General features: G+C 39.6%; 1 protein-coding gene and 2 pseudogenes across 4 annotated transcripts; 1 reads left to right on the forward strand and 2 right to left on the reverse strand.

Moving 5' to 3' along the window:
* Nucleotides 1-21,514: 21,514 nt before the first annotated feature.
* LOC101322029 (mitochondrial import receptor subunit TOM6 homolog pseudogene) lies at nt 21,515-22,103 on the forward strand (annotated as a pseudogene).
* A 35,052-nt stretch (nt 22,104-57,155) lies between these two features.
* HMGN3 (high mobility group nucleosomal binding domain 3) lies at nt 57,156-107,454 on the reverse strand. Of its 4 annotated transcripts, XM_073789376.1 has the most exons (8): nt 107,212-107,454; nt 88,790-88,840; nt 82,768-82,797; nt 79,598-79,648; nt 78,191-78,304; nt 75,462-75,652; nt 59,936-59,994; nt 57,156-57,737 (listed from the first exon to the last, which is right to left on the reverse strand). In XM_073789376.1, the coding sequence occupies exons 1-7, from the start codon at nt 107,437-107,439 to the stop codon at nt 59,961-59,963; spliced, it is 699 nt and encodes a 232-aa protein (XP_073645477.1). In that variant the 5' UTR covers nt 107,440-107,454; the 3' UTR covers nt 57,156-57,737; nt 59,936-59,960. The 4 variants fall into 4 exon arrangements, with proteins under 4 accessions (XP_073645477.1, XP_019784889.2, XP_004315695.2 ...); XM_019929330.3 differs by lacking the exons at nt 57,156-57,737; nt 59,936-59,994; nt 75,462-75,652 and adding exons at nt 77,171-77,650; nt 78,028-78,070; XM_004315647.4 differs by lacking the exons at nt 57,156-57,737; nt 59,936-59,994; nt 75,462-75,652 and adding an exon at nt 77,171-77,650.
* Nucleotides 107,455-140,976: 33,522 nt separating this feature from the next.
* LOC101322351 (small ribosomal subunit protein uS13-like) overlaps nt 140,977-144,179 on the reverse strand; it is a 5,650-nt pseudogene continuing 2,447 nt past the window's right edge.

The raw sequence follows: 144,179 nt of genomic DNA on the forward strand, positions 1-144,179 counted from the left end.
ACTTCATGGTGAAAGGCTACATGCTTTTTTCCCATTTGGAAACAAGGCAAGGATATATACTCTTACTACTCCTATTATACATCCATATGAATCAGAAGTTTCACTCCTAGAGATTTACCCAAGAGAAATGAGCACACGTCTTCATAAAGACTTGTATAAGACTGTTTATAGAAGTTTTATTCATAAGAGCCTCAAACTGGAAATAAACACCATCAGCTTGTGAATGAATGAACAGATTGTTATATATCTATATTTTGGATTACTACTCAACAATAAAGAGGCACAGTACTGATATATGCAACAACATCGATGATTCTATAAAGCACTACAGTTAGTGAAAGAAGTCACGCACAAAGAACTACAAACTTTATTATTCTATTGCATGAAATTCTAGAAAAGGCAACACTATAGAGTCAGCAAAGTGATCAATATTTTTCAAGAGGTAGGGGGAAGGAATTAACCACAGAGGGAGCGTGCAATAACTTTTCATGGTGATGGAAAGTTTTATATCATAATTGTCGTTGTGATTACACTACTATATCCAACTGTCCAACCTCACTGAAGTATAGACTTGGTGGACTTTATTTACATAAATTGAACTTCAGTAAAACTAACAAAAATGTTTAACAGGAGAAAAAAAAGAGTGGGGAAAAACAGACATTTTAGTGACCCTACATTATTCACAGTAAAGATTGCTGAGTAAGTCACAGTAGCCATTTGAGTGTGGGTAAGAGAAGTGTTGCCCCATGGCAGAGGGTGTGGAACAGAGTAAATAAAGGGAGTTTCTGAAATGTACATAGAGAAGTGGCAAAAGGAATATAATAGGTTTGGCCATAGAGAAGGGGTGACCAAGGAACTGTTGAGGGAGAGCCATCTCGAACAAAACTCATTTTATTTACATGATCCTTCTTGAGCTGAGCCTTGCCTACCTCTCCACCTAACTCACCTACTCTCTCTCTTACTGTCTGTTTTTACTCTTATGTCTGTTAGCTCTTTCACAAATTCCTTTGTGTGCTTCTCAAAGGAGCATACTAGGCACCATCCTTTATTCACTCTATACCCTTTGTCCCTTCTCGGTGAATCATCCACTTCCATGACTTTAAATTATTATACCATTGATAGCAAAGCCAGGAAAAGCCATGGAGATTATTTCTTTTCTCCATACTGTCAAAATGTTATTCTTAGGCAACAAAACTAGCTACCTTAATTGGATTTGGAGGAAAAGGAGGCATTTATGGAAGGAAGCAAAGATGGGCAAACGTGAGGGAAAGGAACAACATTTGTTGGTATGTCAAGATTATTATCCTTCCAGACTTAGCAGTATTCTATCCTAGCATCCGATACTTACTTCTTCTCTGAAGCACATAACACACTTGAAATCATTTGTTTAATATTGATCTTCCTGGCTAGCCTTTCATCTCTTTGAGGGTCCTTCTCAGTCACTTCTGGAATCCCCCAAATTGAGCAAGGTGCTTGACGTTTAGTAAGCACCCAATAAGTTGCCTAACTAACTATTCTAACGTTTAAACTTGTTGTTTCTTCCAAGCTGAGCTTGTGCGCCACATCATTTCATGCCCCTGCACATTTATTTTAATGTTTCCTCTGCTGGATATGGAATGAATCCTCTTGATTTCTTCCTACCCACTCTCCAACCCTAATCCACCAGGCAGATTCTTACTTTTACTTCCAACTCCAGTTTAAATGTTTCCTCTAGGAAACCTCCCCGACTTCGCTTAAGCAGATCTTTGTGCCACCCTGTACATCCTTCCCTTGTAGTTCGCTCTGTTTTCCCTTCTTGATTCTGATTTCCCTTCCCAGGTTGATTCTCATCCTTCCACATCTGCCATAATAGTTGACGCACAGTAGACTCTTAATACATATTTGTTATGGAATAATTTCTTTTCCCATTAATCATGTGATATATACAGAGAAGCATTATGCCTATATAATTACTAGGTTTGTGAAGCGAATAAGCCCATATTCCTTACATGGAAACGAGTTAAAAAGAGAGTGAATTGGTGGATGCCAAACCTCAGATCCTTGGAGAAAGTTGTTATTGGAACTTCTGACCACTGCTATAATGAGATTTAAATAGTAAAGCAACCCAATTTTTATCAGAAAGTTCTCCAAAGGGAAAAATAATAAATTTATGTCTACAATTCCTTTAAAATTAGAAGTTAGCTACACTAGCTTGGAAATAACTAAATGCAAAGTCCTGAAGAGATTATGCAAAGGAACTTTCCACATGGTCTAATTCAACCTTGTATGAGGCAAATAACTTAGTTAACTCAACTGATTTTTTTTAAGTATTATAACTGTGTTACCTACCTACTTTCAAGATTTAGAATTAAAATTGTCATATATATGTATATATACACACATATATATGAAACACACATAAAAATGTGTAAGTAAGCAATATGATTATAAATTGCAATGAAGGAAACGATAGGGAATAAGAGAAAGCATGAGAAAGTGACTTATTTTACACATGAGTTTCAGGGAGAGTCTCTCCAGGAGGTGATATTTAATTTGAAGTCTGAAAAATGAAAAGGAGATAGTGATGGTGTGTGTGTATGTGTGTGTGTGTGTGGGGGGGGGGGTGGTCTGTGTGAATGCTCCAGATAGAGGAGAGATATGTATAAAGCCCTATGATGGGGAAAAAGCAAGGCAGATAAGTGTGAGAGGCTGAAGGAATGCCAGTAGATGATTAGGACAAGAGCTGACACTGGAGAGGCAGAGGTATGATCGTACAGGACTGTATGAAACAAAGTAATCAGTCTGGATTTTATTCTATTGACAAGGAAGCCATGGAGGGATTTTCAGCAAATAAGTTACATGATCCTATCTATACTGAAAAGAGTTGAGAACATGAGAGTAAAAGGAGCCAGGTTAGGTTGGCCTTCTCCCCTGATCTGGATTGTAAGAGTGACCAGATAATAGGTGCTGCCCCTTAGAGCCCAGCCCTGCGCACAGAGAAGGGATCCATGCACGCTGATTGAATGAATGAATGGAATATTTACATTTTATGATATAGTGTATTCTTCTATTTTAATAACATTTAAAATAGTAACTAAACAAAAGGTGAGTGCATTCAAAGACCTTGCATTATGAGACTTACACTTGTTTTATTTTTACATTCAGAATTGGGTAGAAAATGAAAACCACGTTCAGCCAGGCAAAGAAGACGAAGAGCAGAGAGAAGAGAGATGACAATTTTTTTCCTCTTGCCCACGATCCCATTTCCTACAACTCATCTCTCTGTGAATGTCTTTGGCTAATTTAAGGAACCTATTCTTGACTACAAGAACCATATGTTGTTTCTAAATGTTATGCCCTTAGAAACAGCTTAATTTTTTTTTCAGGTTACTCATACTTGATCTTTATAAAAAGCATCATTATAATAATAAATAATTTGAGTAGGAGTATGATATTTGAATGTTTCGTGGAAGTAGTAAAATATTTCACTTTCGCTTATTCATTAAAGCCATGAAATTCCACTATTAAATGTGGATGTACAATGTGATCTGGACTTTCACTCTGTGATAACGAAGTTCTGAATAATGGATCATTTGATTCAGCAATTATTTGGTTTACCTATGGAGGTTCACAGCCCTGGAAAGATCAGAAATATATTTCAAGCTGTCTTTTACATTTCTACTTTGGGTATGCTCACCTAGTCTAAATTATTAAAAAAAACAATGCCTAAGTTGGGTCTTAATATATTACAATCAAATCATTTGCCCATTATTTCTATTTAACTTGCTTTGACAATTTAAGAAAGTCTTCACTAGGTGAAATTGTTCTGTGGCCAAAATTATGCCCAGGTCAAAGCTGTGGGTTCTCGGGTTCTCTGTGAATATGTTCAGTTTGATAGTGGCTAAGAGTGGGAACGGGAGACAACCACGGCATCCTTGGGTCCCAGACTCAGCTCAGAGATCCCTACTCCTTCAGACAAACATGTGTGGATGCCCCAAAAGCTGGCCAATCATGTTTTCAGAATCAAGCACCTTGAGTACAAGTCAGTGAGAGTCATCACCCATCTGGGGTGGCCTCTACTTAGAAAGGTAGATCCTACAAAGCAAAATTCTCCAGCAAATTAGGGATATGAAAACTGTTGTGTTTGGAGAGTAACTTACAGTTACTTAGGAGTTTTCTAGTTTTGGAATCTGTTAACAGCATTATTGCTTCTGATAATTCTAATCCAAGATTGATACATAGCTTTTTAATAATAATAGTGTTAATAATTTATAATATATTTGACTGATTACTATGTGCAAGCTGTGGGCTGAAAAGTTTTAAAATATCATTTCATTTACCCTATGAGCCAGATATTACCATTCCCACTTTACTGATGAGGAAATGGAAGCTTTGTGCTCTTAACCACTACTTCTTCATGCCTCTTACAGAAGTGCTTCTTTAGGGAGGAAATCAGTTGGAGTATACTGCTCTCCCTACTCTTGGAACAGACAGGCCAGTATCTTTGTCATCCTCACACTCACGTCAAATATCTTACCTCTGGACAACCTGGGATTGTGTGCCAGGATCTGTGTTAAATTAATAATTCCATTTGACATTTGAAGAAACTGAAGCTGAGTAAATGTATACCTTGCCTGAGGTGAGAATCATAATTTTGGAGGCAGAGCTAGGTTTAACTTCTGATTCCACCATTCACTAGCATTGTTACCTTTACTAAACTTTAAAACCTCTCTGAGCCTCTGCTTGCATTTAAATCATGTTGATGGTAATGCCTATTTAATAGGATCCTGTCAGGATCCTACTGTGAAGATTTAAACAAGAGCCCATCAGTGCCTGCTGCAGAGTAGTGCCCAATGAAGGTAGCTATCATGGTGACTTTCATTTGCCAGCCTCACACAAGAGAAGAGTGGATGCCCACTTCTCTCCAGGCATTCACAGACACCATCTGGGCTGTGTTTTCCTTGTTATCTAAGGAGGGATGATTTCATGAAGGCTCCACCATGCAAGAATTCTTGGCCCAAGTTTTCTCCTGGAAATGAATCTGAAACTTCATTTTGCCAGGGGAATAGTAACGGCAAGAGATGACCATTAGTTGTGTAGATTTATGTGTTCTTTTCTTAACGGACCATCATCTTTTATAAGATAAACAAAATGGCAAAGAGTTGACTTGAATACTTTCCATTCATTCTTACTTAGTAGAGGATGAATGAATAAGTGAAATGGAATAGAGCATACAGAATGATTGACAAGTATTTGGTTACTGCCCTCCGGGGAGGGAAAGTATGTATGTGTATATGTATGTATGTATGTATGTATGTATGTACATATATATATATATATATATATATATACGAACACATATATATTCCTCTTGTATATATAGATATATTCCTCTTGTAGGATGGAATGTGAAACAATATATAGGGGGTAAAAGGCATCTATGAATTTTTAAACAATTCCTCAGTGTTAAAAAGAATTCTCAGTTGCATGCTTTTACCTTTGGAGTTTGAAATGTTAAGACCTTTGCACTTTTTCTTGGAGAGAAAGAAAATGTTTGTAAAAGTTGAAATGTCATAAGCCATTCTTCATGCCTTCAAGGACTGGGATCAAAACCCCAGGATGGGGGGATTAGGAATAAACAAAAGTAGAAGCAGAATGAGATGTCCAGAAGAATTCTAAACAAGCACTCTTGCTCTTTGAACTATCCTTCTGGTACTAATTCATTCCCAGCTAACTACTCTGCCCCCTCCTTGATTCTCTCTCTTACAGTGTTTTTTTTTTTTTTTGCGGTACGCAGGCCTCTCACTGTTGTGGCCTCTCCCGTTGCGGAGCACAGGCTTCAGAAGCGCAGGCTCAGCGGCCATGGCTCACGGGCCCAGCCGCTCCGCGGCACTTCCCGGACCGGGGCACGAACCCGTGTTCCCCGCATCGGCAGGCGGACTCCCAACCAGTGCGCCACCAGGGAAGCCCTTACTGTGTTTTTCGCTCACCACCTTGGTTACCTAGACTCCTCTTGCTTGGTCTTTTTTTTTCTTTTCTTTTCAATGTCTCTGTCTGCTAAGGCTCAGCTTGACTTTGATCCTTGGTTTCAGCTTCTCACTTTGAATCCTTTTGGTTTCTGACACCCATTTCAGGGCAAACCCTTGATAAATATTTGCATGCTTAGCCACCTGTCCTGACTGTTTCCTGGCTCTTCCCCAACTACCTCCAACCAGTTCCAGAGTCTGGACCAGGATGTGTTAACAAAAAAGGGGTGGCAGCGAGGGAAGCTTAATAATCAATAGTCTCCATTTTGGGGGACTGTGATGAACTTAATCCACGAAAGAAACTTAGTTTTAAAAAGTATTTTCTAAGAAAAGCAAGGGCCACATTGGCTAAATTCTATATGGCATGACTTATGATAAGTGAATGAATAAAATGGTGTTTTAGGGCTTCCCTGGTGGCGTAGTCGTTAGGAATCCGCCTGCCAATGCAGGGGACACAGGTTCAAGCCCTGGTCCGGGAAGATCCCACATGCCACGGAGCAACTAAGCCTGTGCGCCACAACTACTGAGCCTGTGCTCTAGAGCCCGCGAGCCACACACACCCAAAAAAAGAAAAACAAACAAACAAAACACACAAAAAAAAACCCCAGTGTTTTATTTGGCCAGGATCCCCTTGTCTATTTGCTTATAATTTAGGACAAAAGAAAGGGTCAGAAGATAATAATTTTTGTCCTGCAATTCAAACAAAGTGGTAGGATGTGATAATCAAGTGAATAAGCATTACAGAAATAATCAAAATTAATGGTTGAAATAATGTTCTAATATTTTAGCTTTATTCATAACCCAAGCCTTATCATCTATTTCAAATTTAAATTATAAGAACTGACTAATAATTATAATTGTCCTCAGAATATTTAAAAAGACCTTTCCTTAAACATTTGGTTAGCTTTATTATTATTATTAATTAATTAATCAACTCTTTTCCAATATTAATATCCTATCTTAGAGGGGACATGTTCATTTATAACATCTATACTTCACACAGGAGTAAAATTCACTTCTATATCACTCATGTTGTAAACATAATCACCAATTATGGGAGACATGCCAGAGCACCTCAGCCTTTATTGCAAGGCATTTTATCATAAATATCAAGACGTACTTTAACTCCTTGAAATGGATACTTTGTCTAGTCTGTAGTTTGTGTCATGCTATGTTTATTTAATGTTGCATAAATAATACATTATAATACTATTAGTAATTCTTTGCCTCATTCTACTTCTGCTATCAACTAATTTTTTAAAATAAATAATTATTATGTTGTCTGAAAAAATAAAACAATTCTAACATAAATAATACCTCAAAAATTGCAACATACACCCTCACGATCAGTTTTCAGAAATTTTACTATTCACTGATTTACTCAGCCATTTAAACATTTACTGAAAGCCTTCTATATGCCAGGTACCACTATGCAAGGTGCTGAGTATATGGGTAAATAAAATATGATTATTCTCACTATGATCTCATAGTTACAATGGAAGTTCAAGAAATCATGCAAATAACTAAAATACACAATGATATAGATTAAAATAGAATTATTCATAAATTGCAGATATGAGGGCCTTCTGTCTACAGGACTTAGGGAAAGCTACAGAAAGATGATACAATTCAGGGTGGCTTTGAAGAATTAGCAGGGGTGCTGAAGAGGCAAGGGATGTAGAAAACTCATTCCAGGAAGGAGCATCTATATTCATGGAAGCTGGAATCACACAGGAGAGACAAGGAGGCACGTGAATGCAGGGGGCATATGGGTAACATCAGGCAGTGCAGTGTGGCTGAAATGTGGGGAATACATCGGAGAAGGTATGCAGATGAAATGGTGGGTGGCCACTTCTCAAGGTGGTTTAGACTTGGTATTACTTGGGATAGAGGCAAAAGACTCAGCAAAATGAGAGAGAGAGATGAAGACAAAAGGTAAAAGAAACAATTCTACGTGGCCTTCAAATCTGTTTCATATTTTTCCTTCCTGTGCACAAACTCCATTTCCAGCTCCCCTGCTGTTAGGCAAAGTCATATGAATAGTTCAGGCCAAAACACTGTAAACAAAATTTTTATGTTACTTCTGGGCTGAGATAGTGAAAAGCCCCTGTGTTATTTTCCAGTGTCTCTTCCTCTGTCATGGAAACCAAGGGGGGCCTTATGTTGATGTGAGGAACCACAAGATCATAACTGCCTGAATTCATGAGTCACCACATCAAAGACAATTGCCCTGGAGGGTTGCGTAGATCCACAGTAGATCTGGTGGAAGGAATACATTAAAAAAATTTTTTTATTAAGTCATTGAACTTAGGGGTTTTTGTTACTGCAGCATAGCATAGCTGATCCTGACCAAAACACAAATTTAAAAGTTAGTACTTAATGAGCATACAATTCAAAGGAGGCAGAGGATGGATTCAAGGTTATAAGAGGTCAGAGAGAAATGGGGCTACTTCTTCCTCTAAAACATGTAGGAAAGTTTAGGGAGGGATAAAATATAGAACAATTTGGAGATAGAAAAGAGGAAGTTAAAGAAGTTTATTCATGATGGCTACTACATTCCTCTGATATTGGAAATTAAGTCTTCTGCTGAGAAGGTGACTTGCAAGATTGAGGGAAATAAAATGATTGAGCAGTTGCTGAGGGGAAAATTACTATACAGAATGGGAAAGAGAATGGGGTAGATAGGAAAGAAATGCAGAGCAGAGGTAAATGCTCAGCTGGGTCTGTAGCTCATGAATTTATACTGGAGTCAGCTAACATGAGTTTGTCATTTTCTACAGCAATGATTGCCAGCCTGAGAGTAAAAGCAAATAATTATGCTCATATGAGGGCTTGGAAAATAAGTCATGGTATGAAGAGGAGATCTCTAAAAAAATTAGGGAGGCTTGGGAAGGTAGAGTTGAAGTGACTGACAATAGCATTTGATGCAAACAGGAAGAAAGTGAAGCCAGAAGGAAGCTGGTAGAGGAAAAGACTACAAAAAGCTGTATGTTTTAGTGGGTTGAAGGGAAAGTTTATCAGGGTTATTGGTGTAGAAGCGGTTAAAAGACATGGAGTTATGCTTATCAAGATGGTAGTATAATGTGATTGTTAAGAGCAGGTTGTCTGGGTTTCAATAGCTGCTCTACCCCTCACTAGTGATATATGCTATTAGCCAAGTTAGTCATGTTTTTTTTCTGTGCCTCAGTCTCCTCATAGGATATACTAAGCTCCATTGAAGGATTTTTGTGTTGACTGAATGAGTCAATATATATAAAGCTCTTAGAATGGTGCTTGGCATAAAGTGCTCTATAAAGATAAATTGTTATAATGGTAGAGATTATACAGCCATGGAGATGGGTGCTGAGGTGTAAGGAGATGAGCATTGCTGATGGAAAGGGGTTAAGAAACTTAAGATGAGAGATTTGGTGAATCATAAATGTGGGCACTGCGTAGTCTCAAGATGCTGAGGACAAACAGAGGAAAGAAAATCATGAGCTAGTATGATGTCTTCAGTTGATGCCATGACATAATAAGATAATGACAATGAGGAGAGGAGAATGGCATAACTGTGGCGTGACCTTCAAGACTGGTAACTTAGTAGTCTAGGAAGGTTGTCTACCCCTACAACTTGTTGCTGAGACGGAGAGTATGAGAAAATGACAGCCTCTCCTTTCAAGAGTTTTCAGGAACTTTTGCTGGAGAGGGTGTGGAGAAAAATGAACCCTCCTACACTGTTGATGGGAGTGTAAACTGGTGCAACCACTGTGGAGAACTGTATGGAGATGCCTTAAAAAACTAAAATAGAGTTACCATATGATCTAGCAATCCCACTCCTGGGCATATATCTAAGGAAAACTCTAAGTCAAAAAGACACATGCACCCCAATGTTCATTGCAGCACTATTTACAATAGCCATGGAAGCAACCTAAATGTCTATCAACAGACAAATGGATAAAGAAGATGTGGTACATATATACACTGGAATATTACTCAGCCATAAAAAAGAATGAAATAATGCCATTTACAGCAACATGGATGGACCTAGAGATTAACATATGAAGTGAAGTAAGTCAGACAGAGAAAGACAAATATCATATGATATTGCTTACATGTGGAATCTAAAAAAATGATATAAATGAACTTATTTACAAAACAGAAATAGACTCACAGACATAGAAAAGAAATTTATGATTACCAAAGGGGAAAGGGATAAATTAGGAGTTTGGGATTAAAATATATACACTACTATATATAAAATACGTAACCAACAAGGACCTACTGTACAGCACAGGGAACTATATTCAATATCTTGTAATAACCTATAATGGAAAAGAATCTGAAAATGAATAAATATATATATATATAATGTATGCATATGAAAATAAGAGTTTTCAGGAACTTTTATCAAGAAAAAGCCACATTTGAGACTTCCCTGGTGGTCCAGTGGTTAAGACTCCACAGTTCCACTACCGGGGGCACGGGTTCAATCCCTGGTCAGGAAACCAAGATCCCACATGCCATGTGGCACAGCCAAAGAAAAGAAAAGAAAAAGCCACATTTTAGTCGATGCAGTGAGGAGGAGAAGAAAAGGAGGTGCAATTAAGCAAAACCTGTGGATATTTATGAATCAAGAGTCCCAAAGTCACTTTGGAAAAGATATTTTTCTAAGCAAAATCAGTAAGAGTAGAATTGGAGAGAGAAAAGGTAAGAAGTTTTCAAGGGGAGTGAAAGTCTACACACCTTGAGCCATTATCATGGGGTAAGAGATGGGGAGTTAAGTTGCTTTTTTTTTCTCTCTCACTCTTGTGGCCTCTCCCATTGCGGAGCACAGGCTCCGGACGCGCAGGCTCAGCGGCCATGGCTCACGGGCCCAGCCGCTCCGTGGCATGTGGGATGTTCCCGGACCGCGGCATGAACCCGTGTCGCCTGCATCGGCAGGCGGACTCTCAACCACTGCGCCACCAGGGAAGCCCAAGTTACTTTTCTGATGTTCATATAACTTAATTTAACATATCCATTTACTTTTCTACATCAACCATTTGTAATATTTTTAGAGTGTATTATTCTCAGGTGCAACCAAGAGCTGACTGTGGGGCTCTTTTATTATGTAAACAAAAGATAAGTACATTTATTACGTTTAAAATTATTGAAGAATAAATAATTCCAATGTTATTTAAACCATTCCAAATCATAGAAAATGATATCAAGCTTGTTAATATATTTTCTGAAGCTGGCATAATGTTAACAATAAAGATAAATAATAATAAGAGAAAAAAATAATAGTCCAATTATTCACTTAAGAATACAGATGTAAAATTATTAATAAAAAACAAGCAAATAAAGTCCAGTAGTGTGTCAGTGGTGAACTAGTATAGTTTATTGCCAAGATGCAAAGATAGTTTCATGTCAGGAACTCTTTCAATATGAGAGTTCTTTTAATAGCATAACTTATTACAACAGTATATTAATGGATTAAAATGTTCCTAATAGATGCTGAAAAGGCATTTGATTAAATTCAGCAGCCGTTTCTACTGAAACTCCAATCAAAATAAGAATAAAAGGAAACAATCTAAATATGATAAATACTACTTATGTAAAACCAAGAGCAAACATCATTCTAGATATTAACCCAAGAGACTATCTTAAAGCTGTTATAAGGGAATTTAGTAACAAGCCTGTAGAAACAATATCTATTTCAAAAGCAATAGTGGTTCTTTACTAGAAATAATCAGATAGAATTAGACATGGAAAAAATAAGCCTCATATAATAATATAAAAAATTCAAAATATTTTGAAATAAATTTAACAAGAAAGGTACAAAGCCTATAAAAAAGAACTATAAAATCTTATTAAAGGGCTACATCAAGAGCTGAACAAATGGAAAAACATATCTGGTTCTTGCAAGGGAAGACTTAATTTTACAAATATGTTAGTTCTGCCCATATTGTGACACACTTAATGAATTTTCAGTTAAAATCACTGTGGTCTTAGAAAATTGAATTATCTTACATTTTATATGGAAGAATAAATGTCCATGAGAAGCTAAGAAATGTACAAACATGAAAAATCATGATGAGATTCCTTGCCAGATATCAAAATGTTATAAAGTCAGCATAATCAAAAGGGCTATTATTAGCATAGGGATAGACCAATTGATTAGCAGAACAAAACAAAAATTGCAGAATACATGGGAGTACCATATAGGATAAGTGTGCTATTTCACTTCAAAAGGGAGAGAATGGTTTAGTAAATGAGTACATTTTATTTTTATATTAGTAAGTAGCATAATTAGCTATTCATTTGAAAAAAATTAAACCACTACCTCCTATGATATATAAAAACATTGCATTAGCTTTTTTTGCATCAAAGATTTATTTACTCTTTTATATGTCAATAGTTCTCTTTTATATGTCAAATGTTATACCCACTTCTCACCTGAGCTCCAGACATATGTATTCAATTGCCCATTTTGCATTTTCACTAGGATATCAACTCCATGTGTCCAAAAACATAATTATGCTATCCATCAGCCACTTCCAAAACAGTCATGCTCCAATGATAAGTGGGTGCTACCATCCATATTGTTACATTAAAAATATCCTCGGGCTTCCCTGGTGGCTCAGTGGTTGAGAAGCTGCCTGCTAATGCAGGGGACATGGGTTCAAGCCCTGGTCCGGGAAGATCCCACACACCGCGGAGCGGCTGGGCCCATGAGCCACAACTACTGAGCCTGTGCATCTGGAACCTGTGCTCCGCAACGGGAGAGGCCACAACAGTGAGAGGCCCGCGCACCACGATGAAGAGTGGCCCCCACTTGCCACAACTAGAGAAAGCCCTCGCACAGAAACAAAGACCCAACACAGCAAAAATAAATTAATTAATAAACTCCTACCCCCAACATCTTCTTAAAAAAAAAAAAACCTCAACAATTACTTCTCTCCTTTGACCACATTCCCAATCACTAAATCCTACTGATTTTACCTATTAGTAACCTTCAAACCAATTCATGTCTCATCTCCTTAACCATTTTCTTAGACAAACACAAGATATTTTACCTTGACCACTGCATTTACCTTTTAAGTATTATTTGTTTCCAGTTGTGTACTCTCCAACTCATTTGCAAAAAAAAAAAAAAAAAAAAGAAAAGAAAAGAAAGAAAGAAAAATGCATCCTGGATAAAGAACCTGTATGCAGAATATATAAAGAAATTTCAAAACTCAGTAATAAGAAAATGAACAACCTAATCTAAAAAGAGCAAACAATTTGAATACTTCATAATATAAGATATAAGCCTGGCAAATAAACACATGAAATGATGGTCGATATAACAATTCATCAGAAAAAATCAAAAATCAAAATCACATATCACAACATACCCACCAGAATAAAGATAAAATATCTGATACATCTAGTGTTTACAAGAATGGGAAGCAATAGTAATTCTTATGTCTTGCTGTGGGAATGCAAAATGATACAGATACCAACTTCTGAAAACAGATTGGCAGTATTTCAGAAGATTAATAGTATATTTATCATAGAATCTAGCAATCCCACTTCTAGGTATTTTTCGAAGTGAAATATGCGCACACAGGAACATACATCAGTGTTCACAGGGGCGTTATTTCATAATGGCCACATCTACTGGAAGATGAATAAAGACATTGTGATATATTCATACTATGGAAAACTCTTCATCATTAAAAAGGAATGGGGCTTCCCTGGTGGCGCAGTGGTTGAGAGCCCGCCTGCCGATGCAGGGGACACGGGTTCGTGCCCTGGTCTGGGAAGATCCCACATGCCGCGGAGCGGCTGGGCCCGTGAGCCATGGCCGCTGAGCCTGCGCGTCCGGAGCCTGTGCTCTGCAACGGGAGAGGCCAGAACAGCGAGAGGCCCGCGTACCGCAAAAAAAAAAAAGGAATAAAATATGAATACAGCAACAACATGGATGAATCTCAAAAACATTATAAGTAAAAAGAGTCAAATGGTACATACTGTGTGGTTGTCTTTATATAAAATTCAAGAAAGATCAAAGTTATAATGATACCATATGGATCATTGATTGCTTGGGCTTGAGGGTGAGAGTGGATATATTATTGATAGTTTGCTAGGGCTGCCATAACAAAGTACCACGGACTGGGAGGCTTAAACAAAAGAATTATTTTCTCACAGTTCTGGAGGCTAAAAGTCTGAGATCAAGACATCTTTGGCAGAGCCGATGTTATATAATATCTAAAGACGTTGCATTAGTCATAAAGGTTAAAAAATAAAAAATACATAAAATTTTAAAAAGATAAAATTTAGACTGTATAGATATATAACCTGTATGTTGAGGATACTTTTTAAAGCAAGTTAGTAACCCAGAAATTATTCAGAAAATACATGATTGACCTTATATAAATAAACTTTTTCTTAGGGCAAAATATACCTGTCTCAGTTAGGATGCATTCAGCTTCAAGTACCAAGAAATCAAACTCATACAAACAATAAGGGAATTTATAGGCTCGCATGCCGGGAAGTCCAGAGGTAGGGTGGCTCGACCCAGTGTCTTTATCAGAACCATGCTCTGTGATTCTCCCATCTTTACCCACTTTTTTGAATTGGCCTTCCCAAGGCTGGTATCAAGATGGCTACAGCAGTTTCTCTGGAAGCAGCATCTATACTTGACAATGGCCAGGAGAAAAAGAGCCAATTTCTTCCAATGGTCCATTCTTAGAGTGAGGATAAAACCTTTCAGCAAGTTTCTTCTCACACCTCATTGGCCCCAACTGGCCACATTTCTGAATCCCCAGTGGGGAGGGATACGAATTGAAGGGCTTTGACCTAGGTGTGTATGCATACACATACAACCTGGTTTTCTCAGTGTGGGCGATTTTGTGTAATTTTTACTTTCTTCTTCAATATCAGATTGAATTTTTAGAAGTAAACATGTATTATTACTATAATCAGAAAAAATGATATAGCTTTTTTTTGGTAGAAAAAGTGTATTTCATAATAACAGAGAGCTGGGGAGTGTATGGACTTACATATATTTTCTTTTTGTCATTTCATTTCCATCTCTGTCCTGTCATGAAGTCTTTTTTTTTTTTAATGAAATCTTCCTTTTAAAATGGCCCCTAAAACATTATGTAGGCATGAGAAAAAATTTGCAGTGAATTTAATTATGTTTTTAAACGTTAGCGGTTCAATGAACACTTACTTCTCCTCAAACTTCTCCACTTAGTTGGAACAACGGTATGGTGGACAGACAGGCCCGAATTACATTTCTGCGATTACACTTGTTTTATGCCCTTGAAACAATGATAAGTTACGCCCCTCTCATCTGAGAAGAAGAAACACGCTAGTTCCTTTTGATCTGATCCGTCCCAGAGCGACCATGAACCAATTCCTACGGAAGTCTCAGCATCCCAGCAGTGGGTGCGGGGAGAGGTATAGGGTGTCCCCAGACTCGCTTCAGAATTTGATCATCTCATCTCACCAGTTGTTCTTACTCGGACTCTCCTACCCCAGGAAATGCCACCAGCGACATCACGCAGAGTGCGCTATTTTTAGCACTGGGCCTGCCTGGGGAAACTGGAGAACTTGAACACTCCCGGACGAGGAAATGGAAGAGAGCAAAGGCTTAAAGAGAGAAAGATGAGATGCTTTATCTTTTCCTCCTGTGATTTTATTTGGCAGCCAGTCATCCAGTTTGCAAGGTCTAGGAGATAACAGAGATAAAGTGCTGAGTGGCGAGAGAAGGCTGGGGAAGGGAAGACAGCGCCCTGTGGGAAGGAGTGCGGAGCATTTTTATGTGGAAAGAAGGAAAAGCTATGGAATTGAGTTACTTAAACACAGAGGGAAAGTTAAGGGCACAGAGGCTGTTTTGGGAGAAGTCAGTCAAGACCTGAAGTGAAAAGCTTTCAAAGTTAGGAAGGAGTGGGTAATAAAATCAGATACGACTTAGGATAACTCTCCAGCCATGTGAATTTAGGCAAATTACTTATTAAATTTTGCCATCCGTAATGAGGCAATGCTCAAGATGGTTGTTATACTACATTACTTGGACACTGTCCACCTCTGTTTTGTAGTTTTTCAGCAAAGAGGGAAAACCTGAACTATCATGAACATGGATGGGTTAAGCGTGAGGGCAAACCAAAGTAAATCAATGTTATCTCCTTTAGACACTCTGTGCTAACTAAATGTAATAGATCCCAGGGGCAAGATTAAATAGAAGATAGGTAAAAGCATCAATATGAATGCAATTGAGGAATAAGAAAAAGCAATGTAGTGCATATAGCCTCAAGTTAATATTTAGCAAAGATTATTAAACTTCAAAACAAGAAAATATAAAATTAATATTATATTTGTGTATCCTAAGCAAAAGTTAAATAGCTCCCCGAAGATATACCCTCACCGGCCAGAACTTTACGGACTATGACTTCTAAGATCCTTCCAACTCTCAGGAAAAAAATAACATTATTATTCCTTTGCACCTAAAAACACAATGAATGTTGTCTCTTTTAGTCATACCTTTTCTTCAACTTGATTTTCTTCAGTTTTCCAGTGAAAAGCAGTTGACACTAAAAGTCCTGGCATATGGTATTTCCCAATCTGCATATATACATCAGCTCTACTCTTCAAGATGACTTAAGTTATTTTGGTTTTTAGAGAACTTGATAAGATTTTATAATTTGTACTTAAAAATTGTCAGCAACTTTCATTTACACTTCTTTCTTATTTTTAATTCTACAGGTTCTCCCAATATAGCTACATAAAATCCTCCTCAATGCAATCTAGGAAGAAGTAAATATGCAAAATTTTTTCTCCCTTACCTTTTCCCTCCCCTTGCAATAGTATCCCATTGACTGTATCCAAAACCTAAAATGAACAGAAATAAACTATAATTCTTTTCCCACGTGACTTGTTTGAGAGAAGATTCCAAACAACCTAAACTTCCCCCACCACTTTTAGGTGTTTGGAACTGAGAGATAGATGGATGAAAAAATATATATATATGATGACAGATAGAAGGAGTCTAAAGGTGTCTGTTGCAGGATAAGTCCCCCAGGAAGTAGATTCTGAGATAGAGATTTGCGTGCAGAAAATTTATGGGAACTGGTCTTGGGATTGACACCAATGGGGGAAGGGAAGGAGGCCAGATGGCGCGAAGAAGATGGGCTGTAATGCAGTCACAAGACTTCAGCCAACTCCTGGGATTAGGTTAGCAGAAGGGGCCCTTCTTTATACTGGATATGAGATATCGAAGGGAAGAGGTTTGAACCTAGGCAAGGAAGCTCTCTACAGCTGAGGGCAATTCCCAGAGAAAGCTGCAAGCTGATAGCTGTCAGCAGGCAAAATTCCTGTCTCCCCAGTGAATAAGACCTTTAGTCATGGAGTGGGAATCTAGGCAGTGCAGCACAGGATCCAGAAATCATGGAGAACAGGTGTCATCTTTGGGGCAGGTGCTCGCTATGAATGTGAGGTGGACTGACAGTTGAGATAACATTTGATTGGTCCCCTCCCGCACATACACATTTCTATACCCCATACTTTTCTGCCATTGTCTCAGCAGAAGGATGAAACAGCAGAATGCAGAGAACAGAGGGATCAATTCTTTGCTTTTGAGTTTCAAAAACTTTGGCCTTGGCAAAGACAAAATATTTGGAAGAAGGTAGGAAGTGTAAGAAGAGAAGTTTTCTCGACCCCTCCCAGACTAGATAAAGATTCCCTGGGCTTTGGTAGGGAAAGTATAGAGACTTAGAAGCCTGTAGATTCCTGGGGTACAACTTGGGGAGCTGAGAGCACAGGAGTGAAGAAGATAAGACCTCTGTATCTCAAAGAATTTACAGGGAAGATGCATTCAACAAATAAATGCGATAAAGTGAATTGATTATTATGATAGAACATACAGGAAGGGGACCTAGCCTGTCTTATGAATCTGGAAACAACTCACTAAAACAGGATATTAACTGGAAACCTGCAGCATAAGCAGATATTGTCGAGATGGAGAGAAAAAATTGTTTCAGGGAAAAGGATGATCTGTGGAAAAACGTGGAGGAAGAGAATGTGCCCTGTTTTAGAAGTCGAGAGAAGACGAGATGATTACTGGAATGCAGAAGAAGAAGAATGGTAGGAAAGGTAGGCAAGCCTGTTAGGAATTTAGTGCTGTAATCAAGAAGGGAAGAGATGGTGGTCCATCTCTGTAGCATTCAGAGCTAGGCAGGAGTTGAGTTCTCTCTCCAACTCTCCATTGGAAATACTTTAGGTCAAAAATTGCTGAGATATGGATAATCCTATTAGAATAATAAAATACTGCAATTAGCTTGCTCAGCCATTTGCTAGGTGTATGACTTTAGGTAAGTCATTTTTCTAGGCCTCAGTTTATTGCACATATAATGAAGCTAATTCATGAATGATAAGTAGAGGTGGATTTCTTAGGAAGCCTATGAAGCTTGGCTTCAAGGCCTCTTATTTGCTCAGATTCCTTTCCAAGGCCCTGTGAAGGGCCCTGGTAATTTTTCATTATTTTCCTCCCCCAATCATATAAATTTCAAACCCCACCATACCTAGCTCTGCCTCTACTGATAGGATTTTATGAGAATGAAATAAATAATAAATGTAAAGTACTTAACCCAAGCCCTGGCAGCTACTGCTATCACCATTATTGTTAATAATAGTACTAATCATTTTTATAGAAATGACTGTAAAGACCTTAATCAAAATTTAAAAATCGAACTTCAAAAGCAATAAGAATGAATGAAAAATATACATTTTTCTGGTTTTTATAGGGTTTTGTTTTACAATATTAATAAAATTTTAAACACTTTCATATTTATTTTTTAATTATAAAGGTAGTGTACGCTTGTTATAAAAATCCAAACAATATAGTTAAAAATAGAAATCTTGAGTTAGAAGAGGGAGCAAGATGATGGAGTAGGAATATCCCGAGCTTACCTCTTCCAGCAGAGCAACTATCTCTGAGAACAACCTGAAATCTAGCAGAAAAGATTTCCCACAACAAAAGATATAAAGAAGGAACCACAATGAAATGAGTAGGAGCAGTGGAGATGTAATCTAGTCAGGACCCACCCTCCTGGTGTGGCGACCCATAAGCCGGAAGGCTATCTCGACCACGGAGGTCCTTCCCAAGGAGGGAGGGGTCTGAGCCCCACATCAGGCTCACCAGCCCAGGAGTCCTGAACTGGGAAGTTGAGTACCCAAATGTCTGACTTTGAGAACCAATGGAGCTTACATTCAGGAGAGCTGGAAGGCTGTAAGAAACTGAGATTCTGCTCTTAAAGGGCATACATAAAAACATTCGCTCCAAGTCCCAGCACAGAGGCACCAGTCTGAATGGCACCTGGGTCGGACCTACTTGCTGATCTTGGAGAGCCTCCCAGACAAGCAGGAGGCAGCTGGGAAACCTCCTGGGGACTGAGATGCTAGTGGCAACCATTTGGGGGGAATTTCATTCTACCACATTGATACCAGCGCTGGTGGGAGACATTTTGAAATCCTCCCTCTAGCCTATTAGTGCCAGGGGCCTGCCTCACCCACCAGTGTACCCATAGCAGTCAGATGTCATCGGGCCTTGCAGCTAGCTGGGCAGGGACCAGCCCCACCTATCAGCACACCTAGAGCATTCAGCCTCATTACAATAGAAGGGTGCACACAGTCAACATAGGAGACACCCCTGGAGCATGTGGCTATGGTGGCTAGAGGGTACCATGCTGCTGGACTCCATAGGACATCTCCTACGTAAGGCTACTTCTCTGAGATCAGGAGGCATAAAAGACCTACTTAGTACATAGAAATAAACACAGAGAATTAGGCAAAATGAGGACAGAGGAATACATTTCAAATGAACAAAAATGGCCAAAAACCTCAAAAAGAGCTAAACAAAATGGAGATAAGCAATCTCCCCAATGCAGAGTTCAAAGTAATGATTATAATGGTATTCACCAACCTTGGGAGAAGAATAGATGAATACAGTAAGAACTTCAACAAAGAATTAGAAAAAATTTATATATATAGCCAATCAGGGCTAAAGGATGCAATAACTGAAATGAAATATACACTAGAGAGAATCAGTGGTAGATTAGATGACAGAAAAGAGCAGATCAGTGATCTGGAAGACAGAGTAGTCAAAATTACACAAGCTGAAGAGAAAAAAAAAGACAAAGGATTTTTTAAAAATGAGGATAGTTTAAGGAACATCAGAGACAACATAAAACATACTAACATTCACATTATGGGGGTCCCAGAAGAGAAAAGAGAGAAAGGGTAGAACATTTATTTTAAAAATCATGGTTGAAAACTTCCCTAATGTAGGGGAGCAAAGAGATATCCAGCTCCAGGAAACACAGAGAGTCCCAAACATGATGAACACAAGACACATCATAATTAAAACAGCACAAGGTAAAGATAAAAAGAAAATTTTAAAGGCAGCAAGAGAAAAACAACTAGCACATACAAGGGAACCTCCATAAGTACATCAGCTGAATTTTTAGCAGAAACTTCACAGGCCAGAAGGGAGTGGCATGACATATTTAAAGTGCTAAAAGGAAAAAACCTACAACCAAAAATACTTTACCTGGCAAGGTTATCATTCAGAATTGAAGGAGAGATAAAATGTTTTACAGACAAGTAAAACCAAAAGAGTTTATTACCACTATTCTGGCCCTACAAGAAAACGTTAAACGTTTTCTTTAAGTGGAAAAGAAAAGATCATAACTAGAAATACAAAAATATGCAAAAGAAATACTCTCACTGGTAAAGGCAAATATAAAGTAAAGGCAATAGATCAGCCACTTAAAAAACTATGATGAAGGTTAAAAGACAAACGTCGTGAAATCAACTACAACTACACTAAACAGTTAAGGGACACACAAAGTAAAAAGATGTAATATATGATGTCAAAAACATAAAAGGTGGAGGAGAAGTAAAAATTTACTACTTTTGGAATGCATTCAAACTGAAGCAACTATCAGCTTAAAACTATCTAGTATATATAGGTCAATATACATAAACCTCATGGTAACCACAAACAAAAAACCTACAATAGATACACAAAAAATAAAAAGAAACCCAAACTCAACACTAAAGAAAATCATCAAATCACAAGGGAAGAGACTAAAAGAAGAAGAAAGGAACAGAGAAGAACTACAAAAACAACTAGAAAACAGTTAACAAAATGGTAATAAGTACATACCTATCAATAATCACTTTAAATGGAAAAGGACTAAATGCTCCAATCAAAAGACAGGGTGGATAAAAAGATTTAAAAAAAAAACAAAAAACAAGACCCAGAACATTATGCTGACTACAAGAGATATGCTGACTACAAGAGACTCACTTCAGATCTAAAGATATACACAGACTGAAAGTGAAAGGATGGAAAAATATAGTCCATGTAAATAGAACAGAAAGAAAGCTGGAGTAGCTGTACTTACATCAGACAAAATAGACTTTAAAACAAAGACTGTAGCAAAAGACAAAGAGGGCATTACATAATGATAAAGGGGTCAATCCAAGAAGAGATATAACATTAATAAATATTGGCATTGGGGTGCTGCTATGGCTTCCAGTGGGGCCGGCGTGATCGCTGCGGGCTCGGTAAATGAAGCTCCCGAAATCCCAGACAATGTGGGAGACTGGCTTCGGGGCGTCTACTGCTTCGCCACCAATAGGAATGACTTCCGCAGGAACTTGATCCTCAATTTGGGACTCTTTGCTGCCGGAGTTTGGCTGGCCAGGAATTTGAGTGACATTGACCTAATGGCACCTCAGCCTGGGGTGTAGCCGTAAAGACACATGGAACCCCTGTGCTGTACTCGAACCTTCCAAAAACAGAGTCTCCGATCTGTGACCGTCACAAGACTTGCCCTGATGGCAGCTGAAGTTTGATTCAGATGGGCACCTTTCCTTCCCTGCTTGATTTCCTTTTCTTTGCTGAGTCCACTCAGAACACCCTTCTCTGGTCAGCAGGTAGGATTCAGCTAAAGTGTTGTCCTGTGTTCTGTAAAGTTCTGTATATAGTTCCAAAGTTTCTGCAGGGGATGATCTTTGCTCTTGTCCTGAGGAATATTCTAATGGTATTTTAACAAATAAAGACTGTACACAAAATAAATAAATAAATATTTATGCACCTAAGATAGGATCACCTAATATATAAAGCAAATACTAACAGACATAAAGGGAGAAATTGACAGTAATACAATAATAGTAGATAGATCATGGATAAATGGATAGATCAACCAGATAGAAAATCACTAAGGAAACATAGGCCTTAAACAACACATTAGATCAGAAGAACATAATAAATTTATACAGAACATTCCATCCAAAACGTAGAATACACATTCTTTTCAAATGCACATGGAACATTCTCCAAGATAGATCACATGCTAGGCCACAAAACAAGTCTCAATAAATTTTAAAAGACTGAATTCTTACCAAGCATCCTTTCCAACCACAACAATTTGAAACCAGAAATCAATTACAAGAAGAAAAATGGAAAAAACACAAACACTTGGAGGCTAAAAAAAAACCAACATGCTACTAAACAACCAATTCGTCAACAAAAAAACCAAAGAGGAAATCAAAAAATACCTTGAGAAAAATGAAATTGAAATATAATGTACAAAAATCTAAAGGACACAGCAAAAGAAATTCTAAGAGGGAAGTCTACAGCAACAGAGGCTTACCTCAAAAAATAAGAAAAATCTCAAATAAACAATCTAACATTACACCTAAAGGAACTAGGAAAAGAAAAAACAAAGTTAGTAGAAGGAAGGAAATACTAAAGATCAGAGCAGGAAGAAATGAAAAGGAGACTAAAAAAATTGAAAAGATCAGTGAAACTAGGAGCTTGTTCTTTGAAAAGATACACAGAATTGATAAATCTCTAGCCAGACTCATCAAGAAAAAAAAGTCCCAAATAAACAAAATCAGAAATGAAAGAGAAATTACTAATGATACTGCAGAATACAAATGATCATAAAAATTACTATGAACAATTATATGCCAACAAATTGCACAACCTAAAAGAAATGAGTAAGTTCCTAGAGATACATAATCTCTTAAGACTGAATCTGGAAGAATTAGAAAACCTGAACAGACCAATTATCAACAGTGAAACTGAATCAGTAATCAAAAGATTCCCAACAAAAAAAAAGGCCAGAACCAAACAGCTTCACAGGTGAAGTCTACCAAACATTTAAAGAAGAGTTAATACTATTCCCCCTCAATTTCAAAAAAAAATTGAAAGGAAGGAACACTCCTAAATTCTTCCTATAAGTGCAGCATTACCCTGTTACCAAAACCAGACAAAGACACTACAAAAAAATTATAGGCCTATATCACTAATGAACATAGATGCAAAGATCTTCAGCAACATACTAGCAAACTGAATACAACAATACATTAAAAGGATCATAAACCATGACCAAGTGGGATTTATCCCAGGGATCTAAGGATGGTTCAATATCCTCATATCAATCAGTGTGATACACCATACTAATAAGATGAAAGATAAAAATCATGTGATCATCTCAATAGATGCAGAAAAAACATGTGACAAAATACTATACTTCAATTTAAAAAAAGAAATGCAAAATGAAAAAGAAATTACTGAAAAACCAAAAAAAGGAAAAAATCTTGAGTTAAAAATAAAAATCTCCTTTCTTTTTCTCCCCTTCCTGACCATTGCTCTTTCCTTCCCTAAAACATTCTTCCACCAGTGTAACCATGAATTAATAGTTGGGTGGATATATTTTTCCCAAATCTTAAAATATAGTTTACAGGGGCTTCCCTGGTGATGCGGTGGTTAAGAATCCACCTGCCAACACAGGGGACACGGGTTTGAGCCCTGGTCCAGGAAGATCCCACATGCCACGAAGCAACTAAGCCCATTTGCCACAACTACTGAGCCTGTGCTCTAGAGCTTGTGAGCCACAGCTATTGAGCCCACATGCCACAACTCCTGAAGTCTGTGCTCCACAACAAGAGAAGCCACTGCAATGAGAAGCCCGCACACTGTAGCGAAGAGTAGCCCCTGCTTGCCACAACTAGAGAAAGCCTGTGCACAGCAACAAAGACCCAATGCAGCCAAAAATAAATAAATAAAAACAATTAAAATATATATATATATATATGTAGTTTACATTTAAAAGTAAAGATTTCTATCTCACAAACAATAGAAAATCTTTTGTTTTTTAAAGTTCCCTCTCAGTTGAAAACTGGCACAAAAGAGCAACACCAAACAGATAACTAAATGGGCGCACACACACACACACACACACACGTTTCTAGTAGTTTCCACAAATCACAAAGCACAGAATTTAAGGAAACCAGGACTGTCTTCTTAAAGATTTTGCCACCTCACCAAACCATTTTACTAAGTGTTATCAGAGAACGTTTGCTAAACAACATTGCACGCATCACATCAAAGTCAACCCTTGCTGAAGACCAGTGTTTCAGCCTGTTCTACAGGTCAGGGTGTGAAAGGCAATGGAAAGCAACCTTAAATAAGGGAAGGGAGATTGTATCAGCCTCATGTCTTTTTAATTTTTCTGCTTAGTTGTAAATATTATGTATGTGGTTCCTGTATTGAGGAAGAAATAAAAACTAGTGTTGCCTTGTATGCATTTTTAAAAATTCAGGAGTATGCCAAAAGAGGCTGATATATTAACTATTAGAAGAAGTTTTAGAATATGCGTACATGTATTATACAAAATGTGTATTACAGGCATTGTAAAGACTTTTTGGCAAATTTGTAGGTAATTTTTTGCTACCATTATAAATACTGCCCCAGAATTATTTCCAGTGCTTGATGTAAAATTCTGCCTGCAAAAAATACAGTCACCCAAGAGTTAAATAGATGACACCTCTTAAAACTTCGCAACCAAAAGGAGAGATGGTAAAAATTTCTGAATGTTATTTACTGAAGACCTTTGTGACACATTATTCCAAAAAAAATCATTTTTCAGAGAGAACATAGATGATTAATCTTGTAGGTTAATTCTTAGAAACTTTTCATAAATGCTTTTCTACATGAACACATTTTATGAACTTTCTAATTTAATTTATTAAGTCGAATTAAAAATTAAAGAACAGGGGACTTCCCTGGCAGTCCAGTGGTTAAGACTCCATGCTTCCAATGCAGCAGGCGCAGGTTTGATCCCTGGCCGGGGAACTAACATCCCACATGCCTCATGGTGTGGCAAAAAAAAAAAAAAAAAATTAAAGAACAGCTACAGTTCATAGGATTTACACAGAATTTTGCATATATCTATGTATTCATAAAGGGCAATGGATTTGTAGCTTAATGTAATAAATGTGAATAAATTAAGCTACAATTACATATTATTTTCTCTAATTTATGAATTTGATGTCTTACTGTTTTACGATTATGTATATAAATAAAGCAGTTTATTTAAAATATTAACTTGTAAGGGAAATATATCAGTTTACAAAGAACCTAAATTTAAAATGTATACTGTAGAGAGAAACCTGTAATATTGCATAATATGTTTTTATAAAAGAGTATGACTTCAGAAAATTGAAATCATCTCAAGTATCTTTTCCGACTGCAACACTATGAGACTAGATATCAATTACAGGAAAAAATCTGTAAAAGATACAAACACATGGAGGCTAAACAATATACTACTTAATAACCAAGAGATCACTGAAGAAATCAAACAGGAAATCAAAAAATACCTAGAAACAAATGACAATGAAAACACGACGACTCAAAACCTATGGGATGTGGCAAAAGCAGTTCTAAGAGGGAAGTTTATAGCAATACAATCCTACCTTAAGAAACAAGAAACATCTCAAATGAACAACCTAACCTTACACCTAAAGCAATTAGAGAAAGAAGAACAAAAAACCCCAAAGTTAGCAGAAGGAAAGAAATCATAAACATCAGATCAGAAATAAATGAAAAAGAAATGAAGGAAACAATAGCAAAGATCAATAAAACTAAAAGCTGGTTCTTTGACAAGATAAACAAAATTGCTAAACCATTAGCCAGACTCATCAAGAAAAAAAGGGAGAAGACTCAGATCAATAGAATTAGAAATGAAAAAGAAGTAACAACTGACACTGCAGAAATACAAAGGATCATGAGAGATAACTACAAGCAACTATATGTCAATAAAATGGACAACCTGGAAGAAATGGACACATTCTTAGAAATGCACAACCTTCTGAGACTGAACCAGGAAGAAATAGAAAATATGAACAGACCAATCACAAGCACTAAAATTGAAACTGTGATTTAAAATCTTCCAACAAACAATAGCCTAGGACCAGATGGCTTCACGGGCGAATTCTATCAAACATTTAGAGAAGAGCTAACACCTATCCTTCTCAAACTCTTCCAAACTATAGCAGAGGGAGGAACACTCCCAAACTCATTCTATGAGGCCACCATCACCCTGATACCAAAACCAGACAAAGATGTCACAAAGAAAGAAAACTACAGGCCAATATCACTGATGAACATAGACGCAAAAATCCCCCCAAAAATACTAGCAAACAGAATCCAACAGCACATTAAAAGAATCATACACCACGATCAAGTGGGGTTTATCCCAGGAATGCAAGGATTCTTTAATATACGCAAATCAATCAATGTGATACACCATATTAACAAATTGAAGGAAAAAAACCATATGATCATCTCAATAGATGCACAGAAAGCTTTCAACAAAATTCAACATCGATTTATTATAAAAACCCTTCAGAAAGTAGGCAGAGAGGGAAATTTCCTCAACATAATAAAGGCCACATATGACAAACGCACAGCCAACACCGTTCTCAATGGTGAAAAACTGAAACCATTTCCACTAAGATCAGGAACAAGATAAGGTTGTCCACTCTCACCACTATTATTCAACATATTTTTGGAAGTTTCAGCCACAGCAATCAGAGAAGAAAAAGAAAATAAAAGGAATCCAATTGGAAAAGAAGAAGTAAAGTTGTCACTGTTTGCAGATGACATGATACTATACATAGAGAATCCTAAAGAGGCTACCAGTAAAGTACTAGAGCTAATCAATGAATTTAGTCAAGTAGCAGGATACAAAATTAATGCACAGAAATCTCTTGCATTCCTATACACTAATGATGAAAAATCTGAAAGTGAAATTAAGAAAACACTACCATTTACCATTGCAACAAAAAGAATAAAATATCTAGGAATAAACCTACCTAAGGAGACAAAAGACCTGTATGCAGAAAATTATAAGACACTGATGAAAGAAATTAAAGATGATACAAATAGATGGAGAGATATACCATGTTCTTGGATGGGATGAATCAATGCTGTGAAAATGACTCTTCCAAAGCAGTCTACAGATTCAATGCAATCCCTATCAAACTACCAATGGCATTTTTCACAGAACTAGAACAAAAAATTGCACAATTTGTATGGAAACAAAAAAGACCCCGAATAGCCAAAGCGATCTTGAGAACGAAAAACGGAGCTGGAGGCATCAGGCTCCCTGACTTCAGACTCGACAAAGCTACAGTAATCAAGACAGTATGGTACTAGCACAAAAACAGAAATATAGATCAATGGAACAGGATAGAAAGCCCAGACATAAAACCACACACATATGGTCACCTTATCTTTGATAAAGGAGGCAAGAATATACAGTGGAGAAAAGACAGCCTCTTTGATAAGTGGTGCTGGGAAAACTGGACAGCTACATGTAAAAGTATGAAATTAGAACACTCCCTAACACCATACACAAAAATCAACTCAAAATGGATTAAAGACCTAAATGTAAGGCCATACACTACCAAACTCTTAGAGGAAAACATAGGCAGAACACTCTATGACATAAATCTCAGAAAGATCCTTTTTGACCCACCTCCTAGAGAAATGGAAATAAAAACAAAAATAAACAAATGGGACCTAATGAAACTTAAAAGCTTTTGCACAGCAAAGGAAACCATAAACAAGACCAAAAGACAACCCTCAGAATGGGAGAAAGTATTTGCAAATGAAGCAACTGACAAAGGATTAATCTCCAAAATTTACAAGCAGCTCATGCAGCTCAATATCAAAAAAACAAACAACCCAATCCAAAAATGGGCAGAAGACATAAATACACATTTCTTCAAAGAAGATATACAGGTTGCCAACAAACACATGAAAGAATGCTCAACATCATTAGAGAAATGCAAATCAAAACTACAATGAGATATCATCTCACACCGGTCAGAATGGCCATCATCAAAAAATCTACAAACAATAAATGCTGGAGAGGGTGTGGAGAAAAGGAAACCTTCTTGCACTGTTGGTGGGAATGTAAACTGATACAGCCACTATGGAGAACAGTATGGAGGTTCCTTAAAAAACTACAAATAGAACTACCATATGACCCAGCAATCCCACTACTGGGCATATACCCTGAGAAAACCATAATTCAAAAAGAGTCATGTACCAAAATGTTCATTGCAGCTCTATTTACAATAGCCAGGACATGGAAGCAACCTAAGTGTCCATCAACAGATGAATGGATAAAGAAGATGTGGCACATATATACAATGGAATATTACTCAGCCATAAAAAGAAATGAAATGGAGTTATTTGTAGTGAGGTGGATAGACCTAGAGTCTGTCATACAGAGTGAAGTAAGTCAGAAAGAGAGAAACAAATACTGTATGCTAACACATATATATGGAATCTAAGAAAAGACAAAAGGTCATGAAGAATCTAGGGGCAAGACAGGAATAAAGACACAGACCTACTAGAGAATCGACTTGAAGATATGGGGAGGGGGAAGGGTAAGCTGTGACAAAGTGGGAGAGTGGCATGGACATATATACAGTACCAAACGTAAAATAGATAGCTAGCGGGAAGCAGCCGCATAGCACAGGGAGATCAGCTTGGTGCTCTGTGACCACCTACAGGGGTGGAATACGGAGGGTGGGAGGGAGGGAGACGCAAGAGGGAAGAGATATGGGAACATATGTACATGTATAACTGATTCATTTTGTTATAAAGCAGAAACTAACACACCATTGTAAAGCAATTATACTCCAATAAAGATGTTTAAAAAAAAAAAGAGTATGACAACTTTAAACATGCAAGGAAAGTTTTCATTTGAGTAATTAAAATTCAAGGTCATCTTAAGACAGATTTCCATGGTAAAATCATAGTTGACCTGTTTTCACTTTGTATATATAGTAGCACAAAGTCTGTTTTCTCTTGTGCAGTTATATACTTAGCAGAGAACACACACACACACACATTTTCCACATTTATTTCTTTTTCTGCTAGTTTGGTTTGTACACAAACCAACTTGCAGTCCAACCACTAGTAGAGTTTTGTTGTAAGCAATGAAAAAAAACTCTACCACTTCAACAGTAAAGAAATTTGTTGGAAGGATATCGGTTAGCTTCCAAAATCAAAGATAGAGCTGATGAGCCATCCTGGTAAGGACAGATCCTAGAACAGTTCCAGGAATCTAGGTAGGAGGAATCCATGGACATCATCGTTAGAAAGCTTATTGGAATGAATCTGTGCTCGCCATTTTCTGTCTCAGAGCCACTCTGCTCAGGAACCAGTTCACAGGGAGAGAGTCTGATCTGCCTAACCAAGTTCACAAGGCCACACCTTGACTGGGGGGATCTGGATGTCTTCCCTGAAATTACCACAAAGAAGGCTGGCAGTTGGGAAGACATAGACCTCCAAAGGGAAATCGAGGTGTGGTTACCGGAAAGGGGACAAGATTCTGGGCAGGCAAAAGCAGTGCATGTTTTTAGATTCTAAAATGTAGGATACCATGACATTTATTTGTAATTGCTATATATGGCTTTGATCATTTGTAGTTAAAACATTCATGCGGGAGGATATTTTAACCAGCAAGGCTTTTTATTAAGAGTAATGAGTACGAGGGGCCTCCCTGGTGGCGCAGTGGTTAAGAATCCACCTGCCAGTGCAGGGAATATGGGTTCGAGCCCTGGTCTGGGAAGATCCCACATGCCGGGGAGCAACTAAGCCTGTGCCCCACAGCTACTGAGCCTGCACTCTGGAGCCCACGAGCCACAGCTACTGAGCCCAAGTGCCACAACTACTGAAGCCCGCATGCCTACAGCCCGTGCTTTGCAACGAGAGAAGCCACCGCAATGAGTAGCCCGCGCACCGCAACGAAGAGTAGCCCCTGCTCGCCACAACTAGAGAAAAGCCTGCGTGCAGCAACAAAGACACAGGGTAGCCAAAAATAAAATAAATAAAATAAATTTATATTAAAAAAAAAGAATAATGAATAATAAAAACAAGGACATTTCTTACTTATCCTATTTCCCTCCTCCATTCACTTGTTACTCCTCCGCTTTCAATGGAACATGCAAGCCTTATATGGAAAATCTCTTTGTGTGAATATGTATAGAGTACAAGCCAGGAGACCTAGACTGTATTTCCAGTTGTTTCTCTAATACACTAGGAGATCTTGGCTAGTTAAAACTTTTTTAGGTTTAATTTCTTCATTTGTAAAACAAAGGTATTAAGGTATAAGAAGTTCCAGAGACCATATTCATTCTGTGGTCAGACAGTGGCAGGCAGAGCTCTGTGCTACTGGTTCCTGCCACCCTTTCCCAGGGTCAGGCCACGCTACAGAGGAACCACGGCCCTGTGCTTACAATTCCTGGAGGTTGACAAGTGGTGGGAGACTCTCCAGCCTCTGCTGAGCAGTTGGGATGAGTCCACTCACTCATTCGTACCATCATTCAATCAATCAATCATTTGCCAAGCATCAGGCGATGCAGGTGAGAGCCACTGCTCTCAGGAAGCTCACAGATTCTGGTTCAAAGAATTCCTAAGGAAGAAACAAGATCTTGTGAATCTGAAGAAACCTACAGGAAAAAGAGAAAGAGTCATGTACAGACCAACCAAGCCTAATTATGCTAATTGTAGTAGTTGGGCACACGTAAGGGCTTATGGGAGCAAGGAGGGCTCCCTCTCCACTACAGGAGAGGGTTAGGGGCCAGGGATTATTCTGAGGGGACTGAAAAAAGAACTAGGAGTTTGGTTCATTCATTTATTCATTCATTCATTCAATCTTTAGGAGCACCTTTGTGAAGTCACTGTGTTAGGCAATGAAAATGGCCATGAGAATGAAAGACAAACAGTCTAGGAGATGGGAATGAGGGTGCCGGGAGGAGAGGAAAGAAAAGGGGTTTTAGACAGAAAAGTCAAAAAACGGTATACCTGCAGCTGTCACTATATAAAAGCAAAACAATACGAAATGGCTGACACTTAGTGATTGCGCTTTGCTAGGTACAATTTTAATTGCTTGCTGTGTATCAATTTATCTTTTAAACAGGCATTGTTATTATTCCTGTTTTACAGTTGAGAAAACGATAGAGCTGAAGCAATCTGCCCAGGGTAATGTTCTAAAAATGCAGCAGGTTTGGGATTTGAAGCCAGACAAGTTGGATTCTAGGGTCTGGGGTCTGGGCATTTAACCCCCTATGCTATACCACCTCTCTGCACATATGTAATAGCTGAGCAATCATCCAATACAAATGTAGTAGGGTTTGTCTGTTTTAGACCAATTCTTAATACTGAGGCAGTTTAGAAGAATAAATTAGTACCCATAGCTATAATATTCTTCTAAAAATTACACTATCATTTCCTTTATATTGCTTCTTTTTTTTTTTTACCCTAGGGCTAAATCTCCCCCAAATTCAGCCTTTATGACAGAATCTTTGGCCAGAAATGAACACTTGGCTAGAACTGAGAAAAATCTGATCTATTTGGATTTTCTTGGGTTAGCAAAAGGAAACTTCTTTTGAAAATTGAAAAGTGTGGTTATTTTGTTTGTATGAAAAATAGTGACTCTGGGTCATATGAATTCCTAAGTGAGAAACAAGATCTTGTGAATTTGAAGAAAACCTGAAGGAAAATACATCAATGTACAATTGTAGAACAACTGGTCACCTTTCCCCACTCAGATTTAAGCTGTACCATTATCATTAAGAGTTATATAATTTCGTATTCATTACAGGGTCTTTTGTTAGTACCACTTGTTTTTATAACAACTATGAATTTATATAAGTACGTTATCTGGAGATACATAGTCATGTGACTAATTTTGTTTTGGGTTTTGTTGGTTTTTAATTGGTAACAAAGAATTTAAGGACTAAAATCATCAAAAATTAAACAGCATGGCATGCACAATACCACATTAGTCATACAACACAAACAAGTTTGAGGGCTCGTGTAGGAGATAACTCTTTGGTCACAATAGAATAATGTTCTATTAAATAATGAAAATCTTCACTCTAAAGCCTAAACTTTTTCTCTCAGAATTCTTTCTAGACCCTCACAATCTGTAGATCTCTTTTCTTCCTCTGAACTTCAAAGATATTCACTCTCTCTTCAACCTATTTGGCCCTCATCGCACCCTGCCTGAATGGTAAATGACTGTTGTTTACGTATACATTGTTATTATCTTGCTGGAGTATAAAGTCTCCCAAGACAGGGACAGTGGTTCACATTTCTCTGCATCCTCTAGAACAATTGAGCACGTAGTAGGCGCTCAGTAAGTATGTATTAATAAGATATCTGATTAACTAGAATGTTACACTGGATAATTCAGGCTAAAAAATTTCATTCAAGAACACTATTTAAACGGCCTGGCGGTCTACATTAAATCAAATGGGTGACTTCAAAATTCCATTTCACATTATACACACATATCTGAATAAATGCATCAGGAAAGTCAGATTTAAATCAAACAATTGTCTTAGCTGTAAAAACAATGTTGACATATGAGCCTTATCTTCTATTTCCCTCATTTATTTTTTCTCAGCATTAATTCTACTCCCAGGAAAAGCCCAATGAGTGCTGTGTGATTTTTGAATGCACTCCTACATGACTACAGCTTTGCAAATGTTCTGTTTTATCATTACTTCCAAAAATGTAGTCTGATAGATTTCTACATCTCTTTTTCATACTCTATTTTTAAATAAATAATTTGAAACCAGAAAAAAAAATCAATTGTCCCCAGATAATGTAAGAAAGTAAAAACAAAGTATCTTTCCTGGTAAGTAAGCCACATTTTCTATATGTCACTAAACCCCACCCCTTCTCTTTCTTTTGGGACTTTATCCTGGTTTCTAGAGTTGTATGAATACAGCTGGTGGATCTAGAAGATTAAGTTTTGCCAATGGTACAAAGTTGAACAATTTCAAAGTTTCTCTGACATTTGGATGAAACTCCAAATGGTATTTTCATGTCATGCTCATAATAGTAGTTGCCCACACTCACCTTTTCACAAGTGACAAACACACTGGCTTTGATACAGAGTTTTCACCCTCCGGCTCTTTGCCAAGCTATGCATATGTATGGCAGACAGGAACTCTGGATGCTTTAGATCTGGTAAACAGATTTCAAATGCTTAGTTTATGTCACAATCCCCTTGGAAGTTTTGTAACGTTATGATAAAACAGAAACTCATACATGGCAAGACAATTGTCTTCTCAGGCATTTACATAAGGCAGCTCTCTGTCTAGCCCAACTATTCCACTTGCATCAAGTAAAAAACCCACAGTGAACACAGAGCTTGTTGTGCAGGGTTTTAGTAAGGGCCTGACCTTGTAGACACTGGGCTCACAGTCAAGCAGCGTCAGCCTTGGGCAAAGGCAGTGATCGTGCCAGGCCTTGTTGTCAGGCAGAGCTCAAGGCTTGGAACCTGATCTTCAACCCACCTGGTTCTGTGAAAAGAAGAACAATGATTAGCATTTTAAAATCAAAAATACTTCCAGTGTATGTCAGCTTGCTGGGCTTAAGTCACAAGTTACTACACAGCTATAAATAAGGCCCCAGTCACACCGATCAAGGTTGTTCCATGCTAGCAATTTCCCAATTTATTGACAATGAAAGACTCAAAATTTTGGTGCTCATGTATGCTTGGATGAAGGTACTCACTAAAGAAATAACCTCACATACATCTTAAACTTGCACAATGTTATATGCCAATTATATCTCAATACAAACATAAAAAAGAAACATTAAAAAATGAAATGACCTCACAAATTAATTGAATTCTGTAAGAAATGATTAAAATTTGATTTGTGGCTTGAAAAAAACTATACCCAGGCTCCAATAACACTAATAAGAAATTAGAGAAATTAAAGCATTTTAATTGTAAGATTATAAAGAACAATATATAATTTAAAGTAAACATGCATTTTATAATTGTGTTAGAAAACATGTCATAGCAAAAGACCCCAACATTTTAAATCAGTAAACTGATTTCTTTTTTAATTACTAAGTACCTATTTAATATTACAGCTGATATTCCTAATTCCTACTTCAAATACACTCTGAAACTTTGTTTTTAAGATATACAATTTGAAAAATAAAGACCATTTTATTTTTTTGTTTTGGCGGTACGCGGGCCTCTCACTGTTGTGGCCTCTCCCGTTGCGGAGCACAGGCTCCGGACGCGCAGGCCCAGCGGCCATGGCTCACGGGCCCAGCCGCTCCGCGGCATGTGGTATCTTCCCGGACCGGGGCACGAACCCGCATCCCCTGCATCGGCAGGCGGACTCTCAACCACTGCGCCACCAGGGAAGCCCTAAAGACCATTTTAGACAGCTCTATCGAGGCAAAGAAAAGAATACGGCCAGTGTTTTTCAATAGTCAGGCATCTTAAATTCTGGGGACCACTTTCAAATTTGCATCTCCATCTCATTTTAGAACCCCAGCCCCAAAGAGCCAACTGCTTCTCCAGGGTTCCACGTGGACTTCTCATGGGAATTTCAAACTCAGCAAGTCCCAGGTGAACTCCGTGTGCCTTCGCCCTACGCACCTGCTCGCAGTGTCTCAGGCGTAGCTTCTTCAGGTAAAAGGCACCACCAGCTGCTTAAGCCAGAAAACTGGACTGGTTCTGAGCTCCTCTTCATCTGTCTCGATGTCCACTCAGTCCCCAAAATCTGTCACCTGCACTCGCCAAATAGATCTTGCATCCATCCTCTTCCCCCGGCTCCCTTGGACTCCATCACCATCACCTTAGGGGCTCCGCTCACCTCTCCTGCCTCATCCCCCGCCGCTCCTTTGCGCGCCTTCTCAGGTGCAGCGCAAGCATGCGCAGAGCGTGCAGCGCAAGCATGCGCAGATCCCGCAGCGCGCAATCCTCTTCCCTTCCAGGCCTTAGCCCCGTGCTGTCCGCTTGTCCGGGAGCATCTTCACCCAGCCGCTGCTTACTCCTTCGGGTGTCAACTTAGATGTTACCATGAAGCCCCTCTGGCACCCCCCCCCCATTCACTTCTGTGTTCTCCAGGACAACCTCCCACATTGCAGATCCTCCGTGAATATGTATTAAGGAGATGTTTGATCAACTAGACACACACTGGCAGGTTCAGGATAAAAACTACCATTCCCCTCCCCCCCGCCCCGCCCCGCCCCGCCCTTCCTCTGCATTCCCATACCGCCCCCATTATGGTGCGTTTGTTTTAAAGGTCCATTGAGTTGTCTGTGTTCCTACGGATGGTTAGCAAGGGCCCCTTTATTACCTGACAAAGAACCTGGCACCTACCAGGTGCCGTAAATATGAACGAATTAACCCATTTATATTTATGGCACCTGGTCCTTCAGAATTCCTGAAGCAACTTTTTTTTTTTTTTTTTTTTGGCCAGGTTCTAGCAAAGGCTCTCTTTCCTCAATTTAAACTTTGAGAAAAATTTCTCACGAATGAATAATCCTGATCCCACTTAAATTTATGATTTATCCTTTTTGTATTTCTCTACCCTGGCAAGATGATTCTTTTTTTTTCTTCACGGAAAGGCATTTTCTTTTATTTAAAAAATATATATACTTTTTTTTTTTTTTTTCCGGTACGCGGGCCTCTCACTGCTGTGGCCTCTCCTGTTGCGGAGCACAGGCTCCGGATGCGGAGGCTCAGAGGCCATGGCTCACGGGCCCAGCCGCTCTGCGGCATGTGGGATCTTCCCGGACCGGGGCACGAACCCGCATCCCCTACATCGGCAGGCGGACTCTCAACCACTGCGCCACCAGGGAAGCCCAGATGATTCTTAATTTTAATTCAAGGCTCTCCAGGCCACTAATAGTCACACCATGATTCTTAACTTTAATTCAAGGCTCTCCAGGCCACTAATAGTCACACTCAGGGCATACTTTCAGTGAAACTGCTTTTCAGCATCATACATGTAACTAAGGAAAACATCAGGTAGCCCTAGGCCAGTTGTCATTCCTGGAGACTGTACCTCCGAGTCCCCTCAGTAGGGAGGTCGTGCTCAGACCTGGTCCTCTGCTGCCACTTGGCTTCCCTTCAACAGCTTCTCAGCTGAATCTGCCACTCTCGACTCCTGCTTTCTTCTACCTGATTCCTTGTAATTGGCCTGAACTTGACTTCTTGTCTGCGCTTGGCCTCCTGGCCCAGGGCTAAGTTGTGCCCGCTGCTTGTCTGGTCCTACCGGCGTGGCAGGGTCCACAGCTGCCTCCTCACCACCCGCAGTGCGCACCCTCACTTTCCAAAGTCCTTCCTGACCACCGTCCCGCTTCATCCTCATAGCAGCCAGGGAAGGGTCGGCATTCAAATCCGTTTCTGTTTGCAGTGGAGTTGCAAATCCAATAACTTTCCCTGCCACCCCATCTCACCTACTGGATAGTATGTTTTATATTTACAGATTCACTGTAACTGAGTTTTGGGTGGCTTACTCAGTCTCTTTTGGGAAGATGCTAATTATTTAAGATTTTTCTTTTCCCCTTCCTCAGCTCCAAGACACAGTCATGATGTCATGTAAGGGGTGTGTGGGTGTGTGGTGAGAAGGGGCTTTGGATTCAGACGATGACCTCCGTGGACCCTCCCTGGTCCCTGCAGTTCAGTGTCTGGTCTGGTCCCTGGACTTGTGACTGCAGGGTGCTGATGGTCCCATTTGCCCTGTAAGCCACCGTGTGGACACACACCAGTGGACCATCTGCCTCTTTGCCTCACCTCTGGATCTTGTCGGTCCACTGGGCCTTTTTGGATCTTTGCTTTCCCCACTAGGACACACAATTACTTCTGGACCCTCTGCTCACCACACATAGGCCAGGGGAGCCAGGAGACCAGACGCTTTGGTCTAGATAACTTCTCTCCACCAAGTGCCATTGCAGGGCCACTCACCCCATGTCTCCACTCTGTGTCCCACAGAAGGAGTAAAGCAAAGGCCCTCTGCCTTCAGGGTTCTCCAACGTTTTTAAGGCACCACCCCTTCCGGCGCGGCTCCTGCCTGCAAAGTGGTGGTCAGGAATGAGTCTTCCTTCCTGTCTCTGTCTCTCTCCTCTTGCTGCAGATCTTCCCTAGGACAAAAGAGATAGCTCGACTTCTCCTTTCCCTTCTCTGTGAGCTTGCCAAGCTACAAGGTCTTCCCTCAGGTCTTATCCTGAAGCCCGTCTATCCCTGGCACTTGATAATTTCCGTGGACAAAGTCAACATGGGGCTAAAACAATTTGCAAAATTGCGGAGTCTTTTGACAAAGCCTGGATTTTAGGAATATTTTCTTATTGCAAATTCAAAACCCCTGCTTTGGATATGAAAAGCTGAATATTGAAACCCTCTTTATTTTTGCATTCCAGCTATAACATAACCCTAATGCCTTGGACAGAATGAGCAAAGGTCACACACTAAGAAATGCAAAAGAGAAAAACTCATTAATATATATTATATAAAAACATTTCCAGGCTTTCCTGGTGGCTCAGTGGTTGAGAGTCCGCCTGCCGATGCAGGGGACACGGGTTCGTGCCCCGGTCCGGGAAGATCCCACATGCCGCAGAGCGGCTGGGCCCGTGAGCCATGGCCGCTGAGCCTCCGCATCCGGAGCCTGTGCTCCGCAACGGGAGAGGCCACAGCAGTGAGAGGCCGGTGTAACGCAAAAAAAAAAAAAAAAAAAAAATTTCCATTACAGTATTGATTTGGAGAAAGCATATTAATTAACTATGGCAAAATTCCACTAACTTGGACTGAATGGTAAAGTCAGTCTGAATTAGCAAAATGTCTAAGTTATTGACTATTCCTAAAGAAAAGTAACCTTAAAGTATGTAGATAGAAAAGAAAAAACTATTAAAGATAAGAAAGGGACAACTGTTATTGAACATTTGGATGGGCTGGGATTTACATTTTATGTGTATATACATGTAAATATATATAACATATATATGCTTATATATGTAGATATACGTGTATGTCACACATACATGTAGATATATATGTTAAGTACTTTACATATGTGAACCAATTTATCTTTACAACCAATTTTACAGAGGAGGAAACAACACAGAAAGATTGACTTGCCCACTGTAGAATAGTTAGTAAGTTGTTTTGCTAGTGTAGCCTGGCTTTGGGACTCCTGATAACTTTTATAAACCTATCTTTAAAAAATAAATTATAGGGGCTTCCGTGGTGGCGCAGTGGTTGAGAGTCCGCCTGCCGATGCAGGGGATGCGGGTTCGTGCCCTGGTCCGGGAAGATCCCACGTGCCGCGGAGCGGCTGGGCCCGTGAGCCATGGCCGCTGAGCCTGCGCGTCCGGAGCCTGTGCTCCGCAACGGGAGAGGCCGCAGCAGTGAGAGGCCCGCGTACCGCAAAAAAAAAAAAAAAAAAAAAAAAAAAAAATTATATGAAGAGACCTCTAACCAATAAATGGAAAAAATGTAATTAGTGTATTTTGTATAGAAATGATGCTCCTTGAAAATGTTTTCTTTTATTCTTCTAGTACTGGATACAAAAATTTCCATTGTTTATTTTCTTAAGAAACATTTCATAAATTTTACAGTGAAAATTTTAGCTACTGGTTTACCTAGCTATGCAGAAAAGTCCACCTTAGAAGGATCTGCCTACATGAATTTTTACTGGATGATTTTCACAGAACTAAACATATTCATTCCTTATGATATTTGCCTTTTTATCTACTTTCTCTAGGTACTTTGTAATTATAAGATGTCAAAATATTTAGTCAATTCACTAAAAATATTTTAAAAACAGTCAAAGGTCCTAGATACTTAGCTTCACTTAACCAAATAGCCACTTGAACTGATTGAATGGGCATAATGTAGAAAAACTCAAGTTTTCAGACTCTGAGTTTAATAGTAAGATATATAGAAACAAAATTGTGCAAATTTCTTGCTGAAAATAAAAGGCTTAATATTCAATATAGGCAGAAATGTTAGATTAAAAGTGAATTTTGCAAACTGGAACTATAAAACATCAAACTTTTATAATAATAAATTATAACAAAAATAATTCAAAGTTTCCAAAACAGACAAAATGACAGCAAAAGAATGCTTTAAAAATATTTTATTAAATTTGGTGCCCAGATCTTTTATTCTCCAATAAAAGAAACCAGTGCTCCTTGGAGAAAAAGGGGACAGGGAATATACACAATGAGCCTGGGGTATCTTGTGTGCCAGAAAGTAAGGGAGGGCTTAAAATATACACCCACTTCTACACACACAATGTAGGGGTCTCTGATAAAGAGACATAGGAGTCAACTGAAAGAGCTCCCAAACACCAAAGCTGGAACATTTTGAGCAACAAAATAAATAACGTAGTTTTGGATTATAACCCAAAGTGTAAAATAAATAACCAGAAGTCCATACTGATATATACATGATTAAATAAATAGAAACATACACACACAGAAAAAAATATAGAAGAATTTTCCATAATGTATGTAGTTATTCCACCTAAAGGAGATGGAGAATAATTCTCTGCTCTGTGAATAGGGGCTTCGCATAGAGCCTTCCTTCCAAATGGTACTATAGGGAAAGAGGAAAATAAAGAGTAGGTTTATAATGGAGAAGACTAACAAACACGACCTCAGCCGGGTAACCAAGGTGAGAAGTCATGTGTAGAGGATGTATCTTTGATGAAAATGGCATTTTGCTTCTGTGGTCTTCCTCCCCAAAGCCCTCAGACCCCAGTTGAATCATGAGAAAGACATCAGACAAATCCCAATTGGGGGACATTCTACAGAACACCTCACCGGTTGGCCTCAACACTGTAAAGGTCATCAAAAACAAGGAAAGTCTGATAAAATGTCACAGCTAAAAGGAGGCTAATGGGATATGACAACTAAATGGGATCCTGGAACAGAGAAAGACATTAGGCAAGAACTAAGGGCATCTGAATAAAGTATGGATATTAGGTAATCACAGTGTATCAATATTTATTAATCATAACAAGTATACCATACTAATTTCAGATGTTAATAACAGGGGAGACTGGGTGTACTGTCTGTGTTGTCTTCACATTTTTCTGTATATCAAACTATTTTAAAATAAAAAGTTTATTTTAAAATAAAAAGTTTATTTTAAAATAAAATAAAAAGTTTATTTTAAAATAAAATAAAAAGTTTATTTTAAAATAAAATAAAAAGTTTATTTTAAAATAAAATAAAAAGTTTATTTTAAAATAAAATAAAAAGTTTATTTTAAAATAAAATAAAAAGTTTATTTTAAAATAAAAAGTTTATTTTAAAGTAAAAAGTTTATTTTAAAATAAAAGATGTTACATGTGGATATCATATTTTCAACTACTAATATTCAGGAAACACATAGGACTGAAGAACATATTAAACTATACCACAGGATACACTCGGTGAAATCTAGGCTGTAGAAAAGGTCAGGACAAATGACCCAGTTTCTTCAGCAAATAAATTGCAAGGGGGAGAAAAAAGAGAGAGTTGAAGATTAAAATAGAGTTAAGGGCTTCCCTGGTGGTGCAGTGGTTGAGAGTCCGCCTGCCAATGCAGAGGACACGGGTTCGTGCCCCGGTCCGGGAAGATCCGACATGCCGCGGAGCGGCTGGGCCCGTGAGCCATGGCCGCTGAGCCCGCGCGTCCGGAGCCTGTGCTCTGCCACGGGAGAGGCCACAACGGTGAGAGGCCCGCGTACCGCAAAAAAAAAAAAAAAAAAAAAAAGAGTTAAGAGGCATTTGGACAAATCGCAATGTGTGGCCCTTATTTGAAATACTAAATGAAACAAACTGCAAAAATTATAATATTATAAAATAGTTGGAAATTTGAACATACACTGAATATTTGATGATATTAAGGAGTTGCTGTTAATTTTATTTTGGGTGTGATAATGCTATAGTGGTTATTTTTTTTCAAAATCCTTATCTTTTAGAGGTACATACTGGAAAATTTAAGGATTAAATTATATGATTTCTTGAGGCTTGCTCCAAAATGATACGGGGTAGGTGAGGGTTTGTTGGGGGTAGAGGCGAAGCATGATTGACCATGAGTTGTTAATTGTTGAAGCGGGGTTAAGTGTATGGGGATTCTTACACCATATGCTTATGCACATGTTTAAAATTTTCCATAATAAAAAGTTAAATGAAATAAAACCTACAAAGTGAAAACAACTGTCTAATAAGCCTTACTGTATAGTACTCTATTTCTAAATAGTAAAGTGTTTGCCACCTACACATCACCAATTCTCAAAATAGCAGCTTGAAGATAGAGAGTGACATTTAAGCTGTGTCTACAGGAAGCCAAAAACCTACTGGTTGATTTGATTAATTCAGACAAAGAGCTAGTCAATTTATATAGAAGAGGAAAAAAATCAAACCGCTCATTTTGCTGAGTTTACTGAATAGTACCTTGTATAGAGCTACGCACATAATATGTGATTAATATTTGCTGGTCAGTAGGTCAGTGAATTTAGCATGTTCTGGCACCTTTATGGACACACGATTTGGCTGTCAACAACCAATATAAGAGAACTCAGAAACTAAGGGAAAAGGCTAGCTCTAGGCAAAACTATGGAGAAGACAATGTTTATTTTCCAAATATTCATGTGTAATGAACATCACTGTAAATGTACACAGCCTAAGTTGATGACAAGACGCAGATCATGAAACTACCATTAGATTAAATTTTTGTAAAAGTCTGCCAATTGTTATGACAATATATATTTATGCTGAATTGGTATTTCACTGATTTATCTACTATTTAATATATTTTAAGCCTAATGTAAGGACCCTAATGTATAGGACCCTTTAAAATGTACAAAGCACTTTCATATTGAGGTGTATCATGTTACCTCATTTTGTGAATCAGACAAAAACAGGTAACATTATCTCTGTTTTTCAGGCCTAGGAAGCCTCCAAGCATTGTCAATGCCAGAACCAGAGGAATGGGGACTAGAACCCAGGTGTTCTGGCACCAGGTCCAGTGTTCTGTGTTACACTTAGCTCTTTCCCAAGGGGAAATACACAGTACATTCTTGTTGCTTCCACTTCCATTACAGTGGAAAGAAAGTTGGCGTGAATAAATATCTCTAATTTAGGAACACAAATAACGTTCTCTTTTTTCCAACCTCTAGTATTTAAATTGTATCAGTAAACTGGTGCTTCTTTTTAATGACTGTAATATTATAAATAGTCAATATTCTGGGCAAAGCAATGCTCCATTAATATTACATTCTGTTTGTTCAGCGATGCACAGCTGAAATCCAGAAATTAAGCTCTGTGAGGATGCTAAACACTCTTCTCAGCACTATTAGATCCTTTGATGTCGAAAAAGAATATGTATTAAGGTATATTAAAATATTATATAATAACTTTATAATGCCAATTGAATACAAAGCTCATCATTCTGGTCCATTAATTGGCAAATGGATTTATTCTTTCACAGTGTCTTTCTCCAGGGGGATTTCAGTTCCTCCTCAATAGTTAGCCCATTTATTTAACACACGCTCACTGCTGCTTGAATCCTTTTTCCAGCCTATTTTATATGCAAAGAAAACCATTCATAATAGCTTATGTGTGACTGTTTCTTACCTCCAGTCCATGACCATTTTCATTCAAACTATTTTAAACCGTGTTTTAGAATCAGCCCATTCCTTGCCTTTGCATATATTCTATATATTTTTTTAACTCTCCCAAATGGCTCACTTTTGTCTTTGTTTTTAATTAAAGTTTCCTCTATGGTTTCTTCCTGTGTATCCCCTTTGGAGCTAGACAGATAACTTGTTTTGCACAGCAGTTTGTCCAGCACAAAACAAAAATACAGAAATGCGTTGCCACAAGGTTTAAGTGGATTTAATCAGAATGCAGTTTAACAGTTCAAATATTTCAAGGACCACAAAAGAACTTAACATTCTCTGCTCTCTGTCTCAGCAATATGAACAAAACAAATTGTCAAACACTGTACCAGTAGAAAATGAACGTACTTCCAAAATCACTTCCCTGATCCACTACAAACAGCTTGATCACACAGAAGAATGTGACCCACGGGGTTGCCAAAGTGTATTTTCCCACTTTATCTCATGCAGAATAATCAAACTAAGAGGATCTGAAACGTCACTTCACAGACACAAACTGAGGAAACTGGAAGAGATAAACTAGATGAGATTTCTGAGTTGGAAAAAATGCCTGGTGGTCCATGGCAGAGTGTCAGTGTATGTACCTGGGAGATCCCAGAAATGTGGGTGCTGAGGTTTGGGGGTGAGGTTTGAGCTTCCTGGAGCAGTCACACCAGGTAATGAAGGGCAGCATCTGTATGAGTCACTTCCCTGCTTCACCAAATGTATTCCTTTTTTATTCCTACAGTAACAACTTGCCACAAATTTCATGGCTTAAAGCAACACAAATGTATTATCTTACAGTTCTGTAGGTCAAAAGTGCAGTAAGAATCTCACTGGACTAAAATCACTGTGTCCGCAGGGCTGTGTTTGCTTTTAGAGGTCAGCACGGCAGGTCGAGTCTGACTCACAAGTCTCACTGACCCTTTGGTCATCACATCACTTTTCTCTGACCACAGATGGAAAAGGGTTTCTGCTTGGAAGGATTCATGTCATTAGATGGGGCCCATCTGGATATTCCGGAAAATTTCTTCCTTTCCAAGTCTATAACCTTAACCATATTTGCAAAGTACCTTACATATTCACAGGTTCTAGAGATTTGAACACGGATTTTGGGGGGGATGCTATCTTGCCTACCGTACCAAGTGAAGAGTAGAATGTTAAAGACTTGGGGTGCAGTCTTTCTGGCTTTCATCTTTCACCTTACCCTTAGGTCTTAATGTACTGATGGATCTGGGACTACCACTATACACTCCAATATATTCCAGCCTTATTCTCTTCTTATTGTTTAGTTTTAACTCACCTGGCTTGAAAAACCATACCATTCTTTCATTATTCTCAACAATATCGGGGAGTGCAGAAAATTTATAAGAAATAAATTACTTTTTGTGTTGACTGAAAAAATACATCAATTAATTCTTAGTGAAAATCTTCCATCTCCACATCAGCTATCTTCAGCGGTCATCATAGGTCATAATATATTTAACAATGGCAGCCAATTTGGATTCTTTGAATAAATAAAAATGGGTTTCTTCAGACAAAGACCTCCAGGGAATTCCCACCTCCCTTTAAGTCTGTGACCTATGTGACCTCAGGAAGACAGAGATTATTTTATTGTGTTCTTAAGTCCAAATTAATAAATGACCATTTGCCTATTAAAAATTACAGTATTTTATTTTTAAAGAACTGTGTCAGTACAAGTTTTGAAGTGGAGGATATATATATTTTGCTACATTTTATTGATGAATGGAATTAGGGTTTTTACAATATATAAACTGAAAGCAAAATCGAATTTACCTTGAAGATAATTAAACTTAAGCTTCAGGGGCTCTAATTATGAAATAGGAGTATTTGATCACATTTTCCTAAAGAGAATCACAAAAATTGCATATGTTTAAGCCCCATAAAACTTGAATCCACCACTGACTGGAGGAGTTTTCTGTTGGAACTGCATAAGTGTTTAATAATCATAGTGTTTTCTTTAATATATATATATTTGGTCATATTATTTTGCTGTTTTCTACATTTTAGGTGTGATAGACTATTTGCTCACAATTTTTCATTCCTCTCCACTTTTGCCATGTTTCCTTGTAATGCAACCTACTTTCTTGCCCTGCTGACTTTGTACTTGCTTTGGCCAATAGGAGGTGAGCAGACGGGAAATATGCTATGTCCCAGCAGAAAATTATGATGCCCTAGTGTGGTTTGGTTTGCCTCTATCTCTCAACTATGAGTATTGCGTGCTCCAAACAGTGACTGCTGCTTCTACCTGGGTCCGAGAATGAGAAGGCATATAGAGCACAGCCAAGTTCAGCACAAGTCCAGTTGACCTACAGCTCTCATGATATGTGAGCAAGATATAAATGTTTGTAGTTGCACTGAGATGTGGCCATTATTTGTTATTGTAGCAAAAGCCAGAGTGATGGTCATTCTGCCTATTTTTTCATTTCACCATGTTTATCTATCTATCTACCTACCTAGCCAGCCAGCCACAGTAGTATCTTCCTGGATTTGCAACATGTATACTATACTCCTTAGTTGCCTTTCACTAGCATACTTATTGATGATTGCCAAGGACTGAATCATTAAACGCATACCTTCTCTTCCTTGGAGACCGCCTTTGTAAATGTTTTCTTCTTATCTTTCTTAAAAAGTGTATTGGCAGGTTTGCACAAGGAAGGAAGCTCTCATCACTGGGGACTTCAGATCTCAAGCCTGTGCTACATGCTCACTGCTTTCTGAAAGTGCAAAATCCATCTCTGTCTGTTTTCTTGAAGTTATTTTATAAAATATGTGAGGTTTGTTTTCTAATTATTTTTAATTATGCCCCTATAGAATTAGTGCAAATTTCTCCCACTCATTTATCTGAAAACCCCTTATGTGAAGTGAAGCTATGTCCCCTGATGGGCACTATTTACATTTTAAAGCATCTAAACACAAATCTCTTCTGAAGATCCTCCCCAATGTGGCCAAATTAATGTCATTTCAATTTTTGCATTTCCACTAAATTTCCCTAATCAGTGATAACAGATGTTATTTGTGTGTGTGAGTTCATTAAACGTGTTATTTCCTTAAACACACAAGCTTATCAAGAAATCCATCCCTTCCCTAAAAGATGCTATGATTCTAAACTACGAACTTTTTGAATACATGAGATGTTTCACTCCTGAGGCATTGTAATATATATCTGTTGAAAAACCCATCCTTGATAGAAGGACAAGGTATCTTTGAAAACACCATGATATTCTCTTTATTTCGCAATTGCTTCGATGGACCTGATTGAATGTGCACCCCAGACCTGTTTCAAACCACTCCTAAATCTAAATTGTAAAAAAAAAAGCTTTATTTAAAGAAAAAAAATTTTTAGAAGTAACCAGTTGCAGTTATGTAAAATCTTAACGCTATTTAAAACATCCCAAATTTAAGTAAAGTAAAAGAGTAAAAAAAAGTTAATACTCCATAAAGTAGATTAAAAAATAATCCAGGATATAGAAACTGCCAGAATATCTTTATGCCTTTTATTTCAAGGGAGGTTGGACCATACATTGTAGTAGGTACTCAACAAATGTTGAAAGAATAAATCAGACTGAGCTGAAGAAATGTGTCTTTTTTCAGGGGATAAGAAAATGGAAAAAGGCACTTTGGGAACGTTGCATGAATATGTAAATTTAGGTTAGTTTGATACCTATTTGGAATTGTGATAGAATACATTTAATTTGTTGCCTCTATTTTTTCTTATTTTAAGTGGAATGCTCTTTTAGCAAAGAGAACTTTTACTTCTTTTAGGCCAAGATCAGTGGCATGTACAAGGTCACCTGTGAACACTGCTGTCTGAGGTTACTTTTTTTTTTTTAAATATTTATTTATTTGGCTGTGTCGGGTCTTAGTTGCAGCATGCGGGCTTCTCTCTAGTTGTGGAGTGCAGGCTCAGTAGTTGTGGAACACAGGCTCTCTAGTTGTGGCACGTGGGCTCTAGAGCATGCCAGCTTAGTTCCCCAATCAGGGATCGAACCCGTGTCACCTGCATTGGAAGGCAGATTCTCAACCACTGGACCACCAGGGAAGTCCCTGTCTGAGGCTACTTTTGCATTAGTGAGGACAGTGCTCTGTAACTGACCAGGCACAGGGCACAGCTGATCAACACTGCATCTAGGCGGCAGGAGCTTCAGGGTGAATCTTAGCTCTGGAAGGCGCCAGAACACTTTGGCCAAGTACTTATTCTTTCTAAATTTCAATTTATTCACGTATAAACAAGGGATAATGATGTCCCCATCACAAGATTGCTGGAAAATTAACACAATTCTGGAATAAAGTATAGTGGGCTGAATGGTGACTCTCCACCCCCCAAAGGGATCCATGTTCTAATCCCCAGAATCTGTAAATGTTACCTTATTTGGAAAAAGGGTCTTTGATATTTAGTTAAGGACTTTGAGACAAGGAGATCATGCTGGTTTGGCCAAGTGGGCCCTAAATCCAATGACAGGTGTCCTTATAAAAGAGTGAGATGACAGAAGAGGAGAAGGCCATTGGAGGCAGAGATTGGAGGAAAGCAGCCCAAATCAAGGAAGGCTGAGAGCTACCAGCAGCTGAAGGAGGCAGGGGATGCATCCTCCCCTAGAGCTTGTGGCGAGAACGCAGGTCCTCCAAAAGTTGGCACCTTAATTTCAGACGTCTGGCCTCCAGAACTGTGAGAGGATACATTTCGGTTGTTCTAAGCCACCCAGTTTGTGGTAATTTGTTACAGCAACCATAGGAAACTAATACATAAAGTTTGTGGTACCTAATATGTTTTTAATAAATATAAATTTTCTCCTTTTATTCTCAACCCATCATCACTGAAATGTACATTTTCCAAAAAATTTTTATTGGAGTACAGTTGATTTACAATGTTGTGTTAGTTTCTGCTGTACAGCAAAGAGCTACCATATGATCCAGCAATCCCACTCCTGGGCATATATCTGGAGAAAACCATAATTTGAAAAGAAACATGCACCCTTATGTTCATTGCAGCGCTATTTACAATAGCCAGGGCATGGAAGCAACCTAAATGTCCAGCAAGAGAGGAATGGATAAAGAAGATGTGGTACATATATACAGTGGAATATTACCGGCCATAAAAAAGAATGAAATGTACATTTTAAAAACGTATACAACATTCAGTAGTCTATATTTAGGGATGCTGAAGTTATCACTTATTGAATGTTCACAATTCTATGGTCCTTAATGGTTAAAGGAAGAGAATACAGGGTGGCCCTTGGAGTCTAGATATGTCAACACAAAACTAGCCCAGTATGTGGCAGTGGGAGAGATACTGACATTAGGAGCTGAAAAAATTATTTTAAGAGAATAGTCTCAAGCCATGTGATGCCTCTAGTCTTTCTTGCCCCTGCCCACTAAATGCCAGCAGTACCCTCCCAATCATTGTGACAACTCCAAATATCCCCCCCTTTCCAACTGCCCCCCAGCTGCTACACGAGCCTTACTGAGGCCATAGCTCTACACTTGAAGTCCAGTCAGGCCCTTCAGACTCGCTCTACATCTCCTCAGAAAAATCACTCACAGCCTTGCCCCCAAGACCTTTGTCTAAAACCCCCTACTTGGTACAAGTAGAGGAAGCTACTCCACCCCAACCTGGCCCCCGGAACCCAGCCTTTAGTATTGGCTGTCTGGCACCCCAACAAGGAGGAGCAGGATTGGAAAGGAATGTAAGAGTCAACAAAAGAGCTCAACTTGGGCTTCCCTGGTGGCGCAGTGGTTGAGAGTCCGCCTGCTGATACAGGGGACGCGGGTTCGTGCCCCGGTCCGGGAAGATCCCACATGCCACGGAGCGGCTGGGTCTGAGCGTCCGGAGCCTGTGCTCCGCAACGGGAGAGGCCACAACAGTGAGAGGCCCGTGTACCGCAAAAAAAAAAAAAAAAAGAGCTCAACTTTATAAAAAAATATAATTCATATACTTGTGTATTTAAAGCTACGTATATGGTATATTTCATGCCATCTAAAAATGTGATATGTAATGTAAATTCTCAAAAGATAGATACAATGTATCCCAAATGTTACACGTTCAATTAATATTTTTTAAGTTATACTTTTACAAATTAGTATTACAAAAAGTCTTACTATTCATAATCTTTAACTCAGTGGTGCCACTTCTAGGAATCTATCATAAGTAAAAAAAATGTTAAATATGGCCAAAGAACTATACACAGAAATATACATTGGAATATTGTTCTTCATAATACAAATTTAAAACAATCTAAACGTCCAACAACAGAGGAATGAAGAATATTCATGTCAATTATGGTAGATCTAGATGACGGACTCATGTGTAGCAATTAAAAATAATGTTTATAAAATAGTTTTAATATTTGCTAGGCAGAGGAACTGAATAGACATTTTTTTCCAAAGTAGACATACAGGGCTTCCCTGGTGGCGCAGTGGTTGAGAGTCCGCCTGACGATGCAGGGGACATGGGTTCGTGCCCTGGTCCGGAGGATCCCACATGCAGCGGAGCGGCTGGGCCCGTAAGCCATGGCCGCTGAGCCTGCGCGTCCGGAGCCTGTGCTCCGCAACGGGAGAGGCCACAGCAGTGAGAGGCCCGCGTACCGCCAAAAAAAAAAAAAAAGAAGACATACAAATGACAAACAGATACATGAAAGGGAAAAGCACTAATCATCAGGGAAGTGCAAATCAAAATCACAGTGAGATTTCACATCACACCTGTTGGAATGGCTATTATAAAAAAGTTAAGAGATAACAAATGCTGGTGAGGATGTGGAGAAAAGGGAACACTGCATTGTCAGTGGGAATGCAAATTGGGGCAACTACTATGGAAAACAGTATGAACATTTCCCCAAAATTAAAAAAAAGAACTACCATGTGATCTAGCAATTCTACTTCTAGGTATATATCTGAATGAAATGAAATCACTATTTTGAAAAGATATCTGTACCTACATGTTCTTTGAAGCATTATTTACAATAGCTACAACATGGAAAAAAATATGTGTCCATCAATGGATGAATGAATAAAGAAAATGTGGTATAGATAAACAATGGAATATTATGCAGCCATAAAAAGGAAACCCTGCCAACTGTGACAACATGGATTAACCTAGACAGTACTATGCTAAGTGAAATAAGCTACACAGACAAAGATTAATACTGTATGATCTCACTTATAAGTGAAGCCTAAAAGAAAAAAAACCTCATAGATACAGAGAATAGATTGGTGGTTGCCAGAGGCATGGGGTGGGGGGTGGGATAGATGGGTGAAGGTGGTCAAAGGTACAAACTTCCAGTTATAACGTAAATAACTTCTAGGGATGTATTGTACACCATGGTGACTATAGTTAACAATACGGTATTGTATGTTTTAAGGTTGCTAAGACAGTTGATCTTTGAAGTTCTCATTACAAGAAAACAATTTGTAACTATGAGAGGGGATGGATGTTAACTGAACTTGTTGTGGCAATTATTTCACAATATATACATGTTTTAAATCATTAGATTGTACACCTAAAACAAATACAATTTTGTAAGTCAATTATATCTCAAACAGGAAAACTTATTCTATTTAAAAAATTGTTTATTGCCTCCAAATCAGAAAAGAAGAAATAGAATTATCTCTGTTTGCAAATGACATGATCTTATATGTAGAAAAACCTAAAGAGTTCACCAAAAAAAAAAAAAAAGTTAGAATAGTGAACAAATTCAGCAAAGTTTCCAGATACAAAAATCAACACACAAAAAATCAGTTGTATTTCTATACACAAGCAATGAACAATCTGAAAAGGAATTAAGAAAGCAATTCCATTTACAATAGAATCAAAAAGAATATAATATTTAGGAATAGACCTAACCAAGGAGTTGAAGGACTTGTACAATGAAAACAATAAAGCATGGCTGAAAGAAATGAAAGAAGACATAAATAATTGAAAAGACATCCTGTAATCATGGATTGGAAGACTTAACATTGTTAAGATGTCAATACCACCCAAAGCAATCTACAGATTCAATGTAATCCCTATCAAAATCCCAATGACATTTTTTTGCAGAAATAAAAAAAAAATCCATCCTAAAATTTATATGGAATCTCAAATCATTTCAAATGGCTAAAACAATCTTGAAAAAGAAAAACAAAGTTGGAAGTCTCAAATTTCTTGATTCCAAAACATATTACAAAGCTACAGTAATCAAAAGAGTGTGGTAGTGGCCTAAAGACAAACATATAAACCAGAGGAATAGAATAGAGAGCCCAGAAATAAACCCTCATGTACATGGTCAAATAAATAATCTCTGACAAGGATGCCCAGACCATTCAATGGGACAGAAAACCTTCTCTTCAACAAATAGTGCTGGGAAAACTGGATATCCACATGCAAATAATAAAGTTAAACCCGTATCTTACACCATATATGAAAATTAACTCAAAATGGATTAAAGACCTAAACATAAGATCCCAAACTGTAAAACTCCTAGAAGAAAATGTAGGGGAAAAGCTTCACAACGTTGGATTTGGCAGTGATTTCTTGGATATGACACCAAAACCACAGGCAACAAAAGCAAAAATAGACAAGTGGGACTGCACCAAACGTTAAAATTTCTGTGCATCAGAGGACACATGAACAGAGTGAAAAGGCAACTTATGAAATGACAGAAATTATTTGCAAGTCAAATATCTGATAAGGGGTTAATATCCAGAATGTATACAGAACTCCTATAGCTCAACAACAACACAAAAACAAATAACTCTCCCCAGAAATGGACAAAGGGCTGGAATAGTCATTTTTCTAAAAAGGGTATACAAATGGCCAACAAGGATATGAAAAAGTGCTCAATGTCACTAATCACTAGAGAAATGCAAATCAAAACCACAATGAGATATCACCTCATACCCATTAGGATGGTTATTACCCAAAAAATCTGAAAATACTTGGTTCCTGACCACTGAAATAAATCCATTATTGCAAAATATATCAGAAAATAGTGTGTGTTGGTGAGAATGTGGAGAAATCAGAACCCTTGTACACTGCTAATGTGATTGTAAAATGGTGCAATCACGAGGGAAAACAGTATGGTGGTTCTTCAAAAATTAAAAATAGAACTACCATATGATCCAACAATCCCAATTCGGGCTACACATCCAAAAGAATTGAAAGCAGAGTCTCAGAGATATTTGCACATCCATGTTCAGAGCATCTTTATTCACAATAGCCAAGAAGTGGAAGCAACCCAATGTCCATCAACAGTGAATGGACAGGGACTTCCCTGAGGTCCAGTGGTTAAGACTCCATGCTTCCACTGCAGGGGGGAAGGGTTTGATCCCTGGTTGGGGAACTAAGATACTGCATGCCATGATGCATGGCCCCCAAAAAAAAAAGAAAAAAAAGAATGGACAAACAAAATGTGACATATGCATGTAATGAACACTATTCAGCTTTAAAAAGGAAGTAAACTCTGCAATGTGCTACAACATGGATGAACTTTGAGGACATTATGCTAAACAGAATAAGACAGTCACAAAAAGACAAATATTGTATCACTCTACTTACACGAGGCATCTAGAGTAGTCAAATTCATAGAAACAAAGTAGAATGGTGATTACCAGGGGGTAGAGGAAGGGGGGAATGGGTGTTGTTATTCAATGGGTCTAGAATTTCAGTTTTGCAAGATTACAATGTGAATATATTTAATACTAGTGAACTGTATCCTTGAAATGGTTATGTTGGAAAAACTATTTATTTTGGAAAGCCTTTAGAGTGTTTCATAGAAATGCATATAATAAAACAAGATTAAATATAGAAATAAGAGAACATGGAAAGTAGGACAGAAGAAATCTGAATAGAAAAGCATAAAATTAATCTAGAAGCGAGTTTTGTCTACAACATGAATGTTGTAAGATGTTTGATGCTAGGCTTTTTAGCAGTTACTGCCTACAAGGTGGCTAGTTATAAGATTTCTATAATCTACAAAAATGAATTTACAGTGTCCTCTCAACTGGGTAAAAAAATTTTTATATAGATATATATATAGATATGTATACATATCTATATATATAAAAGTTATATATGTATAACTTCAGAGAGAAACATGCCGAAATGTTATAAAAGTTTAGTACTAGGTAATGGTTGTATTTTCTTTATGCTTTTATATATTTTCTGAAATTTTCACAATTGACTGATGACATAATTAGGAGAATGCAGTTGTGTATCTTGATGACTTTGGTAGAAATTTGTTAAATGCCTCAAAGGGGGAAAATGAAAAAGGGTCACATTTGCAGATCTAGTGCCAGGTAAAACTGGCTGCAGAGAGAAAAGGGAAAATTGTCAAGGAGGAGGATTTGCTTCAGTGTGGTTGAAGGCCACAGGCCTTATTCTCTGTATGGAAGGGATGTATGAAGCCCTGGGTCCTTTATGGGGACGGAGCATTAGGAGAAACAGCTTCTCCTGGACCACACTCTTGTCTCATACCCTCCTGCCATGAGTAAGGAACAGGGTGCAAGAGAAGACCTAATGCAAGTGGGGAGACAGGGCTGAGGTTCTAGCATTTTCTCCCAAGGCAAGACACACAGTTATTGTTTGCTTTTGTTTTTCTTTCTCCAGAACCCAACTTTACTCTCAGGCTGTAAGGGTCCATTAATTCAGACAAATGTGGGGTAAAGTCAAATGGAAAATTATGAAGTTCAATTTGTGATTCTGAAAAATGTTAACAGCTTTCGAGAGATACAACTTATATACCATAAAATTCACCCATTTAAGTGTACACTTAAGTGCTTTTAATGTATACTATACAAAGTTGTGCAACAATCACCGTAATCTTTCATCACTCCAAAAAGAAGTCTTGTATCTGTTAACAGACACTCCCCATTCTCCTCCATCCCAGCCCCTGGTAACCACGAATATACTTTCTGTCTTGAAAGATTTGTACCTGATGCGCATTTCAGATAAACTGAATCATATACTATATGGTCTTTTGTGACTGGCTTCTTTCACTAAGCATAATGTTTGTTTGACGTTCATTCATGTTGTAGTATATATCAGTATTTCATTCCTTTTATGGCTGAATAATATTCCATTGTATATCTATACCGTATTTTATATATTATTCATGGACATTTGGATTATAGCCCTTTTGGGGCTAGATTCTTAAACTGATAATAATTCTTCCTACATGGAACTTCTTTCTTTTTTTTTTTGGAACTTATTTCTTAAAAGTTGTTCCTTATGAAAGTTTTATTGGGTGATTAACCCATTTATATTAATCAAAGACATTAAATGACTGTTATTCAGAGTTTCTAAATAGCATGAGATAATTATTAATCATCCTCTGAGATAATCAATTATTGAACTAAGCTGATGTAGTCTCAGTCAAGAGACTGAAACTTGACAATTCAGACAGCTCATACAGCTTAAAGTTAAATTTCCCATTTCTGTAAGGTCTTTGAATATAATGAAAATAATGCACAGATTCCCATCATTATCTCTGAGGCCATCAAGGGGCCTGGAGACAGGACATGAGGTTGGGAGTCCCTGTTTCAAATTACAGAAGAGTATAACAGGCACTTAGCTTTATTGTTTTCAATTACATAAAGTAACAAGGTCTAATTTCCAAAGCATTGGCATAAAATGTCCCCGGGGATTTGGTTTAATGAACAGCTAAAAGTGATCTACAATAAACATATTTGCAATTGTATATAAATGGTGCTTTAAATGGCTTTAGAGTTTTCTTCTTAGGGAGGTGAAATCTGGTTCAGCCTATTCATATTTTTTCGTGCACAGAAGAGAATCCTCACCAGTGCAGTCTGTCCCAGTGATGGTCAGTGGTCCCCAGAACAGTGAACATGAGTCCTCTCTTTCCCTGCTGCCCTTCCACACTGCTTGCTTCCACCCCAGGCAGTCGGAGGAGGGCTGATTCCAGTGATCCGATTTCAGCACATGGAAGGGGCTACTTTTCCAGGGATGGAACTATCAAAGGAGTTTAAAGGTCCAGCAATTTCAGGTAGAGTCCCTTTTCTCTGACTCCTTTTTAGCTCCTTTTTTCCCCTTCTCCAGTACTGTGTCCAGCTTCACTGCCCTGGCCTGAGAAGCAGAAGAAAGCAAAAGGAACGGCAACTCTTGAATGAATTTTTGAAAAGAAGAGTGTGATGTTGATGAGTAGAAGGAAGGTAAAATGTCATGAAACTTAGCTATTCGAAGAGTAATGCCCTTTTTCATACTCCCCTACAAATCCAATTTGGCCTGCTTCTGTCCACAGGCTAGGTGTCCTTGATCTGGCTTTGCCTTTGTTAAGAAGATCTTTAGCAGGTTTCAGCTTGCTGTATTAGTCAGCCTAACTGCTCTAACAAATAGTACCATGCCTCAGTGGTTTAATCTGACACAAATGTATTGCTTGCTCCCATCACCCAGTCTAACGAGGTTGGTAATTATTCAGGAGGAGCTCAGGCTCCTTCTATCTTGTGACACCACCATTGTCCACACATATCCTGGTCATTGCAGAAGGTGTGGCCAGGCCTATACATTACTACCTCTTAATTTCCACTGGCCAGATCTTGCATGGCCCCAGCCTAACTGTAAAGGGGCCCAAGAGGGAAGAAAGGAAGAAAGAAAGAGGGAAGAAAGTAAAATGGGCTTGGTAAAGACTTTGGCAACGTCTCTGCCACACCAGCTCTTGGCTAAGTGGATGAAAGTTATTTTCTATTGCTCTCTGGAGGTCTGATTGATTGCCTCTGGAAGAGGTTCCTTATCACCTTTTAGTAGTAAATTCTGAGATTTGGATTTAGTCATTGATGGGGCTTCATCTGAGGTTGGATCCCTAGATATTCCTTGTTCTGCAGGCTGAAACATCATCTCAATAACATCTAGCAGTACCCAAATCAATAGAGATTCTGAATAAGTAAAATTCAAGAGCTTTTCTGGATATACATGTTTAAGTGGATTTTATTTCATATTGTAAAGGTGGAAAGAATCCACTACTTTACTAGGGGACTCGCTCTTCCCTGATTTACCTTGTTGAAAATTTTTAATCCTTTTTTAAAATTGAAATATAGTTGACCTACAATATTATGTTAGCTTAAAGTGTACAATATAGTGATTCAACATTTAAATATATTACAAAATGATCACCATAAGTCTAGTAACCATGTGTTCCCATACAAACTTACTACAGTACCACTGATGATATTTCTTATGATGTATAATATCCCATAACATATATTTTCTAACTGGAAGTTTGTACCTCTTAATTCACTTCACCTCTTTTGCCCAGCCCCTCACCCTCTAGCAACCACTAGTTTGTTCTCTATATCTATGAGCTTGTTTTCATTTTCTTTAGCTTGTTTGTTTATGTTATTTTTAGATTCGACATGTAAGTCATGTCATATGGTGTTTGTCTTTCTCTGTCTGACTTATTTCACCTAGCATAATACCATATATATCCATCCATGTTGTTGCAAATGGAAAGATTTCATTCTTTTTATGGCTGAGTAATATTCTGGGGTGTGTGTGTGTGTGTGTGTGTGTGTGTGTGTGTGTGTGTGTATCACATCTTCTTTATCCATTCACCTATTGATGGACACTTAGGTTGCTTCAATAGCTTGGTCATTGTAAATAATACTGCAATGAACATAGGGGTGCATGTATCTTCTCAAATTAGTGGTTTTGTTTTCTTTGGGTAAATACCAAGAAGTGAAATTGCTGGATTGTATGGTAGTTTTATTTTTAATTTTTGAGGAACCTCTATATGTGGAAATACTCTATATTTCCACAGTGGCTGTACCAACTTACATTCCCACCAACAATGCAAAAGGGTTCCCTTTTCTCCACAGCCACTCCAACACTTGTTATTTCTCGTCTTTTTGATAATAGCCATTCTGACAGGTGTGAGGTGATATCTCACTGTGGTTTTGATTTGCATTTCCCAGATGATTAATGATGTTGAGCACCTTTTCCTGTGCCGGTTGGCCGTCTGTGTCTTCCTTGGAAAAATGTCTCTTCAGGCCCTCTGCCTGCTCTAGCAATATGTCACCCAGCAGCAAATACAGTGGAACTTAGTTATACACAGTTAATTTCCCACATTCCCTTTTACACACTAATTCAGGAAAAGCTATTCGGCCCAGTACTTACCCCATTACATTGATAATTGCTGTTTCACCTGGTTCTAAAAGGGCACACTCCCAAATTACTCTTTAGCTCTTGGACTCTGTAAGGACATGGTTGATGGAGATACAAATGCATCAGGAACAGAGGGAATTTATTAAAACTCTCTCTTTTAAAATCAATTTATTTTATTTTGGTTGCCCGCTAAAGATGAATTACTGACTATTCTAAAACTAATGCTAATATAAAAGAAGAAAATTTGAAATAAAACAGTATGGTATGTCGTTTTATTACTCTGCGACTTCCTCTGAGATTTAAAAAGCCTAATTTAACATTCATTATTTCATCCTGAAGTTCATTCAGTAGCCCCCTCTTTTTTAAAATAAATTACTTTTTAATGTATGCTTTGCATCAAAGCTACAAGAGTTGTTTCCTTTTGCTGTTCTTCTTATTAAGCCCATATTTTGAATCCAAAGTGGTCATTGACTTGCCATGTTTGAGGAATTTTCACAACTCAATGTCATTAATAAAAGTTGGGTGGCTTTTCGGGGGAATGGCTAATGTTTGTTATCAATGATGATAATAACGAGGATGATGCTTTTCTCATAGAGTGTATTCAGCTAGCTTTTTCTGGACATTATCATCATTCATTTTCACATTGACGTCCTTGCTGAATTTGACATGTTGACAACCTTGCATCCTTTCTCATCAAAGAAGAATTGCAGGATGCCACACAGAAGAGAGGAAGGATATATTTTAGAACCAGGTAGACTCTGATGAGATTCTTTCCACCAATTTTATGAACAACTTTGGGCAAGAATTATTCCTAAATTCCTTTTTCTTTACCTGTAAAACAAGAGCAAGCTTCTCCTTAGATTCATTATGAAGATTAAAGGTCAGAATGTATACAAAATGCTTAGCACAGTGGCTGGCACTGCAAATCTATAAGCTGCTCTGTGTGACCACAGACAAGGTGTGTTAGTTTCCTCACTAAAACTTCTTTCCACAATATTAGGACAAGGTGTAGAACGTGTATATAGCTATTATTCTTTGCAAATAGTCAACTTTCCTTGAACCAGAGTATTCGGCTAACATAGTACTTCTAAAATATGACAAATAACAAAGGATTACTGTATTTTTCATAAGTCTCTCAATTACAAAAGATTAAAAGGGAACAAAACAAAGCTTAAATAAAAATGGCTATAGGCCTAAATGCCATAGAATCAGTTCATGAATTGCATTGTTGCATTGAAAAAAAAGAGAATTTTTTGTTGAGCACCTGTCTATTTTAATCACCAAAACATGGGAGATTAAATCTGTATACTTTGCTTCTGAGCCCAGAATCTAAATTTACTCCACTGATGGTTTTCATGATGTTTCTAGACAGGAAATACAAATTCTTCATAAAAGTATTAAATATTCTTACAGTTTTTCCTGGAATGTTTTATGTTTACAAATGTGATTTGAATTATAAGTGTCTAGGGCTTTGCAAAGCCGAAGGCAGAGGGCCATTGGTGGGAATTGTGCCATTGACATTTTGTGCAACAATCATTTGTAGATGCTCAGGTACTGTGTTTTCTTCTTGGTCTGCAAAGACGTTGGGAGCTGTGAGGAGTCAAGTGTTGAGAGCTGTGAGTGTACTAGTCACTTTGGTTATCAAAGCCAAGACCCCTGTTCTGGTCCAAACAGCTGACTGTGTCTTGGAAGTCAAGGAGATAGTTTTCTTTCAAACAACCAGGGCCTCTTGTCCTGTTAGGATGCGACCCACCCAACCTCAGGGAATACGGATCCTAACCCCTCAGAACTGTCCTTGGTCTGTTTTTATTGTGACCAGGCTCATCAATGCTCTGCCAAATAAACAAGTCCTGCCCTCTTCTGACAGTGCTGAGGTTTATGACGCTGGCATCTCTCAACTTCAACTTCGGGTATGACCTAGAAATATCCCAGCCCAGGCTCTACCCCTCAAGGCTAGAGTATCTGACACAAAAGATTACACCATAGAAATTAAGAGTAGATGATGAGTAAAATCCTCTTTTTATGGAAAAAAATGATCTTTTATTGCTCTTTTGACATCCCCCAATTTTTAAAAAACTATTGAGATGTAATCTACATACCATAAAATATACTCATTTTAAGTGTACAATGATTTTGGGGGGCTGATTTACCAAGTTTTGTAACCATTGCTAAAATCCAGTTTTAGAACATTTTGGATTGTTCGTTGTTAGTATATAGAACTACAATTGATTTTTATATATTGATCTTGCATCCTAAGAGCTTATTGAGTTTATTTTTTCTCCTTAGTTCTAACAGTTTTGTGTGTGTGTTTGTTTGTTTCCCTTAGGATTTTCTACATAGAGGATCCTGTTGCCTGTGACTAAAGACAGTTTTATTTCTCCCTCAATTTTTAATCCAACCATAGATATCAAATCTGGTCTCTTCATGGGAAGGGGATGCTGGGACCGGTCTTGGCCCATACAAGGGTGTGTGGCAAGTGATAAAAACCAAGAACCTAGGGCTTCCCTCATGGCGCAGTGGTTGAGAGTCTGCCCCGTGCCCCGGTCCGGGAAGATCCCAGCGGAGCAGCTGGGCCCGTGAGCCATGGCCGCTGAGCCTGTGGGCCTGCGTACCAAAAAAAAAAAAACAAACCAAGAACCTATTCTTTGGTTTCAGGAATAGGCTACCTCTTCACAGTTATTTATTGATAGCTGTGGTTATTTATCAAAGTTAATGAGGATGTTTTCCTCCTTAGGTTGAAAAAGAAAGGAAATGCAAGACTGGCAATTCAGATACCTTTCAGTGGCATTTATGGATATAACCTGTCTGGTATGGATATAACCTGTATGTTATGTAGCAGAATTTCTGCTGGGTGTTCATCACCATTACTTCTTACCCAACTGGATAGTGAAAGGATCACTCACCCCCCACAAAACCGTCTCCTTTCTTTTCCTTCATAATTTCTCAATAGCACTTGAAAACTTCATCAACTCCCTTTAATTTCATGTCCATTACTAATTTATTGCTAAATCTCACTCCTTCTTTCTTACCATATTGCCACTAAGCTTATCACGTTCAGTTGTTCCTCTCCGTCTTTCTCCTTGACCACCTAGAAAGCCAACGATATTTTCTCCATTATTAAAGCTACTCAATATTCTTCCAGATAAAATAACCATCCATACATTTAACATTTCCCACCTCGATTAATGTAAACTTCTCCAGTTGGCCTTACTTATAAATCACTCCCATTCACCAAAAATTATTTTCCGTCTTTGTTCTTGTAAGAACATACCTTTACCGGCCCCCTTTTTTGTTAATTCCACTCCCATGATCTTCATTATCTTGTGAATCTAGTTTGTCTGGCACGTGTGTCTCTTGCAATCTGACTTGGCTAATGTTTTAAGTTTTCAGGTGCCAAGGAGCCAAACCTGAGAGGACGTTGCTCTCTGTGTAGCTATCCTCCTGAAATCGTTGCTCCTCTGTCCATTTCAGAGAGTAGCATCACATATTCACGAATTTACCAAACCCGAGGCTTGGAAGCCAGGGGATGTGTTCTGTCCTGGTCGTCTGTGTACCCGGGCGCTTAGCACAGGTGCCGGTACAGAGATGCCACACCTTCCACCTGATGACCTGCTGGGGTCTGGGGACAGAAAGAGGAGGGAGAAGCTGCCTAGGGCAGTGTGAAAAGGACAACTAATGGGTCACTGTGTTGAGTGCCAAGATGGAAGCACCAACAAACTCCCGGGGAAGCTCAGAGAAAAGACCTGCCTGGGAGGGTTAGCAAAGGTTTCAGGAAGAACGCGCCGTGGGAATGGGGCCTTAAAGGAGTTTTTGCCAGAAGGGGATCTAAGCAGAATAGTCCCCTCAGCTCTCGAAGCAAATTTAAAAACAGCAGCCTAATAAGAGCGAACATTCTGGGGTCTAGGCCTGTCTCTGGTATTTTACAGTCATGTGATCTTGGGCATGTCACTTACCTGTGTTCCAATTTCCTATCTTTTAAATGAGAATGACCCTAATGACATCCCTCTCAAAACTTCTGCAAGCATCATATGAACCCATGCCTGTGCAAACTCACCTGTAAATTCTAAAACACTATATGGAAATTGCTTAAGTGTGATTTTTGGCTGCACCAAAAATCACATATGGGACCCTAGTTCCCCGACCAGGGATTGAACCCAGACCCCCTGCATTTGAAGCACAGCGTCTTAACCACTGGACCACTAGGGAATTCCCCTGCTGTACATATGGTGTGAAAGCTTCTTTTCCCTGTTTGAAAGCCAACAGATAATAGTTACGGTTACAAATGATTTTAATAATTTACAATGTATATTATTATATACCATATGTAATTAAGATGATCATGATTTAAAAAATCAAACTGCAGGGGGAGAAAAGCACATTATTTAGAATTATGGAAGCAAATATGAGAGGAAATACCTGAGACTATATGCCTTTGGGGAGAGGGCTTTGGGTAATGTGTAGCAGGGAACTGTTAAGACTACTCGTCTTTTCAGACAGAGAAAGACAAATATATGATATCACTTTTATATGGAATCTAAAAAAATGATACAAACGGACTTATTTACAAAACAGAAATAGACTCATAGATGTAGAAAACAAACTTGTGTTTACCAAAGGGGACATCGGTGTTAGGGGGTTGGGAGGATGGGGAGGGATAAATTAGGAGTTTGGACTTAACATACACACTACTGTATATAAAATAGATAAACAACAAGGACCTGCTGTAGAGCACAGGGAACTCTACTCACTATCTTGTAATAACTTATAACGGAAAAGAATCTGAAAAAGAATATGTATATGTTTATATATATATAAATATATACATATATATGTAGAGCTGAATCACTCCGCTGTACACCTGAAACTAACACAACATTGTAAATTATACTTCAATAAAAAAATCTATTATTTTAAAAAAAGCGACTGTTTGACTTTTTTAAAAACAATAAAGTAAATTAAAATTTAAAAGTTAGAGTGGAGAAACATAGAGAAGGAAGTTTATCTGTGATCTCAAGCCTGCCATTCCATCCTAACCCCAAAGAAGAACACAGACTCCACCCCTTGGGGCCTGACCTCAGACCCAGACTCCCACCCTGACTTCACAGGGGCAGTGACCGAGGCCCTAGCGTGGTATTTCTCAGTGTTGGCTGTACTCTGCTCTCAGAGGGTATGGAGTCATTATTAGTTGTCACAATGACCAGAGTGGGGGTGGGGGGAGGGGGGGCGGTCCAGAGGGATGACTGGCATTTCCTGGGCAGGAACCAGGGATGACAGACATCCTGCAATGTGTGACAGTCCCGCACAACATAGCATCGTCCCGCATCTCTCACGATGTGCACATGTCTGCCTGGACATTCATGTAGATTAAAAAAAAAAAATCCTGTTTATAAGTTCTAAGCCTAGAACCTAACTGTTTTAACATATGCACAATGAGTATTCTGAATACTTTTTGCACGATTTTAAACACTGTCCTTAGCTTGAAACTTTAACAAGCATTGTGCGCCATTTCAGGAAATCACATGGCCAACAGCAACGCCATTTATAGTGTCTGAGTCTCCAATGCAAATGCAGCTGTTGCCTCACTGTGGTTCCATGCTCCCATTTAAACATATTTATCTCCCATTTTAAAGTCTCAAATGTAAAGGAAATATGTTAACTCACTGAATATGTCTTACGTTTCTTAGACCTGAACTTATTTTACGCATCTACCTGTCTTCTTGTGAAGTCACTCCCAAACATTTACATACTGAAATACATAGTTTATTATAAATTGCTTTGATTTAAATTCTTTATTTTATGGTTAGAGCAGTCTATTGAGGTTTTTTAAAACTGAGGTATAACTGACATACAGTATTAGTTTCAGGTGCACAACATAACAATTCTATGTTTGTATTCACTGCGACATGGTCACCACAATAAGTCTAGTTAATGTCCTTCACCATATACACAGTCACGGACATGTTTTTTTTTTTTTTCTTGTGATGAGGACTTTTAAGATCTACCCTCTTAGAAACTTTCAAATATGCAATATACTATAATTAACTATAGTCACAATACTGTACACAATATTCCCATGATTTACTTTTTAATAGCTGGCTGGAAGACTGTACATTTTGACCCCTTGGCCCATACACACACACACACACACACACACACACACACACACACACACACTGCAACCACCAATCTGTTCTGTTCTCTGTATCTATGACCTTGGTTTTTCTTCTTGTTGTTGCTTGTTTTTTAGATTCCACATATAAGTGAGAACATACGGTATCTGTCTTTCTCCGTCTGACTTATTTCACTTAGCATAATACCCTCCAAGTCCATCCACGCTGTCACAAATGGCAAGATTTCATTCTTTTTATGGCTGACTAGTATTCCATTCCAATATACCACATCTTCTTTATCCATTCATCCATCAATGGACACTTATCTTAGCTATTGTAAATAGATGCTGCAATGAACATGATAATGACGCATGTATCTTTTCAAGATATTGTTTTTGTTTCCTTCAGATAAGTACCTAGAAGTAGAAATGCGGGAACACACGGTTGTTCAATTTTTAATTTTTTTTTTTTTTTTTGCGGTACGCGGGCCTCTCACTGTTGTGGCCTCTCCCGTCGCGCAGCACAGGCTCCGGACGCGCAGTCCCAGCGGCCATGGGCCACGGGTCCAGCCGCTCCGCGGCACGCGGGATCCTCCCGGACCGGGGCACGAACCCGCGTCCCCTGCATCGGCAGGCGGACTCCCAACCACTGCGTCACCAGGGAAGCCCTCAATTTTTAATTTTTTGAGGAACCTCCATACTGTTCTCCATAGTGGCTGCACCAATTTACATTCCCAACGATGTTAAGCTTTGAATGCCTGTAGGCATGTTATATTGTCTAGGAGCTTTAGTTTGGTAAAAGGAATGTTAAAAAATATTTGTTATACAAAGTGGGTGGGTCTGATAGGGTTGAATACAACTATTCAACTGAAGGCCTGAAAGTTCTTTGTGTTAGACCTGGGTCCCTCCTGCCACGGCTTAATGCCATTTTCCATTTTCAGTCTTCTTTCCTCTCCCTTTGGAGCTGGAAAAGAACTCCTGAAAACGACCTTAAAATTTTCTTTCTTTTTTTATGTCCCAAAGTGTAAATGATGTAATATCTTATGCTCCCTAGGTTCGGCATTACAAAGCCTTTTTGGGTATAAATATAATTTCACATGGCTCAAAGTTCAAAATCCACATTCCTGTGGAATCAGCCAAAAGATGGCAGCAGTTTTTCTTCGGTCTTTTCACTGCAGCCTGTCTTGAGTGTCCCTGACCAGCTGCGGGAGGGTTCCTGCTTCGTGATCTGGGGGGCCTCCTGAGTCTCCATCCCCAGAGCTGGGCCGGCTGCACTGTGCATTCTGCCCTTCGCACTGCTAATTCACCAAGCTAATTAGGCTAGTTAAGGGTCCATAAAGGCAGAAATCTGGTGGAGTTTAGTCTCATTCATTTCTTTCAGAAAAATTTGCAAGGAAGCTCCTGTCAGCTTTTGGAACGGGAACAGAATCTCACAGGCTTGGCATGAGAAACAGTTGAAGGCGCCAACCTTCCAGGCCAAAGATTCTAGTCACAAAGAGTCCCAATTCAACTTTTTCCCTTGAGGCGAACTTCAAAGTATGCAGGAATCAAAAACTCATATAATGAAAATAAACCCAGGGATAACACACTTAGCTAAGACTTGCTGGAAACACATTTCTCTCACTGTACCTCAATTCTCTCTGCCTACAGAACTGCCTCATGGCACCTAATTACTTATAAGAAAGACAAAGGCAGCTTTTCTGATGGTCACTCTCTTTATTCCACTTGCGCCTGCAAAGTTTCTTGTGTTTAAAATTTTTTATTAAATGACGTTATATAGCTTACTACGTGCCTGGCACTGTTCTGAGCACTTGAAAGATATTAATTAATTTAATCCTCATAACAGCCCAATGAGATTGACACTTTTATTATTCTTATTATATAGATGAGGAAACCTGTATACACCATTTCCTATTTTCCTTTGGTGGTTGTGTTTTCTTTCTTTCTTTCTTTTTGTGGTGGTCGGGGGGTGGTTTCTTCTTTATCCTGCATAAGGTTTTAGGACTATGCCTAATTATGTTCTGGAACGAATTTTTTTTAATCATTGAAAAAAATTGGAAAATGAGGATAGTACAGATCAGAGCAAAGCATTATCTCAAAACACAATGTTTGAAGTTGTGGGGGTGTTTTTTTTTGTTTTTTTTTCTGTTTTTTTAGGTGAAATATAAGCCACGTAAGGAATTCCACAGAAGAGCCCAAACTAAAACGTCTTAGAGATTCTTTTGGCCACTAGGCTCACGTTAGCAGAATAAAGCAGCACCAGAGGTTTAATCTCTTGGATTTCTCTTGTTTTTATGTGCTCTTGGCATTGCCCAATTTTCCTCCCGCTAGTGAATCACTTACCTCCAGGCTTTTTGGGGGGATGGCCAGGGAAGAATAGCACCGTCACAACCTGTGTCAGGGCATTGCTCACACATCAACGCACATATTCAAAGAGCAAATGCCCAACTTCATGACTACTGCAGAGGGTCCTTCACACTTTTTGCTTGCATCTATATAGTACCATCTATCTGGAAGCTTTTGTGATGATTTGATTAAAATGAATGCACGTTCAGCTAGTTGGTTTACAAGATTACCAACATGCTTGCTAAGTCTTGACATTTGTGGCCTGTTAAAATTAAACCTTTCCTATTGAAGTGTTTTGAATTCTGCAAAAGAAGAGTATTCAGAGCTTGTTGGATAGATCTTCTTCCCTCACATAATTTCTTTAGGTTATTGAAATTTTTACCATCCTGATTTTTGAATTCTGAAGCACATGCCATTTTGATTTGGATTATTGTCAACCAGCAATTAGTAGAGGGAGGTGCGGGACTGCTCTCCCTTTTAAAGCATTTTTTCCATGCCACTGACATTTTATAGCAAGCCTCCTATTAACTGGAATGGTTAGAGAATGTGGAGGTCTTGTTACTTGGACAACGGAAAAGTTTATGAGAAAGCCCACTCTGTTAGAACTCTTTACAAAATTAATTAGTCCACTTAATGACCTTAGAAAACAAAGTGTGTAGTATCAAACACCACTGAATCTTTCTTTCAGGGGTTGGTGTCTTGTTTTGCCTCAGGGTCTTCATTCTGAAGGTCCATTATTATTGTACAGAACTGCAGTTAGAGAATGGAGGAGACAGGACCCAACTTGGACCTACCGACTTGGGAATCCTTTTCAGAATTCTGGAATTATATCCCTGAGATAATAAGCTTGTTTCCTTATCAGCAAGATGCACAAACTCTGGTGCAGCCTGGCAAGGATTAAATGCTTAGTTTCACCATTTACTCACTGTGTAACCTTGGGCAAGAGAGTTATCTGTTCCTAAGTTTTTCTAATCTATAAAATAGGCAAATGGTTGTGCCTATCACAACTCATTAATGCTCATGTTAGGAGTAATAAATATTCACACAAAAATACAAAGGAAGATGCCTGTGCCCTAGGCAGCCAAACGGCAAGGTCTAAGGGCACGGTCCCCAGGACTATCTTCACTTCTGACACCAACCTCACCTCCGAACAACTGCGGGTTCAGGGGGTTCTCAAAGCCAACCCCAGGTTTGGTAATGGGACAGACTTCACTTAAGTCAATTATACTCATGGTTACAGTTTATGACAGGAAAGGGTTACAAATCAGAACCTGCTAAAGGAAGAGCCACCTATGGAAGAGTCTAGGAGGGTTCCAAAGGCAAAGCTTTCATTGTTCTCAGGAAGCACTGAAGTCCCGGTACTGATGTCTGACAATACACAGGGAGTATTACTAGCTTGAGGTGTTCACCAGGGCTTTGGTGTACAGAGTTCTTATTGGGGCTTCATTATATAGGCATGTTTGATGGATTGACTGCCCATGTGCTGGGACTTGGTCTCCAGTCTCCCCACCCCCAGTTTGGACTGAAACCACGTGGCCCAGGGGCCCACCCTGAATAACAAAGATACTCCTACCACTTGGGAAATTTCAAGGGTTTAAAGGTTCCCCCTCAGGAGCTGGAGACAAAGGCCAAATTCTTTACTGCACAGTCTGGCAGAGAGTAAGTACTCTCTGAATATGTATGATTACTATTACAATATAAGGAACACCTGTATTCCCACCACTAGATCCAATAATTAACATTTTGCCATATTTGTAGTATCTGTGTAGGTAAATATATGTGTACAAATGGATGTATATACATGTATTATATATACATTATATACGTTAAATATACATTATTATGTATACATATACATTATATGTATAATAGATACACTATATATGATACTTATTTTTAAACAATTCAGATCTAGATCTAGATATATTTCTAGATCTGAATTGTTTGAAAATAAGTTGTAGCTCTTACAAACCTTTATCCCTAAAGAAAAACTTTAGTACACATTTTCTAAGAGTAACTGCAATACCATATTTCACCTTAGAAAACTAACTACAGTTCCCTCTGCAACATCCAGCCTACATTCTACTTAAAGGGAAAATATGAGTGAGGTGAGGAATCCAGTTAGTCGTCAGGCGCTTCTTCCCTGAACTGCACTCTCATTCTGTCTTGCCCCTGTGGAAGACTCTCTGGTGGCTCTATGTTTCAAGGCTAAGCACTGGTGACCACCATGCAAGGCCTCTCTGACGGTGTGGACGTCACATTCCCAGCCTACAATAGCACGTTCCCACAAACACTGACATAACGTTTCCCGAGTGCCTACTGTGTACCAGGCCCCGCCCAGTTCCCGCTGCTTCCCACCAGCAACCCTCCTCTCCAGTCATGGTGTCTTCCCATCTTCCCACACATACTGCGCACATTGATAGCTGAGAGGAGCCAACCTCTCACCGAGGCCTTGAGAAGTCCCTTGGTGCACTAGTCTTCAAATTGTGTCCCATGGGTTCAGCCAACGAGCCTTAGGAGCTGCCCAAAGAGGCGAGGTGATGGCCACGAGGGTGGGTCATACCTCTCTTGCAGTTGCCTCCACCACCATCAAAAAAGAATTATTGGTATCCTATTGCTTTGAAAAATGGTTTAAAAAGCCATTAATCAAATCTGACCTATCATTTTACAGAAGAAATGGAAGCAGGAGACAGTGAATCTATTTGCTCAGGTATCCAAAACATGGTTTTGGGAGATGAATCTACTCCAGGTATATCTGACCACGCATACTTCCCTCTAGCCTTTAAAAAGGTTGTTCCCTGTCTGACAAGTCCTCTTGCTACTCTTGGACTCATCCAGACCTCCTTCAAAGATTGGGAGCATATGTGCTTTCTCCACTATAATCCTTCCACAGATGCTCAAAATGGTTCCCTGCTCTGGTCTCCTAGAGCCTTTTTAGACTGAACTGCACACGTTTAATACTTGATTTTTTACTCTGGAGTCTTTTCTTTTATGCATTTTAGTTTTGCTTCCCTTCAAAGTCAGTAGTACTTTCACAGAGTTGGCTAAACAACTTGGACTTTTCATTTAGTTCACCTAAACATGTAATAAACATTCATCGAGTAACTCCTATGCACCAGGCACAAGAATATAAGAATACTTTGGAGAATAGATGAAGGACTTGCCTCTAGAGGCTCAAATTCTACTTGAAGAAACAGACAAGGGAACATGATATTACAGTACCAGACAGAATGGAATCAGTATAAAATACAGGTCAGGAAGGTGCTCTAAGAATGCAAGAGGCAAAGCAACTCATTGTGACAGAAAAGATCAGTCAAATGTCCATTTGTTTCTCTCCATCATGGGTACAGTATAGCCACTCACTAGCTATGGATTAACTGAGGATTTTATACAATTTGATGAATCAGTATTCAATTCACTGTAAAAAAAAAACAAAACCAAAAACCAAAAAAACAACCTAGAAGTTCATATGGCCAAAGGCCTGTCTGGAACCATAAGAATGAAGGCCCAAATTACATCTCTTCTTGGGATTGTTATCAATTCTTTAGCAAAGTACTAGAACACAGTAGCTGCTCAACAGTCACTGGTTAAATGCAGTTCATGGGGGCTTTGTATGTGCTAAGTAAACCAGTTTTTAAGAGTATCGTTCATTATCAATTACTCAAGTTGAGTTCCACCAGAAAGAATGAATGCAGGGACTTCCTTGGTGATGCAGTGGTTAAGAATCTGCCTTCCAATGCAGGGGACATGGGTTCGATCCCTGGTCCGGGAAGATCCCACATGCCGCGGAGCAACTAAGCCTGTGTGCCACAACTACTGAGCCTGCACTCTAGAGCCCACGAGCCACAACTACTAAGCCCGAGTGCCACAACTACTGAAGCCCGTGTGCCTAGAGCCCATGCTCTGCAACAAGAGAAGCCACCACAATGAGAAGCCCGCACACCACAACGAAGAATAGCCCCTGCTCACTGCAACTAGAGAAAGCCCATATGAGCAACGAAGACCCAATGCAGCCAAAATTTAAAAAAAAAAAAAAATTAAATTAAAAAAATCAATGTACTTAATAGCAGCAACAAAGAAAAAATTTAAAAAACAAACAAAACAAAACAAAAAGAATGAATGCACATTGTAAAATTTTATCTTATCCTGATTTAGATCCTACTATGAGAAGACCTTAAAAATTTCACAGGAAAAAAAAAGCAATTCTTCTGGAATTCAAAGGAGACTTGGCTCTAAGAACAAAACTACATAAGATACCTATAAAGGTCAGTCCCGTCTCTGAGGCTTCCTTCCTCCCATCCTCCACTCTCCCCAAATTCTGTTTTACCTTTCAAGTCACTCCAATTCCACAGGTCATTTGTGTGACAGACTGGAGTCTTCTAGTCCTAAAAGACATCAGTGGAAGAGCCACAGGAAGGACTCAAGACCAATTATTTCCTGGAAGTACAACTAAACATTTATGCCAAGTCCAAAGAGTCACTTTTCACAGGCACTCTATAGCAACCAGGTAAATAATATTTAAAAAATGCTATTCAATAAGTTAACTTACTTAGTTTTATGTGTTTGTGGCTAAAATCTGTTCTCAACATGAAATCCATTAGAGTAATTATATGCAGGTTTTACTGTGGAAAATGTTAGGGTTTGGTAATGGCTCTTATAAATACACATTTATTTGTGTTACTAAGTAACTAATAATGTTGGCTTCCCCGCTAGACTCTAAGCTCCGTAAGAGCAGGACACTGACCTTCTCACCACTGCATCCCCAATGCCTTGCAAAATGCCCAGCATTTAGATGTTCAGGGTATTTTTGATGAATACATGAATGTGGAAGACAGACTTCGGTGCAATCCTGAAGTGTTCTTTGCCCTGCAAACATAGTTATTACGGGTCAGGATGAACACACAGAAGATACACTAATCAAATTTTCACAAGGGGGAAAAACTAAGGATAAGGATTGGTTGAACCATGTGAAACTGCTGTTTTTGAAGGTCCAAAGAGAAAATAAGATAGGCATTTCACATAGTTCAGCGTAATGTGATTGTTTTGAAACTCTTCTCTCATTTCTCAACAGTCTGAATTTATGAGACTAATTTAAATACATTACATTTTTAAAAGAGATCTATGTCTTATCTTTATAGATGAGTTTGAGAAACCAAGGTGTTTCCAAGGGGATGTGACAGATGTCTTCAAACGTTTGAAGGATCACTAGATGAAGAATCACTTCTATATGTGCCCGATCCCAGGAGACCTGGCGTCAACAGTTGGCAGCTACAAGGATACAGTTCTCAGCTCAAAAATAAGAAAGTACTTTGTAACTCTCAGGGCTGTTTGGGTGATAACTTCATGACTGGAGGAATTCAATAAGTCTGAGAAACTGTTTGTGCTGTTGTAAAGGGGAATCTAAACTCCCTCTGAGGGCAACAAGATGACCTCAGGGGTTCTTCCATCTTCAGAGTTGATGACTTGGCTTCAGGGAACTCAGTGAGACCCGTCAACCTAGGTCCAGGTGTATTTATCTCTAAATGAATATTCCCTGTTCAATTATTAAGTAATTTGTGATCTAGAAAGAAAGGTATTATAGAACAAGGTGTAATTTTTCTAGAAAAGTGAAGTTGGGTCTAAATTAAAAGTAAATACTTGCGTACACAGGTCGAACTAGTATTGTCCTAAGAATAGTACCACAACCAACAGAAAGATGTTCTTAAAATTATGGTATTGGTGTTTTAAAAGGCTTTAGCTTTAAATACAAACTAAACGAAATAAAGATGGTTTAATTTTTGCATTAATTCCAAGGAATACGAGCATGAATTGCGATTTGTTTGGGTTACACTGTCCAATTAGCTTAATGTGGAGACAAATAGAGCAATGGTATAGCCCTGAGCTTGGTTCTTCCCTGTTTATTGAAGACCATACTCAGTTCAACAAATATTTATTGTGTCTCTACTATGTATCACAGAGGTGAATGCGACAATGCTCACTGCCCTCTAGGGGCTAACATCTCACCTGCTCCATGGTTTGACTCAATACTTCCTGAACACTCATTTTGCACCGTTTAACACCTCATAAAGTAAGTACTGCTTTTATTCTCATTTATAGATGGGAACTCTAAGATATGCAGAGTATAGGCTAAGTAATCTGTCCATGGTCATATAGCCAGTAAGAAACAAAGAAAGGATTTGAACCTAGGCAGCATGGTTTCAGTTTACAAGCTTAACCATTATATTATATTGCCTTTGACATGAAGCACAATCTTTCTTTTGCACAAAGGAGACTCAGTGACCCAAGACTGACTGCCTATGACAGACATATGTGATCTATACGCAAGGCCTACAAGGCCTGTTTGTATTCATCCAATTTCAATTCACCTGGCATTTATGGAAAACCTACTGCACTTGAGGCACGACACTACGTGATCCCACAGTGACTATCTCATTCAACCCTAACAGCTTTGTCAAACAGATATTATCTCTATTTTAATGATGAGAAACAGAGGCAGAAGTTAAATGACCTTACTGGGTTCACACAGTTAGTGACAAATGGGGCTGAGATGTAAACCCAGGCCTCCTGATTCTAAGTCCTGTGCTTTCAGTAGCTTTGTAAATGTCATTTTTAAAAGTGTACAAGTCAGTGGTTTTTAGTATACTTACAAGGATGTACAACCAACACCAATAATTCCAGAACCTTTTCATTATCCCCCCAGAAGAAACTCAGTTCCCAGTAACAGTCACTTCCCACTCTCCCCTCCCCCTACCTACTGGCCACCATGAATCTACTTTCTGCCATGATGAATCTGCCAATTTTGGACATTATCTATGCATGTAATCATATAATAAGTGGTTTTTGTGACTGTCTTCTTTTACTTAGCATGTTCTCAAGGTTCATCCTTGTGGTATGAATATACATAGGCATGTTCATTCTATGTGTCAGTACTTCATTCTTTTCTATGTCTGAATAGTATTCCACTGTGATGTACTACATTTTGTTTATCCATTCATCAGTGAATGGACATCTGGACTGTTTCCACTTTTGGGAAAATAAAAAATACTGCTGTAAACATTCACGCACAAGTTTTTGAGTGAATACGTTTTCAATTCTCTTGGGTATATACCTAGGAGTAGAATTGCTGGTTCATTTGGTAACTCTGTTTAACTTTTTGAGGAGTTTCCAAACTGTTCTCCAAAGATGCTGCACCATTTTCTCACCAGCAATAAGTGAAGGCTTCCATTTCTCCATGTCCTCTCCAACACTTATTTTCCATTTTTTTAAAATAGTCATCGTAATGAGTGTAAAGTGTTGTCTCTTTATGGGTTGGATTTGCATTTCCCTAATGACTAATAATTTTCAGCATCCTTTCATTTGTATGTTGACTATTGCTATATGTTTCTGGAGAAAAGTCTATTCAAATCTTTTGCCCATTTAAAATTTTTAATTGTTTATTGTCGGATTGTAAGAGTTCCTTATATGTTCTAGATAGTAGGACCTTATCAGATTTTGCAAGTATTTTCCCCCATTCTGCGGACTGTCCCTTTACTTTCTTGAAGTTTGTAATCTGATGTCCAATTTATCTATTTTTTATTCGGTTGCTTGCATTTTTGGTGTCACACCTAAGAAACCACTGCCTAATTCAAGGTCATGAAGTTCTAAAACTGGGCTCTCACTTTCTTCTCACAAGGGAGAGATATATAATCACAAGTTCCCTCTGCAGTTTTAAAAGAGCCTGACCCTCTATGTGGCATTGGAAAAACAGGCTTATTTTTACCGAGGCATAGGAACATTAGATTAAAATAATTACAGAATTCACAAATTTTCTCCCAAATTAATTTATGAAAAGTGACATTAAATAAATTGTGCCTATTTATTATTATCTTAATCATTATAATTATTGCAAGGTATTTATATCAATGTTCTGAAAAAAACAATAGAAAATAATAATGGAAGTTTAGAACTCACGATTAAGAGAGAAGCGTTCAAAGAAGAGAGACGTTAGCATAGGTGACAGCTAAATGTTGAGATGGCCTCCCTGTGACTGCTGGGATTGGCAACCTGAGGGACAATACTTGTACCTCTAGCTAAGAGTAACGTCTCCTAAAATTTGGGGACAGGGAAAAAAATGGTTTCATAACCTTGTTTCAAACTCCTTAATTATGTAAATGTACATTCAAGACTTTATGAAACAGTTCACCTACCGTTGGGCCAATGTATCTTGACTTTATTTCACGGTATCTTTTCACAGAACGTAAAAGTGAGAATTTCAGAATCACTTACTTCTCAAAGCCCACTCTTTTCTTTTTTTTAATCTTTATTTTATATTGGAGTAGAGTTGATTAACAATGATGTGTTAGTTACAGGTATACAGCAAAGTGATTCAGTATTGGATACCATACAAGTATCCATTCTTTTGCCAATTCTTTTCCCATTTAGGTTATTACAGAATATTGAGCCAAGCTCCCTGTGTTATACAGTAGGTCCTTGTTGGTCATCATTTTTTTTTTTTTTATTATCTATTTTTTTGTTGAGATTTTTTTTTTTTAATTTATTTACTTTATATTTGGCTGCATTGGGTCTTCGTTGCTGCGTGCAGGCTTTCTTTACTTGTGGCGAGCGGGGGCTAACTCTTTGTTGAGGTGCGTGGGCTTCTCATTGCGGTGGCTTCTCTTATTGAGGAGCACAGGCTCTAGGCGTGTGGGCCTCAGTAGTTGTGGCATGTGGGCTCAGAAGTTGTGGCTCGCGGGCTCTAGAGCGCAGGCTCAGTAGTTGTAGCGCACGGGCTTAGTTGCTCCGCGGCATGTGGGATCTTCCTGGACTCGGGCTCGAACCCGTGTCCCCTGCATTGGCAGGTGGATTCTTAACCATTGCACCACCAGGGAGCCCTGGTTATCTATTTTAAATAGTGTGTACATGTCAATCCCAAACTCCCAATCTATCCGTCCCCCACTCACCCCTTTCCCCCTGGTAACCCTAAGGTCGTCAAAGCCCACTCTTCTTCCACCACGATCCATGGGCCAGCCTCAGGGAGAATTTTAGGACTACCACTTATGACTGGACAAGCAGTGCATTGCTCAGCTACCGGGCATTTGACTCAGTCACTGTAGATTCATAGCAGGTTAGCAGACAGGTATTTTGGAGAACACATATTTTTCTAACTTGAATACATCCACCAAAGGGGTAGGCAGTGTGGCAGTGGATGGGATTCCCAAACCTTCTACGTATTTGCAGGCAGTGTATCTATACCCTTGGCAGTGTACCCTTCAGGTCTTCAAGTTCTCGGGAACCAATGTGAGCCTTCTGGCTATTTTGGTAGCTGTCTGCTCTATAGTATTCCCTTGCTTTGTCAATGTGGCAGTGATAATACCCATGAGCTTTAAGAGACATATACCAATGGCCTACTGATCTTTGTGTGTCTGAATTAAAAGTAATGGCATCAGTGGTCACTGTAAATAATAATGATTTAAAACACACTGATTCCCCAATAGAAAAATAGAAAAATATCACAATTTACAGACGAAATTCAAATGACATTAAACTATGAAAAGCTCAATTTTACTAGTAATAAAATAAATTGAAAATTAAAACAGTAAGGCATTATTTTTCATTTATGAGACTGACCAAAATAAGGGTGCTGACAAAGGCAGGAAGAGTTGGCATCCATATGCTGTTGATGGAAGTGGAGGGGCATCACTTTTTTGGGCAATACTTAAAACATCAAATGTACGTTCCCTTTGATTCAGACATACCACTTTTAGGAAATTATTTAATTGAGTAGAAAGATGTAAGTAGACAAAGCTTTATGTATAAGAATGTTTACTGCAGTACCGTTGGCAGCATTGCAATATTAGAGATAATCTTTATTATCTCCAAATACAATTTATTGGTTGAATTAAATTCAAAATTGAATGTATAGTATTTAAAAATGATACGCGCATATATACACGTGTGCATACAAGTGCATGTGTATGCACATATACACGCATATATACATAGTAAAATAGAGAAAATGGTGGGCAGTGATTACTTCTGGGAGATAGGAATGGGGGAAAGAAGGATTCTGACTTTCACTTTATATACCATTGTAATGTCTGATGTTTTAAAAAAAAAATCACCTCGGGCTTCCCTGGTGGCGCAGTGGTTGAGAGTCCGCCTGCCGATGCTGGGGACGCGGGTTCGTGCCCCGGTCCGGGAGGATCCCACATGCCGCGGAGCGGCTGGGCCCGTAAGCCATGGCCGCTGAGCCTGCGCGTCCGGAGCCTGTGCTCCGCAACGGGGGAGGCCACAGCAGTGAGAGGTCTGCGTACTGCAAAAAAAAAAACAAACAAAAAAAAACCAAGAATCACCTGTAGCACTTTTGTAACTTTTTAAAAAGTAAACCTATTAAGTTTATATTCCACTTCTGAACTGGAAGCTAGCCAGCAATGTACTTCAACTGTGTACTTACTGCACATTGAAAATATTTTTGTAAAGTGTTCACAGGATACCAGCTATTTTTCTTTGGGGCAAAAGTGGTTTTTGGCATATCTAACACCCGTGAGTTAAGGTACATTTCATAATCAGAAGCCAAAGAAACTATAAACGAGATTATTCTGTATATAACATGGTTGATATCTGCAGTAGATTAACGACAAACTTGGGACACTGACACAGGTTTAAGTTCTGAGCCCCAAAATATACACTGGAGGAGGGAACTTGTTTTTGTTGATAACAAGAGAAATGCATGGAAGCCCCGAGAAACAACAGCCTTTTTGCAAGAGTCCCTGAGCAGCACAGGCAGTTACTAGTCTCCATTTTAAAGGATTCAAATCTTCATCTAAGAGGAATCTGCAGATTTCAGCTTTTCTGGGGTGTTCATGCAGTTACCCAACTTCTTCAGGAATGCAAACAGACAAACAAAATTACATTTAAAAAACAGCTCCTATGCTCCACTGTCCTTCCAGAAACAGAAGGACACTGTGATGATGGTAGTAGGAGGTGAGGCCTCTGGGAAGAGCTTAAGTCATGAGGCTGGAACCTCATGAATGGCATTAGTGCTCTTATAAAAGACAGAGATCCCCAGCCCCTTCCCCGATATGAGGACACAGGGAGAAGTCTGAGACCTGAAGAGGGTCCTCACCTGACTATGTTGATGCCTGATCTCAAGACTCCCAGCCTCCAGAACCGTGAGCAAGAAATTTCTGCTGTTTATAAGATGCCCAGCCTGGTGTTATAGCAGCCCAAACAGACTTAAGGAACACTATTCACGAGACCAGGTTCAAGTCCCCATTTTTCTCTTTCCTGTGGGCCTGAAGTAAGTCACATACTCTCCTATTTCTTTCTGACAATACCTAGGCCAAGTCCTTTCCTATGTTGACACAAGGCTGAAATGTGGTCACATGGGTATAAAGTGCTTTCAAAACTGTGAAGTCCTCAACCAATGGGAAAATATTTTAATACGAATGTGTAACTTCGTATTATTTTGAAGGTGGGAACATCTTCAAGGATGAGTCCAAGTTTATGGTTTTTCACTGTTCCGGTTTAGCAGAATGCTATCCTATTGATAAGGACTTCAATAAAATAGTGTTGTATTAAGTTTTATTATATGGTGACCACTGCAGGTCCCTTCTGGTATAAAGGATATTAGACGTAATTCTTCTACGCTGGCACTCATAGATGATTTTATTAAAATAACATTTTTAAAGGGCAGAAAATTAAGAAACAGTCCTATTTGACTTATTCGAGAGACCATCACAGAACAGACTGTAGAAATTCTTTACATCTTCTGCAACAAAAAAATGAAACACTGCCTAAATTTAGCAAAGACACTACTAAGAGGCAGGTATTTTGCAGGCAGGAAAACCTTTTATTTTAAACCACAAATAGTCAGCAGGTGGCCACAACTATCCACGTTTCATTAAAATCACATAAAACCTAGGTACAAAAGCACCACTGATTATTGCTCTAGAAAAACTGCATGAAAAAATTCAAATACACACAGTAAAAACACCACAGTATGCACAGGACTAAATTTTTAAAGCAAGTGCATGGAATGCTGAATCAATTTTACAGACAGCTTCCAATATTAAACTGGTATTTATTTTACTCAAGGATGATGGAAATTTCCAAAAAGCATGACTACAAGAAGGTAAAATGTCCATCCTTATATATTTTTGTATGCCAACTAGTAGAGTCCTAAAAAATTAGCATTTACAAAATACTCGGTAAAAATAGCTTTTAAAAGTTGTCCCAAGAGGTACATAAAATCAACCCCAATTTTCATGACAATTCATTCTCCCTCGTTTACAGATTCAGTTTTCTGTGCCTGTGGAGAAAGAACGGAAGACAAAAAAGATAGAGTTACTATTAAAACAACTATAAGCCAAAGAAGATTCTACCCCACCGACACACACACTTCGGAACATCTGTTTTTTAGCAGCTCTACTGCAAAACCGACTTCAACTCTGGGTGTAATACAGACAAGGCAGGAAAATAGGACACAAACGCTTGGCTGCCTTTATTGCTTTCTGCTTTGCAAACGACCACGGAAGCTTTACCTGTGAGCTCCCTCGGTTCACGATAAAAAGAACACCACACTACTATCTGATGCTAGTCACTGCAAACGTGCGGAATTTTCTACTGTACCCTTAACTCTCACTGTTTCAATCTGCCCCTTTACTGACAGTGTGCTGGGTGGGGTACCTCTGGAGGCTGAGACATTAACAGTTGAGCGAGAGATGTGGATCTGCAATAACATTACAGGCAATAAAGAGAGACGTTATGAACATGCGGTCGCCGGCTGAAGGATCGAGCAATTGCTTTCAAGACACTGATTCAATCAGCGGGAGGTATTTCGGGAAAGTACCTCTTCTGCTTTAGTGTCACCGTTTTCAGATGGTGCAGTACCTTCCTTTCCAGCTTCTTGCTTTTCCTCCTTCTCCCCTTTCGCACCTTTGTTAACCTTTGTTGCCAGTTCTTTCTAACAGGGGATCAAAGCACAGGGAAACAGAGTGTGTTAGACACGGTGTGATGTTGTGCAAACTCAGCCAGCCTCCGTCCAAGCACAGGGGGAAACACGAGCAAGGCCAATGTGGCGGCTTTCAGGGGAAAATGGAAACCCGGTTCCCCTGAGCTTTGAGTGAGTTCCACTGAGGCTCCATGAACATGTAACAGGCAGCTTAGAAAATCCACTGGACTTTGATTTCCCCTCGTGTGTGTCTTTGGAGAGCACCGTCTCTTGCTAAAGTGAGAAGTGGCTCTGCCATGGGGAAGTAGCAGCAGGGGGACGTGGTGAAGCCGGGGCAGACCCAGCAAGAGGAACACTGCGCGTGGGGACCTGGGGCTTAAGTGACAAGAAAGCTGAGAAAGCGCTTAAAAGGAAGGCCCAGAGGAAGAAAAATTCCTGATTTTAAGACCAGGCTGGGACTTCCCTGGCGGTCCAGTGGTTAAGACTCTGTGCTTCCACTGCAGGGGGCACGGGTTCGATCCCTGGTCGGGGAACTAAGATCCCACAAGCTGTGCGGCGCGGCCAAAAAGTAAAAAAAATAAAAACAACCAAGCCACAGAAATGAGTTCCGCTTCCGAACTGCCTACTCATACCATGATACATACACATCGTTTCAAAAAATTCACAGCAAGGGACGACGCTCTGGAGGGCAGGGTACAGAAAAGCCATTTGGGGGTAAATTTCTTAACAGTCCTGTGCCGCAGTTTCCTCATCTGCCAAACGGGATACGTGTATCTACCTCAGTGGGGCTGATGGGAGGATCTATGCATAGGATAAGCACCACGTAACTGTTTGCCGGTATTAATTATCTGCTGGTATTGACTATTATAGGAATTATTATCAGTCCTCAGACTGACCTCCTCAGATCAGTTACGTGAAGTCAGAAGCCCCTCCCCACGCCTCCAGCTGTTGGCAGCAGTGTCGCCCGGGCCCGGGCTCACCCCTTCTGAGCCCCATCTGAACGGCGTGTTCTCGAGGCAGCTACCAAACCCCGCCTTGGACAACAACACGCTCTGACCTCCTTCACGCCAACACGCTCTGACCTCCTTCGCTTTACGGACCAAACGGAAAACACACTCCCAGTGAAACATAAAGTTGTGCTCTCTGCCTTCGGAGAAAGCCTGTCTGTAGCTGGCGGAAGTTTTCCAGTCTGTACGTTGAGCCTGGATCATAAAATGTCCTCGTGCCTCGGATGACTCTGGGATATGGGATTATAATTTATTCACTGCTGAAAAAGCCAAAGTGGGGCGGGGGACCACCTCTTACCTTAGCAGATGTTTTTCTTGGTTTAGGTTCAGGTTTTGGTGGAGCTGGTTTCTGCAAAGACAAATTAAGTTATACAAATACTGAAAAAAGACCACCCTCGGCACCAAAAGGAACAGCGACAAGACTGCTAAAGACAGTCCATCTTGACTATGATGTTCATTTCAAAAAAATATGTCGTCCTATTTTCAGCATCAGGTAGCAGCAAAAAGACCTCCGCATTTCATAACTATTTTCATCCTGGGTTCTCAAGTGAATGGCAGGTGAGATCTGAAAGCCAACTCACTATTCCCCGGGCCAGAACAGCTCTCTGGGAACAGATTTAAGCTTCTGTGTCCCATGTCTCTGTACTTCCTTTTATCACAACACAGCAGCAAGAGGAACGACTCAGGCCCTTGGCCAAATGACTCGGTGAATTCAGGGACACCGGCCTCCCGAACAGTCTAGAAATCCTAGCACCATCACAGGCAAAAGCCCATTGGGAATAAGAGAGCTGCCCGTGAAGTGTTCCAAAGCCAGTTCCAAATCCTCCCACCTCCGATGCAGGTTTCAAGCGCTTGTTGAAGGTTGAGCTTCTTCCTACTTTCCTCTTCCAAGGCCAGCTCAAGGTGAGGAGCCTCTCCTGCCCATCCAGACCCTGGGCTCATTTGTCCCTAGAGCTTGTTATTAAGAACACAATTATAACGATACAATGTCCACTGTTAGCTCCCGAAGTTCAAGATCTTTCACAGACCCTATTAGCCAAAGAGCCCAGCGGGCAACTCTTTTTCTCTTGCCTCGTGTGGCTCTCCCCACTCCTGGGAGCAGTGCCCACCTGTCCCGTGGCCCCAGGCCCCTTCACGCAGGGCTTCAGCCCGGCTGCTTCCTAGGGGTCTGAGATGGGCACATGGGGATACCACGGAAGTGTAAACCTCTGGTTTTCTATAGCTACCTTAGGGCAAATATTTCTCTCGTTGAGTTAGGAAAAAATTACACTTCTTTCCTGGCACCAGGGAGAATGGTTTTTAAATAGAGAACACTGCCCAGAGTCCCTCTCTGCCCCCACGTGGAGAAAAAACACATGTTCCTCCCCAATACCTCCAGATGTTCAGGATCATACAGAACCTGGCCCTTTCCATCAAGGGCATAAACTGAAATTGTAGTCAGTTCAGTTCTGGAAGATTGACCATTGGACACGACCTCTCAAATAAAAAAAGAAAGTGGAGGGCTCCCCTGGTGGCGCAGTGGTTGAGAGTCCGCCTGCCGATGCAGAGGACACGGGTTCGTGTCCCGGTCTGGGAAGATCCCACATGCTGCAGAGCGGCTGGGCCCGTGAGCCATGGCCGCTGAGCCTGCGCATCTGCTCCGCAACGGGAGAGGCCACAACAGTGAGAGGCCCGCGTACCGCAAAAAAAAAAAAAAAGAAAGTGGAGCTTGAAAAGTAGGGACTATTTTCCTTAACATTCTGACCACTGTATATTTGTACCTTGCTCCCCACATCCATCAGCTTGCATGGCTCCTAAATTTTCAGGATTAAAAAAATTTTATTTTGGGCTTTGATATAGTGTATTAACATGCCCTTGTTTTCTCAATTTACAGCAAATGATGTCCTTTCGTATTATTTTCTGTTAAGACAGACCTTTCCCCCAAACTCAGCATTCGTGTTTTGATGGGACAGGAAATGATGAGGTTTTGTACTCTGTAATCCCACTGGCTTCCAAGGAGGCTCTGCGTCAGCACCATGGGCAACGATGTCAGTGGAAGGTATTATATTGCTGGTCCCTGGTGTTCAGGAAACGCCTTATTTTAAAATTTGGCTTTTGACTTCCATGATCTACCCCCTTGAAAGGCTAGATATCCATGGAATACAATGGCTTTCAGTATAATCTACAGTGAAATCTACGAAAGAGTTAAAACTTAACTTCTCAACCACAGTGAAAATTATACCACTGGACAAGCACACCACCTTTGAGGGGTTCTGGCAGAATCTGGATTAACTGGGTATACACACGACCACACCTCCCAGGTCTTAACCTTCCCGGTAACTCTGACATTGCTTCCTACGTTGGGACTCATGTGAAACACTGGCTCAGCCAACCCAAACCTGGCTATACTTCTGAACTTGTGAATGGTCCCAGTACCTGCTTCTTTTTTTTTTTTTTATTTCAATGTGTGAAACAAGTTTAGCAAAAATATATTGAGAAGAAAAGCCAGTAACTGCTATATATACTTTTTAATTTGTGAAACAAGTTTAGCAAAAATATATTGAGAAGAAAAGCCAGAAACTAGTATTTTTTTTTAAATTCAGAAACAAGTTTCCAATATCCATTTCAGCTTGGATTCCCTACACTGTGCCAGGCACAGGTGTGGGCTGAGGAGGGAATCCATGCTTCCCGGAAGGTCACAGTAGCTTGCAGCTCCCGGGCTATCTAGTATCGGGATACGTGCCGTCAGCCAAGAGGTCAATGCCTTTCCCTCTGCGTGTCAGTGGGCAGTGCACATAAAGTAACCCAAGTCCTCCACCAGAGAGGCAGGCTGCCCTGTCTTGGCAGAAGGAGTACTGGTGCATGAGCAGGGCGGCAGGGATGAGTACTGGAGCCAGCCGGGAGCACAGCGTGGTGACAAGGGCTGAGGCACACTCCTGGCCAAGGCTCGCTCACACCAGCCGGTCCCAGCTTTAACGATCTTAACCCTTGTCCTTTCCCTGGGCCTGGCCCACAGAGGGAGACCCCAGGTGGCAGAGTGGAAATCGTTACTGTTTCAGATTCTCTAGTTCTGAAGTGAGGCTAGAGCCTATGGATTCAGACAACCTTCAGAACGTCCTGACTAAGGTATGAGTCACGGAGGGAGAACTGGAATTCTTGACTCCTTTAGCAGATCAGGTGTAGAATGGGAGGCTAGGACTTTGCTAACCTAATTCTCCATCTCAGGGATCCAGTGATATCAAACAGCTTCCTGGGCTTTGAACGCTTGCTAAACGGGCTGGCCACTGTTTTTCACCAACGTGTCTGATCAAGTGAGCTGCTGGCAACACCGGTCAAAGTTGCTAGAAATTCTGACCCAGGTTATTTCTAAAAAGGAAATAAAAAAAGCTCAAGGGAAACACCACCTTCATCTTCCTTTTGCTGCTTTGCTCTGGACCGAGGGAACGTGTATTCATAAGAGCTAACAACAACGGGGTCCAAAGTACTCACCGCTGACAACCTGGCAGACCGTCTGGTGGGCTACAAAGGAAATGGAAACAAAAAGAAACATATGTTTTGGTGATTATACACAACCAAGTTGAGTTTTAAAAATTCATTCTTACTGTCTTACTTTGTTGAAAGAATAGAATGCAGGAGTCCCATTACCCTCCCCAGGTAAGCACAGTGAAACATACCCCCAAGTGCCCTGGGCACTGGAATATTCCAGAGGACGTGTTCCTAAAGAGGTGTAGGCTCACGGTTCAAAGAAATGGCCTTTTGCAGTAGAGGGTGGGGTGGACAAGGAAAAGGCAAAGAAGACACATTTAGGCTCCGACCCAAACTTTTGTGATAAAACTGGCAACAGGAGCACGGAGGTGCTATTTAAGAACCAGTCCAGTCTGACTCTTGCTCCTTACAAATGGAACTAAAGCTTATAAATTAATACTAAACGAGACTTATATAATTGTGCAGAAACCGAAATAGCAGGAGTCCCCTCCCTGGTTACTACATTAGAAAAGAGAATGACTCCAAATCTTAGGCAGTTAACAAGCAAGACTTCCTTTTACCTGTAACAAAATAAACACATTTATTTATCTACGAAACGCACACGTTGAAAGATGTAAATAATCATTTTAATAATCTCATCTTTTCATTTAGAAGTTTACAAATTTAGAGAAACTGGGTTGAGGTTGGTATTTTTCAAGGAAATCTTTTCTTCAAGGATGGTGCAAGTTAACAGCAAACGACATGGCAAAGAAAATTTCTAAGAGCAGAACCGTTCTAGGCATTTCAGAAACACGCGTATAGAATTGATATTCTACTTCCCACCAGCAAAAGATGGCTCCCCGAGGGATTTCACTTTCTAAAAGTACAACTGCCTTTCTTTAAAAGTGTTCCGGAAGCAAATACTCCACACTTTCTGCCTGTTTTGTTCACTGCTCTATCTCCAGTAGAATAGTGTACCACCTAACATACAGTGGATATGCAAGAATACTGGCTGAAAAAAATAAACTCAAGCTTTTCCCTAATTTGCTGCCTTAGGCAGACTTCGCCTCATTACAAGAGCTGAAATGTCTCAAATAATCTTTTAAGGGGGTCAGCAGGAGCCTGGCTCAGGATTGCAAGGAATCATGGAATTCTCTTGTCAGTCTAGGTCAGCTGGTCAAGGCCAAAGTCAAAGAAATGTTTCTTGCCATCTCCACATCGAAGACCTTTCTCGCTGAAAATAGCTAGAGGAAGCTAAAGTCATCTTTCTTTAAACTACAGAAGGAAATGAAGGGCCAGAGCCTTCTGGAATAATTTTAACCTTGGGGTCGTGTGCAAAGCTGAGCTGGACTTCAGGCTGGTAGGCAGAACGTGCCGACTCGGGGAGACTGTGCAGGCTACGTGTCGGCTGTGACGCGTCACTGCAGGGGTAAGGGGTGCACAGTATGGGAGGCGGGGCCTGGACCAGATGCTCCATGGGAATCACCACGGCGTCTACTGGAATATCATGGGATAATTGGAAGCAATAACCATGCTGGGAACCAGAACCCGAATCCTGTAGTGCCTTTCCCAGGCTGGTTCACTGCAGGTGCTGGGCATCCCCGAAGAAGAGGCAGCATTATCACTTAAACCGGGCAGCAAGTGGGTAACCTGTGCTTCTTCAGTATGCTTTCTGGGCATGCTGGAGAGCATCCTCCGATTACCAACCAGAGCTCAGCTTAACGCTTCTGTGTGGCTTCAAGAACCGCCCACACCGCCTCAAGAGGAAAGTGTAGCCGGCAGAGGAGTGCTCAGAAAGACGCCCTCTGAGAGGAAAATCGGCGGCATCTCTGCTAAAGGGGGTTGAACAGGTCTTGTCTGAATCCCCCCGCCCCCACTTGGTGTCGCCCTGCGTGTGCCCGGTTGGCCTTCCCTCCCCTGTCTCCTATCCGTACCCCATCTGCACAGGACCCCCTTCTCTTGCACTTCTGTAGCGGGAGCCCTCAGTAAAACGTGGAGGTGAATGGAGTGGTCAGACACGCCAGACATGCAAGTGTGAGCCTGCAGGGTGCAATGCCAAGGCCACTCCTCACTAACCATCCAGTTTGGAGCCTGAAAAGCGGCCAACAGGTTAACCGTTACTTACAAGGGCTTCCCTGTCCACCAACGAGCTGTCCTGAATAAGATCTCATTGAAGCGAAGCCAAATCCTCTGAAAAATCCCCCGTCCCCAACCCCGGTCCCCATTCCCCATCCGCCCCCCTCCCCCCCACATCCGCGGGATTTCCAGAGAGACTTCCAACCAAGCCCCGCTCTGCAGGGCCTGCAAGCTGTTCCGATCCAAAAGACTCGCTACCTTTTCATAATTCAGGTCGAGTACAAGAGTTCCAAAATAAAAAGCCTAGGAAATTAATGCAGAAACAGAGTTTGCCTTTCTAGGCTGTCTAAACCAAGCCGTCTCTAAAAACCACGTTTTACTGTAAAATGATTTTATGACTTCCTGCTAATATTTACCAGCTCTTCTTTCTATGCTAAAAAAAAAGAGACTTCTCTTAAACGTTCCTTTTCGGTAACCATCCTAAGAGATTTTCTTTTTCACTGCAGACACAGGAGGCTGAAACGATCCTCCACTCACAGTCAGCAGTACTGATTATGCACCCAGTGTATACACCTTCCTGGAACGTTTCATCAGCTTTCACAAGCCTTCCAATCTATAAATGATTGGACCATATATGCCAGATATAAAATAGACCAGACTGCTCTCTTTCCCTCTTTCAAACACTAGAATTCAAAGTATTCATTTAAGACTCAGGCTGTGGGGCAGAACTACTATGAAAAAAAAGATAAGAATTTCTCCTGAGAAACAACAAGGATTTACTGTAGCGCACAGGGAACTATATTCAATATCCTGTAATAAACTACAATGGAAATGAATTTAAAGAAAAGAATACAGATATATACATATATGTGTATAACCGAATCACTTTGTATGCACCTGAAACTAACACAATACTGTAAATCAACTATACTTCAATTTAAAAAAAAAAAGAGAGAATTTCTCTCCATCTGTTGACTGTGAGTCCTCAGGAAAAGTGGCCAAAAGAGCAGTTCTAAGGGAAAAGAGGAAGGTTTTTAGAATGACAGATCGCTAAAAGTTACAGAAACAATGTGAGGGTTTGTCACTGTGGTACACAGGTGCTGGGCACTATGGTATTATTCAGTAAGCATTTATTGATTACCTGGTAATTCCCCGGGCTGGAGAAAATTACAGTGAAGGCTACTATGAAAGACGTGAAGTCTTTCACTTTAATGTCCTGGTTGCAAAAGCAACATAGAAGTCTAATCTCAATATGACAAAATTCCCTGGGGGGGCTAGATGCAAGTAGAATCACTGGACTTTGCTGAATACTGCTTGAAACATATGGGCCATTCCATTGGAATTCAGAAGCATATTTATTTTTATGAGATTTCTTAATGCTTCTGATCTGCACCATGTACCAAGCAAAGCCCACAAGTCAAGTTGCTTTTAACTTTCAAAACCAAATGAAGAGCTAATTAGAATTTCCCTTCTTTGCAAAACTGGGAAGTGGGGCAAGATGTGTATCAGGGCTTTGGCTGGAGAATGAAGACAGAGAAAAGGCACTGGGTGATCAGATTTTTTTTTTTTTTTTTTGGCTGTGTCCTGCGGCACGCGGGATCTTACTTCCCTGACCAGGCATCGAACCCATGCCCCCTGCATCGGGAGTGCGGAGTCTTAACTACTGGAACGCCAGGGAAGTCCCATGACCAGATTTTTATGATGACCCCCAAAAGGCTTGAGGATAGGGGATTTTGAGTCAGAAGACGCAGACGTCTTTCCTGATTCTGCAATTTAGAAGTTGTGACACCTGGGGAAAATCACGTATTTCTCTGCGTACCTTGTTTGCTCTCTTCAGATGGGGATAATAACTCCCACGTGTTGACCAAAACAGCGCTTCTCTGACATAAATTACTCTCTCTCATTGCTTTCTTTTTCTTCATAGCAAATTTTCAGTCACTTTTTATTTACTGTCTCTTTCCCCCTACTACAATGGAAGCTCCATGAAGGCAGAGACTTTTGCTCCTTTTGCTCACTGTGGAATCTGTGCAGCCAGGTGCGTTCAAGCGCTCCCTACATTTTTTGTTTGCTTTGGTTGGAACGTCTCTCTGAAAATGCTGAAAGGCTCTCTGCCCTCATTCCAGGGTGATTTTAAGGATCAGATCAAACAATGGAGGTGAAAGGGCTTTGAAAGCTGCCCAGTGTAATGACTGTAGCATATTGTTTTGGTCATTTATCGTCCGGATACTATACTCTGCACTATGCCCTTCAAATATCATGGCGTGGAAGATGATTTTCAAAAGGGGATCCCCCTTTGTAACTGATATCTATTGGCTGTAGCCTAGGCTGTGCACACTCATGACTAGAAAATTCAGTCAATTCACTGGGGGAAAAAAAATCAATCAATATACGGTCAGACAGTTCTTACCCCAAAGCACCACCAACTAACTGACCTTGTCCCTTTTCAAACAACTATGTTGGTGTCCTGAAGGCAAATCACAAGTTTTAATCTGGTGTTGGCTTAACGGACAGGAAAAGAGTCTTTTCTAGGAATGACTTTTGTTAGCAATAAGGTAATACATGTAATCAGATAACATATTAGAAGTAATAATGTAAAAATATAAGTAATAAAAATTCTGGGGTATAAAAGAATATGCATAAGACAGGTGTGTAAGCAAAAATCTTTTACATATATTCCAGCCAGCTTGATGGTTTTCAGTGTGGAAGGGAGGGAAAGGCTGTTTTCACTACCCAAGACCTGCTGTGTGTAATGGTTTCTAGGTTTTCTGACTGTCAAATCAACTTAAATAGCAGTCCCTGAGGAGAAACCCAAAGGCATTTTGTGCCCAAATCTAAAAACATTAAGGGGGTATTACATTTAGCCAACTGTCCTACAAATTGTATTTTGCCATTTTCAAGAAAATTCAAGCACTTGAACTTTGGTATGATAACATTTTTCGGTTGGTTCTAAGCATTTGTTTAGTGACCTGACTCTGGATCACCAACTTCACCTCCCAAACTCTATGTTAGACACTGAATACTGGGTAAATGGATGGTGGGGACTTGGCTATCGGCAGTTCTGTTTGTTTTGCTTTTAAATGATTTCTTTACAGATTCCGTTAAAGATTTTCCATTCAGCAGAACGAACTTCCTTGTACAAATCGTGTGTAGGGGTTTTGCTATCATGACAACCTCTGAATTATTAACACAGTATGAGTCACCCAATCAAAGAATCCGTAACTAGATATTGTTTTTGTCTCTCCCATGACCCCTTTTAGGTTGTAAGTTCAAGGATTCCACACACTGTAAAGCTCTGTGCACAAGGGAATGGCTGTCATCACAATTACCATCTCACTGGCTGCTTTTTTAGCTCATCTCCTTTTAGAAGTTCATGATAGGACCACGGAAGGTCAAATGCAAGCATCTCTTCCTAGCTTTCTGGAGATTTCTGTATTTTATAGAGAGCTTCTTTGACTTATTGTCTAACTATCCCAAACCCTAAGAATTTTCCTGATTAAAAAAAAACTTTAATATTTTGACATTTTATGTATCCTTCATAGTTTTTGACTTTAGAGATGACTCCTTTTAGGCAAATATTCGGAACCCAAAAAGTAATCTATAGTTCACTCACCGGAGCAGAGAATTTATTAAATCAAGTCTTTCATTTCCTTGCTGTGAAAGGCCGACTTTGTTCTCCTTGATGAATTTACCTATTATCTCGCTCCTTGCCCAGAAGGAATTCTCAGTATCCCTTTTAACAGACAGCAGCACCAACAGGTAGAAACATAAACAACATAGCAAGTGGAAAATGCCTCATGAGTGACCCTAACTGAAATCTATCCAGGCTAAGGGAGGCTACGCAGCCACACTTTTATCTCTGGTTTATGTCGTCTCAACAATCTGGTTTCGAAGAGTATTCATTCAGATGTAGACCATCATAATGATATTAAAAATTCCAGTTAATAATACAGGATTTCAAAGGTACACTTACCTCCTGTTTAGTTACTTTGGAGCCATCCTTGCCCTCTGGGTTTTCTGGAGACTAGAAAGAAAGAATTTCGGTGAATTGTATTTAAATTGGAAAATGCATATTAAAACACCACATAAGCCAATGATATTCTGCAGGGAAAAGTAAGTTTGTAAGAGGATATGTTTCACACACACACACACACACACACACACACACACACACACACACACACACTGCATTTATCTGCATAACTGCTCTAAGATTATACCAGGAAGTACTGCAAGAACTGATCTGAGCCCCTGTTCCCAATGCACATTCACTCAAGGAATTTTCATTGACCTCTTGCTGCCGGGTAAAGAACAGCGACCCAGCAGTCAGCAGCAGGGGTGCCTGGGACCCAACACACGTTCCAGTCACTTTGTTTCCCTAAGGTGAGAGCAGGGAAAACCTAAGCCCAGCGCAAAAGCGTACTTTCACCCCATACTCGCCTAGCTTTGATTTCTAGCCCATTTCTTGATACGACTTGATACATTTATCGGGAGTTCCTATTTTTCCATCGTCAGCTCCAGGCTCTCTCCCACACTCCCAGCCTCGGTAGGATGGCCCAGCGCCCGGCCACGCCAGCCGATTTCTTTCCTGATTTTGATCCATCCCCCGCCCCCCGGGGGGGAGGCACCCTCCCACTCTCACGACAGCTCAAACCTGACTCCCAACGGGGGAAATACACTTACATTTATGAGACACATCAATTATCCCCATATGTTTTTATTGGCTAAAGACAATAAATAAGATAAAAACTATTCAACTAATTAGAAAATTAAAACTATTTAACACAAGATAGGAACGGAGTTCCCAGGGTGAAAACATACAAAGAGCAAATGACATTTGGCACAAATGTTTGGCTTGGGAAAATAAAGCAGCTATGCGGTAACACCTCATCTGATAAAATGAGAAAAACATTCAAACCCCACTGTTTGCTGGGGTTGGTGACACTGTAAATTAATATAATATTTTCAGAGAACATCCTGGCAATATGAAAAAGACACTTAGGACAAATCATATAATGACCCAGTAATTCCAATTTTGGCACGAACACTCAAAGAAAGAGACTTTGTAAAAATACGTTTTGTTTGTACTGTTTCTAATATGAAATAACTAGAAACAACTCACATGATCAGTAAATAACAGAGAAATAGTTAAATAAACGATATAATTACTAACGCAATGCGATTAAAAATAGTTAGGCTATGTGAATACATGGAAAGTCCACATGAAGTTAAGGCTAAATTTAAACACTTAGATTATAGGGAAATCCCTGGTGGTCCAGTGGTTAGGACTCTGTGCTTTCACTGCCAAGGGCCCGGGTTCGATCCCCGGTCAGGGAACTAAGATCCCACAAGTCGCACAGCACAGCCAAAGAAAATAAACACTTAGATTATAAAGTAATATGTAAAACATAGGTCAGAAGTAGATAAAGACTTTGAGAAAGACAAAAGCTTTTCTTCAAGACACAGTAAACCTTCTCTTCTTCCCTGGGGCTGCCTGTTACCCACTGTTACCCACCGTCTACCGATTCACCTCTCTTCAGAACCTCCCAGATCCATGGAGCTCTCTCCTGTTTCCCAAATCAACCAATTATTTTTCCCTCATCCATGGAATCTTCTCTATCATCAAGGAAAACAAAGCTTCTCTTTTCTTTCTTTTTTTTTTTTTAAATTGTGTTAATTTCTTGGTGCAAATTTCTATTTATTTATTTATTATTTTTTGGCCATGCTGCATGGCATGCAGGATCCTAGTTCCCTAACCAGGGATCAAACCCGTGCCCCCTGCAGTGGAAGCTCAGAGTCTTAACCACTGGACTGGTGGCGGGGGACGGGGTGGAGTCCCAGAACTTCTCTTTTCTGTCCCCACTCTCTTGCAAAGAATGTCTGGCTCACAGATCTCATGCTATATCAGCCAGCTGAGTTAGAGACAGAAAAATCTTAGAAAATTGAATCCCTAGGTGAGCCATTTGGCTTTGCTCATTTCCACGGTTACAAACTTGACCCTTCTGGCCACAAACCAGATTCTCTGTTGTCTAAAGTGCTGGGCTCTCATTCTCACTTATCAGGCCACTCAGTAGATCCAATCTGGGGTACCCTCCAGCTGTAACTGATAGGCTTTGAAAGAAGCACCACACAGCTACTACTGATGTTACCTGACATTAAAAGATTTGCTTAAACTGATGCTAGTGACATTACGTTCAATATTCTTCTAGGCAGTGGATTTGTGACAGCAATATGACGGAAAGATCACTCTCTAAACACTGACCTAACAATGTTTGTATTGGATGCAAATTATTGAAAAAGAGAAACTTGGAAAGACCCCACCAAAAAAGCAGGTGTAACTGAAAATGTTAATACTTTCAGATGCATGAACGAATGAACCTAAGACTGGAGAGGGGAAGAGATACAACTCCAGCAAAGCTCAACCTCTCCATAAGAGCATTCTATGAACAAGCACATAGAAAACTGCAAGTCAGGAACGACCCAAGTGACCTTCACCCTGGGATCAGTGGGGTACGGTGGCACACATGCAGGTCAAGACACTGGCTTCAGTCGTGGCTCTCTACCTAGGAGACGTGTGATCTGGGGCAGTGAGTTCATCACTGTGGTCAGTCTCTTCATCTGATAGATGATAATGACATCTAACTCAGAGGGTCATGTTTGTGTTCAAGCCAGATGTTGGGGAGGGTATTTCAGACTGAATCGCTATACAGATGTTGTACAACAAAATATATAAGTCTCCTGAATTATCAAATATGATATATCATATTGAACAGGGCCTTGAGGTTGAGCACATTTCCTTATAACCAGAGTCCCTGCAACCTTGTCGTCTGTTTTTGTTACACAGAGTAACAGGTACACGATTTCGGAAAGACCTACCGTTTCCGGCTGTCTTATCACACACTCTGTCCACCGTTAACACTTAGCCATGAGGCTGGAGAGAGCAGGAGATCATGGTATGAAGGGATTAAAAGAGAAGCCCGAAGATTTTGTCCCCAGGGATCTTGAGGAATAAAAACAAAGAAAAGGGAGAAATGAGGCTTGGGGGTGTACATAGATGATCTCAGATGTACTTCAACCACCTTGTGGGCTGACGGGAAGGTAAGTGAGTTAGACGGGATGTGGGGAATTCCAAGGCAGAGGGGTCTTGCCCCACTCCCCCAGACAGGGCAGGCTTATGCTAATCCAGTTGGAACCCACAATGGTCAAAAGGGCAGAGAACCATGGTCTAACCAAAAGATCTCATTCACATATCTGAGGCTCCTTCAGCACCCAAGTAGATGGGGACCGAGCTGAGAGCCAGCAAGGGGTGGGGGACACACGTGGTGGCCTGATGGAAGGCAGAGCAGGGATTCTGGGGGAGTCAGAAGCACCACTGAGAGATGATCTGAGGGCAAGTTGGCAGGCAGATGGATCACTGAACACCTGGTGACCCAATGGAGACCCAAAGTCAGCCAAGAGCATGAAATTTGGCAAAAATCAACAGGTAGTTGACCTTTTTGAAATTACAAGTTCTGAAAATTAAAGTAGGCTCATTGAAATAAAAAACCTCAAAACATAAACTCTAGACCAGGGACAGTAGAAGAAATAATGAATTGTCACGGACTGCTGAGGAATTAGCCCAGAATGTAGGAAAGAGCAATAAAGAGATAATATGAAAGAGAGGTTAGGAGACATGGTGGCTAACTGCGAGGTTCCACCTGTATCTCATAGACATTCAGAAGCAGAGAACAGAGATACTAACAAAGGCATAATGGGTGAGAACTTTCCTAAACTGAAGTCATGAATCTCCAGATGGAAAACTCACACCAAGGAACAAACTGGAAACAAAACAAAGCAAACAAATACAATGAGACATAATAAAACTCCAGAAGGTCAAGGAAAATGAGAAAAATCTTTAAAAGTTATGAGAATTAAAAGATGAATAATTTTCAAAGAATTACTTCTCAAGCATCTATAAATTATAAGAAACTACAAAGCAATGTTCAAGGAGTTGAGGAAAACTGTCAGCCTAGAATCCTGTACCCAGCTATCATTCTAGAGTGAAGGCAAAATCAAGACATGTCAGAATACAAATACTAAGAGAGTTTACTACCAACACAGCCTTTCTTTCAACAAGGATCCAGTACTAAATAATCAAATTCAGCGATAAGAAAAGTGAATTAAGATGGAAGGAAAATATGTAAGAAAAAATGTATAAACTATATTGGCAAATCTAATTATTACCTGTAGATACTAGTATGTATTTTTTGTGTGTTTAAAAATATTTCAGTAGAAATCCTAGATTAGTGCTGCCCTATAGAATTATAACACGTAATTTTAGATTTTCTAACAGCCACATGAAGAAAGTGAAATTAATTGTAATAACAGATTTTATTTAACTGAACATATCTAAAGTTTTATCATTTCAACATGTTATCAATATCCAAATTATTAATGAGATATTTCACAAATTTTCTTGGTACTAAATCTTCAAAACCTGGCATGTATTTTACACTTACAGCACACCTCCATTCAAATGTTAAGTTTTCACCAGGAGTACCTGACCCTCTAAATATGTTAGAGATCATAAAGTTTATAGTAGTTTCACATATCCAGGTTGTTGCAAACATATTTAAAATTTTCCATAATGGAATCTAATGCCAGTTCTTAAATTGATTAAAACTAAAATTTTAAAAATTCAGCTCATTCTTTCTCATTGGCTAATAGACTCATGCAGTTAATGGCTGCCATATTGGATGGCACAATTCTAGACAATAACAACCGCAAAAGATGAGAGGAGGGGGAACAGATCATCCTCACCCCCAGCATGGGAGGGTCCTGGTTTTGTTCTGGAGAATGATACTGACACAGAGTCATTTTAGACTCTGTTAAAACAAAATTTAAAGACAGGCATTAAAAATTTTAAGAAAATAAGTAAGATCTATAAACTTAAAAATCAGGAGAAATGGAATAAGGCAAATTTTACAATCAAAGGCAGGGGAGAAAAAAGCAAACCAAAGGGAAACACATAATAAATAGAAACCACAAAATAAGTCATTAAAAAAGTCCAAATATATTAGTTATCATAATATACCTAAAGAAATTATATTAATTCATTATAATGTCAAGTAACAGAAGACATAGAACAATACAGGTATATGATTCCACTTTAACGAATTTTAAAACAAATCAATATTATGGATTTATATGTGACATATACATCATAAACATATAAAATCACGGACTGGAAGGATACACACCAAATTCATGATCATGCTTCTCTCCAGGGAGGCTGACAAGGGAAGGGAACCAAGGGGGTGTTCCGAAGTTGAACTTTATCTGTAACATTTTATTTTTAGAAAGATCTGAAGCAAATAGGATAAAAAAAAGTTCAAATGTGTGAATTCTGAGTGATGGGTGAATAGGTATGTTATATTATTTCCTGAATTTTTCTGTACTTGAAACCCCCTAAAAAGATTACCAATATTAAGGGGGTAGGGGAGTGGAAGCAAAGCCCATTTGGCAGTGCCACATCTACTCCCAACACAAATTCCATGACTATTAGTGCTTTCTGTACTCCTTTTTTTAAAAGAGTTATTTTCTTTATTTATTTTTATTTTTATTATTTTTTTTGGCTAAGCCATGCGGCGTGCAGGATCTTAGTTCCCCAACCAGGGATCAAATCCATGCCCTCTGCAATGGAAGTGTGGAGTCTTAACCACTGGACCGCCAGGGAAGTCCCAGTGTTTTCTGTATTTCTTAAATGGCTTATAAGTCTGGCCCACACACTGCCTCTTCCTTTTCTGTTCAAGACATACAATTCATAGTCATTTCATTGTGCTGATATGAAGGAATCTGGAGCTGGGTAAAACAGGAAGCCAAGAGCATTACAAACGTGAATTCAGAACTGTCCCTCTTGGGTGAGTGTAGGATGAGAGACGGGCAGAGGGAGCCCGGCTTCCTTCAGCAGCCGACCAACTGCACTGTCTCCATTCTCCCATCTCACAAAGATGCCTGGGTCCTGCATCTGAAGACACGGAAATGCACTGAAGGGGACACAACAGTGTTTCCTTAAGATAACTGTAGCAGCAGCCCTTCTCAGGGAACCAAGAAAAGAAAATTGGAATTTTCATTCTGTAGACCATCCACAGGAATCAACAGGACAAATTACCAACTGTTGAGCTTCTCCTGCTTCTCCTTCCCCTGGTAACAGTGGTTACCACCTTACACAGGGGCTCTTGTGGGGGTCGTGAACCCAGTTTTCTCGCTCCAAACTCAGGAAGGTATCAGAGAAGATGAGAAAATCCTTATAGCCTTCAACAGTTGCTTGGGAACAGCAAGCACTACATGGCCTTAGCCTCCAAGTTTGTCACTACAGAGAAAAACATTGAGGGTGTGGCAGGAAGCTAGGAACAAAAGGCTAGTACCTCCTGGTGCCATATTTCTCAGCCACAGGAGAAAGAGCAGGGCTCAGGGTTCTCAGCAAAGAGTTCTGGACCTTGTATTAAAGTTCCAAATAGTCTTTACTGAAGTGTAGGCTCTCAGAGTTTTCCTTCTAAGATTTTAAGTGACAAGGGCTACTGCTTATAACTTAAGTGAATTTGTTGAGAGCCTAGAGTACCTATGAAATTCAAGTAACCATCTACCAGCAGCTATAGAACAAATCCAGTCTCAGCTCCTGGGTTATCCGTGCTGATGCACGAAAGCTGGGAGCAGACGTAACCCTGCAAACAAACCAACAACCACTTCTTTTCACCTGGGGAATGTATTACTTTGAGGGGACTTTTCTCTAACTTGCTGGTCAATATGTTTAAATTATGATTATTTTTCTTTACATTTTCTTTTAAAATCAATTTACATTTTCTGTTATAAACCTAAGGCTGGAGAAAAGAAGACAGTCCACTAGTAAGCTGGTTAGAGGAGGAGAAACCATTCTAGGACAAAAATCCAAACAACCTACCCCGAGAAAGACTGAAATGTGTCCATAACTAACTCTTTACTTTTCTGCTAAAGTTAACACATAAACACAACTACTTGATTAATTCCCCTCCACAAATGGAGGCACTGTCCAGGAAATTCTTATGAAGTTTTCCAAATACCAGGTACTTCCCTTAAACTCAAATATTCACATATTTGAATTTGACATATGAAACAGACACTGAAAATTTTATTCAAAGCCACAAGGACCATTGTTTAACATCAGCATGGCTGCTTTTCATTCGTGCTGTAAGTATATGTTTGGGATCCTCCAATACTGCCTTGCTTTCTTTAAAATAACCCTTAAAAATCCAGCATTTAGGATTGAGAGATCACATGCAAAGGATTAATAATCAAACTGATATCAAATTTCATTCTTACCTCCTTCCTTGCTTGTGCCTATTAATTTCATCAACTTCTATAAACCCAAAGAGCTTATTAAGGCCATGAGGCTAGTATGTCTTCCCCACATAAAATTCTGTTGTTCAAGATAAAAGTAATTGAGTAAGAACTCTGCTTTAGAAGGCTTTGGCTGAAACGATGTAAACAGCAACTCTTCTTTTCTGAGAGATACTTTTAGGGAAACTATCTCACACTGTACTCCATTACAAAAGATAACTGGAGGCAAAGAAAAAGCCCTCTTCAAGTATGTTCAGTGAACTTTTCTTATATAAATAGACATAATTTAATACACATAAATACACATAATTTAATACACATAATTTAATAATGGAAGTATATCATTAATAGGAAATAATTTAAAATATTTCACACATCTCTTTGGTCTGAGCTGCCTCTTTCATGACAGCTATCTCTTCCTCCCTGTTGTGTGAATGGGATCGTGGGCGAAGGTCCCAGCTGAGGTCCGAAGCCTGACCCCAGTCTGGCTTGTATCTTATGTCCCTGGGCCTGAGTTTCTTCATGAGGAAAACGAAGAGGATGGACCCGAAGCTCTCACTTGCCTGACTTTGTGAGATGCTCGTGTACATACTAATCACATTATGTAAGTGTCTAGGACAGAGATGCCAGGTATGGGAGTCTCAGAAAAGGACACGAGAACAGACCCAAAGGAACGACCATAATCTCAGTAAACATGGATTCTGTACTGCATTCATGTGCAAGACAATGATCTGAATGAGTTCATCTCCTCATTACAATCCTGTGAGGTTGGTAAACAGTATCATGTCTATTGTCTAAATGCGGAATTGAAGCCAGAGAGGTTAGGTAATCTTGCATCTTGCAAGATAACCTAGCATCTTGCCCAAGATGACCCAGCTGGTAATCTTGCTGGTCAGTGGAAGAGCTGTGATTCAGAGCCAGGGAGGCTGGCTCAGGTTCACGACTCATCCACTACACCACTCTAAGTCGTTTCTGCTGGCTTTCCCAATTTCAAAACTGTGTGCAGATCTGGGATGCTAGGAGAGCAAAGCGCTTCCAGGGTGGGAAATATCTTCACCTGTAGACCCAGCCAAGCAACACATAATATGTAATGGAGTGTTTCCTACTCCCCCTCATTTGTGAGCCTCTTGGAATAGCAAGACACAATTTCCCATTAAAAATATTACATGTTGATTGCTTCCATGTCCTGGCTATTGTAAATAGCGCTGCAATGAACAGTGGGGTGCATGTATCTTTTCGAATTATGATTTTCTCTGGGTATATGCCCAGGAGTGGGATTGCTGGATCATATGGTAGGTCTACTTTTAGTTTTTTAAGGAACTAAATGTCCATCGACAGATGAATGGATAAAGAAGATGTGGTACATATGTACAATGGAATATTACTCAGCTATAAAAAAGAATGAAATAATGCTACTTGCAGCAACATGGATGGACCTAGAGATTATCATACTAAGTGAAGTAAGTCAGAGAAAGACAAATATCATGTGATATCACTTATAATGCGGAATCTAAAAAAATGATACAAATGAACTTATTTACAAAACAGAAACAGACTCATAAACTTAGAAAACAAACTTACGGTTACCAAAGGGGGAAGGTGAGGGGGTAGATAAATTAGGAGCTTGGGATTACCATACACACATTACTATGTATAAAATATATAATCCACAAGGACCTACTGTACAGCATAGGGAACTCTACTCAATATTCTGTAATAACCTATATGGGAAAAGAATCTGAAACAGAACAGATATATGTATAACTGAATCACCTTGCTGTACACACCTGAAACTAACACACATTGTAAATCAGCTATACTCCAATATAAAATAAAAATAAAAAAAGATTAAACTTACAAAAATAAATAAATTTTTGTCAGATAATTCTAAAAAAAGTTAAAAAATTAAAATAAATAATATTGCATGTTGACAAAAAAGGAAAAAAATTACATGTTGAGATGCACATAAATGTACTATTCTGGGTTTTTAAATGGTCACAGACACAAGTATTTTTATCTCACTATTAAAAGTAAAGGCAGGGGCTTCCCTGGTGGCGCAGTGGTGGAGAGTCCACCTGCCGATGCGGGGGACACGGGTTCGTGCCCCGGTCCGGGAAGATCCCACATGCCGCAGAGCGGCACAACGGGAGAGGCCGCAACAGTGAGAGGCCCACGTACCACAGAAAAAAAAAAAAGTAAAGGCAACACACCAAATCAGTTCTATCATTTTTAACAGTACTTTACATTTCTCTGTATACTTTCACCTTGTTGCTGTATTTGATCCTCTCAGTAGCACTGAGATACACAGGGACTGTCTTAATATTCCCATTTTACAGATGAATAGAGACTCGAAGAGGTCAAGTGACTTTCCCCCAATAAAGAGTTGTGGAGACCACACTAGACCCCAGTCTTCCAAGTTTTACACCAGGGATTTTAAAGGGACGTTATCAGATAGTGACTTTATTTTCCTATTTGCTCAGACATGAGTTTATTTCTACTAAATGATAAACACAGTTATGATGTTTCTTATATTTTTGCAAAATGATTCAGCTAGCTCTGATGTGATGGACATGTGACCACTCAAAGGGGGAACAGTAAAATTAAAAATTTTAATTAAGAGAAGCGATAAAGGAAAGCAATGAGAAGTGGATAGAAAAGATACAGTTAAAAACTGTATTATGTGGCATATACATGAAACTTCAGAAGAAGTCTTCAAAGCTTCACACGTTGATCACCTCAAGCCTTTGGTATGTTTACCTCCTACATACACCAGGCCCAAGACTCACAACTTCCTGCGAAGTAGGATTTAACAAATTCTGTCCAGTACTGTACTGTAAAAAGCCACAGCTTGTACCCAATAAAGAAAAAACAAAGAGAGAGAAAGAAAGAAAAAAAAAAATCTCTTGGGGTAAACTTTGTATTTACCTTTGTATGGGGTCAGAATAATAAAGATATAATTTTAAAATAATATCCCTTTACATCTTTTAAAAATAACTTTTGTAATTAAACATGAATCATTTGGTAATCCAGGACTGTGAAATGAAACTCCATCCAGTTCTAGGTCCAACAGCTTTGCTAAACTATGAGGTTTTTAGCACCTGCTAAAACAAAACACCTGCTCATTTTTAAAATCCAATGTGTAAGCAATGGTGGCTTAACATTTACATTATAACCTCTCAATATATTGTATAATATGCAAGTGTGTTTACATGTTTCTGGTCACAGGGGAATATCCCTATTATTTGAAATATAACAAATTAACGAAGACAATACACCTTAGAAATAGTAAATCCAGCAGTTTCATGGTGGAATTTGAGAAAATATGAAGTTTTAGACCCTCAATACTCAGATACCAAGGCTTGGATGAGGAAACGTCATATATATACCTTGTATATGACCCTACAGTCCATTAGATCCTGAAACACCCAGAAGGCTTCATGAGAACGTACATCTTTCAGAAGCCAGAGGCCTGGACCCTGAGGGCAGCCTTAGGGCATGATCACAGATAATAATGACTTGTGGGGTACCTTCCTATGACTGGTACCTAGAAACAACGGCATCAGCCTATATCTTAATAAAGACAACATTTTAAACAGATGGACACTCACACATTTACATAACTCCTGAATCTTCCCTGTTTCATTTGTTGGGCACCTTGATTTAAATAAAAATACACGAGGCCAATAGAAATAAATATTTACGGGAAGTACTGTGGTGTCATGGTTAGGAGAAAAAGCTTGAGTAAAAGAGGGCTGGGGTAGAATTCCTGGCTCTGTCCCTTCCCAGCTGTGTGACCCAGGGGAAATGCCTTCATTGCACTAAATCCCAGTCTTCTCACTGTGGATGTGGATGGGACCGGCCGCAGGGCTCGGTGGTTCAGAGCACAGGCTCTGAAGCCAGACAGCCAGGACTGCACTCCTGGCTCGGCCACCCGCTACCTCTGAAGATGTCAGTGTGGAGAGCACACACCTGACCGGGTGGTTGGACGATTCAGCTCATTAACGCAAAGTGCTGGGAACAGTGACTGAGTCACAGAAAGCCACCTACATGTTATTTACTGTGAGATGAGGACAGCCTCGCAGGACGGCGGGGAGAATAAAATGAAATAATATGAAATTGCACCGTAATACTTGCCACACAGGTTTATTTCTAACAACTTCACATATTTTTATTTAATTTTTATTTTATTCTAACGACTATAAAGCACAAAGCTCAGGTCCGGTACAGCCAGGTATTCAATAAGTGGTAGCTATTTAAATTTTAATGGGAATAAATATGTGTATATATTGTTACAGATATAAGTTCTTCTTAAAATATTAAATTTTGGAACCAATTTTGAGATTTAAAACCTTTTTCTGTATCTCCCTACTTCTGATTATGCATATCATTTACTTTCTGGGACTGAACATGCATTTGCCTTGGGCGTATATAAATGGCCCTGTTTCTGGACATGCTCACAAGATGTAAAAAGACTGGACTCAATAAATACCTTGACCAGGAACCCACACATGATTCCGCTGAACTCTTCCAAGAACGCAGTTAAATGTACAATAAATAAGCAGCCAGTGGGAGAAAATATTCAACATTTTGATTCGGTTCGTTATCTTCAACACTGATTTTTAAATTACTCAGGAGACTAACATCGTATTTCAACATACCAGGTACTGTGAAAGCAGACAGATTAAACGGTGTTTACTTCAGTCGCCATTTCCAAATTGTACCCCGCAGGAAAGTGGAATCTATTTAACTTTGGTGTAAACAAAGGCAGTGCTTTAGGGGAAAAAATATAGGAAAAGAGGATCACTTGGTAACTGATTTGCCAAGGCAATTCTAATGTTATGTGGCAATATTTTTAAGCATAATTTTTTCTCTGAGAAAAATCAACCATGTAAAAATGCACCAGATGAAAGCTTATGTTCTTTCAAAAACACTACCTACTCCTATAACTGCAGTTAACTGGCCGTACAGGGTGAGATCTGTGCACCATTGGTCCTACAAAATGGAAGCTTGGCTTATCAGAAGCCTGTTATTTCACTGTAGTTCTCTTAATAATTAAAAATATCAGCACTACAATAATGAGTATCCATTGACCGTCTCACACACGCCAGGCCCTGTGCTAAGAACTGTGCGTTCACCATCTCATTTAATGCCTCCAACGACCCAACGAGGTAGAACATATTTTCAGCCCAGTTTTGCAGATGAGGAAACCGAGTCTCAGAGAATTAGGAACTCAGAAGCTTAGGGAGGAGTTAAGTAACCTGCCCTAAATTACACAGCTAGTAAACAGTAAAGCCAGGCTATATTGGACTATCTCCCCAACAAGGATATGAAATAATTAAAGTTACTACCTTCTTCCCTTGAAAACAATTCATTCATGCACTCGTTCAGCAAACAGTTACAGTACCTGTGCGAGGAGAGGTAGGGGGATTAAAAAAAGACCAGAGCCACCCAAGACTTCATGGTCAAGTGGAATTAGAAGGATTACAAAGTTAATTCAAAATTAGGTAATCAATCAAATAACATGTGTCAACTTAGAAACATGGTCCCAGACAACCACCTTTTAAACACAAGAGGGTGGTTACAGAAAAGCATAGGGGCCAAGAAATCACTGAATTATAAAACTTCTAGAAGTAAATATCTGTGGCCTTAGATTAGGCAAAGATGTATTAGACAGGACACCAAATGGATTCCATCAAAATTAAAAGGCTTCTGTTCTTTGCAAGACATCAAGACAAAATTTCTTTAAAAGCCATAGACTGAAGGAAAAGATCTATAAATCATATATCTGATAAAGGACTTGTGTCCAGAATATATAAAGAACACTTACAACTCAATAATAAGATGAACAATCCAATTTCAAAATGGGCAAAATATTTGAATAGATGTTTCACCTAGGATATCCATTATGCTAGTAAACACATGAAAAGGTGCTCATCATCATTAATTATTATGGTAAATTAGACTAATTAGAAGGCTATAAGCAAAAAACCCTGACAATACCAGCTATGAGCACAGATGTGGAAAAACTGGAACCCTCATTCACTGATGATACAATTACTTTGGAAAACAGTTTGGAAGTTTCTTAAAGATAGACTTTCATACCACCCACCAGTTCCACCCTTAGGAAACTTCCCAAGAGGAATGAAAATATGTCCGTGCAAAGACTTACATACAAATATTCACAACAGCGTTATTTATAATAACCCCAAATTGAAACAATCCAAATGTCCACCAACTTGTGAAAGGATAAACAAAAAGTCGAATACCCACACAGTAGACTATTATTGGGCACTAAAAAGGAATGAGGTTACAGATACATGCTAACCCATGGGTGGACCTCAAAAACACTACGCTGAGTGAAAGAAACCAGACGTAACGGACTACATACTGTGTGATTCCTTTTATATAAAATTTCCAGAAAAAGCAAATCTATGGAGACAGTAGGTTAGTGGTTGTCTAGGACTGGGGTGGGAGTAGGGACTGTCTGCCAACAATGGGAGAGACCTTTCTGGAGTGATAGAAGTAGTTTAAAACTGGATTATAGTAATGATACACAACTCTATAAATTTATTAAAAATCACTGATTTGTATACTTTGAATAGATGAACAGATTTTATGGTAAGTACATCATACCTCAATAAAGCTTTTTTTTTTTTTAAACGAAATTATACCCCCGTCCACATTGCTTGAGAGTTGCTGAAGTGTCAGTGTCACTAAGCACTGGGCAGTAACACTTCCAATCTTTTCTTTAAACCAGACGGGTTTTAAAAACTCACATCTCATTATTCTTAATAATATACTATTCTCTGACTTTTAGTAAAACTAAACATTTTCATCTATTGAGTCTGTTATTTTCTTACAAGGATGTACATCTTTTCCATAAGGACATGTGAGCCTCCTTATCTTTCTAAAATAGCACACTATTTTCAGTGATACGTGGTACAAATTACTTTTTCCCCAGTTGTTCATAAATTTTAAAATTTTGTTAACAGAGTTTTCTTTTCTTTGCCATACTGACATATTCATTTTTATGTAGTCAAAGTTATCTCTATTTTCATTTACAGAATCTGTCTCTGGTGTTATAATATGTGATACTCCTTTGAAAGATTGATCAGAAACCTTGAGTATTGTTAGTTAAGCATCCCACGTGCCAAGCCCAGGGCCTTTCTACTTTATGAAAAGAGATAAAACGTAATTTCAAATCTCAAAGCTAGAGGCAGACAGACTTTTCTTCCTTAAACCTTTAACTGTAAAAAGAGACTAGGGTTTACATCGCAAATTCCTGGAAAACTGCCTCATTAGAGAAAATTTCTGATGTGATCCACTAGACATTTCCAATAGTTCCAGTGATGAAGAACTGGAAAAATAAAAAGAAGGATGTGAAAATGTGTTTGCTACTCATGCCAGGACCATGGCTCTAGGACTTGCTGGCTGAGGTCTCTGTGTAGACCATCAGGTCATCACATAACAGCGTGATCTCTGTAAGCATTCGTGGATGTCTGACCAAAACAGTCTAGAACTCAGTCATTCACTGTCCCACCACCACCTGAGTCTAGGAATTAGTGGGTGGTGACCCACCACCCATTAGGTAATGAATAGAGGAAACTCAACTTTATTTAAATCTCACCAACTTGGGAAGGGATGGAACGCTAACTGAAGAACTCGTCACCACTGAGGGTTATACTGCTTCAAAAAATACTCCCGCAGTTATAAAAACCATTTGGTTTCGTGTAGTTATGACTATCACACACGAAGATATAGATAAAACTCACAAAGGTAAGACAGACTCAAGGATGTATTGTACAACACGGAGAATATAGCCAATTTTTTTGGTAATAACTGTAAACGGAAAGTAACCTTTAAAAATTGTATAGGGCTTCCCTGGTGGCGCAGCGGTTGAGAGTCTGCCTGCCTATGCAAGGGACACGGGTTCGTGCCCTGGTCCGGGAAGATTCCACGTGCCACGGAGCGGCTGGGTCCGTGAGCCATGGCCACTGAGACTGCGTGTCTGGAGCCTGTGCTCCGCAACGGGGGAGGCCACAACAGTGAGAGGTCTGCGTACCGCAAAAATAAATAAATAAATAAATATATTTAAAGAAAAGAAATGTCATAAGACTGTTTTCTATTAATGTGGATACTGTGGCCTTCGAGGTACAGTATATACCTGAGGCCTAGTCATGTTGAGATAAAATCAGAAGAGGCAGCCAAATGCCTGAAAACAGAAAATGCCTGCTTTTCTCTTTGTATATTTGAAACCACCCCCCGCCAACACACACTTTCAAGACTGGCCCCAGTTCAACCTTCTTTCTTTATCTATCCTACAGCTTTTAGAATCTATACTATGTATTCTGGGACATATATACAGGCTTAATATCATTCAATTGTTTTGCGGCCACTACCCTTACCACCTCATTGAATTAAACAGAAGCTCCATGAGGGTAAACTTCATATCCCTATGGCATGCAAGCAGTGCTAGGATTCCAGATGTTTCTACTGACTTTATTAGTGCTGTTTCTTACTCTGCAGCCTCAACAGTGCTCATTAAATAACCTTTCTTGATTTCTGGGAGAAGTTGAAAAAAAAGGGGCCAAGATGGTTAAAAAAAGAAAAAAACATTGTGGGGACACTTTCGAAACTTATAATGTACAACAGGCAGTGCTACAGCCAAGAAAAAGATCGTGGAGCAATATGTACATGATACCCCAGCTTCACAGATCCTGCAGAGCAACAAACAGACTGGCTCCAGTTCTCTTCTTTGCGTCTAGGCAGCCTTTACCTAATGACTATTGGTTCCTATGTAAGTTTCCGTGACCTCCAGGGTTCCATGAGGCAGCTCCACGGTTTGCCTTGTACATGGGATGGCCATGGAAGCCATGTTTAATTTGTGGCTGCTCCTGGCCAGGTACCCGTCCAGGTCTTTTGGCCATGGGTATAAATGAAGAGCATTTCTATTCATCAAGGAGAGCTTTCCCACCTCTGAAAACACTCTGATGTCCCTAGGATGCCACACAGGTGCCTGCATACAGGTCTTCCCCTAGTCCCAGGATGCCTGGCTAGCTTCTTTATGGCTAGCTTCTTCCCTGCCTTCTAGGGAAATAAAACAATAGTTAAACGCCAGTTCCTCTACTGCTCTTCTTTTCTTCCCTTCTATTTCCCTAAGAGAGGTGGGCAATGAGGAAGAGTAAGAGTAATGGTTTCACCAACTCTGACCCTTGGACAACAAGGATTCCGGCACATCAGGGTCCATTATAATAAAGAATTTGTGCACCTCTAACCTACTATTTGTCTAAATTTGTTATAATTCCCAAGAAAGGAGATGGCATCAACGCACTCAGCAACCCATTTCTTGGTGACTCTACTAGAATTCCCAGCTTCGTCATTAAACCAAAGATAAAATGCTGAAAATTGTGGTCTCATTCTAATATCCTCGTTCTAGTAATGCAAAAACAATACTTTCATAAAAATTAAGTTTCAATAATGAACCTAAATTATTAGTACTCAATATGCCATCCATCTTCTTAGGCTGGGAGTCTCTTTGCATTTCAAACTCCTCTTGACACACCCACCACTAAATGAAGAGAATGAGTAAATAATGTCTGAAAATAAAGCCTCTAGACCTGCAGCATCTCATTAAATCTCTGGTACTAGCCATTGGTTGTTGAGACCCTTGGGTAATTCCTGTCTCTAAGCCCCAGTTCCATGGAATATCCCTGTCAAGGTTAAACGAGAGGATTAAACTAGATGTTAAATAAAACTCTGCCCACACTATGAGGCACATAGTATGCGCACAATAAACTCTAAGATTTTTTTTAAACTTTTAATAATAATGTTTTTTTAAAAATGGAGGCGACAAGTTTCCACCAAATTCTTAGTAAAGACAGATAAAATGGCAAAAGCTTCTGTATTTTTAAAGCTTCAATATTTAAAAAATAATTCAGTCATTTACACACACACAAATCATTCCACCATCTTTAACGGATAAAGCTGAATATTATTTGCCCTTTTGCTTCAGATTTAACACCCTCACTGGTTAACAGCGTTGGAAACACGAGGGCAAGGCATTTTCTTAGACACAGCCGCTACACAGCGGTTTTGCCTCGGGGTGGGAGGAAAGCCTTCCCTTCCTCCCTGGGACAATGACAAGTCGCAGCCGGACTCCGAGGGAAACGTGCGTCCCCATGCGAGTTACTTCGTGTCCGGGGCCTGTGCGGAAGGGGACATAATAGTCCGCCAGGAGTGACCCCAGTGCCCCCTACACACCCAGGGGCGCGGGAGCACGCAGACCCCGCCTTCCGGGACCGAGTGTGAGTTTGGGTCCCCGCATCGTACCCGGTGGCCCCTGCCCTTTGCAGCCACGGAGCGCGCGCCCCCGGCGGCGTCCCGTCCTGCGTGTGGCCAACTCCGCGGCTGCCGCCGCCAACTGCGGGCAAGTCCAGCCACCCCGGCCCCGCCTGCGCCGTCCCCAGCCCTGCCTGACACTGGAGTTGGTACATACGGGTCTGCAGCGCAGGCGAGCAGGGGAGTGAGCGCTATTTTAAACATGGCTTTCCCTCTCCTGTAGCCTCAGAGCCATCGCTGCGCACCGGCGTGGGCACGGCCCACATGGGAATAACCCCGACATCTGCCCGACTTATTGGATTCATTTTCGATCTCCCTATGCGTGGACTTGTTCCCCACCCCGCGCTGCTTTTCCTCCACACTAACCGCAACCTAGCAGTTTGTAAAGAGGAAACTCCCCTCCTGGAAGCGGGGGTGAAAAGCGCTTTTGCTTCTTGTTCGAGGTGGAAACCATTCCGGCTAGAATGAGTTCAAAAAGAAGGGAAGCCGGGTCGCCGGAAAGAAAGTAACATTCAGAGATCGATGGGGACAGAGGGAGGGCGCAATGTCTGCAACAGGCAACTGAAAACAAGCACTGAAGAAGCAAAGAGACTCGCAACCCCCGAGTTACTACCGAGTGCACTGCACGCCATCCATTGCAATGACAAGATTTGCTGTTAGCGCAATTTGAAGGCCTTTGAAATGTTTTTTGGTAAGACTTACCTTTCTCTTCGGCATAATGACGTTGGTGAAGCTAAAAAGTAAAGCAACGGGCTGGAACTGCTGCCACCGCCGCTGGAGGCTGCCCCCGCCGCAGTTGTTCACGCGCAAGGCTCGGCGTAGCCCGGCCTCCGGGACCTGAACCTCCGCGGCTCCCTCCAGGGGCCCTCTACTCGCTTGCCTCCCCGCTCCTCCAATGAGGAGCCCCGGCAGCCGGCCGCGAGGCCCCATTGGCTGCGGCAACGTTCTAAACTCCACGAGGGCACGCCCACCTCCGTGCGCACGGTACGCTCTGTTGTAGTTTCCACTTCACCGAAAAAAAAAAAAAAAAAAAAATCTGCCTGGCGACTGAGCATGCCCAGTTCAACTAGTAACCCTCAAGCCACAGGATCCTGTAGTTTCGTTGTTTTGCCGCTCCCTTTTTGGATTGTGTCAGTTGGAAGTGTAGGCCTTCATAAGGAAGAAAAAGAGTAAGGATGGACACATTAATTTTATAAGGTAAATGTATACACAGCAGGCACTTTATATAGTTTCCTGTAAAAGCTTGTAATGAATGCTGTGTGATGGAGCGCTGTGAAAGTGGGAAGGTACTCTTATCTGGAAGAGTCTGGCAACCTTTAAGGGTCTCGGTTTCCCCTTCTAGGTTTCTAGTGACAATAATCCCTAAAATTGCTTAGGAATAGTTTCCTGAAATCTGATTACAAATCACTCACTAATTCAGCCACCTTCAAACCAGGCTTGAAGGTGAACAGAGTTCACCTTCCATATTTGTTATGGAAATTAGAGAAGACTGAAGAAGGTCAGAACAGATTATTTTATTTTTGAAACATATTTAAATGACAATTTAAATATGCATAATTTAATGTTTCTCAAAGTTCTGCAAGGCATTTAACAGGCATTGCAAACACTTCTGAATTTATGAAATCATGCTTACCCTGATGCCAAAACCAGTGAAAAACCACAAAAGTAAAGAGAGCTACAGACCAATATCCCTCATAAAATAGACACAAAAACCTTGAACAAAATTTTAGTAAATCAAGTAGCTATAAATGAAATATAACTTTTAAAAATTGTGAATCACCTCTATGTTGTATACCTGGAATCTATATAATATTGTACATCAGGTATACGTCAATTAAAAAAGTTCTTTTTAGTAAATCAAATCCAACAACATTTAAGAGAATGACCAGTTAAGTTTATCCTGGGAATGCAAAATTGGTTTAACCTGAAAATCTGTCAATGTAACTCACCGTATTGCTGGAATAAAGGGGAAAAAAACCCCATCAGTTCAATAGATACAGGAAAAGCACTAGTGAATGGTTAAGCAAATTATGGTAACTACATACAGTAGAATACTACTCAGCTTCATAAAGAGGAATAAAATATTCCTGAATGGATGAATGTCAAAAACAAAATGCTATGTGAAAGAAGGCAAATACCAAAGACCATACTGAATAATTCCACTCATATGAAATTATTTTTTTAAAAAAGCAAAATTAGGCATGGTTAGTTTTATAATCATATTAGAAGGCAAAAGTTCACATTATAGGAAAACACTAATGAAACCTTATGCTACAAATATGGCCAAATCCACTTTGGTCACGCAGAGGCTACAAATAGGTATTAAATAACATGATCAGGTAATTAATTTTAATGCTTGACATTTTTCTTTATTAATTTTCAAAGTAATGAATTAGTATCCTAGAAAACTCCAGAAGTGGTCAATGACTTTCTTTTTTGTAATATCTTTAGGAACTCACGGATTTTTATATATTTGGCATGCTTCAATCTATTGCCATTATTACTTTTTTTTGATACTCATATTGCCCCAAAAGACTTCTTTGTTTATCAGTAAATTCCGAGGAGTGTTTCTCTTGTTTTGATGTATCAACCTCTAAAACTGTAAAGTCTTCTCTGCAGGATGTGGATGCTGTCTTAGCCAATTTAGACAATGGATAAATGAAGAGAGTTACTTCCTGAAGAAGGAAGAAGGAAAAAGTGAGTAAACAAACCTCTTTTCCAATTCCAACTCCTCTCCCCTTCTTTCCTACTCAGAACAGTTGGAATCTTACACTGACCCCAGCACTTTTCAAACAGCAAGATGAAACCATTTTATGGTACCATGACTATCATTAAGGAAGATGGGGGAGGGAGAAGGGAAAAGAAAAAAGGGCAGAGCATAGAAAATATAAGTGCATTTCACACAGTAAAGGCAAGTCGTGTTTTATAAAGCGTTTCCATTTTCCATACGTTTCCACGTAAACACATACCACACATAGGTACATGTATGTGGAGTGTGTGTGTGTGTCGTAGGTTGTGTCTTGAAATGTATTTTTAGGATGGGTCTTGGTGAAAAAACCTTAAAGCTACTGCACAGTCCTAATGAATCTTGTGGATCTCTGGGGCTCCCAGCACTTTCTTCCTCTGGAAGAAAGGTGTTTAGTCTTCAGATCTCGAAAGGAAATCTTGAAAGGAAGGGATCACCTCCTTCTTGATCTGTCCCTCCTTCCCTCTTTCAGGCAGGCAAAGACAGGCTTTTGCTCTAAGTAATGGCAGTTGTGGAGAAATCGATACTAGAATTATATTTTGTTGCCTCTGATAGTTCTGTAATTCCTGGGTAAGTTACTATTCTTCAGTGAATAGGCCAAAGAACTCCAAAGGTGAATGAACGAGAAGTGGCAAAAGAATAGTCTTTTTTTTTGTATTTTTATCAGTCAAGTCTCTACTTGGATTGAGTGCTAACTTTTGAAGAGACCACATTTAGTTTTTGCAAAGTAACTGGGACAGAGAGCCACTGGTCCCAAATCATAGACACTGCCTGTGATTCCCAGACCCTAACCCCAACTTACTGAATCAGAATTTCTTATGGCTGGCCTTGGGAATCTGCGTTTCAAACAAGCTTCTCATGTGATTTTTATACTAGAATTTGCTTGGGCTCCTTCCTTCCCCAATTCCAGTTTTGCCAGGTACTACCCACCTTCTTCGCTAGTTGCAAGATTAAAAACGTCCCGCCCCAAGATCCTTAGAAGAGCACCTCCTCCCAGCTTCCCAGGCAGCGCTAGGCAGCTCCTCAGCCCTTGGCAAGATTAAATTCCCTGGCCCCCCCATCCTCAAAGGGAACCCAAGCTGAGCAAAACCCCACAAGCCACATCCTTTGAAGGCTCTATTATTTCAGTGATTGGACAAGCACACCTGGTAACTGCATTAGCAAGGAGGGCCAGGGCGTTCTGTGATCTTCCAACAGGAACCCCCTTTTTGTTTTTCCCAGCCTTCAATCACATTTAATCTGTGTGCAGATTCTTTACCCCAAGTGTGTTTTACACAGTTTTCCCACCCCTGGTCCTTTTCAGATCCAATCTCTGTGTTATTTACTTCACCTTCTTCTTGTTGCTGCCGCTTAAACTCACAGGAGTGTAATTAATTTGCTCTTTGTAGTTGCCAAATGACTATTTGGGCAGGAATTAGCCATGCTCAGTAGCTAGAACCAGGGATTGGGCTACATTTGTTCGGCCATCCTTTTTGGCCAGATTGTCCGCATGTCCAGCGCCAAGAGCCAACCAGGTTCAAGGTGGTGAAAGCTAAGGGAGGGGAATCCCCAAGGTTCAAGGCAAGGACACAGCAAAGTAAGGACACACCCCATCCCCTTAAGTGAAAAGCCACAGGCTGTCAGGTTCCCAAGACCAGTTGGGGTTGTACGTTCTTGCACACTACGGCCAGGGCGATGCACTGTCAAGCAGGCCCACCCCTCCCCTCTCAGCTGGGATCTCGGCACCCATTTCTGATGTCTTCTGCATTTCCTTCAAACCTCAGAATCCCTGGGAGCTGGTTGGAAATATCCAATAGCCCCATCCCTGTCACTATTCACAGGGGACCTGCCTTTCAGGGCAGATCAAACCATTTCCTTTTCTCAATGATAGCAAAAAAACACCAAACAACAACAACAGCAAAACTAGCCAGGTTTTGGGAAATGAGAATCAAATGAATCATTCTGGAAAACACCATAGAGCAATTGGAGATGATTTTCAGGTTAGGTTTGTTAAGAGCTGCTTTAATTCTCAAGCACTAGGTAAGAGTTAATAGAAGCAATAAAATGACTTTGCCAGGTCAGAATGAATTCTAACCACAAGGCGATGAATTTTTACCCAGCAGTGGGAAACTAGCCTGAAAATGTTCCATAATCTTTAAGGCTGCTTTCAAGCTTGGAGGGTTTTTGTTGTCATTGTTTAAGCATGAGATTGTGCCGTTCCCACAGAAAATCTCATCCTTTCCCCCCTTCTAATTCCTACTCCCACTTCTGCTGTCCAGAATCTTTAGCAAATGGCTTCTTTCTGTTTGTTTGTTTTTTGAATAAAGGTAAGAGGTCAAAATTTTTTGTTGTTTTAACTAGTTTAAAAATAAATTCTTTCACAGACACAGAAAACAAACTTATGGTTACAAAAGGGGAGATGGGGGAGGGGAGAGATAAGTCAGGAGTTTGGTATTAATAGATACATACTATTATATATAGAATAGAAAACCAACAAGGACCTACTGAATAGCACAGGGAACTATACTCAATATCTTGTAATAACCTATAATGGAAAAGAACCTGAAAAAGTGTGTGTGTACATATATATATATATATATATGTGTGTGTGTGTGTGTGTGTATAACTGAATCACTTTGCTGTACACTTGAAACTAACACAATATTGTAAATCAACTGTGCTCTCATAAAAAATTCCTGCCCCCAATAAATAAATTCTTATCAAAAAGCCCTGATTTTGCAATCATAAGGCCTGAATTCGAATCCCAAGCTATGATCACATTACTCAGCCTCTTTGAACCCTGGTTTCCTTGTTGTACAACGAAGAGAAAATGTTTATCTGAGGCAGACGCTCCTAGTTACCTGCCTAATATTCACTCTGGTTTTCTTCCTTATTAACAGAATTCTGATTTTGGTAATAGTTCTGGCCAAAACAAAACAGAACCTTTCATCCTCCAGTTCCCTGGCAGAGGGAGAGGTAGCCACGTGACACTGTTTTGGAAACGAGATGTGTGCGGGAGTCATGAGGTTGTAGTGTAAACATCACCTATAACAGGGCGGACCCAGCCCCGCAGCTGCCTTCTGCCCTCGTTCCTCCCCTTTCCATTCTGGAAGTTGCTGGTAATGTCTGGAAGTAAGACAGCTGTCTTATGTCTGTGAGGTTGAAGGCCACAAGTTTAGGACAGAAGAGCAGAGAGACAGACATCCGGGTCCCTGTCCTGGCCCTGGATTGCTCCCTCCCAGACTGCCTATTACATATGGAAAATAAGCACCTTGCTTGTTCAAGCCACTGGAGCTGGGTGTCTGTGACATGAAGCTGAATACAGTCCCTCACCGGTACACGACCTGAAAGAATTGGTGTGAGAACTGGAGACGATAAACTATGGGGATGCACAAAATCCTGAAGCACAGTCCTTAACATATTTTGTTTGACGAAAGTATATATCTTCCCCCATGGATTGTAGGGGAGAGCACAGAAAAAAATTAACTTTTCCTGAATCCCTAGGGGCCTGACTTTGGATGTTTAGTGTAAACCTCTTAACATAACTTTAAAGTAGGCAGGGGTAAAAATTATAAACAAGTTTTATTGTTGGTGTGGCATGTGCCACCCTACACTGTGGCTTGCTGCCGTGTGTTAAGGGATGGATGTGTTGTCTTGTTGCTCAACTTCGTCTTTGCTGTGGTGTGCCTCCCTGGACGGAAGATGCTAGAGTCTAAAAACCATACCTAGAGCCCACTGCGGCCGGGGTTCCGGGTGGGACTTGGATTTGGCCAATCAGATGCACTAGCAAGAGATTTAGAAAGTGGAGACTAGGAGAAGGCCACACTTAGCTCTGTCTGTCATGTCTGCTGCTTTTCGTTTTCCTGTGACAATATCAGCAGAGATGCCAGGCACCAGCTTTGTGGGTTTTGAGGGGCAGGCTTCCCTGCATCCATCCTGTGGACACAGACTGTGGCAGGTGTAGCCTGGTCTGGAACTGGTGGCAATGGTGGCTTCCTGATTGAGAGACAGTTTTCATTCTCCAGGGGTCCTAACGCTAGTGGATTCCTGATTGCAGGAGAAGCACAGCTCCTTTGATGAGCCGGTTCTGGGGTGAGACTTTGGGAGGGTTTTCTGGAAGTTCAACCTACAGTCTATTTCTTTAGTCCTCCCAACGATCCATGAGCCATTGAATCTTTGAATCTCTCTCTTTCTCCTTAAATTAGATACAGTGGGTTCTGTGCCTTGCATTTGAACTCAGAGCTATAGAGCTTCTATTCTTGCTTCTAGCCAAATATTTCCAGCTCTGAGAGGCGCCTTCTCTTCCCCCTGGATCTCTGCTTATGGCAACAGATGTTGAGACAGAGACTGGCCATGTGTGTCCCTGAGTTAGCACTGTGAACAAAGTCATCTGAAGACCCTTCCAATGGACACGGGGTACAAGAGAAAAGAAACCTCTTAGTCAAGCTGTTGATATTTGGGGGAAATTTTGTCACCACAAGATTATCTATCTTATCCTGAAATGACACAGAACTTGGACCCTAAGCGTGAGCCGCTGCTTTAATAATAAAATAAACCCCAAAATATGTGGCACTGGCTTACAGCTGGTCAGAGGGAGTCAAGGAAACTATTCCTGAAATAGGAGGACTGGAAATCCATGTTTTCTAGTGGGGAAACATTTGAAAGTGTTGCCGACAGTAAGCGGGAAGGTAAGAGGCACACCTAACTTTAGGGAAGAGATTGAAAACAAATTATTATTGTTACTGTTTACTTGGGTGCTATTTGGCAAGATATTACAAGAAAGAGATATGTTGGGAGAAGATTGCTCAGTTGGTAAGGATGAGTAAAAGAGATGAGAAAGTTTACAAATTCAGGGACTTACAAGGTTGGAAAGGCAATTGCTTCTCAACCCAAACAATAAAAGATAAAACTGATACTTTGGGGACTTCCCTGGTGGCGCAGTGGTTAAGAATCCGCCTGCCAGTGCAGGGGACATGGGTTTGAGCCCTGGTCCAGGAAGATCCCACATGCCGTGGAGCAGCTAAGCACATGTGCCACAACTACTGAGCCTGGCAGCTCTAGAGTCCGTGAGCCACAACTACTGACGCCTGTGTGCCTAGAGCCTGTGCTCCACAATGAAGAGTAGCCCCCGCCCGCCACAACTAGAGAAAGCCTGCGCACAGCAACGAAGACCCAATGCAGCCAAAAATTTAAAAAATAAAAAAAAGATAAAATCGATACCTTGAGCAACGAAGCCTATTAAAACCCAGCTTTGCAGTGAAGATCAGATCACTGCACATGGATTAGGGTGTGGTGGCCTGAAATTCCCTTCAATTGGACCAAATGGCTCAAAATGACTTAAACACCGTTCAGGTGAAGAGACGTTGCTCTCACTGCTAGGACCAAGGAAACTACAATTAGGGAGGGGTGCAGGGAAAGAGAGAGAGAGAGAGACAGGCACTGGGGCAACAGAGCAGAGAAATATGGCAGAGAAATATGTCTAGAAAGGAAACATGGGTGTAGGTAAGAAGTCAAACAAGTTTAAGTTCAAAAACTGTTTTACGGTTCAAAGAGGCACCAACTTGGATTAAATGTGATCCTGGCTATTTGAGACTTAAAATGACCCTTGGATTCCCTACCAGAGATGAGCAAGAAATAAGCTGAGAAGGTGGCTCAACCTCTAAGGCAGGTAAGGTCTTTCCTGGGTATCCACTGGGTGATTGGTTCCAGGACGTCCACAGGTATCGAACTCCACTGCTCCACTCCACTGCTCAAGTCCCTTGTATTAAATGGTGTGGACCTATGGCTGTCCATATCCACGGATGTGGAACCCGCAGATACGGAGGGCTGACTCTGTATTTTTCAGTGCCTACTTCAGACAAGGCCAAGAAGGATAATAATGGAAAAGGAGGAGTCTCCTAAAGGGAAAATCCAAGGCCCATGGAGACCCCGCTCCTAGGAAACCCAGATGGAGCCTCTTCAGGGAAAATTCCTCACCCTTCGGGTCAGGGGACCTAAACCTTCAGCCTAGGCTAATAACAGAATTGTAATAGGCCAGTGACTACCTTGTGTTTCCCATTCTTCTTATTTTTAATGTGAGCATTTATTTAATTTATCCTGATGCTGTTCTACCACTGGAGAGTGTGCGTGCGTGCGTGCGTGTGTGTGTGTGTGTGTGTGTGTGTGTGTTGGAGGAGGGGTGGGTCTCTGGATCAAGAGGAAGTGCACTTGGACCTGTGGGAGAGGCCGCTTGCACGTTCCCTTCTGATATAAAGACTACCGTGCAGGCCCCAGGGATCCTGGGCTTTGAGCTTGATGCTATCACTGGGACTTCTGAGTTGTCTTTCCTGGAAAGGGAATGAATGAATGCATTTTATATGCAGGAAGGAGGGTGATAGAAATATTTCATGGCCAGGGGGAAGAGATTGTGATAATACTTAATACTGTTCACCAAACAGATTTGCTTTACTGCTAATGGGCCCATGCAAGGATTATACCTCCCCTCCCCACACTTTTAAAGTCAGGCTGAGCTACTGTAACTTACTTTGCTAATTAAATGTGAACAGAAGTGACATTTATCTTTCCTAAGCACCATTGTTTTAATTGTGGTAAAACCCACATAGCATACAATTTACCACTGTAGCCATTTTTTTTTTTTTTTTTGCTGTACGCGGGCCTCTCACCGTTGTGGCCTCTCCCGTTGCGGAGCACAGGCTCCGGACGCGCAGGCTCAGCGGCCATGGCTCACGGGCCCAGCCGCTCCGCGGCATGTGGGATCTTCCTGGGCCGGGACACGAACCCGCGTCCCCTGCATCGGCAGGCGGACTCTCAACCACTGCGCCACCAGGGAAGCCCCATTGTAGCCATTTTTAAGTGTACAATTAATTCTGTAGCGTTAAGCATATTCACATGAATGTGTCTGTGAAACAGATCTCCAGAACTTTTTCATCTTGCAGAACTGAAACTCTACACATTAAACAGCAACCCCTCATCCTCCCCTCCCCCCAGCCCCTGGCAACCACCATTCTACTTTCTGTCTCTATAAATTTGACTTCTCTAGCTAACTCATGTAAGTGGAATCAACCCTACAGTATCTGTCTTTTGTGACTGCCTCTTCTACTTAGCATAATGTCCTCAAGGTTCATCCACGTTGTAGCATGTGATAGGATAGCCTTCCTTTAAAAGGCTGAAGAGTATTCCACCATCTGAGCATCCTACATTTTGTTTATTCATTCATCCATCAATGGACATTCAGGTTGCTTCCACCTCCTGGCTACTGTGAATAGTGCTGCTTTGCTGAGCACCATTTTTAAGAACCAGTATATGGTTCACCATACTCCCTTTTTCCTGCTGCCACAAGCAAAGAGGCACATGTTAAGATGAGTCTCTCTCAGCCTGAGTCCCTGAATTATTAAAATGAGTGGTGCTTCCTGCTGTCCCACACTGAACATGTACAGTGAGTGAGAAATAAGCCTTTGTTGTTTTAAACCATTGGGATTTGGGGGTCCTTTTATCCCCCAGTGAAAACTGGTAAGGTTTTAACTTTTAAAGCTAAAATTTAACTCTTTCAAAGTTTACAGAGAAAGACACTGATCAGAGGCTCCCACAGTGTAGCTGCATTTGAGCCCTGTACTTCTGTTGTGTTCCTTTAGTTACACTTTTTTCTTGAGGTTTTGTTTTGCTTTGTTTTTGTCATACTCATGACTTCTTCTTTAGCTGGCTAGAACCTGGAGAACTTTCAAATCCCTTCTTCTCATTTCCTATCCATTTATCTTGTTTTCTATACTTTGGATTGGCAATGTCTTTACACACTGTTTATTTGATAGGAGCAGGCTTGACCCAGCATCCAAACCCCCTGATAACAGAAGCTAAGAAGATAGAAGTTAATTTCCCCCTTGCATTAATAACACAGGGTTGATATGGTAGCTCATGACCCCTGGGGACCCAGTCTCCTACCCCATGACTCTGTCATCCTCATTATGCAGCTTCTCTGTCACGTTTCAAGATACCTGATCCAGCTTCACTCCTCATGTGTGCATTTTGTCCAGCAAGAAGGAAAAAGAGAAAGGGAGATACATGCCCTCTTTCTTTAAGGCAACTTCAGGAAGCAGCATATACCACTTCTGCCTCCATCCCATGGTAGATTCAGTGACATCAAACATACCAGAGGAAACTGGGCAGCGTGGTCTTCATTCTGGGCAGTGATGTCCCCTGCTTTCAATAAATAACATGGAGGTCCTACTTCTGAAGAAGTGGAAAGCAGATATTGAGGGATACACCTATGGCAGGCAGAATAACTGTCCCCCAGACATATCCACGTCCTAATTCTCAGAGTATTCCTGTGCATATGTTATTTTTCATGGAAAAAAGACTTTGCAGTAAGAACCTTGAGTTGGGGAGATTCTCCTGGAGTATCCAAGTGGGCCCAATCTAATCACATTGACTCTTAAAAGCAGAGGACTTTTCCTGGCTGTGGTCAGAAGGCAGGTCAGAGAGATTCCATATAAAAAAAGAGTCCACCCACCACTTCTGGCTTTGAAGAAGAAGGGTACCATGAACCAAGGAATGCAGTTGGCTTCTAGAAACTGGAAAAGGCGAGGGAACAGATTCTCCCCCAGAGCCTCCGGAAGGGAATACCTTAGCCCAGTAGCAAGACATGTTCAACTTCTGACCTGTAGAAATATAAGATCGTAATTTCCTATTGTCTTAAGCCACTGAATTTATGGTAATTTGTTACAGCAGCCATAAAAAGGAACGAAATAGTGCCATTTGTAGAGATGCAGATGGACCTAGAGATTGTCATACAGAGTGAAGTAAGTCAGAAAGAGAAAAACAAATATCATATAATACTGTTTATACATGGAATCTAGAAAAATGGTACAGATGAACTTATCTGCAAACTAGAAATTGAGTCACAGATGTAGAAAACAAACGTATGGTTACCAAGGGCAGAATGGGGGGGAGGGGGGGCAGGATGGGACAAATTGGTAGATTGGGATTGACATATATACACTACTATGTATAAAATAGATAAATAATGAGAAACTACTGTATAACACAGGGAACTCTACTCAATGATCTGTGGTGACCCAAATGGGAAGGAAATCTAAAAAGAGTAGATATATGTATACATGTAACTGATTCACTTTGCTGTACAGCAGAAACTAACACAATATTGTAAAGCAACTATATTCCAATAAAAATTGATAAAAAAAGAAAATGAATACACTGGCTTCTCAGCCACAGTGCCCTCCTTTGGCCACCCAAATATCCGTGCCCAATCTTTTTTTTCATACATAGAACAGATTCACCTTCTGGCCAAGGGAGAAACTTCTCAAATCCCATCCATCTCTTCCATTTACATTGTCCAGCTGAAAGTCCAGGACCTCCAGGAGCTATTCAGTCCTCTCCATCAGGTCCTGATGTAGCCAAGTTACCTGCTCCCCGAACACCTGATACACTGAGATTGTGTAGACAAGACTCATTCTCTAGCACTAAGTCCCTTGATGGGCTCATCTGGCAGCCTGGATGGCAGGGTCTCCTCCGGGACGATCTCCCATGCCCACTTTCCCCAGCTACTCCCCTACTCTGCCCTCTGGAAAGGTCTTTCTTGTGCTACGTCCTCCAGGGCCAGTACGAAGTGGCACTGAAGAGTTCATACTGTTTGGAAGCTGCTAAACTTTGGTATCCCGCTTCTTCCTGGTATGGGTTGGAGGGCCCAAGGCTTGCTTTGGGGATTAAACAGTTTGCAGTTTCTTTGACAACATACTTCTCCCAAATGCTTGGTAGGCTTCCCATTTATTTACTTTCAGTTAATTCCATTGGCAATTAACAATAGCCAGATGTTGTCTAGATATAATTATTAAGGCTTAAGATTATTCGTTAAGCCTTGAGATTATTAATTAATGGGGAAATTGAAACATAGAGGTGTTGGGCTATGCCTGGAAGCTTCCCAGAGACCCCAATGGGTTTTGCTTTAACTGTCTACCTCATGAAAACTGAATAGTGTGCATCCTAATTTACAAAGTTCTGCAAAACTGAGGTACCAGAGCCAGAGTGACCTTCACCATGGCCAGCTGTCACACACAATACATCACTCTGGCTGTCAGGGGGACAAGATGCCAGGACAGTTCCTTAATCTCAGGTCCAACCATATAATACTAGATACAGTAAAACAAGCTTTTAGGCTTCTCTTAATGATGGGGAAAGCCTTGAACATTTTGGTTAAGCTCAGAAACACTTTTTGTATTTCAGACCCTGAACAAATTGTGTTTCATTTGGCTTCTGTTTCCCAAAAGACAAGGGAAAGGAGCTTAGAGAGATTTACTTATGCTTTTGTACTTGAAGGGAAGCTTTGAGCAATGATCAGTGGTTTCCAAAGAAGTATTTTAAAGAGTTAGGATGAATGAGGTTATAAATAAATCAAATCTTATTTATATGGCAAAATTATTATATATTTTTTTCTATTCAGATTTTTTTTAACTCAGTTTTTGGCTAACTTGTCACTTTCTTTACCTGTTGTACAAGAACTCCTCACTTCAGGTAAATGATCACATATCAGAACCCACAACTTCAGAAAGATACCTCCTCTAAGTCTGGGCCTTTATTACCTGTGCTCCACACGGGGCCTCCCTACAAGGACATTAGAAACCCCTTTCTAGATCTTTAATCTAGTGTGGCATTTTATACTATTTTGATTAACATCTCTTGCTAGACCAAAGAGAAAAGGCTCTAAAGAGGCTTCACATCTGCTTTTGACCCTTAAAGGAAACCATGAGAAATTTTAGTTAGAAGGTGAGGATCAAGTGACTTTACATAAGAAGGATTTGAAGAGCTTTTGGTCCACAGTCTGAGCACTAGCATTGTCCCCAGTGTTGTGACCCATTTCTAAGTATTTCTTTTGGCTACTTCCCTGTCCTGAGACCCCCTTCAGAGTAACCTGACTAGTGTGTCTCCATCTTTAGGCTGGAGAAGTCATCCTCATGTCAGATGCTGGCATGCCCCTCCTGCCTTAAATGTTTAAAGCGAACATAAAATCCCTGGATACTATTGGTTTTTTCCCTTTATCAAAATGGCAAAATTAAAATAAACGACATTCTGCTCCAGATAGGATGTAGAAAGTTGTGTCAATCACTTCCATCTTTAAATAGAAAAAAATTAGATAAGCCAAGAAAATCATTTTAAAAAGACAAATGGTTGCTGAGTGCAAAGAAGTCTAAAGGAACTAAATTCCAGAGAGGGGGCAAATCCTACATATACATATAAATAGATAAATAAATATAAAATATAAAAATTTTACTTAAGTATATAAATAAATATATATACATAATATATTATATATATAATAATAACAATGTAGCTGAATATTTTAAAAAATCACTCAAAAGTGTTATTTTCCAGCAGAAGTAAAACTATTGAAAAAATTAATTTCTTATCTAATAAACTTTATATTTTTTATATTTAAGGTTTTTTTAATTGAAGTATAGTTAATTTACAATATTGTATTAATTTCAGGTGTACAACATAGTGATCCAACATTTTTATAGATTATACTCCATTCAAAGTTATTATAAAATAATGGCTATCTTTCTCTGTGCTGTGTAAAATTAACTTCAGACTCTTGATTGATAAGAGAATATAACTTTTAATTTTAGCTGTTAGATATTCATCCAATATTGTTCATATTTTTCTTTCTAGCACTTGACATAACTAAAAGTGTATCATATAATTTTTGTCAAGGTAAATAATAAAAGAGAGACTATTTTTATTTAATTCTCAAAGTCCAACTCGCATACAAAACCATGAGGAACAAACATAAATGACATTCACCATGCCATCAGCAGCCCATGGTCATGCAGAGACCACCTCTCATAATGTGAGACTGAACAGTGGAACAAGAGAATGTCCTCAGTTCACAGCCTTCCGTTAGCCATAGTTTTGTAGCACTGATCCATCATACATTTTGTATACCTTCCATGAGTTCAATGTCAATGCTGCTTATGTGATTCTCCTAAAAACCAAAAACGCAACAAGAGGAATTAAATACTAAGAATAAGGTTTTGTTAGGTAGGGCTGAGCTTTGGAGGGCCACATCCATTTTAATATTAAGATTTTTTTTTTAATATTCCCCAAGGAATGAGTTTTGTCCTGTTTGGTGCAATAGTGCTCCCACTGAGAATGCATAATGTAATCGAATTTACACCACTGATAGAAAATATTTATAAAATGAATATTTGCAAGAAAGACATATTTCCCCTTGAACTGTATAATTTAAAATATTTTGACTTCTTACATGTAATAGTATATGTACAAGGGATAAATGTCCCCCTCTAAAAAAAATTTCCCTAAGTTGATTACAGAAGTCAGCAATCCCAAATCTCATTTAGTAAAAATTCATTTTGGAGCACACTTTTCCTAGGGACTTCAGAGATCACCCTGTGCAGTGAGGTCCAGCCTGGGATTTTTAAATAATTAGAAAAGTAGTTATGGGTGTCATGAGCTATTTTCAAGATTTCAAACTACCTGGACGAAATCATACTCTTGCTGGGCTTTTTTCCTGCTAATGTACACAGTATAGGTCTTTGTTCCATGAAAACAGGGCATCAAATTGTCGCTTAACTGCCTGATGAAATTGACGTGTCCTTCTAGCCCAATCACCTACCTTGCCCTCTGCCTTCCACTCCTTCACGCATTTGTGTTACCACAGTTTTTAATCCCCTTTAGAGGTTAGTCGGAATGTTTAAAAAAACAAAACAATGAAATGCTTAATTATTGCTCACTAAGTGATTTTTCTAGACAGAATATTTTGGAGCACAAGGTCCATGGTTAAAAATTATTAGCAGGAGAGCTTAGTAGTGAAAATTGTTCAACTACTTGTCTCGTTTAACATTCTACAGAGGTCTAAAGAGGTCAAATTCATTTTCCAAGGTCATGCAACTGGTTAATGACAGAGACACGATGAAGTCTCAAACTTCTGACTAAAACCTGTCATGCTTTTCATGACATTAGTGCTGACCTCAGAGTGGACAGCGTTAAACGCTTGTGGTGTAAGTGCCGCGAAGGCCGTTTTATGTGGGTGGAGGTTAGTGGCTGCCTTCACCCCCTAAGGCTTGTGAGAGCTACTTCTGCACGCCTGCTTGTACGACAGGGCTCTGTCGTCAGCCCAGACACAGCAGAAGGCTGGGAGGCAAAATACTGCTGCAACATTTTTCACAGATCCCTGAAAGCAAGCTCATGTTGTCCGTGACCTCTGAGTTGTGCTGTGATTTGTGGTTCGCAATGATGTCCCCAAGGCACTGCAGGTCCCTAGGATGCGATGCGTAGTACCGAAGAGTTATTATAGTTGGAACAGTTGTAGCACTTACTACACGTGATAGCACTCTAAAGCCACAATATGGCAACTCTGAAGCAAACACAGTTGTTTAATTGGACTTTATAATAAGATCACTGGAATACAATTTAATAGAAAACTCAAGTTCTTGAGTCATAATGCTTGTTTTTATAGTTTATACTTGTTATAGGAGTCTTCTAATTTTGCCTCATCAAGCCTTTGCCCACTATTATGGTATGGCTCTCACTGATTTTTTTTTTTTTACTTCTTTGAACTACTCTATCTTTTGAGTTCTTTAAAATAATTAATTCATCAATTATGCATTCATTTAATATGTTCATTGAGCACTTACTATGGGCCAGATTTACACTAGATACTTGGGAGACACTGGTGAAAAAAATAGACATAAAACTTAGAGACTATAGAACTTATAGCACAAATAAATATAAAATTACCACTGTGATGAGTGCCATTGAAGGGAGGGTATGGTGAGATCACAGTTTATTAAAGGCAGATGTGATGAAATTGGGGATAACAGAAAAGGATTCTTTGAGGAAGGAATGACTAAACAAAAGTCTGAAGAAATAGCATTTAAACAAGCAAAGAGGCAGAGAAGAGGCTTCCAGGCAGAACGGCATGTGCAAAGTCCCTGTGGTGAGAGGGTGGTTCAGTGACATGAAGGCCAGTATTGCTGAAGTGCAGACAGAGTTGAAAGTTGTTATGTGAGGTGATGGCAACTAGGACCAGGTCATGAATGATTTGTAGACAGTGTTAGGCATTTGGGCTTTATTCTGAGGGCTGTTGAAAGCATTGAACGAGGTGGGGTGATCAAGATTTATGTTTTAGAAAATCATTCTGACAGCATTGTGAGGAACAGATCAGAGAGGCAAGAAGGAGTAGACACCCCCCCCTTATGAATGGGGACTACCTTCCAAGACCCCCAGTGGATGCCTGAAATCTCAGATAGTACTGAGCCCTATATATACTAAGTTTTTCCCTATACATACATACCTATGATAAAGTTTAATTTATAAATTAGGCACAGTAAGAGATGATCAATAACTAATATTAAAATAGAACAATTATAACAATATACTGTAATAAAAGTTATGTGAATGTGGTCTGTCTCTCTCAAAATGTCTTACTGTACAAATTTGATGCCTTTTCTATCTTAGCTAAGCACTTATCACACACTGTGGCTATAACTTTTGCAGTTGGAGGTACCACAGCAAAACTAGCACGAATTTCTTTTTCTTCACAATTTCATGGGTAGAAGATTCATTCTTATTATGGTAGATCTTAGCAACCTCAGCATACAATTTTTTTCTTAATACGTTGAGAACTTTCACCTTTTCACTTAGAGGAAGCAGTTTATCGCTTCTCTTTGGTGTATCTGAATTGTCAGCATCACTACTCTTGTGCTTTGGTATTAAGTAAAATAAGTTTGACTTGAACACAAGCACTGCCATACCAGGGACAGCCAATACCCGAGAGGATTACTAAGGGACTAATGGGAGAGATACGGTGGGATGATTCATGGCCTGGACTGGACAGAGCAGGATGGCGTGAGATTTCATCATGCTACTCAGAACGATGAGCAATTTAAAACTTACGAATTGTTTATTTCTGGAATTTTCCATTTAAAATTTTCAGACTGTGGGTAACTAAAAACACGGAAAGTGAAATCCCAGATAAGGGACTACTGAATTGAGGTCTACAGGAGATTATTTTAGGAATACAAATATTGTGTGATGATTGTTTAGACCAGGACAGGACAAAATTGGTACATTGGGAGCAAAACTTCTTAGCTATTACAATGGTTTGTTAACTTCCAAAGCCCAAGCCTAGCAGGTAAAATCTTATTCCTTAGTATTTAATTTCTCTTATTGACTTTTGGTGTTATGTTGAGGTATCGCATGAGCAGCACTGGCGTTGAATTCATGGAAGATACACAAAATGTACACGAGATCAGTGCTCCGCAACTATGGGAAATCCGTAGCTGTGACAAAGAACATTCTCTGGCATGATTATTCAATCTTCAATTCATATTGCAAGAGATGGCCTGAGCATGGGTATGGGCTGCTATTGGCCACCTTGTAGATGTTGTCTATGTTTGATCTTCATGCTTTTGTGTGTGAGTTGAGCTTTGAGAATTAAATGAATATAGTTTATATTTACTGATATTTAATTTGACAAGTTAATGGACTGATCATTCATTTATCAAATGCTAAAGAGAAAAAATGGCAGCAATATCTGAATGGCTATCTAGCAGCTAATTAAGTTAAAATTTATTTTCTCGGGCTTCCCTGGTGGCACAGTGGTTGAGAGTCCACCTGCCGATGCAGGGGACACGGGTTCGTGCCCCGGTCCGGGAGGATCCCACATGCCGCAGAGCAGCTGGGCCCGTGAGCCGTGGCCGCTGGGCCTGCGCGTCTGGAACCTGTGCTCCACAACGGGAGAGGCCATGACAGTGAGAGGCCCGCGTACTGCAAAAAAAAAAAAAAAATTATTTTCTCATATCAAGCAAAAGTCAAAAGTTAAGTTCACTAAAAATAATTTTTAAGAAATTAATTCAATTTTTTAATAATTTTACTTTTGCTGGAAATTACAATTTAATGACTTTAAGAACTTGATTCCATGGCTATTATTATGTATTTATATAAATTGTTCATTTGCTTATATGCATATTTTTGATGCATTACAATTTATATAAGCCCATAAATTACATTAAAAGTTATTCAGCATACAGAGTTTGATAGCCTTCTAACTTAGCGTTTTAAAAATTTTTTTGTTTTTTATTTTATTGAAGTATAGTTGATTTACAATGTTTCAAGTGTACAGCCAAGTGATTCTGTTATATATATATATATATATATATATAGTTTATTACATTATAGGTTATTACAAGATATTGACTATAGTTCCCTGTGCTATGCAATAGGTCCTTGTTTTTTACCTGTTTTATATATAGTAGTGTGTATCTGTTAATCCAAAATTCCCAATTTATCCCTTTCCCCTTTGGCAACCATAAGTTTGTTTTCTGTGTCTGTGAGTTTATTTCTGTTTTGTAAATAAGTTCATTTTGTCTCACTTTTTTAGATACCACATATAAGTGATACCATAGGATATTTTGTCTTTCTCTGTCTGACTTCACGTAGTATGATAATCTCTAGGTCTGTCCATGTTGCTGCAAATGGCATTATTTCATTCTTTTTTATGGCTGAGTAATATTCCATTGTGTATATACATATACCACATCTTCTTTATCCAGTCATCTGTCGATGGATATTTAGGTTGCTTCCATGTCTTGGCTATTGTAAATAGTGCTGCTATGAACACTGGGGTGCATGTATCTTTTCAAATTAAAGTTTTCATCTTTTCCAGATATATGCCCAAGAGTGGGGTTGCAGGATCATATGGTAACCCTATTTTTAGTTTTTTAAGGAACCTTATACTTTTCTCCATAATAGCTGTACTAGTTTACATTCCCACCAGTAGCATAGGAGGGTTCCCTTTTCTTCACACCCTCTTCAGCATTTATTATTTGTAGATTTTTGATTTATTGACTTTTTGATGGTTGCCATTCTGACCTTTTAACTTGGAAATTTTACTTAGCCATTCTTTTTTTTTTTTTTTTTTTCCCAGCTGCTCTGCGGCATGTGGGATCTTCCCAGACCGGGGCATGAACCCGCGTCCCCTGCATCGGCAGGTGGACTCTCAACCACTGTGCCACCAGGGAAGCCCTACTTAGCCATTCTTAATCCTTTATTGAACAAAAAGAGTAAGCTTTAAAATTACTCTTTTTATATGTAAATCACAGCTCTCCAGTATATTTGTGGTATTTATATTTCATGGGGGGGGCAATTAGGAAAAAAATGTCTAAAAGGTCTTCCTGGGGCATAATAATGAAAAAAAAAGGTTAATAAAAGTGGTTTAGATTAGGGTGATGGAAGTAGAAATACAGAAATTTGGGGGGAGGTAAATCACTAGCATTTAATGATAAATGGGATTTGGAGAGAGAGAAGGGGAGAAGGTTTTAGAGATTACTCCTAGGTCTAGTATACACAACAGCATAGATGATTCAGCTAGCTGCTGAGACTGGGAAGCACTGGCAGAGCACCGGGAATTTGTCATCTGCTTGTTTATTTTGTGGAGTCTATTAATGTGTGTGTTTGTGGGCACACATTTAATGAAAAGGTCTTGGACATACTGACTTTTAGGTACTTGTGGTAGACAGAATAATGGTCCTCTCAAAATTTCCACGTCCAAATCTCTGGAACCTGTGAGTAAATTATATTACACGGCAAAGAGGAATTAAGGTTACAGATAGAATTAAGGTTGTTAATTAGTTGACCTTGAGATATTAATGGTAATCCCCAGGGAAACCACTAAGCAAATAACTCAGAAATGTGTAGTAAAAGATAAATACTACAAGGGAGTTGAAATGCTACACTAGGAAATATCTATTTAATACAAAAGAAGGCAGTAATGGAGGAACTGAGGAACACAAAAGACATAAGACATATAGAAAACAAATACCAAAATAGCAGAAGAGAATAGATTTTACTATGTATAGAATAATAGATATCTACAGATAAATTCTATCTTATCAATAATTACATTAATATAAATGAATTAAATACTTTAGTTAAAAGACAGAGGTTGGCAGATAAATTTTTAAAAGACATGATGCAACAATGTTTAGATCCAAAGACTCAAATAGGTCGAAAGTAACAGGGTAGACAAGAGATACCTACAAACAGTAACCAACAGAGACTAATACTAGACAAAATAGACTCAAAGACAAAAATTATTACTAGATACAAAGATGGATATCTTACAGTGATAAGAAGTCAATCAACCAGGAAGATACAGTAAATATAGACATATATGTACCTAACAGAAATCCAGTACCTATGAAGCAAAAGCTGACAAGATTTAACAGAGAAATAGTCAACACGGTAATACGTTCATAATTTAATATCACTTTAATAATAAGACTTTAGTGTCCCACTTGCCGTAATGAATAGGTAAGTAGGCAGAAGGTCAGCAAGGAAATAGATTTGAATGACACTATAAAACAATTAGACCTAAGAGACAATTGTGGAGCACTCCACCCAAAAACAGTAGAATACACATTCTTCTCAAGTACTCATGAAATGTTCACCAAGATAGACCATATGTTAAGCCATTAGACAAGGCTCAATAAATTTAAAAGGACTGAAGTCATATAAAATATGTCCTTTCCACCACAATGGAAGGAAATAAAAAACAAAAGGAAATTTTGAAAATTCACACATATCAGGGAATTAAACAACACACATCTGAAGAACCAATGATTCAAAGAAGAAAGCACAAAGGAAATTAGAAAATACTTTGAGATGAATGAAAGTGAAAACACAGCATACCAAAACTTATGGGATACAGAAAAACGTAGTGATCAGAGGGAAATTTATAGCTGTAAGTATCTACATTTACAAAAGAAGGAATATCTCAAATCAATAACCTAAACTTCTACTTTAAGATATAAAAGAAAATTTAAAAAAGAGCAAACTAAACCCAAAGCAATCAGAAGGGTGGAAGTAATAAAGCTTACAGCTGAAATAAACAAAATAGAGAATAGAAAAATAATACAGGAAATGAAACAGACCAAAAATTGGTTCTTTGAAGAGATCAACAAAATTGACAGAATTTTTGAGAGAGTGGCATGGACTTATAGATACTACCGAATGTAAAATAGATAGCTAGTGGGATGGCAAGCAGCGGCATATCACAGGGAGATTCAGCTCGGTGCTTTGTGACCACCTAGGGAGGATGGGAGGGAGACGCAAGAGGGAGGAGATATGGGGATATATGTATATGTATAGCTGACTCACTTTGTTATAAAGCAGAAACTAACACACCATTGTAAAGCAATTACACTCCAATAAAGACATTAAAAAAAATTGACAGACTTTTAAGTATAGATTGACCATGATGAAAAGAAAGAAGATTCAATTACTAACATCAGGAATGAAAAAGGGGACATTACTACCAACCTTATATTACTACCAACCTTATAGAGATAAAAAGACTTATGATGAAATACTATAAATAACAGTATGCCACAAATTTGATTACCTAGATGAAATGGATACATTTCATTGTGTGAAATGAAGACACAAATGAAGACACAAATTACCAAAAATGACTCAATAAGAAATAGAAAATATGTATTGATTTATAACAAGTAAGGAGATTGAATCAGTAAAGCTTCCATCAAAGAAAAGCCCAGGACCAGATGGCTTCACTAGTGAATTCTACCAAGTAGTTAAGAATAATTAGCACCAATCCTTCACAAATCTTTCCCAAAAACAGAAGAGAGAGGAACACTTTCTAACTCATTCTATGAGACCAATATTACCTTGATACCAAAGCCAAATAAGAACATCATAAGAAAATTACAGACCAATATCCCTTATGAATCTTCAACAAAATACTAGTAAACCAAGCCAACAACATATACAAAGGAATATATACCATGACCAAGGGGGATTTATTCCAGGAAGCCAAGGTTGTTTCAATGTACAAAAATGAATCAATGAAATGTACATAGAAGAAAAGAACAAAACTTCCACATTATCATTTCAATAGAAGCCAAAAAAAACCCCATTTGACCAAAATACATTTTCATGGAAAAAATACAAAACAAACTAGGGGCAGAAAGGAATTTCCTCAAACTAGTAAAAGGCATCTATGAAAAAGCCACAGCTAATATTATACTTAATCGTAAAAGACTTAAAGGTTTTCCCCTAAGATCAGGAACAAGCAAATGATGTCAGTTTTTACCACTTCTATTCAACGGGGCGGGGGGGGAAAATCCAGATTGAAGAGGAAAAAGTAAAACGATCTCTATTTCCAGATGACATGATCTTATATAGAGAAACCCCTAAAAAATCCATGAAAAAGCTATTATGATTAATTAGTTCAGCAAATTTGCAGGATACAAGATTAATATGCAAAATAGGAATAAATTTAACCAAGGAGGCCTATAACTTATACACTGAAAAATACAAGACATTGCTGAAAGAAATTAAAGAATGCCTGCATAAATGGAGAGACATTCTGTGTTCTTGAATTGGAAGACCTACTATTAAGATGTCAATAACACCCAAATTAATCTACAGGTACAATGTAATCCCTATCGAAATTCCAAATGCCTTTTTAACAGAAATGGACAAGCTGATCCTAAAATTCATTTAGAATTACAAGGAACCCCAAATAGTCAAAACAATCTTGAAAAAGAACAAAGTTAGAGGACTCACACTTTCTGTTCTTAAATTACCCTACTTCAAAGAAACAGTAATCAAAGATGTGTGGCACTGGCATAAGCATAAATATATAAATTAGTGGAATACAAATCGGAGTCCAGAAATTAACTCATATATTTATGGTCAGTCGATTTTTGAAAGCGTGCCAAGACCATTCAATGGGGGGAAAAATAGTCTTTTCAACATACAGTGCCAGGACAATTTGATATACACATGCAAAAGAAAGAATTTGGATCTTTTCCTCACACGATATACAAAAATTAACAAAATGGATCAAAGACCTAAATGTAAGAGCTAAAACTGTAAAACAGAAGAAAACATAGGTGTAAATCTTCATTACATTTGACTAGGCGATGGCTTCTTAGATATAATACCAAAAGCTCACGCAACCAAAGAAAAAATAAATATATTGGACTTCATCAAAATTAAAAACTTCCGTGCATCAGAGCACAGTATCAAAAAAGTGAGGAGACAACCCACAGCATGGGAGAAAGTTGTTTCATATCATATATCTGAGAAGAAGAGTCTGCTATCCAGATTATAGAAAGAACTTTTACAACTCAACGATAGAAAGATGAAAACTCAGTTAGAAAGAGGCAAAAGATTTCATTAGACATTTCTCCAAAGAAGATACCTAAATGGCCAATAAGCATATACAAAGATACTCAACATCATTAGTCATTAGGAAAATGCAAATCAAAACCACAATGAGATACCATTTCATAGTCAATAGGATGGCTATAGACATTTTTTTATAAAAAAAGAAAAGGAAAAAAAATAACAAGCGTTAGTGAGGATTTGGAGAAATCGGACTCCTTCTACACTGCTGATGGGAATGTGAAGTGGCTCGGCCATTTTGGAAAATGGTTTGGCAGTTCCCGTAAAGGTTAAATATAGTGTTACAATATGATTCTACTCCTAGATCTATACCCAAGACAATTGAAAACACATGTTCACACAAAAACTTGTACATGCGTGTTCATAACAGCATTATTCATGAAGCCAAAAGGTAGAAACGACCCAAATATCCATCAGCGAATGAATGGGTAAACAATATGTGGCATACCTCTACAATGGAGTATTTTCAGCCATAAAAAGATAAAGTACTGATAACGTGCCACCGCATGGATGAACTAAGAGAAGGAAGCCAGAAACAAAAAGCCATGGATTGTATCGATACGTTTCCATGCATACAAAGCATTTATAATAGGCAACCCATAGAGACACAAAGTAGATTTGTGGTTGTCAGCGGTTGGGGAGGAGAGGAATGTGGAGTCACTGCTAAGAGGTGTAGGATGTCTTTTTGGGGTGATGGAGAAATTCTGGAATTAGTGGTGATACTTATACAACTTTGTAAATATACTAACAACCACTGAATTTTATACTTTAAAATAGTGAATTTTATGGTATGTGAGTAACATCTCAATTTTTTTTTAAAGTGAAGAGGGCGGCAGAAGAGAGTCAGAGAAAGAGATGCAATGTTGCTGGCTTTGCAGATGGAGAGGCGACCATGACCCGAGAAATGCAGGTGGCCTCTAGAAGCTGGAAAAGACAGGGAGACAGAATCCCCTCTTGAGCTTCCAGAAAGGAAGCCCTACCTTCACCTTGATTTTAGCCTATAGAGACCCATGTCAAACTTCTAACCTTCAGAATTATAGGATAATAAATTTGTTTTAAACCACTGTTTGTGGTACTTTATTACAGCAAAAATAGAAGACTGATGTAGTACCTTTGAGACATCCAAGTGGAAATGTCCAGGATGCAGTTCAATATGTGAGTCCAGGGTTCAGAAGAAAGATGATTGCTAGGCTCTAATCTGACTAGTTTATATATGTGTGTGAGAGAATGCATTTAATTCCTACGGGCCTTTGAGTTTAGTTATTACTTAGCTACATTTTTTATATGAGGAAATCATGGCATCAAGAGGCTCAGTAACTTCTCTGAGGTATAGAAGCATTAAAAGGCAGAGCTATGATTTGGCCTCAGGGTTGGGGTCACCTCTCACAGAGAGATCTATGAATTAGTATCGTGTAAGTGATCATTGAAGCTCTCTGAAAACACCCATCGAATTTATCAACACGGAGCACATTGGTCACATTAGCAAGAGCTCTTCTGGAGGAATGATGGAGCAGAAGCCAAATTGGGTTGATGAGTGAATGAGAGTCGAGGAGGTAGAGACTGCAGGTGTAGACTACTCTTTTACAAAACGTGCCGGTGAAGGGGGTGAGGACAGCACGGTCTCTGCGGGGGGGCAGTGGGAGTTGAGAGAAGTAGTTTTTCAGAAACATTTATTTTATTGAAGTATAGTTGATTTACAATGTTGTGTTAGTTTCTGCTATACAGTACAGTGATTCAGTTATACATATACATATGTTCTTTTTCATATTCTTTTCCATTATAGTTTATCAAGTGACATTGAATCCTCCCTGTGCTGTACAGTAGGACCTTGCTGTTTATCCATTCTGTACATAATAGTTTGCACCTGCTAACCCCAAACTTCCACTTCATCCCTCCCCCACCCCCCTCCCCCTTGGCAACCACAAGTCTGTTCTGTATGTCTGTGAGTCTGTTCCTGTTTCGTAGGTTCCACATATAAGTGATACCATATGGTATTCATCTTTCTCTTTCTGACTTACTTCACTTAGAATGATAATCTCTAGGTCCATCCATGTTTCTGCAGATGGCATTATTTCATTCTATTTTATGGCTGAATAATATTCCATTGAAATACATACCACATCTTCTCTATCCATTCATCTGTCGACGGACACGTAGGTTGCTTCCATGTCTTGCCTATTGTATATAGTGCTGCTAGGAACATAGGGGTGCATGAATCTTTTTGAATTATAGTTTTGTCTGGATATATGCCCAGGAGTGGGATTGCAGGATCGTATGGCAAGTCTATTTTTAGTTTGTTAAGGAACCTCCATGCTGTTCTCCATAGTGGCTGCACCAGTTTGCATTCCCACCAGCAGTGCAGGAGGGTTCCCTTTTCTCCACACCCTTTCCAGCACTTGTAATTTGTAGACGTTCTATGATCATTCTGACTGGTGTGTGGTGATACCTCATTGTAGTTTTGATTTGCATTGAGAGAAGTTTTTAAATGTTTAAAACTTTTTTTTTTTTTTTTTTTTTCGGTACGCAGGCCTCTCACTGTTGTGGCCTCTCCCGTTGCGGAGCACAGGCTCCGGACGCGCAGGCTCAGCGGCCATGGCTCACGGGCTCAGCCACTCCGCGGCATGTGGGATCTTCCCGGACTGGGGCACGAACCCACGTCCCCCGCATCGGCAGGCGGACTCCCAACCAATGTGCCACCAGGGAAGCCCGTTTAAAACTTTGAATTGTTTAAAAACATCTTCTCTTTTTATTCTGATGGGAGATTCTGAATGGGGAGTGATGAAAAGGTGAAAGAAGTGACAAAGAATAAGCATCTCTATTTAAGAATTCTGAGAAGGAAGGGTGTGGGAGGAGCCCATCATACCATGGAAGGATTGGTCTTACATAGGAGAAGGGGTAGATCTTTTATTATATCAGAGTGGAGTGAAAGGTATGGGGGTGGGTTAATACATTCGGCATCAGGAGGATGAGGAAGTTCCTGAGGGCTTCTATGTGTTCTTCTGTCTTATGAGGTAGGAGTCAAGGTCACACAGAGTGGGAGAGGTGCCAGGAGTATACCTGAAGTCAGTGGTTGTGGCCGTGGCAGCCACCATATTGAATCAGAAGCTTGAGGAGAGTGGAGAAGGCTTGACTACTCATTTTGGAGGATGGGAGAATAAATTGACCAGAGGGCTATAGGAGGATTTTTGTCAGTTTCAGGGGCCTATTTAAGGATTTATCCGGTTTGCTACTATGGTCTTAAGTTGTTCATACATTTTTGCATGTGTCTTAAACTTCTCCTTACCCTCAGTTGTACAGTAAAATTATTCTGATTTCTTCTCAATGTCAAGGACAGTGTTCAGAAAGCATTTAAGAAATATTTTTGGATTGATTAACTAGAATGTTCAATTAATCAGAATGTCTCAGTTCCCAACATTTCTAGGTAAAGGAAGTTTATTATAACGTGGTTGTAAAAGGCAAATAATTTGTATTTCTCTCCCAAATCCTGATTTTTAGTAGAAGTCTTCCATTAATAAAAAACAGTTATAGAGTATCTGGAATTTTTTTTAGTATTTATAATTTATTTTCTTATTTTATATTTTTACTTTTTAATTTTTATTTGGTCATTCTACATTTAGGCAGACACAGACATGGAATAAAGAAAAGAAAGACCAAATTTTGACCTAATAACATAGCATGGGAATTGCAAATACATTATCATTCTCTTACTGCATTTAGAGTATCTGTTTTAAAGTTTGAAAGGAAAACAATAACAAAAAGACATCCCACAAGAGCTAAAAGAAAAAAAATCTTCAACCCTCACATTTTTATTTCAAGGGTAATAAACCCCCTCATTTTTAAGGTTTGTAGATCCATTACCAATAGAATAAACATTCAAACTGGAGTGTGGAATAGTGAGAAAGCGAGGTCCTTTTGGAGGAAGCAGACGATGAATAAGACACGAGGGATGACTCTGGGAAGAGATAAGGAGACTCCTGCCAAATTCCTTCCCTGCCTGCTACAGTCCACAAATATGAATGTGGTTGCAATTGAACTTCTCCGAGACCCTGTTCCATTCCAGAGGCTGATAAAAATGTGACCATTTAACTACAAATGGAAATCTCAGAGTCTTTGAAGCATAGCAAGCAGGAGAGAGTTGCAAGGGAATCACCCAGTAACAATCAGAAAGTTGAAAACAATGGTAGTTTGATAGGGATTGCATTGAATCTATAGATTGCTTTGGGTAGTAGAGTCATTTTCACAATGTTGATTCTTCCAATCCAAGAACATGGTATATGTCTCCATCTATTTGTATCATCTTTAATTTCTTTCATCAGTGTCTTATAGTTTTCTGCATACAGGTCTTTTGTCTCCTTAGGTAGGTTTATTCCTAGATATTTTATTCTTTTTGTTGCAATGGTAAATGGGAGTGTTTTCTTGATTTCACTTTCAGATTTTTCATCATTAGTATATAGGAATGCCAGAGATTTCTGTGCATTAATTTTGTATCCTGCTACTTTACCAAATTCATTGATTAGCTCTAGTAGTTTTCTGGTAGCATCTTTAGGATTCTCTATGTATAGGATCATGTCATCTGCAAACAGTGACAGCTTTACTTCTTCTTTTCCGATTTGGATTCCTTTTATATTACTCAGCCATAAAAAGAAACGAAATTGAGCTATTTGTAATGAGGTGGATAGACCTAGAGTCTGTCATACACAGTGAAGTAAGTCAGAAAGAAAAAGACAAATACAGTATGCTAACACATATATATGGAATTTAAGAAAAAAAAAAAATGTCATGAAGAACCTAGGGGTAAGGCAGGAATAGAGACGCAGACCTCCTAGAGAACGGACTTGAGGTTATGGGGAGGGGGAAGGGTGAGCTGTGACGGGGCGAGAGAGAGTCATGGACATATACACACTAACAAACGTAGTAAGGTAGATAGCTAGTGGGAAGCAGCCGCATGGCACAGGGATATTGGCTCGGTGCTCTGTGACAGCCTGGAGGGGTGGGATAGGGAGGGTGGGAGGGAGGGAGACGCAAGAGGGAAGAGATATGGGAACATATGTATATGTATAACTGATTCACTTTGTTATAAAGCAGAAACTAACACACCATTGTAAAGTAATTATACCCCAATAAAGATGTTAAAAAAAAAAAAAAAAAAAAAAAAAAAAAAAAAAGAAAGTTGAAAACAAAGCAACCCAGTAACCAAAACATAACCCAGACATAGTAAGGGAAGAAGGAAACCCTTAGGCAGAGCAGAGATGCTCTGTGTCATATTCAAGTCAGCAGCGTCACAAGACTTGTACTTACTTTCTCACGCATATTTAGTGGATGCCTACTGTGTGCCAGTGCTTTGCCAGAATTGTCCAATTCTAAGTTGAATAGGAAACAATCCCTGTCTTCAAAAAAAATGATAATATATTTTTAAACCCCCAGCTGTATAGTGTGATAAATGCTAGTATAAATCATCAGCAAAAAAACATGAGAGATCAGAGGCTTGGGGAGTTTAGAGTTGTGTTTAATCTGAGATGTTCTGGGGACAGTCAAGTGGATCTATGCATTTGGTAGTTGGATTTACAGTCCAGAGACTGGAGCAGACAATGTGAATGGTGATACAGGTATAGGAGCCTATATAGGTGGTAGAGGAAGTCGTGGGTTTGGAGAAAGTCGTGGAGAAACACTTGAAAATGAGTGAAGAGCTGTATAGAGCACTGACACTTAAAAAGGGAACCAGAGAAGAATAGATGCAAGGAAGTAGAGGTAAACCAGGAAAGAGAAGCCATAGGCAGGGAGGGAAGAGAAAGCATCAATAAGTATCCAGTGCAGCACGGCACTCAGAGTCTGTGTTGAACTGGAACCAAGGGGGTCATTGTTGGCATTCATCAAATCAGCTTAGAGCAGTGCCCGAGGAAGCCAAGTTGCCATCGCTGAGAAGCCATTCAGGCTGAGGAAGGAGGGAGAGCAAACATAAGTGTTCTCCTGGTATTGTAAAGAAAAATGTAGCAACCTTTGCGTTGACATAGCGCCGTCTGACACACACTCGCCAGCGGCTATTCGGGTAATCATTCTAGGCTCTATTTCAAGACTTGCTCCTCATTAGCAAGATCTGTGATCAAACCCTGAGAAGCCAGGAGAGAGGCCAGGTGAACTGACACTCTCCAGCAGTTTTCAGGTGCAAGTCCTTTATACACACGATTTCATTTAATTCCTACAAAAATCCTTTAATAAATTATTATTTGGGCTTAAGATTTGAAGTAATGGCAAAAGGGAGGTGTAAGTTAAGTAGCAATTTTACTAATCTCAACTGTTATCACTTTGCTTTGATTTTGTAGCCTTAGGAAGACCTTTCATTTCTCTTCCTTATAATTTTGAAAAGCTTTTGACCATTGGCCGTCATGATTTACCTGAACACTGCTTTTAGGGTCTATCCCTCCTTCTCCTGAAAACTGTATCCTAGGATTACTGTCCACATCAGAGTGGCCAGCTGTCCCGGCTCAGCTCTCATCACTTAGCTGATCCTTCTTCTGCCCATCCCAGGGGATCCTCAAACCATCATTTCTTTCAAACTCTATTTTTTTTCCCTTTTGGTCATAAACTGAAAAACTCATGCATCTAGAAGCTGTGTCCAACCCTATGATGATTCTCTTCCAACTGGAAAAATGTACTCTGAGCAGCTCGTTGAAATCATTCACCTGCTGCTCATATTTCCATTTTGTATCAGGTTGGACCATGTGAAACTGCCATGTTTGGAGGTCGGAAAAATTAACTGTCAAAAATTCCACATAGGCTTTTGGTGATCCTTGTGCTTCATGGAGGAATTGATGGGAATATTGACTCTTGGTGCTTTAATTTAATGTTTGTACAGTTTTGTATATTTTAGTTCTATTTCAAATTTTATGTTATTTACATATTAGGAAGGTCAGTCTACTATTTTAATGTCTAGGAGACACACTAATTTTAATGGTATAGATTAACTGAGTAACCTGTTTAAAGCTTTTTTTTTTATCATTTAGAGGGGACATATCTAAGAAGCTGAGATTTTATAGCACAGTTTTTATTTTTATTTTATTTAATTTTAATTTAATTTAATTTTATTTTTACAGCGCAGTTTTTTTTTTTTTGCGGTACGCGGGCCTCTCACTGTTGTGGCCTCTCCCATTGCGGAGCACAGGCTCTGGACGCGCAGGCTCAGTGGCCATGGCTCACAGGCCCAGCCGCTCCGCGGCATGTGGGATCTTCCCGGACCGGGGCACGAACCCGTGTCCATTGCATCGGCAGGTGGACTCTCAACCACTGCGCCACCAGGGAAGCCCTACAGCGTAGTTTTTAAAATAAGAAACTATCATGAATTGTGAACTGCCCAAGGCACTTTAATCAGACCTCTGGTGATGAGCACTGTTAGTTAAAGTATGTCATGGAGATGACATACTTTGAGATGAAAAAGAAGAGATTCCAAAGTCATAAAAGGAAAAACAGGGAGGGCTAGCCCTGGCTTCCACACCTGTGATCTTGTCATAGCATGGTGTAGTCAGAGTGTTAGAGCTAGAAGTGGCCTTGAAAACCTCTGCTCTACTGCCTCGTTTTCAGATGACAAAACTGAGCCTCAGAGAAAAGCTATATGGTGGCAGAAGTGGGGTTTGAATTGGGAAATCTTGTTCCCAGTCTTGGGAAAAAACTTTATATTATTTAACATCACTTAGTATGTTCTCATTAGTTATTGCTAAGGTGCAATTATAATAAAAGGGATGCCATGGATGCAAATAAATGCATAAAAATGAGCAACAGCAACATTATTATTTTTACTGAGCATTTGGAAAGGAAACTCTGGTATCCACCGTAGATGAATGATGAAAGGACCAGATTCTAGATCAAACCTCTAAATTGACTTGAATCCTCATCAAGTTTCTGGCCTTTAGCTTTCTTGGTGGGAAGTTCCTGCTTACTCTCAGTCTCCAACTTGTTGCCTTCATATTTCTGAGAAGCCATTGAATTACTGCGAGAATGTGTGACTCAATATCTACATCAAGTATGTCTGTAAGCTGAATAAATAATATTAATTGTTATTGTGCTATATATCTTGCAGTGTGCCCATTGCATACAGTATCTCATTTAATTCTCACAAAAATGCTATGAGGTAGGTTTAATGATCACCCCCATGTTACAGGTGAGGAAACTCAGCCTCAGAGAGAGGAAAAAAATTGCTCAAGATCACAAAGCTAGCAAGTGGATAAATATACTCAAATCCAGGCCATTTAATCTCAAAGTTTATGTATGGTCTTAATCATGATGTAAGTATGTCTCTTACATATGTGTAATTACTTTTTTACAAATATCTATATGTGTTTTTATTGAAAAGTTACAGACTTCAAAGTATTTTATAATTTATAGTAGATTTGTGTTATTTTTGTCTTTTCATTATTTTTCTACACTGAAACTGCCTCAAGTATCATGTGCTTGGTACATGATACAGTATTTTTTAAGAGCTTTTTTCAAGAATCTTGCTCAAAGCCTTTAAAAAATAAATAGAGAAAAATGCCTTTGTAAGTTGGTAGTGCATCACACTTCTACCTGCTCTTTTAACACATCCTGCTGTGCCTTGGGCAGGGAGCCCTAATTTATGTCCCCTTGACTCGAATGAGCACTGAGACACTTCTCAGTGAAGACCGGAATTACATCAAAATTGTCAATCCTGACACAAATACATTGAAATAAACAAAATAAGGTGAAATGATTTTAATCAGTTGCCTATTTTCATTCCTTTATTCACATATTCGTTTATTCAACAAATTTTTATTGGCTCCCAGCAGACATTGAGTTAGGAACTAGAGACATAGCCTAGACACGGTCCTGGACAATTGCAAAAAAAAAAAAAAAAAAAAAAAAAATGACACCTGCCTAGTTATTTTACCTGTAAAACTCCGTCTTTGTTTTTTATATTTATATTTTATACATCCTCACTTAAAAGAAATTCAGTTAGCAAATGTAAAACTTAAGAAATATAGATAAGTTAGAATTTCACTCTCAAGAATCATCAAGTCCCACCTTGCCTGCTCCCCAAGTTTCTAAAATATCACTGGCTGTGGGTCACTCCACAGGGATAGATACCATAGCTGCTAGTTCCATCTCTGAATCCAGTTTGGCACCCTACATTATGGGTGCTCTCTTTGGGTGCCAGGGGGATTACAGGGCACATTCTCAAAGAGCCTTTACTTCTGCTTTTGATTCTAAAGAAAATATCTGACTAATAGATTTTTAGGAGATCCTATTTCAAATTTTTATGTTAGAATCAGGAGCTAGGTTAGACAGGGGGAATTTAAGGAGCCCTAACTGGAAATCAGCATCAAGACAGCTTTGCTGCTATTCCCAGTGATGTGGCTCATATATAAAACTTAAGTTTGCCACTGCCCGTGGGCCTGAAGCCCATGGTGAATAAAATGCCGGGTGCAGTGTGCTTGTTAGACAAGAGCCCTCCCTTACTTTGTAGGATGTTTCTTTCCCAGTCTGCGTTTCTCTTCCTAATGCCTTGGCAGTGCTGAAGCTCTGCTACCGGCCAGCAGACTTGCCTGGTGCTTTTTGCTCAAGTCACCTGTCCTGGATCATCTGTGATCAGGGTCTGCCTACCGATTAGGATCCCTGGTTGTATGGTTCTGAATACTCTGCTTGGCCGATCTTTCACCTGAATGCTGCTCTGTCCATTGATAACCATGTTCATCCATTCAACAAATATTTATTGAGTGCCAGGCACTGTTCTAAGACCTGGAAATATAATAGTGAACAAAATAGAAAACAAAACAAAATAACAAACCCTGTCTTCATGGAGTATTCTAATAGATATCAAAGCCTGCTCAACTGGGTTCCTGCCTCATCTGCCACAGCTGAATACTTTCCCTATACCTGAACATCCTTTTCCAGCCCCCAGTTCTCTACAGTCTGCTGTCCCACTGCAGTGAACCCTCCTCTTATAAGATAAAACAGTGTTATACGAAGCAAGGGCACCTGTCCATGAGCAAGTACACAGAAGCAGCATAAATCCGGAGGTCAAAAGGAGTTAGGTTGGCCAATACACAGGGGACAATAAACACAACTTCTAAAGTGTGACTTAAAAAGAGGAACAAAGAAGCAGCAGGCCCATTGGGTAGAGTCGAGTTGGCTGTGATCTAGTTAGGAAAGAGGATGCGATTGAAGCTCAAGTTTACTTCTGTCTTCTTCCAGAGGAGAGTAAGGAGGGGAGGGGAGGAGAGGCACGCCAGCAAGAGAAAGAGAAGCCCAAGGTGGGAGGACCCAGTTACTGTAAACAGTCTCCCAGCTCTAATAAATGGCATCCCAACGTGCTATGTAAAAGGTGCAACTCATATGGCGGATCCAGTTTATAAAGAAGTAGAATTATACAGAATGGCGGACGTGCCAGTTTGCCAGAGATGGGTAAGTACTGCCCCTAGTTTCACAAAGTGTAAGAAGGGAAATTTTACATAATAAAGACCAGTGGCTTGAGGTTAGATTCGTTTCAGGTGTATAAACTATTTAGATGTATAAACAGGCCTGTAGACCTGTTTCTTCTTGGTCACACCCACGGTGTAGCCACTGCCCCAGTGATTTTGGGGTGCTGGCCTTGGAATAAAGGCACCAGAAGTAGCCCCTGAATCCTTCTTGGGTTTTCCTCCTCTTTATGGAGCTTGTCGTCCAGATCACTGGCCAGAACCTGGATGTGATTCCCACCCTTCACGTCCTTCTGTCTGTTCCAGAACCAGTCTGTGTTCTTGTGTTGGCTTGGATTTTGCGTGATGGTGATCACAAGTTCCACTTCATCCTCAGGGACCTCTCTTTGGGAGTCAATGTTTATTTTCCTCAGCACCAAGTGAGTATATTGTGGCCCCACCCCCTTCCCGGCAGTGATGGCAAAGGCTGTTTTCTGCAGCCTAAGAGTGTTGGTGTTGAGAACTCACAGAGCGAGCTGGAACTTCTCAGGGATCACTAGAGATATGGTGGTGGTATGTAGGCCTCCTCTGGAAGACAGATGTTGTATTTTTAAAGAGTTCGTTTGGAAGCCTCTAGGTCAGGAGCAGACAAGCTGTGATCCATGGGTCAAAGCTGGCCTGTTGCTTATTTTTGTAAATAAAGTTTTATTGCAATGAAGCCAGGCCCATTTGTTTATGACTGCTTTTGTGATATGGCAGCATTTTGGAGAAGTTGCAACAGAGACCATATGGCCTGCAAAAGCCTACTTTTACTAAGTGTAAAATTTACCGTATTTACTATGCTGACCCCTGTTCTAAGGAAGAAGCATTGGGAACTAGGACTTGAGTTTGCTAAGAACAGTTACGTCCAATGAAACAATACACACACACACACACATACACACACACACACACACACACATACACCTATGTATATAGATACATATATATATTATATAGATACATATATTTTATGTATGTATATGTCAGGTTTAATAGATACATAGGTCAGGGAAATGTTATTCACACTGAGCCCATGGTCTTCACTAAAAATTTGACCATCATTTCTAAAGTATTTACTATATGCCAACCAATCACTAGGAATGTGAAGATGAATAATTGTCTGGTAGAGGAGACACGTACAGAAAGGGACAATTTCAAATACAGTAGTACCTGCTATGAGAGGAATATGTCCAGAATGGTGAGAGAGCTCTGAGGGGGAGTTTACCCACCTGAAGAAGATAAGGTGAAAGTTGAGTATGGAAGAATGAGCTGGAATTGGGCCCTTGATGAAGCAGGGTATTCCAAACAGATATCTGCTTCAGCAGTTGTGCAGGGCATGGGGTAGCATGTTTAGTGGGAGAATAAAACTCGGTGTGATATTGTTAGAAAGTGCAAAGTGGCAAATGGCAGGAGATGCAGGATGAGGCCAGGTTCAGAGAAGAAATGTTTTGCCAAGTTGACGAACTTCAACTTTATTATAGCAGCAAACAAAACACGACTGAAGTGTTTTCATTGCTGGAGGAAAACTGTCGGATTTGCAAATTACATGAGCCCCTTTGGCAATGATGTGAGTCAAAGCAGGAATCCCGGAGCCTGGCTTAGGTGTTATTGGTAGAAACAAATCAAGAAGAGGTTAGTGACTGGACTAGGGTAGTGATGGTGTGGGTTGAAAGGAGGAACAGATCTGAGAAATATAGGATGTAAGGCAGGCATAATGTAGTGGCATTTGATTTGGTAAAGGAAGAGTATGATAAATCTATAACTATCTATAAATCTATAACTATCTATAAATTTGGTAAAGGAAGAGTATGATAAATCTATAACTATCTATAAATCTATAACAGATTTGAGAAATATAGGATGTAAGACAGGCATAATGTAGTGGCATTTGATTTGGTAAAGGAAGAGTATGATAAATCAGGACTAACGCATAGATTTCCAGCATGGTGCCTAGATAAATGATGGTAGCTGATATGGGGAATCAGATGGAGAATCAGGTCTGGGCATGTGAGAGATGATGAGTTTGGCTCTGAACACATTGATATGATGAACTTGAAAGTTATCTATTTGGAGATTTGCAGCAAGCAGTTGTATATGTGATCCTAAAACTTAGAGGGAAGATGGGGCCAGCCAGCCATCAGTGTTCACGTAGTGGCTTAAGATATAGTAGAAGAGCAGGTAGATTAGAAAAGCATGGATCCAAGTGGAATCATCAAGAAATCTGTTTCTGAGTGACGAGCAGAGCAGGAGTAACCTATACGAGAGACCAAGAAGGAACTGTTGAAAGTCAGGAAGGGGGCTCATTTTCCATGAATAACTTACGAAAAATGGATAAATATGCTCTGTATAACAGTAAAATCGGGCAAATTGAAACTATGTCTCAATGCACTGATTCATGCCCAATGTCAGCCTAGATAGAGGACCCTAGTACAGAGAAGCGAGACTACTATAGTCAGCATATCAATCAACGTCTTAGACAGAAGACACCTCCTTAAATGTCTAGACTATGGTAAGCCGAGAGGAATAAAAAATATATTCGATAAAAGCATTAGGATGTGAGAAAATCTTGACTGACTAGAGCCACAGGCCCCATCTAATAAAATAAAATTTAAGAAGGATTAAAGGTTCAGTAGCAAAGTACAGGATGGGAAAATGTGACTTACCAATTGATTGTAGAAAGAAAAAACTTACAGGAACTAGTTGATAATTAACTCAGTATGAATCAAGAGCATGAAGTAACTGTCAAGAAGAGGTAAGATGAGTCCGACCAATGGAACTGGAGCATAGCATCTAAAACAGTGGTTCTCAAACTTTAGTACCCATGAGAGTCAGCTGGGGAACCTTTACAAAGCCTTGAGCTCAAGCTACACTACGTACCAATTAAATCAGAATCTCTGGGAGGGGGCGGGGTGTAGGCGGCAGTATTTTTTTTTTAAACTCCCCAGGGGATTCCAAAGGCAAGCCAAATTTGAGAACAAGTGGATAGACTTGAGAACAGAAAATATAATAATGGTTTTTACCTGGGAGCAGGAGACATTAGAATCACCTGGGGATGGTGTTTTTCAAAATACATGTGACAGACCCTCTTCTTCCTAAGGTTCTGATAAGCCTTTGGGGTTGGAGTTCTAATGTACCACCCAGCTCCACCTGGGTTGAGAACATGGGTCTAGACTAACTCTACTCTGTCCTGCTCGGACCACACCTAATGTCCTGAGTTTGTTCTGGCTGCCTCTCTTTAAAAACGCCATAGATTGGGCTTCCCT

Source organism: Tursiops truncatus, chromosome 12 (assembly GCF_011762595.2).
Source record: "Tursiops truncatus isolate mTurTru1 chromosome 12, mTurTru1.mat.Y, whole genome shotgun sequence".
In the NCBI taxonomy this organism is placed as follows: domain Eukaryota; kingdom Metazoa; phylum Chordata; class Mammalia; order Artiodactyla; family Delphinidae; genus Tursiops; species Tursiops truncatus.

Coding starts and splice junctions, on each gene's coding strand:
- HMGN3 (XM_073789376.1), bottom strand. CDS start 107,439: ATGGGGCCTCGCGGCCGGCTGCCGGGGCTCCTCATTGGAGGAGCGGGG. Junction 88,841..107,211: donor TCATTATGCCGAAGAGAAAG/GTAAGTCTTACC, acceptor CTTTCTTTCTAG/TCTCCAGAAAACCCAGAGGG. Junction 82,798..88,789: donor CCAAAGTAACTAAACAGGAG/GTAAGTGTACCT, acceptor TTTCCTTTGTAG/CCCACCAGACGGTCTGCCAG.